At 49.2% G+C, this 142,714-nt stretch overlaps 1 protein-coding gene and 7 pseudogenes across 1 annotated transcript; 4 read left to right on the plus strand and 4 right to left on the minus strand.

The window, feature by feature from the left end:
• Nucleotides 1–5,606: 5,606 nt before the first annotated feature.
• Nucleotides 5,607–7,716, minus strand: LOC149990120 (mRNA export factor GLE1 pseudogene; annotated as a pseudogene).
• A 20,106-nt stretch (nucleotides 7,717–27,822) lies between these two features.
• LOC149990121 (cell division cycle 5-like protein pseudogene) lies at nucleotides 27,823–30,225 on the minus strand (annotated as a pseudogene).
• A 12,558-nt stretch (nucleotides 30,226–42,783) lies between these two features.
• Nucleotides 42,784–49,078, minus strand: LOC149990122 (mRNA export factor GLE1-like). The gene is made up of 5 exons (XM_090265663.1): nucleotides 49,001–49,078; nucleotides 48,599–48,883; nucleotides 47,444–47,515; nucleotides 44,695–44,756; nucleotides 42,784–44,506 (listed from the first exon to the last, which is right to left on the minus strand). Exons 1-5 carry the CDS (start codon nucleotides 49,076–49,078, stop codon nucleotides 42,784–42,786), a joined length of 2,220 nt encoding a protein of 739 aa, XP_090121789.1.
• Nucleotides 49,079–49,798: 720 nt separating this feature from the next.
• Nucleotides 49,799–51,400, minus strand: LOC149990123 (crooked neck-like protein 1 pseudogene; annotated as a pseudogene).
• A 1,934-nt stretch (nucleotides 51,401–53,334) lies between these two features.
• Nucleotides 53,335–55,737, plus strand: LOC149990124 (cell division cycle 5-like protein pseudogene; annotated as a pseudogene).
• A 2,184-nt stretch (nucleotides 55,738–57,921) lies between these two features.
• LOC149990125 (cell division cycle 5-like protein pseudogene) lies at nucleotides 57,922–60,324 on the plus strand (annotated as a pseudogene).
• A 13,028-nt stretch (nucleotides 60,325–73,352) lies between these two features.
• LOC149990126 (mRNA export factor GLE1 pseudogene) lies at nucleotides 73,353–75,462 on the plus strand (annotated as a pseudogene).
• Nucleotides 75,463–91,409: 15,947 nt separating this feature from the next.
• On the plus strand, nucleotides 91,410–93,812 carry LOC149990127 (cell division cycle 5-like protein pseudogene; annotated as a pseudogene).
• The last annotated feature ends 48,902 nt before the right edge of the window (nucleotides 93,813–142,714 follow it).

The raw sequence follows: 142,714 nt of genomic DNA on the forward strand, positions 1-142,714 counted from the left end.
TCTGTCTTTGTGTTCTTCCTTCAAAGCACTGTGCAGTTACACAAAAACCCAGTATCAACATTCTATGGCTGCGTAATGGACTTGGCGATTTAAAATACACTGACCCCAGCTGGAGGGTCTAATTATGCCATGATTGGGATTCCTACCATGGAGACTTAAGATAATAAATGTGGGTGTTTTAAGCTAAAAAGGTACATCTACTAGTTCACTCTTCCACAGGCACTCACCAGGCCCATCGTGGCTGGGTCCTCTGGTCTAACCTGAGGCTGAATTAGTGTCAGCTGGACTGTGTCCCCATCTGGAGACTGAGGGAAAAGTGGCTTCCAAGCTTGTTCTTGGTATAACTCAGTTCCTTGCAGGGTAAGACTTGATGTTTCTTCCTCTGATAGCTTTTCAATCAGCTCCTCCAGGTCTCCGGCATCTTTTGCCACGTGGCCCCCTCTAGCTTCAAGCCGGTGTGTTGTGGATCTTCCTTGTCCTCTGCGTTTCTGACTTGGTATGTCTATGATGTCTAGACCCAAATGTCTAAAGGGCTCGTGTGATTAGGTCCAGCCCACCCAGGAGTCTGTCTCCCTTTGCCACAGAAAAATCACAGGAGTTACATCCTACGTGCACGTGTTCACTTACACCCAAGGGCTTGTATGGAGCGTGGACATAGGGCAAGGAAGTTTTGGGGCGGGAGGGGGGCTATAGTGCGATGCTGCCCATTATACCTGTGGCTCATGATCTTTGCTAGATTCACTTGAGGGCAGGGACCGGACCTCCCTAACTGTCCTCAGCACCTGTGACAGAACCAGGACACAGGAGATGTTGGAGCCTCTGGGGCTGAAGCATCTCCTCACTGGGAAGAAAGAATGCTCTACGGGGTTAATCTTGTAGATGCAGCACTCAAAGCCAAGTGGGGGAAGTAACACTACCCAGACAGCCCCAGTCACCAAGGGGGACACCTTCTGAGACATTTTTGTTTATTTTAAAGGCTGCATCCTCCCCTCCAGTTTAATACTGCCCATGACATTGGTGAAAATCCCACTCGCTCAAGCTGGCATTGTTCTTCCTGTCATTACCCACCACTGATACTGTGGGCAGCAGCGGACCCAACCTTTTCTGACATCCACCCACTGGTAGCATCCACACGGCAGATTGTGGCCATGAGAATAATTTCCCCTAAATGCGACTAATAAGGGAACGAGCAAAGGGGATTTTCCCTCTTAAAACGGCTTGAGCACTTTCTCTTATGAATTTCTCTATGTTGGGTGAATGCTGCCCCCTTTGGGTCAGAGCGAGTAGTCCTTGTCAAGGATCAATACAATAGTAAAAAGTCAATAAAAGTTAAAAAAAAAAAAGTGTTGGGGGTGGGGGGGGAGTGTGAAGAAAGCCAAGTGCCAAAACCCCACTTCTTCACCCCTCATCAGGGGAGTCACTGCATGGTGGTTGCCGCCCTTTTTCCCTTGATGTTCCCAGGGGACTGGTTTAAAGACCTGCAGCAGTGTGGGTCAGAGGCAGGGAAATCCACACTCACTTCAATCTCGAGCCCCGCTTTCCCCACGTGTAAAACAAACTGAAAAACTGCAGTCCTATGCACACCGCAACCTGCTGCTCTTCCTTCTGGGGCCATGGCTGATCCATCACAGACAGCACTTGTCTCCGGTGAGCGCATGCACAAGAGGCCTTCTCAATGCTGTGGTCCAGACAGCTATAGGCAGAAATGCGGGAATATTGCAACTGCCAGCAGAGTGGCTCTGCTGAAGTAGCCTGGGGACCTAATGGTTGGTCTCCCTTGGAAAACTTCCAGTGGGGTGAAAGGAAGCCAGGCTGTGCCACTTCTGTCCTTACGAGTTCCCCACGGATAAGAGGCTGGGGAGCAGAAAGCCGAGGATAAAGGCAAGGGAGTCTCGGGTTCACAGGTCAAAGTTTAAGCTTGTGCATCTTCCAACACGAGGTCAAGTTCTTCCTGGTCCTTCAGAGTACTTGTGCTTTTGGGGAGGAGACCTGGCTTGATCCCTAGGAGCTCTAGTCTGAGCTTTGTTATCAACAGCTGCACCTTAACCTGAGGCATTTAACCTCTTGGAACTTGCTTTCTAAGAAAAGGAATGACTATCCGTGTTCAGGTCTTTGGAGATTTTGCATCGTGGGTGGCAAAGGTTAACTGCCAGGTAGACCAAGCCTTCTGAGTCAGGCAGATCTAACTTCTGCCCTTAAGGCTGAGTAGCCATCATTTCTTTCATGGGGCCTCAACCTTCTTCCTTGGCATGCCTGAACACGTGGGGCATCCTTCAGCCCTTGGATGACACTGCTCTCTGACACTGAAAGCCACCACAATCCATTGGGAGGTGGTGACTTTGGTGGGTGAGGTGAGAGCATCAGGGCACATTCCAGGCTCTTCTCAGGCCTCCAGCAACCAGAATCATGGAAGCTGTCACCATGAGCAGTAACTCAGCCTGGTCCTTTGGGCCCTGTCCTCCCCAGACATCATCCCAAGGACCTCCTCAGACCTTTCCTTCCAAAAGACTTGTTTAAGAGGCTATGAAAACCACTCTTTAGATCTAAGTTTGCAACTCAATCTGTGATTACGAAGTCTCGGAGGTGGAAAATTACCAAACACTCAGGGTTGGCATCCCACCCTCACAAACTTACTGAAGCCTGCCTTTTCTCTCTGTACGCCTTTGAGATGGAAAATGCTATTTTTAATGAAACAGCATTGCATTAGAGCAGAATACAAAAGCGTGGTTCCAAATATCCTGGAGTTGAAGCCTGGACATATTGTCATGGAGTAATTAACCCAACAAATAACTAATGCCCGACATACTCCAGACATGATCGGAAGTGCAGAAGAGACAGATTTGGGGACCAACATCCCATTGGCCCCAGCAATGCTTGTTGCGTTGACGTTTGACTGAGCTCCTGACAGCACTTGGAAGGGAGTCCCTGCCTGCGTGAAGGGTTCTAGATGTCATGCAGAATAAATCATAGATACAGCCTCTGCAGGAAAAAAGGGGAAAGGATAAGAACATAGAGGAACCCTGTGCTTGGTGCCTGACCTGGGTCTGAAGCTGCCCTGGTTGTGGGTCGGTTACTTAAACCCTTCTTATCCTCTGCTTCCTGATCTGCAAAGCCATGGTCAATTCCACCTTTTTCAGAGGAGGACATCAGCGCTGGGATGGAGCCACTCTGCAGCATGAGAAAACGTTTCAGACACCAATGAGTCTGCGGGAATGCTGTATGTCACCTTCTTCTCTTGAAGGTTCATGGTAGCATGTTAACATCTAATTAGCATGTCAGCATCTGATAAGTCCTGCAAAGGAATGTGTTAAGGCCATGGAAACCCGTGTCTCAGTGGCCACTAACTACTTCTGGGTTAACAGAACCAGGGTCCTGTGGACTAACTTATAAGATGAGAAAAAGTGAAGCCTCTGGGATGTGGTAGGAATACAAGACTTAACTCATGTTCCATTTGGGTACTTGGTTGAGAACAGCCTTCCCCAATGAAATTGTCGTGCCTGACTGCAGACCATGTTTTATGATAAAGAAGAGCCACCTGTGTTCAGGTGACTTTTTATCCCAGTGGATTCCTTAACTGTCACTTTAAGATGTTCACTTCAGAAAAAGAAAGCTCTTCCCCTTTGCTAAAAAAAAAACTCAAAATGGGAAAACTATGTAGATTATACTGCGTGGAAGAATCGTGGCATCTGAAAGGCCAACTTGATGGAAACAGTTCAAGTTCATGCTTTTCTTGAGCTTGAGCTAAAAACTTGCCCTCAGGTTCTGGGCAAAAGGTATTTTCACACCCAGAGAGGCTTTTTAGAAACTATCATTGAAAATGGGGAAATAATCAATAGGGTGAAATAATCAATAGGTGATGAATAATTGGACGTAGGGAAAGTGGAGTCTTTTGGTTGCCGGCGTCCCCTGCTTTGGGGGTCTGCCAATGAGTGACTGAAGAAAATGTGGGACTTGATATTTTGGAGGGTTTAAAAAAGGAATACCCCATTTTATAATGGGCACGTTCACAGTCTGCACCCAGAGCCCTGCAGACTTTCTGTTCATTGAACAGAAAGGCAGTGCTGAGGTTTCCCCAGAGGTGGACAGCTCATGACAACCCAGGAGTCAGATCCTGTTCACTGAATGGGTCTTGCAAGACTTCCTTCACTTTCTTCTCCTGCAGCTCCCTGGGAGTCAGTGATTCTTCCTTATCGTTTTCATAGTTTATCTGGGCTGAAGTTGTGAGCAAGGCTTTCGGTCAACCTGGGTCCCTCAGCCAGATGCTCTCGAAAGCACTGCCCCTGGTGGTCGTTGTCAAGGTCCCTGTGGGTTAGGAGGTCGTTGGGGTGCCTCTCAAGTAGGAGAGACATAGCTCTCCCTTCCTGTAACTTCTGGCATTACTGAGTTGGCTCTCATGCTTGGACCTGAATTAGAAGATCAGGTTTCCTGTCCTGTATTCACCCCTGATCATTCATTGTGGACAGTGGGGTTTTTGTTTGTTTGTTTTTTCTTCATCACCTTCATGATTTTGTTTTGGGGGTGTGTGGTTTTTTTTTTAGCTTTGGGTCGAAGGAGGCAAGCCCCTTAGGCTCGTAGTCTTTTTTTTTTTTTTTTTTTAATGCAAGCTTTATTACTTATTTTTGGCACCACAGTAAATAATCCATAAAACGGGTCACTTCAACAGTCCCCGGGAATCCCCGCTCTCCCTCAAAACACCCGCCTCCCCGCACACAACATTTCAGAGGAAGAGACTCATGGCGGCTGCTTCTGCCTGCTGCGCAAAAGACAGTGAGTCTCTCCATGAACAAATCTCAACTCTTATCTGAAAAGCCAAGCTTTGGATTTTTCCAGTGGGCCTAGTGAGGCAAATGTGTCATTCACTAGTCAGTAAAATATATGCGTATGAAACAGTTCTCAATTCCTTCCTGACATTTTTACTTAACCGCTAACTCATTGCTTACGGATGCTCAGCTCACGTGTATCGTGGCCAGTCCAATCTCGGCCCATCGTAATTCAAACTGAAAAACAAAAAAGAGGCACCTGCCCTGGTTCACGCATCCCTAGCCACCCAGGCACTGAATTCCAATGAAGAGGGCAAACAATGCTTCTTGGCTCAGTGCAACATGGACTAAGTCCTAATCCCGGACACCGAGCTATCCCTGGTGCCATTTAGGATCAAGTCCATGTCTACATCAGGCATCTCCTCTGAATTTGTGATTACCTCACAAGCCGAGAAAGGCGAAGCATACATAGCCCAGACGTGCATGTAAGGATTCAGACAACCGCTAAGTGACACTTTAATGGTGGGGGCTCACTTCAGCTCACAGTGAAATACTTAAGGGGCTACCTTATTTCTGAAAGGAAATAAAAAATGGGGTCAAGTGCTCAACACCTCTTCTCATAATTTTTGCAAAAGTGAGACAGGCCAAATCCATTTATTCGGTCACGCGGGTCCCTTTAGGAGCAATGAGACCTTGATTTTGTGACCCGTGAAATCTCCTTTCCCAGTCATGAGGTATAAATATATAAAAATACGTGTTAGTAGATTTGTAAATATGACACGACTCTCCAAAATATAGCTATGTTTAGCTGTCTTATTCTTGCCCCTCTGCAACAAAATGGTGGCAGGGTGATGGAGTGACATTAGGAATGCCAGAAGGAGGAAGTCAGAAAGCCCTTGGGGACAGGAATCTCCTTGCGCTGCAAACATTTCTCTAAGAACTGCTTGAGGCGTATGAAGGAACCCATCTGTCCTGAGCTTGTGATGGCTTCAATCCTGGGGAAGTAGTCCTCTTTGATGAGAAGCATCACCTTCCAGAACTGGGCCTGGTACTGCTTCATGACGGCGTTCCCACACACCTCCAAGAAGTCAAAGAGGAGGGTGGCTGTCACATCTGACAGGGGCTCCATGTTTAATACCTGTGCCAACCAGCGCCAGCCATGGTTTAAGCCATGAGGGTGAACCTCTTGTCGGGTCCCATATGGCCACTGGAGCTGGATGATGGCAGCATAGAGACGGATCATCCCAGACATGCGCTTCAGGAAGTGGTCTTGCCGCTCCACTTTGGAATCCTTCACTTGGTAGCCGAGCATCCTCTGATAGTCCTCCAGAGCCATTCCCTCCTTGAAAGCGGGGTAGAAAGGAACGGAGTACGGACAGTTCTTGTGCAGGTGAGCGAGAATGAGGTCCCCCACTCTCGGGTGGAGCTCCCAGATCCCGGACGCCACCACCGCGATGGGGAACGCTGCTTCATGATGAGAGGCCACTTCCTCCTCCCCTTGTTTCACAAATTTCTCTGCCAGTTTGTACTGGACAAAGTCCAGGCCCTGAGGGTTCAGTGTGACGGACACAGAGCGCCCCCCAGACTGGACGGGTTTTCCAGAGAGGAGGCTGTGGATCTTGTCAAAGATCTCCTTCAGCTTTGAGCCTGCGATTGTGGAGATCTGGCTCACGGGGATGGTGGCGGCCTTCTGCAGGTCCATCTTTATCTTTTTGACCTGACTGTCTCTGCTGCCAGCCAGACCCTCAAAGGCCAACGCGCACTGACAGGAGGCCGCCTGCAGCTGCTGGTACCACTGCATTGTACTGTCTTGTACCTTCACCTGGAGGTCTTCATTCTGTTTAGCTCCGGGGCCCTGGCTGGGAGCGGGGGACTCCTTGAAGACATCTGGTCCCTGCTGCACTTGTGACTCTCGCTGCTTCCCCTGGACCTCCTTTTCATCCTGCCTTCTCTTGTCTTCACAGGCCCTGGCATTCGCACAGAGATCCCGCATCTCCTCCAGCGCTCTCTCGGCCACAGCTTGGCCCTCCGCCGTGGGAAAGCCATCCTCTGAAGTGGCCCGAATGAAGTCAGAGACGAGGCTGCACAGCTGGTTGCCCCTGGTCCGGAAGGCCGACAGGTCCACCCACAGCGGGCCTCCGCGCTGGTCCTCGGAGTCCAGCTGCTGGCTGAGGTGAAGCAGCTCCTCCTGCAGGGCGTACAGGCTCCACAGGCGGCCCTGGCCTTCCTCCCTGAGGAGCCGCTCCTGCTCCGCCTGCTTCAGGCGCTGCTGCTCTGCCTCTTGCAGCATCAGGTTGAGAATCTTGGCTCTGTGACGATGCTCAGCTTTTAGCTTCTCTTGCTGCCCCAGGGCTTCTCTGGAGCTCTTCTCCATCATTTCCCACAAGTCCTGGAATTCTTTATGGCGCTTCCGCGCCTTCCGTTCGTCAAACCGCTTCAGTTGTTCAGATGCCATCTGAGAGAGGGCGCGTACCTTCCTCTCCTGCTCGTCCTGCCACTGCCTCAGGCCCTCCATTCCTTTGATTCTGTGTACCAGCTCGTACATTCGGATGCAGCCTTCCACCCTGACGCCCCTGGACGACTGCAGTACCATGTTTTCTTCTGGAAGCTGGGACTCATGCTCGCCCTTGGTTCCATTTGGTGTTGCTGGTGTTCCTGAGGAGGCTTGTGAGAGGTCAAGGCTTCCAATGGAAGATCTGGGAGCAAAGGACGCTTGGCCTAGGCCTGAAGTAGATGTGGGGGATGTTGACGTCTCAGAGGGAGATAGGTTCTCTGGTGTATGAGGTAGGACATGATCTACCACCCATCCAGCATAAGAAGACAGCTTGGGAATAGACATACATTCTTCTACAACATCCTCGCCCCACCATAGCCAGTCGCGATGGTAGCTGCGGCGACCTTTGTCGGAACTGCGCAGCGCCTTCAAGGTCTCCCAGCAGCGACCCTCGGACTGCATGATCCACGCTGCCGCAACCCTGCAAAGATGCGACTTATGAAAACACAAGTCCTCGAATCAACCGCGCACATACGAGCGCTCATTTCCGCTTCCGGTGCACAATGCAACACCGCCCTCTGACGGCTCACATGCCCCACTTCCGGTGTGAAGAAGGGAGCAGGTATGCAGTCTTGAAATAGGCATGGTTGTCTTTGGGTTTCTAGGCACAGGTTCGCAGATTTGGGGACAGAGATTCCGTATGGCACCAGCAACGCTTGTTGGGGTAAAGTTTGATTTAGTTCCTGACGCCACTTGGTGTTTGGGGGGAACAACTTTTTGCTCCGTCTGCTTACTTTTGTAAACAAACGGAAAGAAGTCTTCCCGTGGAGGTATTTCCCCAGGAAGTTCGGGCAGGAGGAGACGATGGGTGGGCCGGTCCCTTCTCTCGGAAAATCCATAGAACCTTTCCGAGCTCAAACTCGGGCCTTGACAGAAACTGGAAGGGTCGAGCGGGGGGGCCGTTTAGCTCCGGCCCTCCCAGCAAGGGGCACCTCAGCATTGCTCGGCAGCCCGCCAGCGACCGTCCTCCCGGGGTCCAAGTCTCCCCTCCCGCGCCCATCTCCCACTGCCCCGGCCCTCTCCTGGGCCAGAAAAGGATGCGGGAGGGCGGGCATAAAGGTCCCAGAGCCTGTCCCCTCTCATCCACAAACGTCTCGCCACCTCGGCTGCTCTGCCCACGAGGACAAGTCGACCTCGCTTGACCCCCCTGTTCGACTTTCATGCAGACCAGAGCCCTGGCGGGGTGGTGTGTGGGGGCAGGGTCGGCGCCGGGAGGGAAGGTCAGGGCGATTCATTCCAAGAGACCTCACTCCAAGGCCTTCAATGGCATTCATTCAAATGCAAAAAGCTCTGGGTGGAACTCTAAGCCTCTGACCTCGGTGCCGCCTCCGCCTCGGGCTCCTTTTACTTCCCCCAGGCTTAGGCCCGCAGCTTCCAAACTGCCATGGAGGGAGGGGGGGAGGGGTGATGTTTGAGAAACCGGCTGGGCAGGTTCCGAGCTAAAGGTGTCAGCCTCCATTTCCCAGTCTAAGAAGCAGCCCTCCGTCATTTGAGAATCCTGGGTGACGGTGGGGGCGGGGCGCGACGCGACGGAATCGAGGGCCCATGCGGTCAAGGGTCCAAGGGGACGGACCCCGGGTCACGGGACGCGCAAGCACACTCCCGCAGCAACACCGGGTTCCAGGCGCTGGTGTTTCTGCTTCCTGTTTTAACTTCCCAGGCAGATGGGTGGACGGGTGGATGCGTGGATGGATGGCTGGATGGATGGATCCGTCCTCCCTCCACCCACCGGCTCTCCACGGGAAATCCTCCATCCCTCCCCACACACTCGCTGGTGATGTCACTCGCCTCCTCCTCGCCGTTAAAAAGAGGAAGGGCGATGAAGAGACGGGAACCAACCCCACAGACCGGCAACTCTTAACGAAGGGGGGGGAAGGGGGTGTGGGTAGAAGAGACGTCCTCTCGTGCAGGGCGATGGGAGGGACCGTGACTCTGAAGTCGTTAAGCGCCCCCTCTTAAAAGAAAACAAAGAAATCCCTTTATCCAGCCCTCCCCTCTCGATACACATCAGGTGCACGTACAAAAAAAGGCAAGAGAAAAATGTGAGTGAATTTAAGTAAAGCGAAACCGGAAAAACCGGTGTCCGTGCCGCTTGTCATCTACCAGACCCAATCATGAGCAGATACAGGGATTGAATCTTTCATGGGCGCTTTATTTAGATGGTCAGAGATCTGAGAAGACGGAGGGTTAGAATCCTAACGGACTGTCCTTTTTTTTTTTCCTTGATATTTTATTGTTTTTCCACTACATTTGACTATCACACTCCTCCGCCCCCGTTGATTCCCCCCACCTCTTCTCCCACAAGTCAACCCCCACCACATCATCCATGTTCTTGGGTCATTGGTACTAGGTCCTTCACTAGACCCTTCCCCTTCTTACCCCCTTTCTCCCCCTTTCCCCTCGTCACTGTCAGTCTGCTCCTTGTTTGCACACCTCTGGTTCAGTTCTGCTCGTTTGTGTGTGTTGTTCATTAGTTTGCTGTACCAGGTGATATCATACGGCATCTGTCTTTCATTGCCCGGCTTATTTCGCTAAGCATAACTCTCCCTAATTCCACACGTGTTGTTGATGGCAGGAGTTCCTGTTACAGAACCCCTGGGCTGCTCCAGTTGAAAACAAACCCACGGGCTCTTTAGTTAGGGGCCCGATTGCCCGCCGCCAAAATTATAACTCTCAATACCAGAGTTTGGTGAAAAGAAAAAGAATTGTTTATTTAACAGTTATATAGATTTAGTTATTTGCAGATTTCTGTTGTTAAGTCTTATGCTCTTTAAAATACCCACAAACACATATCCTTGCCTCCCCCACTTCCGAACCAGGCTAGTTTTAGGGAAGTCAGAGAAACTGTTTCCCTACTTTCCCAACACAGTTCAGCTTTACCAGCAGCTGCCAATCATTCAATCTGATTGGGGAGGTCCTTTCTGTGCTGTGGTGCCCTCCAGCTCTCAATGCAGGACCACCTGGATTCTCAGCCTCCTTGCAAACTGTCTTCTTCCTGCAAACCGTGTGGATCTTCTCTCCTTCTCAAAACTGCATGGCAAGAGCCTCTTAAAGAAGCCTGGAGACCCCTTCTCCAAGCCACATGGAGAAGGCCCCTTCACCAAGCCACATGGAGGGAGCAAACGAGAGAGCGAGAGCGAGAGAGCCCGAGAGCTAGAGTGAGAGCCCGAGTCAGAGAGCGAGAGTGTCTCAGAGAGAGAGCACGAGCAAGAGCCAGAGAGCCAGAGCGAGAGCCAGAGCGCCAGTTGAGAGCCAGAGCCCGAACGAGAGCTTGAGAGAGTCTGAGAGAGTCTCAGAGGGAGCATCTGAGAGAGTTCGAGTCAGAGCGCCAGAGCGAGAGCGCGAGCCAGAGAGCGAGAGTCCCAGAGTGAGAGCACGAGCCAGAGCCAGAGAGAGTCCGAGCGCCAGAGAGAGTCTGAGAGAGTCTCTGAGTGAGAGCCCGAGCCTGCCAGAGAGAGTCTGAGCGCCAGAGCGTGAAAGAGGGAGCTAAAATGTCCACAGCTGCTTATATATCCCTGACTGCGTCATCTGACGCAGTGGGCGTTGCAAACAGTTCTGACCATTCACAGAACCTTACGTAGGCTCTGTGTGCTTTTCATACCGTCCCCTGGTTCAAGACTCCTCCCATCTGCCTGAGGCTTTGGATGCATTAAAGCCATTTTGCATAAAAAAAAGACAGTAGCCACCAGCCTCAGGCATGTGGAAGCATTTGAAAAGCTGCTTACTTCTCCCCATCCCCCAGCAGCAAACTCTGGGGATTTTTGGACTCCCCTGTTTCTGTAACAGTTTCCCCCCTTTCAGACTAAGACCCTTTATAATCTTATAAAGGACAATGGGCGAAGGTCTCATGCTCCTCTAACTGCTTCCTGCTGAACGTGGTCGTCGTCCTACCTACCCTTGGGTCTAGAAATCCCTAATAAGAGTGGGGATGTAGGGGAGGGTGCTCTTCCCACATGGGGAAGAATCTTGCAGAGTCCAGGTCAGTTGGCTATTCCTGGGTAGCAGCATGCTTGGTTTCCAAGGGCTGGTACTGCTGGACAAGCTGGCATTCTTGTCATATTCTGAGGGCAACAGACTTGGCAACAAGGTTAAAAAAACACAATTCAACCTATAACCTCTATATACAAAAGGCAGGGATTAATTTTTCAATGTCCCACGTTAGGAAAAAAAATGGCTTCTTTGGAGGAAGGTGTGCAGGGCATGTCACACCTGTCGAAAGCCCTTTTGCCCACCATACTTAGTTTGGGCTGAGGGGTATAAATTTTGGATTTCCCCCCCTCTCAGACCTCTGGGCCCTTTCTGTCCAAGCCATTAGGACAGAAAAGAAACCGGTTTTAAAGTGAAGCCTGCAGACCACCCCATACTTCACCAACTCAGCCACTTAGTTCAGCCAAACCGTTGAGTCTCAGGAGGTGGCAATGCAGATGGGCTTCTTAAGTGAGGCCTATATGTACAGATAATTACTCAGGTAGAGATCATAGGCTTATGCCCTATGAAAACAGAAAGAACATGCATGTTAATTTACACAACACAGTTCACAAACCAGTCTCTTAATCTGAGAGACTGTCTTATTGGGAAGACCTCCAGTTGCAAGGCATTTGACATTCTTCTTGCCTGTAAATAAAGCATCCTTTATAATGTCACAGACTTGGTTTAACTTTCAAATGGAAAACAAACTTTATAGACAGTTAGCTGCACTGAGCATTGTGATTTTCCTTGAGTCATGATTTTTCTCCTTAAGATTACCCTCCTTGCCAGTAAAGGGACTGCATTAAGTCCAGTTTTAATTTACCCTGTTCATTTGCATAAACACAACAAGAGCAGTGATTGATCACATATGATCTTTAAGTCTACTATGCTGGAACTTACACAAGGAACCTTCATGTTGACTTTAGTCTGCCCATCAGGGCAACAGAAGCTGAGCCACACACCTGCCATTCAGCCTTGCCTGCAAACACCTGCTTTCCCAAGTCCTTTGGGTTTTCCATTGTGCCTTAAGGTTCTTTCTATCCATCCTTCAGGAAAGCAACCTTCGCTCCTTCCCTGGAAAGACTGCCATGAACTGCACAACCAACCAAGGTGTCAGGCCTTTTTCCTTCTGGGCTTTCCTTAGCTTCAAAAGTCAAGTCCAGTTCCTCAGGGCTTTCTGGTAACAACCAGAGCCTAAGCATGCCTCCTTCAGGCATGTCATTCCAGTCAAAGTCTTGGTTAACAATACCTTTATTAACAACTGGTCTTTTTAGTTTTATGCAAAGAAACCTAATGTAATTACTTACTCCTTTAAATTGCCAAATTCTGGAGGGATCAGGTAAGGAGAAAAATATACAGTGTGAAGGAAAATCCTTGTCCTTCTAATATTCCCAAGATTGCATTTCCATGCCTTATACTTTCTTTTGTTCACTTTCCTACATGTGAAGTTTTCTTAACTTTCTCTGGGAAACCTCAATTTTCCTTTCAGATTATATGGCCAGTACCAATACAGAGAATTCCAGACCCTTCCTAGGCCTCAGAGAATTCTAGACCTTACATAGGTCTCCAATGGCTAATGCCAAACCAATACAGGGAATTCCAAATGACCTTTCATAGGTCCCCAATGGCTAAATGCCAACACAGGGAATTCCAAACGACCTTTCATAGGTCCCCAATGGCTAAATGCCAACACAGGGAATTCCAAACGACCTTTCATAGGTCCCAAGGCTAAATGCCAACACAGGGAATTCCAAATGACCTTTCATAGGTCCCAAGGCTAAATGCCAACACAGGGAATTCCAAATGACCTTTCATAGGTCCCAAGGCTGAATGCCAACACAGAGAATTCCAAATGACCTTTCATAGGTCCCCAATGGCTAAATGCCAATACAGAGGTACAGTAACCATACAATTAGACCACAAGTAGTTGAGGTTTCCCTTTTCCCAGGTTTAAAAACTTTCACAACCTTTCTATATGTTTACCCATTCAGATTTAACCATAGCCCATTTCCAATTCTTTTCCACACTGTAAAGGACTCTACCCAAACTCAGTATTTGGCAGCTAAAATTCCCTAGATTTGCAAGCACATGCCTAAAGCAAAAGAAACACTTTTAATCTGTGTTTCAGTTACTGTCCTTTTTTTCGAAAGAGTAATTTCAAATCTTCTTCTGGAGTGCAGGTCCAACTTTCCCTTTCGGTGTCAGTCACAGCAGCAGGGTCTGTGTCCTCCTCAGGCGGTGCTCGTTTTACCCGTGTGTGGTGTATCCAGGGCTTGATTCCTACCAGCTTCAGCGAAGAATGTGTTGTTAGCAAAACATCATAGGGACCAGTCCATTGTTCAGCCAGCTGCTGTTCAGGACCTTGCGTCTTCCAGGTCTTCAGTAAGACTCTGTCCCCAGGTCCGAATGGGTGCAAGGGTTCTCATTTCTACTTCCCTTCTTACGATCTGGACACTCATTCTTCCAATGGCCTTTCTTTCTGCAATAGGCACACTGGTCCTTGCCCAATGGCTCTTTCCTCCTCTCTTTAGGGTCCTGTTTCTTCCTTTGGCCTCTCCAGCCTGTTTTAAAGAACATCAAATCCTGTCTTCTCTTTTCTACTCCCCTTGCATGGTAAACTTTAAATGCGATGTCCACTAACTGAGAGGGGCTTATTCCTAATACCCCATCTATACACTGGAGTTTCCGTCTAATATCTGGGGCACTCTGCCCAATAAATGTCATGTTCACCATTCGTAAGTTCTCTTGTGCCTGTGGATCAACATCAGTGTACTTTCTATAGGCTTGATAGATCCTCTCTAAGAACTCAGAAGGATCCTCATCTGGTTTTTGCTGAATAGTCTGTACCATATTCAGGCTTTTTGGCTTGGGTACCCCTTTTCTAAGTCCTTCCAATATACACTTCCTGTAGTGTTTCAAAGGAACTAGGCCTCCACCATTTGGGTCCCAGTTAGGCTCTGTCCAAGGAATTGCCACAGTTGGGTCGGGGGTCCCATGGGGATCCTCTCCATGGAGACGCTGAGCCTCTTCATTAGCCTTACTTGTAACCAGTCGCTTCTCATCCCCAGTTAGCAGAATATTTAGGAGAGCCTGTACATCTGCCCAGTTCGGGTTATGAGTGGCAAAAATGGAGGCAACAAGCTCTGCCATTTTCTGAGGATCTTCCCTATATGAGGGGTTAGAATTCTTCCAATTTAGCAAATCTGAAGTGGAAAACGGAGTATGGGCCCAATAGTAGCCAGAGGGCTGGCCTTGCTGATTTATTCCACCTATTGGGTACTGCCGTAGAGGGAATTGGCTTGCTCCGAATTGGGAGGTCCCCTGACTATACTGAGTTCCTTGGCGGGTTCTGGCGGGGGAGACCCTCTGCTCCTCCTGTAAGGGTGGAGTCATTGACTTTGCAGTCACTTCAGAGGCTGGCTCCAAAAAGGGTGGTGCAAGAGAAGTCCCTTGAGTTTGCAAAAGGGCGGGCACCACGGAAGCCACTTCCATCTCTGGAGGTGGTATGGTGGAAGCAGCCTCCACCTGCAGAGGGTGCTGTGCCATTGCCACTGGCATTGCAGGAGCTGCGGGCGCCTGCAGAGGGCGCTGCGCCACAGGAACCGCCGCCCCGGAAGCCTGGGCCACCTGCAGAGGAGGTGGAGCCACTGCTGCGGAAGCTATGGCCTCCTGAACCGCCCCCACCTGTGCCTGGCTTGGTACCAAATTAGGGCCTTTGTCTCCCGGATTTAGAGAATTAAAGAGGGCTACTTCCTCATTCTCCCTTTCTTCCGGCGTTTGACTCTCAGGAAAAGGCTTTGAGACCTCTTTTTTCCTCTGCACCATTATTTGGGCCTCCATTTCTGCTAAGGTCTTATTATGCAACTCTACAAATGCATTTAGATAATAAACATCTTCCCAATTTCCTGATTGCAGGCAGTACCTTTTCAATTGCTTAATGACATGATAATTCAGGGTACCATTCACAGGCCACCTTTTCTTACCACCCAGAACATACTCAGGCCAAACGGTGTTACAATAATAAATTAATATTTTTCTAGTCATAGGATAACGACAGTATATATCCCAATTTTCCAAAATTCTCTCCAGTGGGCTGCCATCAGGGACTTGCCCAGAACTGCTCTTATTAACCCAGACATACATGCTAATGGCTATAACCAAAACAATCCCAAGGACTAGAAAACATATATACCACTCCGGCATCCATAATTCTTTTACGTCCAGGAATTCTCCTAATCGGACAAACAAATCTAGTATCCACGATGCCATTATTTTAGAAATACTTCAGAAATACGTTTTAGCAAACAATCTTACTTCTCTAATCCCTTCTCAGTTCTATTTTCTTTTCACCACACTGGCGTGCTTAGGCGGTCGGCGCCCTCAGAAGGTGTCTCTCAAGGGGGTCGACCTGCCACGGGCAATTATTAATGTCCCATCTGGGTCGCCAAATTGTTACAGAACCCCTGGGCTGCTCCAGTTGAAAACAAACCCACGGGCTCTTTAGTTAGGGGCCCGATTGCCCGCCGCCAAAATTATAACTCTCAATACCAGAGTTTGGTGAAAAGAAAAAGAATTGTTTATTTAACAGTTATATAGATTTAGTTATTTGCAGATTTCTGTTGTTAAGTCTTATGCTCTTTAAAATACCCACAAACACATATCCTTGCCTCCCCCACTTCCGAACCAGGCTAGTTTTAGGGAAGTCAGAGAAACTGTTTCCCTACTTTCCCAACACAGTTCAGCTTTACCAGCAGCTGCCAATCATTCAATCTGATTGGGGAGGTCCTTTCTGTGCTGTGGTGCCCTCCAGCTCTCAATGCAGGACCACCTGGATTCTCAGCCTCCTTGCAAACTGTCTTCTTCCTGCAAACCGTGTGGATCTTCTCTCCTTCTCAAAACTGCATGGCAAGAGCCTCTTAAAGAAGCCTGGAGACCCCTTCTCCAAGCCACATGGAGAAGGCCCCTTCACCAAGCCACATGGAGGGAGCAAACGAGAGAGCGAGAGCGAGAGAGCCCGAGAGCTAGAGTGAGAGCCCGAGTCAGAGAGCGAGAGTGTCTCAGAGAGAGAGCACGAGCAAGAGCCAGAGAGCCAGAGCGAGAGCCAGAGCGCCAGTTGAGAGCCAGAGCCCGAACGAGAGCTTGAGAGAGTCTGAGAGAGTCTCAGAGGGAGCATCTGAGAGAGTTCGAGTCAGAGCGCCAGAGCGAGAGCGCGAGCCAGAGAGCGAGAGTCCCAGAGTGAGAGCACGAGCCAGAGCCAGAGAGAGTCCGAGCGCCAGAGAGAGTCTGAGAGAGTCTCTGAGTGAGAGCCCGAGCCTGCCAGAGAGAGTCTGAGCGCCAGAGCGTGAAAGAGGGAGCTAAAATGTCCACAGCTGCTTATATATCCCTGACTGCGTCATCTGACGCAGTGGGCGTTGCAAACAGTTCTGACCATTCACAGAACCTTACGTAGGCTCTGTGTGCTTTTCATACCGTCCCCTGGTTCAAGACTCCTCCCATCTGCCTGAGGCTTTGGATGCATTAAAGCCATTTTGCATAAAAAAAAGACAGTAGCCACCAGCCTCAGGCATGTGGAAGCATTTGAAAAGCTGCTTACTTCTCCCCATCCCCCAGCAGCAAACTCTGGGGATTTTTGGACTCCCCTGTTTCTGTAACATTCCTTCTTTCTTTCCGCTGCATAGTGTTCCGTGGTGTAAACGTACCACCGTTTTCTGATCCACTCATCTACAGACGGGCTCTTAGGCTGTTTCCAGCACTTGGCTATTGTAAATAGCGTAGCTAAGAACACAGGGGTGCATAGGTTTTTTTGAATCGGCATTTCAGGAGATGGCATCAGCGGGACTTGAGGACCAAAGAAGGTGCCCGGGGAGCAGGTCGGCCCCAAGCTACACCAGCAGCTCGATCTCTACCAAAACAAACAAAGAAACAAAACAAAAACAAAAGGGGGTTTTAAGATGGCCGCGGAGTAGGAGCAGTGTTCTCAGCTCGCTCCTGTTAAGGAGACAATCCAGGAGGAACAAACTCGGGGAGGAATGACTGAGTGAGTGGGAATATCTGATAACGTGAACGGGGAGGAGATCGTGGGAGCAGCATGGAGGGGGGTGGAGGGGTTTATCACAAACTGCAGGCTGAGTCATTCTGAAACTCCGTGCGTTTGCAGCATCAAGCCGGAGAGCTCACTAGCCGGGAGTGAATTCTTGTAGGGAGTTAGGGAGAGGATTTGGCCGAAAAAGACAGAGGAGGGAGAGAACAGTGAACAACCAGGACTGGGAGAAACTGTGATCTGAGTCTAGAGAGAAACATCCTCAGCTGCAACCTCCGACCGAAAGCTCGGCATCCCGGGCGCGCCCAGCACGCCGACCGAAAGCTCGGCATCCCGGGCGCGCCCAGCACTTGCGCTAGGGCCCTACAGAACAAAGGAGCAGTTTTGGGGCAAAGAGACGGGCCACACTGAAAAGCTGCTGCGGAACTCCGGACCGGGGGAGAACTGTGTTCTTGAAATCAGTGTTTGCTCTTTAGTCGCGCTAGAATCCCACAGAACAAAAGGCCGGTCTGGGGCTAGGAGGGAAATAGGACGTGCAGGGTGTGTAAGTAGGGAAGAGAGCGGAGGCGGAGGTTCTGGAGGGGAGACGGTTTTAGGGCAAGGAGAAGGGCCCGCAGGGAAGGGCTGCTGCGGAGCTCCAGACCGGCAGAGAGCTCCGGGGAAGGAGAGTGCTGCGCTGACCGACCACACTAGAGTCCCACAGAACAAAGGGACGGTGCTGTGGCGGGAAGAAAGATAGAGCGCGCAGGCCGATAGACAGGGAAGCCAGCGGAAGCGGTAGCTCGGAATAGAGAAAGTTTTGGGGCAAGGAGAAGAGCACAGGCAGGAAAGCCACTGCAAAGCTCCAGACTAGGGGAGAGGCCCTGGGCAGGAAAGGGCCACTGGGCCCGGCACTTTGACCGACTGTGCCAGAGTCCTGCAGAACAAAAGGACGATCTTGAGACAGGGAGAGAGGTAGGGTGCGCAGGCATATAGACAGGGAAGAGAGCAGAAGCTGTAGCCTGGGAATAGAGACAGGACTGGAGGCAGGGCGGGGATTGCTGGCGGGCACAGGCTGGACCAACAGAGGGAAGGAGTAGCTGGACAAGCCTGAGGAGGGCTGAGGGTGCCTCAGAAGGGGACAACTAAAGGCAGCTCACAGCAGAGCGGTGGTAGGCCCACAAATAAAAGACTAGCAACCCCAGAATCAGGCAGAACCCTCCCACAGCCAGCCAACCAACCAGAAAAGATTTGAAACTCATAGAATTTTGAATAGGAGCAGACTCAGGAAGGAAGCAAGGAAAAACCAAAAAACAAACAAACCAAAAATACCCAGAGACTGTGCATAAAAGTTGAATTGAGTTAAAATCCTCATTCTTTTATCTCTCACTCTCTCTCTAACTACCCCTACCGTCAGTCCCTTCTTATTCTCGCTCCTTTTCTCCCCTCCCCTTCCCTCCCTTCTCTCCCCTTAGCATTCTCCCCTGCATCCTATTCTCAGTTAATTTTATAATTTTAAGTTCTCTCCCTTTCTCACCCTCTCCTTTCTCTGCGCTATGCACCTTCAACTTTATTAAATTTCTTTCTTTATTTTGTCCCCCTTCAGTCTACATTCATTTTTCTTTCATCTCTTGTCCTTATTTTCCTTCTCTCCCTATACATAATCTCTCTCTCTCCCTATTACACTTTATATTCTAATCTCTTAATATTCAAATTATAATTCTAATCTATCCCCCTCTCCCTTTACTCTCCCATTCTTAGCCCTTCAGAATGGCTTGCCAGGGCTTGGGCTGATAGAGAAGGCCGCCTCCCACACCAGGGCTGCAGGCGGCCGGGGTATGCCGTGCCCGGTGGCAATGGGGCACGGGCCCCTCTGCAGGTTCCCTCATACTCTGCCTCCTCAAAAGGAAGGAGGTCTCAGCCCTGGCTGCTGTGGCTCAGTGGATTGAGCATCAGCCTGCGAACCAAGTGTCGCTGGTTTGATTCCCAGGCAGGGTACATGACTAGGTTGCACGTCAGTTCCCCAGCTGTGGGGGGCTCGTGAGAGGCAACCACACAGTGATGTTTCTTTCCCTCTATTTCTCCTTTCCCCTCTCTAAAAAGAAATAAATTAAATAAATAGATCAATAAACTGTTTTTAAAAATTCAGAGCCAAGACTCAAATTTAAAAGCAGAAGAAGAAGAAGCAGCTCTTTAAGGAGTTCCAGTCCTTCTTTTACAAAAGAGGAAGCCGAGGCCAAGATGGTGGCTACTGTCTGGAGAAACTTGGTCATTCCTTTAATTAAAATAAGCTAAGAAGAAGCTGAGTTAGGTGACCTAAAGAGATGGCTTTCATCAGAGCTCCGTGGTGATTAGAGGAACGTTGACTCCTTTGGGCTGATTTGAGTCTTGTCTAAGGGCCCCCTAGAGCTCTCTGATGCAGCAGGGATGTGACTATTGTAACTGTAGATCTCTGGCAACCCAGTTCCAATGCCCTGGGGGCTCAATACATTCATCTCCTCACTGTGGGAGAATGCAGCCCACTGACCTTGAATGTGTTTTGCTCACAAGAGAGTTCCTTCCTTACTCCTCGTCTGTGTGTACAGGTAGGCCATCTGTAACATCCCAAGCTATGACAAGTGTTCCTACAATGCGAAGTTATATACATCACATGCCTTTGACCCTGGGGCTCGTGAGATTCACCTTTGTACTGTGGGCATCCCATTGAGCCATGCTGTAATTCGGGCTCTCGGGAAGAAGTCTGAGATGAGGTCTCAGGGCAGGCAGGTAGTGTGTCAGGGAGGTCATCCTGGGAGGCAGCGGGTAGCAGAAGGAAGGAAATAGAAACAAGGACATATCGAGGCGGCTTCTGTGAGACACTGGGACCACCTGTGAGAGGTGTACGCATGCTTTGTAGAACTGGCCACCCAAGGGGTGGGGACCAGTGGGAAGCCTCTTTAGGCACCAGTTTTGTTTTTTGGTTTTCGTTTTTCTTTTCATTTGTTCGTTGGTTCTCCATTAAGTGAGGCTCGAATCCGGGCTTGAAGTCAGCTACACTTGGGAGCGGCACCTATGCATCCGTGGTGAAAGCTAAATCTCTGGGCAGAAAGCAAAGCTGTACTGAAGCCCGCAGAGGTTGCGGTCAGAGGTACAGCGTCGGTATTATGTACCCGAGAGGGACTTCATTGCTAGTATGTGCTGAGATGCAAAAAACAAGACAAAACCCTGCACATTTGCATTTATTATACTTATATAACAATATACACGATTTTCTTATTTTCAGTTACAATCTAGAAATTAAATATGAAAACAAAGAATGGTTTTCTTTTTTTTCAAACAACACACATGAATATTTCTTTCAAAAGCAAAACGCAAAATGTCTTTAACGTTAGTTAGAACCTCCAACAGCTGGCTTTGCAAAACATCTTAGCAGTCATAGCAAACAATCTTGCAGCGCTGAAGGCATAAACACTTCACGACGCTTGCAAAAAATGTTTTGATAAGCGACTTGTTTTGGATGCACAACACCTCACATCTTTTTTTCTCGTCAAGGGAGCCGTATCTATATCGTCATTAGCATTTCCTCCAGTTTTTGTTTGAAGTTGAAGTTTCGGGTGTAAAGGCTTATGCACACCCGTAGAGATGCCAACACCTTTTTATTTGTTCTGACACTGACTGCATTGATATTTCTAAGAAACCTTCTGCTACTTGTTTTCGCATTGCCATTTAGCAGGTGAATAGCCTGAGCACCTTTCGTGCAGTATTCAGAAGTGTGTAGAATATAACTGTCGGCCATCTCCTGGTGTTCCTGGCCACGTTATATGTACCTATCATTCGACCAACCGTGTCAGCTCCTGACTTTGGTCGTGATGTTCTATGGTGTCAGGATTCTGCGAATCTGAATGTTTGGCGTGACTGAAATACATACTGACCTCGCTTCCTCTTCATTTTATTTAGTTATTTATTTATTCGTGTTTTTGTTTGTTTGTTTGTTTGTTTGTTTTTGCTTTTATTTTATTTCTTTTTACAATATCACTCTTTTATCTGAAAAAGTCGGGGTCAGTGGGGACTGGGGCGGGGGGTTCTGGGGTTAAGTATGCAAAGCACCTCAGTCCTTCGGGTAGTTTCGTGTCAGTTCTACAAAGTCACCTCTGGCTTCCCGGCGCCAGTGAGCCAGCAACCCTCCTTCCTGGGTCTCAGTCACAGGGTGGCCTCGGGCAGGGCAGAGAGAGGAGACGACAACCTCGACAAGGCGACATCAGTATCCAAGGACTACTTGCAGGGGGGCTTTTTCCGGGACTAGGGATCACTTCATGAACGCCACCTCTGGAATTTCACCCTTGGCCTTGAGATGAGTAAAGGCCTGCGCGGATCTGGTGTAGTCCCAGTTGTTGTCCTGAAGGCACTTGTGGGACCATTCGAGGTTCATGCCGGACTGTGTGGAGAAGACCTGCAGCACTTCCTGCTGCTGCGGGGAGAGGGCGGGCGCTGGGCTGGAGGAGGGCGCGGGCGCAGGCATGGCGAAAGCTCTCGGGATCTCATCGGAGCTGGCGTTCCGCACAAACAGCTCGTCGTTTACAATGCACAGCCCTGAATTGCTGGCTGGAACAGCGACGAACGTCCGCGTGAAGGCTCGCAAAGAGTCCCGAGACTTTCCATCCACTTCCTTGAAGACCCCGTTGACAGAAAAACACAGCAATGTGTGGGTTTGGGCGCTTATGTCTACCACAAAGGAACTGACGTCGTGCTGAGTTCTGGGCAACTCGTTGAGGAAGGCAACGACGCTGAGCCGTGTGTGCTTCAGCAGGCGAAACCGCAGGGCCGGGTCTTTCAGTTTCTTCACGTTCCTGCTATCCTTGAAGTACTCGGCCAGGCTGCTTCGGGAAGGGTTCCGGGGGGTGAAAGGGATGCTCAGGGAGCAGCAGGCTCCATCGTGGTAGGCGTCCAGGAGCCGCTGCCGGTTTCCAGAGTCATAAACGGCATAGTACTGCTGCAAGAAGTGCAGGACCAGATTCTTCAGCGTCTCTGTTCCAAGATAGCTTCCCTTGCAGGGCGGTAACGCCGTGGGGGCTTCAAGGTCAAAGGCGATTGGTGGGGGAACCTCATGGCCATCCAGGCGTAATACTTTGGGAAAGCGTTCACGAATGGCGCTGACGTAGGCGGACTGATCGCGGAAGGCGTCGCTCAGGGGGTTTCCTACGAGCCACACTTCCTCTAGCTTCAGCCCTTTTACCTTGTCCAGTTCCCGCTCAGATCTCAACTCATTTCCGGAGAGGCTTAGGACCTTCAGGTTGGGTGCTTTCTGCACAATGCTGGACATGTCATCCAGCCTATAGAGCTTGTTATTACTCAAGTTCAAGGACAAGAGCTCAGGGAGGTTTTCCCCAATGATTTGCAGGGTGGCTGCCATCCAGCTTCTACGACTGAGGACAACATCGATGTTCTGGGCCACCAGGTCTGGGTCTGAACGGAGGCCCTGGAGGTCAAGCGCTTTTTGGGAGCCATCGTACCGTTTGCTCATGATCAGCTTCAGCTGCTCCACCTGCTCTGGCTTCAGTTCATTGTGTACAGGAAGTGGCGGAGGAGAGGAGTTGACGATGATAGAGAGCCTTCGGTTCTCCTGATCCAAAATCTTAGCGTTGACAGCCTCCAATGCAGAGGCGGTAGTGGCATCCTCAACAAAGAACTGGGCCCGTGTGTTTTCGTAGCGAAAGTCAATGGGGGTGAAAGGGACACTGCACTTGCTCCGAATCCTACTCAGGAGCCATGACTTGTCATATTTCCTGCCGTAAGGAATCGTAATCTTAAACCAGCTCTTCGAGGTCCCGTCCTGGCCGGTGCCGGCCCCTGCTCTCTGTGGAGGAACTCTGTGTCTCCGCACAGTAACGTGAATGCGGTCTCGATCATGCCAGCTATCGCCCCGGCGGTCGGGTCGCACCACATAGGGATCGTATCGTACGCGAGGAACATCCTGGGCGTCACTCATTGCCACATCTCTGTCGTCGTCCTCAAGGCGGGAAGGCCGAAGGCCAGCACCTCCTCTTCCAGGCCTACGGTTCCCCTCGCCACACTTCCACCGGGAAGGACCCTGGCCTTTCTTTCTTCTTCGAGGGAAACTGACGCGATCATCGTGCTCGCTGTAGGACTTGCCCCCGTCCGCCATGGCACAGAGAGAAGCGGGTCGGGCTCAGGCGCAGGCCGAAACGCCACCAGACGTCCGAACGCCCAGGTACCCCAGGTCGAGTTGTTACAGAAACAGGGGAGTCCAAAACTGCCCGGAGTTTGCGGCTGGGTGATGGGGAGAAATAAGCGGCTTTCAGAATGCCTCCACACGCCTGAGGCCGGTGGCTGGTATCTTTGCTTATGCAAACTTGCTTGGATGCTTCCAAGGCCTCAGGTGGATGGGAGGGGTCTTGAACCAGGGCACGGTATGGAAAGCACACAGAGCCTACGTGGGGTTCTGCCAATGGTCAGAACTATTGGCAACACCCACTGCGTCAGAGGACGCACTCAGGGATATGTAGGCAGCTGCGAACACTGTAGGGCGGGGGGTGGGGATGGGGGCACGCTCTGGGGCTGTCTCCCTCGCTGGTGAGTGTTCGCAGAGGTGCTCTGGAGAAGGAGAGTAGATCCACGCGGCTCACAGAAAGAAGAACGGTTTGCAAGGAGGCTGAGAATCCAGGTGGCCCTACATTGAGAGCTGGAGGGCACCACAGCACAGAAAGGACCTCCCCAATCAGATGGAGTGACTGGCGGCTGCTGGTAAAGATGAACGGTGCCTAAGAAGGAGGGAAACGGTGTTTCCGACCCCTCCCCCCGCAAAACTGGCTAGGTTTGGTAGACGGAAGGCAAGGATACGTGTACCTGTTAAATAAACAATTTTCTTTTCACTCAACTGTAATACTCAGAGTTATAATTTTGGCGGCGGGCAATCGGACCCCTAACTAAAGGGCCCGTGGGTTTGTTTTCAATTGGAGCAGCCCAGGGGCTCTGTAACAGAAGTCTCGCTTCCTCTTGGCCAAATGCAAGAGGCTTTCCTCTTCTTCTCTGGATCATTCTGTTATTTTTTTTTTTTCTTAAGTCTTGACTGGTCATCAAGAATTTGTGTAGAACTATCTTTATTTGAAAAATATATAAACCCAAAGTTTCCAACTTCTTGTACACGTTGAAGGTTTTCAACAAAGATCTCTTGAATACAAAATATGGTCCAAGTGACTCAAAATTAATTCTATGATACAGTATTCTAAAGTTGTATTATTTTGAAAGTCTCGAGATTTTTTTAATGGCAAAAATATACCAACTTGAAATTTTGTATTTTGCTAATGTACAAAGAGAATATAACGGTCCCCTTTGTACGGTTTCTAAACGCCACTGACGATTTCCGTAAGATGTTGTCCTTCACAGACCATCTGAGCTTCTGTAAAAGCCCAACCTGCCTTCCTTTCTATCAACCGAATTCCTCAGTCTCTTCAGAAGTCCTGTCGGATGTTTTCTTTGTTGGCCTCTCCGTGCTGCTGCTTCATTTGAAAGACTTCATTTTCTAACTGCACAACAGTCCTTTCAATCTCATAATTCTTACTGACCAGGGACACCCAATTTGACTCCGTTTCCCTTAACTTAGATCCAGCTGTGAGTTGCATGTTCTTCCGCTGCCAGTTTAAATCTTGAATATGTTTCCTTAACTTCTGGAGCTCTTTCTGTGCCCGTTCAATCATATGAACTCGATTTTCATTGTACGCTTTCCAGGCGTTGCACCCGTGCTGCGACATTAGCTCCAGATTCTTGATTCGAACCGCTTGGTGCTCTAACTGGTCCATAGAATTGTTTACACACTCTTGCCAGGCAGTGATGTCATTTTTCTGACCTGAAGAAGGAGCTGGAGTTCATATCGTTTCATGCTGAGCAATTCAATTGGTTGTCCGGCAGCCAGTCTTTCAAACTCATTTCTCATTATGTCGGTCTCAAAAGCGGAATAATCCGGCGCTGTCAGGGAGCTCAGGTAGTTCTTAGTGGGTCGGTACCTGCGAGTTTCCTCCTCCACCAGCGCCGCAGCCGCTTCTCGCACACCAGGCGCCTCGTAACCTTGGTCAAAATACGGCAGCGCATCCACCACCACCTCTCCAGCCACCAGGCCCGTACCCGCCATGCTCCAGGCCGCCTGCGTCTCGCCCCATTCTGTTTTCTTAACGCTTGGATCCAGCCGCTCACACCATCTGGCTTTGCACTGCTTTGCCGATTTCCTAGGCAGCAATGAAGCAACCCTAGACCACTGATTTTTCCCATATTTCATAACAGCTGCTTTCAGAATTTCATCCTCGGTATTCCTCCACATGCCCCCCTTCATCACAATTCGAGGAATTTTGGCGGCGCGGTGTCTCGGCAAGTGGCCGAGAGGAGCTTCAGAAAAATAGCAACGGCGCTCCGCCTGCAGGACCGAGAGCCACCACTTCCTCCGGGCACGACGTTCTGCTATAGCAGCTTTCTTCTAAGCTCACCTTCTCTCGGTAGCCAAGCCTGGGCACCCGGGAGTGGTGTGTGTCACCTTGTGGCTTCTCGGGTTTGATTGACATCAAGCTTGAGGCTTACCCCGCCCACGCTCACCCCACCCACGCTTTTAAGATCCCAGCTGCTCCCGGGAGAGTCTCATTTGCACTGAAGTGAGATCACAAGTTAAGGAGGCTTCATGACTTCATTACCTTGGAGTCAAGTTCTCTTCATCCTACTCAAGCATCCTTGGGCCCCTCTCAAGTGATTCTTTTCAGTACTCCTCCATCCTCCCCTTCTCTACCCATCTCCTGCCTCCAGGCCCTCGGTGCGTAGGGTGTATGTAGGCGCACAGGTGCGGTATCCTGGCGCAGCCTCCGCTTGTACTCCATCCAGGGCTTCAGCAGGTTGCTGGGTGTTCAGCCAGCTCATTGCTGCTATCTGCTGGGTGTTCCTGGTGAGCACCCGCATCTTCCGTGTCCACCTCCCGGTGATGGGCACCTGACTCTCCTCCAACTGTGCCCCCTAAAAGAGGGCTTACAGCTGCTTATGCTGCCCCTCAGAATGTGAGATGTAAGAAGAGAGGGGGTGGTCGGTGTAGACAAGCCAGCCCTCAGCTCAAACCCTGAAGGACACGTAGGGCCGAGAGGGCCCCAGAACGGCTTGCCAGGGCTTGGGCTGATAGAGAAGGCCGCCTCCCACACCAGGGCTGCAGGCGGCCGGGGTATGCCGTGCCCGGTGGCAATGGGGGCACGGGCCCCTCTGCAGGTTCTCTCATACTCTGCCTCCTCAAAAGGAAGGAGGTCTCAGCCCTGGCTGCTGTGGCTCAGTGGATTGAGCATCAGCCTGCAGACCTAACTGTCGCTGGTTTGATTCCCAGTCCGAGCACGTTACTAGGTTGCACATCAGGTCCCCAGTTGGGGGCGCGTGAGAGGCATCCACACAGTGATGTTTCTCCCCTTTTCTCCTTTCCCCTCTCTCTAAAAATAAATACATACATACATACATACATACATACATACATACATACAATTGTAAAAATAAAACAAAAACATAGTGCTATCTTCAAAAAAAAAGAAAAAAAGAAAAGAGGCAGCAGCTTTTATGGCGGAGGTGCCACACACATCCTAGGCTCAGTTGGAAGTTGCTCTGTCCAGCAGAGGCTTCGTGACCATGGCGGAAGAAACTTTTTACCCAGGACACTTTGTTATGTCTAGGAGAAAGAAGGTGACTGCCTCTCTAGTGCAGACCAGCCCCTAAACCTTCATCCCTTGTGCCTTTTATTGAGGAGGATGCATACAAGAGATACAAGGCTAAAACTCATAAATCGTCAATAGCCATTAGGCATTTGACAGGAACAGATGACGCATACCAGTACAGGGGCCACAGTGACCAGTCTGTGTCAGGGTCCATAAAACATCTTGGCGCCACACTGGAACTAAGCGCAAGGTTTCATACACTCCTTGCTAGATAGAGACTATTTATGTTCCATTAATGATAAAGAAAGCAAAGCAAGTTCTAAAACATGAGTACAATACGCATTCTTTAATCCAATTCCCATGACAACCCTCTGAGTGACTGTCAGTCATGTTCCACACACAGCCTTATGTTGAGACGTAGAGACAAGCACGGCCGGGACGCCGGTGGCTCGTCATGCTCAGACAGCGGCTACAGTTCCTTAAACCACGAGGAGAGATTGCCCACAAGTTTTGTTTGTTTGTTTTTTTTTTCAATTTTATCTTTCGTTTTTATTCAAGAGCATACTCCCAGGCAGCACTTTCAAATTACGCTTTTAAAATAAAGGCCAAAACCAAAAAGAATCTGCAAATATGACAGTGCTTAAAGAATGATTGTCATCATAATTTACACTCTAAAATGTCCTGTGGAGTTAAATACTTTATACATAGATTGTGTAAGAGCGATGTCATTTAAAATAAACAACAAAAGAACCCACAGGTCACGGGTGAATTTGTCATTGAGGATAAACATCAGTTTCAGCCTTCCAGAGTATGAAAACCAGCAGCTAATTCATCCTGTGACAGAATACAAACTGTGCTTCACATTTTGGACTTTAAAGTTTCTTTCTGCAGCAGCAAATCAGCATATCTTTGCTGAAGTCCCTTTTCTCTTTCCTGTTGTCGCTGAACATCTTCTTTAAGACACTCCAGCCTCCTGAGAATAGCAGAATCTTCATGTTTCCTGAGTTCTTCAAACGTGTGTACCTCTAAGTAAGCCTGCTCAATTTGATCCCATAAGTCATTCACCTGTTTCATGAGCCCCATAGTATGGGACTGGTAACCCCCGAGCAAAATTTCTATCTTCTTTTCCATCTTTGCAGCTCTCTTGGCTTCTGTCATCATGTGACCTCTGTTAATCTCGAGCCTCTTTTCCAGTGACTCGATTCTGTCCTTTTTGCTTGCTAGGTTGGCCCGTGTGTAGCGGCTCTGTCCAGGGAGATACAAAACTTGACCATAGCATTCTTCCCACACCTGGTTATAAGCTTCGCTTGAGAGTTCTCCATGACTCATACCTTGTTTTACCACTTCCATCTCCTGTACCAGAACATCCTGGGCCTTTTTCATCTCTTCTTTAGAGAACTTTTCGTAAGGGCTGTGTTCCAGATAGGAAACGTGCTCTGAATTATTGGTAGCAAACCCTACCGTTTTTCCTTTTTTACTTCCAGATGGTTCATAAGGGTGATGTAGAAGGTCATAATGAAGCAATGCGATCGTTTCTTTTTTGATTAGTTCTTCGCTTTTCTGTAAATCTGTTAAAGGCGGTTCTACATTTAAGGCTCTTAGAATAGTTTCGTTTACTTCTGATGGTCTTGGAAGATCTTTCTGGCCAGCTTTGTGCGTTCGTTTCATTTGCTTCACACGCTTTGCGTCTCGCATGGCCTGCTTTCGTGCATCCACATCAGCAGCATCTTCAATGTATGTGCCATCTATTTCACGGTCTTCCAACTCTTTCTCAGCATTTTCTGGTAGAACAATTTCAAAGTCATTCTTGGAGGCAGGAAGGCCCATCAACCCTATACGGAGGTGTTCACGAGACTCTCTTTCCATCTGCTTCACATAAGAGGGATCACGGTAGTCTGCCATTCCATCCTCAGGATCAGTGTTTAACTTGTCTCGAAGAGGAGTTCTGCCTGGGGTGGAGTTAACTGGTTTGGCAGTTGCCCCACTCCAGGGAGTCAGCCCTTCAGATCCATGAGAAGGAGTCCCGACTGGGGTAGAAAGAACTGTGTTTGGAGTCTGTACAGCCTGCCACTGTGGAGTCACACCCGAGAAGTCACTCTCATGCAAGGGTGTGTTAAGTCCACCTTTTAATGGCGTATCCACAGTGGTCAGGTCCATGAGGTTCTGGCCTTCCTGGAGCATTCTGTCCTGGGAAGCTGGTGTTCGTGGTGTTCTCAGAGCGATGCTGTTGTTGGTGACATTGTACTCAGACAGAAGAGTACTGGAAGCAGAATTGGTTATGCCCGACTCCTCAGCAGTCTGACGTGCAATTTCACTCGCTTTGCCTACCTTCACAACTTCCTGCAGTTCTGCATCTGAAATCTGAGGGGCAGGAAGTACTACTTTACTTCTCTTTTTAGTAAATTTAGAAACACCACTAGTTTGAAGAATAGCTGATGGTAAACCTGATCTTTCTTTCCTTTTCAAAGGTTGCTTGTCTTTTCTCCGATCTCGTCCTTCTTTCTCAGATCTTAGCTCGCCATCAAGATCCTGTCGTCTTAACTTCCTGAAATCTGCATCAAGAGCCTGGTAGTTCTCCTCAGACGTATCATAGAAACCAAGAGCAGGCTTTTTTTCAAATGGGATTTCAGCATTATAATCAACCCCTCTCTTCTTTCTTCTTTTCTTCTGGATTTCTATGCCAGCTGCCCAAAGTTCTCTTCTCTTTTGGAGGGCAGCAAGACGCCTTGCCTCCTCCAACTGTTTCTCTCTCGCTGTCCTCTTGGCCTTCTTTCCCTGAGTATTAGCCAGCCGGGCTCTAGCTTCAGAAAGCATCTCAAGTTCATCCTCATCCATATCCATTGGATCAGGACGTGCTGGCTTTGTTTCTGGATTTGAAGCTATTTCTCCAGGTTTAAGTTTCCGTGGATCGTCTGTTTCCTCTTCGTTGTCTCTTTGGGATGCTTTATCCAGAAGAAATTCATAGTGTTCTAAGCACCGGGCAGCTGTTCTTCCAATGATTGGAGCAATGGTCCGCCACTGCGTTGACATTAACTTGGCCAAATGCAAGAGTTTTTCCTCTTCTTCTCTGGACCATTCTATTTTCTTGATGCTTGGATTCAGCCACTCACACCATCTGGCTTTGCACTGCTTTGCCGATTTCCTAGGCAGCAATGAAGCAACCCTAGACCACTGATTTTTCCCATATTTCATAACAGCTGCTTTCAGAATTTCATCCTCGGTATTCCTCCACATGCCCCCCTTAATCACAATTCGAGGCATTTTGGCGGCGCGGTGTCTCAGCCAGTGGCCGAGAGGAGCTTCAGAAAAATAGCAACGGCGCTCCGCCTGCAGGACCGAGAGCCGCCACTTCCTCCGGGCACGACGTTCTGCTATAGCAGCTTTCTTCTAAGCTCACCTTCTCTCGGTAGCTAAGCCTGGGCACCTGGGAGTGGTGAGTGTCACCTTGTGGCTTCTCGGGTTTGATTGACATCAAGCTTGAGGCTTACCCCGCCCACGCTCACCCCACCCACGCTTTTAAGATCCCAGCTGCTCCCGGGAGAGTCTCATTTGCACTGAAGTGAGATCTTCATGACTTCATTACCTTGGAGTCAAGTTCTCTTCATCCTACTCAAGCATCCTTGGGCCCCTCTCAAGTGATTCTTTTCAGTACTCCTCCATCCTCCCCTTCTCTACCCATCTCCTGCCTCCAGGCCCTCGGTGCGTAGGGTGTATGTAGGCGCACAGGTGCGGTATCCTGGCGCAGCCTCCGCTTGTACTCCATCCAGGGCTTCAGCAGGTTGCTGGGTGTTCAGCCAGCTCATTGCTGCTATCTGCTGGGTGTTCCTGGTGAGCACCCGCATCTTCCGTGTCCACCTCCCGGTGATGGGCACCTGACTCTCCTCCAACTGTGCCCCCTAAAAGAGGGCTTACAGCTGCTTATGCTGCCCCTCAGAATGTGAGATGTAAGAAGAGAGGGGGTGGTCGGTGTAGACAAGCCAGCCCTCAGCTCAAACCCTGAAGGACACGTAGGGCCGTGAGGGCCCCAGAATGGCTTGCCAGGGCTTGGGCTGATAGAGAAGGCCGCCTCCCACACCAGGGCTGCAGGCGGCCGGGGTATGCCCTGCCCGGTGGCAATGGGGGCACGGGCCCCTCTGCAGGTTCCCTCATACTCTGCCTCCTCAAAAGGAAGGAGGTCTCAGCCCTGGCTGCTGTGGCTCAGTGGATTGAGCATCAGCCTGCGAACCAAGTGTCGCTGGTTTGATTCCCAGGCAGGGTACATGACTAGGTCGCACGTCAGTTCCCCAGTTGGGGGCGTGGCTCGTGAGAGGCAATCACACAGTGATGTTTCTTTCCCTCTCTTTCTCCTTTCCCCTCTCTAAAAAGAAACAAATTAAATAAATAAATCAATAAACTGTTTTAAAAAAATTCAGAGCCAAGACTCAAATTTAAAAGCAGCAGAAGAAGAAGCAGCTCTTTAAGGAGTTCCAGTCCTTCTTTTACAAAAGAGGAAGCTGAGGCCAAGATGGTGGCTACTGTCTGGAGAAACTTGGTCATTCCTTTAATTAAAATAAGCTAAGAAGAAGCTGAGTTGGGTGACCTAAAGAGATGGCTTTCATCAGAGCTCCGTGGTGATTAGAGGAACGTTGACTCCTTTGGGCTGATTTGAGTCTTGTCTAAGGGCCCCCTAGAGCTCTCTGATGCAGCAGGGATGTGACTATTGTAACTGTAGATCTCTGGCAACCCAGTTCCAATGCCCTAGGGGCTCAATACATTCATCTCCTCACTGTGGGAGAATGCAGCCCACTGACCTTGAATGTGTTTTGCTCACAAGAGAGTTCCTTCCTTACTCCTCGTCTGTGTGTACAGGTAGGCCACCTGTAACCTCCCAAGCTATGACAAGTGTTCCTACAATGCGAAGTTATACATCACATGCCTTTGACCCTGCGGCTCGTGAGATTTACCTTTGTACTGTGGGCATCCCATTGAGCCATGCTGTAATTCGGGCTCCCTGCAAAGTAGTCTGAGATGAGGTTTCAGGACGGGAAGATAGTGTGTCAGGAAGGTCATTCTCGGAGGCAGTGGGTAGCAGAAGGAAGGAAATAGGAACAAGGACATATTGAGTCGGCTTCTGTGAGCCACTGGGACCAGCTATGAGAGTTGTAAGCATGCTTTGTAGAACTGGCCACCCAAGGTATGGGGGGCAGGGGAAGCCTCTTTAGGCACTAGTTTTGTTTTTTGTTTTTCATTTATTCATTGATTCTCCACTGACTGAGGGTTGATTTTGGGCTTGAAGTCAGCTATACTTGTGAGCGGCACCTGTGCATTTGTGGTGTAAGCTAAATCTCTGGGCAGAAAGGAATGCTGTACTGAAGTCTGCACAGCTTGCGGTCAAAATTACAGCATCAGTATTACGTACCGAAGAGATACATTCATTGCTAGTATGTACTGAAATGCAAAAAACAAAACCCTGCAAATTTGCATTTATTATACTTCTATAATAACATACATGACTTTATTTTAGTTACAATCTAGAAAATAAATATGAAAACAAAAAATAATTTTTTTTCAAATAGCACACATGGATATTTCTTTAAAAACAAACACAAAAAAGTCTTTAATGTTAATTGGAATCTCCAACAGTTGGCTTTGCAAAACATCTTAACAGTCATCGCAAAGAATCTTGCTACGCTGAAGGCATAAACACTTCACAACACTTGCAAAAAATGTTTCGATAAGCGACTTGTTTTGGATGCACAACACCTCACATCTTTTTTTCTTGTCAAGGGAGCCATATGTATATTGTCATTAGCATTTCCTTCAGTTTGTGTTTGGAACTGAACTTTCAGGTGTAAAGGCTTATGCACACCTGTAGAGATACCCACAACTTTTTATTTGTTCTGACAGTAACTGCACTGAGATTTCTAAGAAACATTCTGCGCCTTGTTTTCACATTGCCGTTTAGCATGTGAATAGTCTGAGCATTTTTCGTGCGAGATTCAAAAGTGTGTAGAATATAACTGTAGGCCGTCTCCTGGTGTTCCTGGCCACGTTATATGTACCTATCATTTGGTCCACCACATCAGCTCCTGACTTTGGTTGTTGATGTCAGGATTCTGAGAATCTAAATGTTTGGCATGACTGAAATACATACTTACCTCGCTTCCTCTTTAAAGGGACTCTAAGCTGCTGGGCTTGGAATGAGCGCAGCGCAGAGATGGCCTGGGCCACCTTTGCCTACATCCTTCCTGACCGGCGATCCGTGTGGATGTGAACTGGAGGCGCCCAGTTCCTTGGACACCTTTGAGTGCCAGCCCCAATACCTGTGCTCATCAGAGTTACCATTGCAAGGCTTTTCATGGCTCTGGAATAATTTTTTCCTCTACTGACTATATTGCTGATAGCTCCCACGTGATCAGTGTTTAGCAAGGGCTAAGTGGTGCTCTGCCTCTAAATCGGCACTTAAGCATGAAATTGAAGCTTAGACTTGGCTTTGTGTTCCAAGTTCATAACCTGGTATCTTAGACTTCAAAGTTCCTTCGGGACACACAAAATCTAGATCTTGTCCTGTTAGGACTGCTTTCTCAGTGGCCCCTAGGATAACCCAATGAACTTGGTACCATCATCACCCTTGTTGAGTGAGGACGCTTGGAGGGGAAACAACTTGCCATAGGTCCAATGACCTACAACTGGTAAAGTCTAAGCTTAGTTTAGCTCAGCTTGTGGGGAGTCATCAGAACTGTCTCCTTGGCATCCTTTCAAATTCTGCCTGTCCTTTACTCTCGAGACAGACGGTAACTGGCCACCCACCTTTTAATCCTGGCACTCAATCACGCCTTAACCATCTTTTCTACATGGAATAATGGCTTCTCTCGAGAGCTCCTCATGGTGCCTGCCCCTGGATCTGGCTGCCTCTTCTACCCATTCTCACCTCCATTTCCCCTTCTCCCAAGCCCCCATGCCCCACCTTCCCCCAAAGAACCTCTGCTGACTTCAGGGCAACACCTTGTTTCACCCAGCTCCCATGGCTGTGGCCTCTTGGGCCCAACACCTTGTAACTAGTACACATTTCAATGGCTGTGTTCCCAGCAGTTAACAGCTTTGATTACCCTGCATGGAGTTGCATAAACAGAAGCAGGTGGATAGGAGGTAGCCCAGCTTTGTGATTAAGTCCTAAGCCCGAAGGCTTTGGCCCATCACTACTTGGTGTGGCAGCTAGGGGCTCTGAGGAGAAAGTCTCAAGTTATGGATGAGAGAACATCATGGAAAGTTGGAGCACTTATTTAAGGAATAAAAATATTCACTGGCATCACGGTGTGGACATCTGGTAAAGAATGAACACTTTGCATCCCCACTAGAGCCAAGATTGGGCTGGAGGGACAGCGGCCCTGTCCCAGGAGCTGACTTCTAAACCCAATTGTTCTTGCTTTGACTTAGATCTTAAAGTGCTTCACTTCTGAGCACATCCCTCCAAGCCAATTTAAAAACAATTGGCATCTAGTGCTTAAATAGGGGACAGAAAGGTATTCACTCTGAAGTACCTGCTCCGTGCCAGACACCCAACCAAAAGCCAAGAGTAAGGAGTAACCTAGCTTTTCCGTAAAAGAAACTTCTGAGTCTGGACTCAAACTGAGATCTACTCTGACCTCTGCCATTTGACTTATGATGGACCATACCATATGAGGACCAGAACTCATTGGCGATTGGCTCCATTTTGTGTAATTTCAATCTGAGCAAAACTAAACGTCTAAAGAAAATGCTTCCATTAGGAAGTGTCTAAGTGTTCTGAAACATGCTCTCAGCCTAAGTTACGGTTTACTTTGAAAGATTCCCCAAAGGATCCCTACTGCAAGGCTGGTCACATTCCTGAGGCTTTCTAACCCTTCTGAGATAGAGCACTGAAAGCAAACTTGGACAGTTCCCTCCCTCAGTGTAATAGTAACCCAACCATCCAGTATAACTCATGCACCTGTGCCTGAGTCCAGCGTGGGGTGTGGGGTTCATTAGCAACTCTAGACTTGGTAGCCAAGGAAGGCCTCTGAGAGGTAACACCTGAGCAGGGACCTGAATTAATTAATAGAATCTAGGCAAAAGTCTCAAATCCACAATAGCAGGAATAGCTTGTGCAAAGGTCCTGAGGTAGGAATGGGCTTGACACATAGAATGAAAAGAAAATGACTCGAGGTGGTGGTGGCAGCAGTTAACAGATGAGGACACTAATTGACAGCTTAATTCTGTGGGACCTTGGTTCATATAATAAAATGGAATTCAAGCTTTCTCCCAAGGATGACTCAAGGTCATTACTAATCAAATCTTGTGAAGATGGGCTTTGTGTTAACTTCATGCAGCTGTCTGACAAGTCAACTACAGGCACCAAGAAGTAAATATATCAGTTAAGAAGTGATTCCACTTGAATCAAAATGGTGACAATGAGAATGACAAGATGAAAGTTGAGTTCTGAGAAGTGGTAACTTAATAGACTTGATAAAGGGGACTGGATGTTCGGTATGAAGGAGGAGGCGAGGAATCAAGCCTATATAGCTCCCAGCTGTGAGCTCAGTATTTAATGGTAGCAGAATTAACAGATGGGGAAGTCCAGGGTAGGAGAACATGTCTACAGTATTAAGAGCAAGCTTTGTGACGTTTAAGATGCTACCAGGGCTGAGCCCCTGGCTGTATTCATCTAACTAGTTCTCATACAAGTTGGGGACCTCAAGGAGTGACACTTGTTGTCTGCAGGAGGCCAGAGGAACTGGGCACGAGACGTCAGTGGCGTGGTGGTCCATGGGAATGAACAAGGGTGTCACCAGGGTAGACTTGGAAAAAGAGCAATGCCAGCAACCCAAACCTCACCCTCTGTGTACTCGGGAGTTTTATGAACAAAGATGTGTCATGGCAAAACTAAAAGGCCAAATGCCTGTTCAGCATATGGTCAAAACTCTAGTGCAACTTAGAGAAGCAAATTCTATACTCGGATACCAAACCAATCAAGCCTTCAGCAGAGAGAAGGTTAAAATAACTTGAGCCTTTAATGATAACGTTTCTAGTACTTTTCACTTTCTAAACCATCTCTTAAGAGCGTGGGTTACTTTTTATATCATAAAAATGAGATCAATCCTGAACCCTAGGCAGAAACGTTGGAAGAGCCATGTTGATCATGGAAAGCATGATCCCGGCTCGGTTGCCTCTGGGTATGTGAGTCATCGTTTATGTTATAAAAATAATGGCTTTTCCAAAACTCGACTTCAGAAGGCGCCTGAGCTCGTTAAACTAGCTAGTTGCAACTGCTTTGGCCACTTCTAGCTGTTCTTGGGAACGGTCCCTGGAAACTTCCTCTTCAAGTCTCATTTTAATAGTTACAAATATGAGAGCTGGAAGGGTCCTTGGATCAGTGTAGACTGATGACCCCTTTGTACCTTCGGGGGCAACCAGGGATCTCTGGGGAAATAGAGAAGTCCCCTCATCCACAGTTCCTCTCTGTGGTTTGCTATGGTGGTCCAATAGGGCCTGAAACTATTAAATGGAAAATTCCAGAAATAACTCGTACCTTCTAAACTGCGCGCACCTGTTTGGAGTACTGTGACGTGACTCCTCCCTTCCTCCAGCGTCTACACCCTGTGGATGCTCCCACCCACTTGTCAATCAATAGCCAGCTGGTTATCAGACCCACTGTTTAGGTCTCGCAGTGCTTGGGGTCAAGTCACCCTGATTCTACTTAACAATGGCCCAAAGCACAAGATTAGTGATGCCGGCAATTCGGTTGTGCCAAAGAAAAGCCACAAAGTGCTTTCTTTAAAGGGCCAAGGTAGAAGTTCTCCACTTGAAGGGGAAAAAATTGTATGCCGAGAAAAAAAATGGCATGCTGAAGTTGCGAAGATTAAGGTATAAACGAATCTTCTACCCACAAAATTGTGAAGAAGGAAAAGTTTGTGCCAGCTCTGCTGTGGCGCCTCATGCTGTAAAAGTTCCCTCCTCAGTGCATAGGTGCTTAGTTAAGATGTAAGAGGGATTAAATTTGTGAGTGAATGATGTGAATAGAAAAATGTTTCATCTGTCAAAATGCGGCAGACAACTATAGAAATCCCGGTGGTGCAGCTCACCAGGCAACAGATGAAGAAACTGACAGATGAACAAATAAGAAACCTGTCAGAGGCTCAGTTCAGGGCCATTGTTATCAGGTGGCTTACAGAATTAACAAAAGATCTGGAAAAAGATGAGAAAGAATCGAAAAACACTCATACTGAAAGGAACAAAACCACATACGAGACAGATCAGATGGTGAGGAAATAAAATCCAGAGTTCAAATCAACAAACCAGAACACAAAGAAGGAACAAACAGTCAACCAGTACAGAGAGAAAAAACGGGAAGCAAGGAAAATGATGAGAGGATCAGAAACCTCTGGGACAGCTATAAAAGGGCCAACATAAGAATCATTGGTTTGCCAGAGGGCGAAGAAGATGAACTAGAAATTGAAAAAATTAAGTGAAAATATAATAAAGCAGAACTACAGGTCCAGGAAGCACAGAGAGTTCCAAAACAACTGGACCCAGGGAGAACCACTCCAAGACACATTATAATCAAAATGTCAAAAGTTAAAGATAAAGAGAGAACCTTAAAAGCAGCAAGAGAGAAGAAAAGAATCATGTACAAAGGGGTCCCAATTAGACTATCAGCCGACTTCTCAAGGGAGACCCTGCAGGCAAGAAGGGACCGGCAAGAAATATTCAAAGTAGTGAAAATCCAAAACCTACAACCACGAATACTCTATCCAGCGAAATTGTCACTCAGAATAGAAGAGCAGAGAAAGTGTTTCCAGGACAAAATAAAACTGAAAGAGTTCATTAGATCCAAGCCACTGTTATATGAGATGTTAAAGGGACTGGTTTAGAAAAAGGAGGATCAAAACTATGAAATCTAAAATGAAAACTGCATCACAAGAAACAACAACAGAAGCTAGGGAATGGAAACGAAGGCAAACTAAACAGGCAACGAGAGTGGAAAAAGAACTATAGGCATGGGGAGCATATTGGGGGGAGGTCAGCAGGGAGGGGGAAGGGGGAGAGGGAGGGAGATGATATAGGAATTAAGGAGCATGGTAGGAGGGAACGGAATAGACAGAGAGAGGTTGAGAAGAACTATATGCACAACTAATGGACATGGTCTAAAAGGGGGGGACAACTGTAGGGAGGGGGGCCACCGGGTGGAGGGGAGAAGAGGGAAGGGAAATTGGGACAAATGTAACATTATAATCAATAAAACACATTAAAAAAAAGAAGAAGAAAAATGTTTCAATTGATGGCAACAAGCTGAGCCAGAAAGCATTGAGCCTATAGGAAGAACTCAGCAAAGGATCCCCCAAAGCATGAGTGACCACATTCACATAAGTCATGACATAGTTATAACTGTATTTTATTTTACTATTAACTAATGTGTACAGTAAGATTAAACTGTCGTAGGTCTTGTATGTATGAATGGGGAAGAAAAACAAGTGTACCTATAGAATTCAGTAGCATCCATGATTCCCAGCATCCTCTGTGAATATGGAGGGGTACTTAGCTCAGAACATCAAGTCTAGCCCAAGACTGCAGCCCAGATCCTGACTTGGGCCCGCCCTGGGTGCCCCGAATCTTCAGTCCTCTCTCTATCCCTTTGTTTAATCTGCTCTCCACCTATGGCCTGAGGGCACTGTTGATACGTCTGCATTTGTTGATTTGTTGATGCCTTGAGTAACTGGACTCCCACTAGAGATTACTAGTGCATGCCCTGCGCTGGGCTCTGGCATGGCATTGATTGAGAACCAGGGGGCGGATGGGGCAGCTGTCAGTACGATGTGCAGTGTGGTCTCAGAATTGAAATGATTCTTCAGGAGACAAGACAAAAGCCTGTGCACGTGGGTTTCAGCAAAGGCAACCTGCAGGACCGTCCAGTCCAGTTCAGTCCAGTCCAAACCTTCTTTGAACCTCAACCTCTGGCCCTTCATCTGAGTCTTGCTCTAGCATCTATCTCACCTCTATAAAGAAGAACCTGCTTTCACCAGCGAGCCAAGTGTCACTGGTTTGATTCCCAGGCAGGGCACATGACTAGGTTGTACGTCATGTCCCCAGTTGGAGGCGCGTGAGAGGCAACCACACAGTGATGTTTCTGTTTCTCTCCCTCTTTCTCCTTTCCCCTCTCTCTAAAAATAAATAAATAAATAAATAAATAAATAGTTTTTTTTAATTAAAAAAAAAAGAAGAGCCTGCTTTCAATATCCTTCTAGAACTTGAGCACCTGCCATTTGCCAACTGCTGGAAAAGAGCTATTGGGGTAGGGTGTGGTTAGGGGGACAAACACCTTTTATGCAATGACAGATCTCTTCTGGGAGACCTTCCTCAGTAACTGGTCTACTATGGGCTTTCTCACACCAAGTTCCAGAAATTTCAGTGAGTTTGGTAGCCTTCTAAACAGAGAGGGGTGTCTTTGCACAGACCTAGGGGCCTACCGGAGCAGAGCCTGATGCAAGTACAAGTGGACTGAGCACTTAAGGGGGGCTGTTTTGGTTTGTCTTCCTAGCAGTTAGCACCAAGGAGGAACACATGGATGGAAGCAATGAGATCAAGCATAGGAAGCAATGAGATCAAGCATAAGATCCCAGGGTGTTCCTAGGACAGAAGGGAGAATCTCAAAGGTAGCTGAGCCTCCAGGCAAGGCAAGAACATCCCGGGTTCTCTGTAGAACAGAAGGAATGTTGTTGCCATTTCTTTGAGGCCACAGGATCTGCAGCATTTGTGTTGGAGTCCAGCTTTTGAATCGGATAAAAATCTAGTTGTTAGCAGGAGCTGTCGTAGAGTTTAGACTCAAAATAGCCCTAAAATGTTACAAAACCAGGAGGCCTTGGCTTGCTGAATACATGCTCCAGGCACAATGGTGTTGGTTGGTCTTTCTCAAAGCTCCTTTCTGCCTCAGGGCTAAGCTTGTGAGGTTTACTTGCCTTGCTCTGTCCTCATAAGGGGCCTTCCTTCCACGTCCAGGTAAGGGACACTGAGCATGAGGTGTGAGGGGGCGTTTGGCATACCACATGTCTTCCTCCCTCTGGATCTTCCCCATTCTCAGAAAGGACGCCCTTTTTCAAGAGCAAACTAGCTTCCAGTTCCTGGCCTATTGTGGGCACTTGGAATGTAGATTCTCCAATATTAGGTCTCCCCCCGCCCCTTTATCAGGGGACCAGTTTTAAAGATGGAGAGGCTTGGATTTGTGTTTAATGGGAGGAATTGGCATTGGTGGGGTGAGTTTGGCTCAGGCTGGGGAGGTGGTGACTGTGTCTTTCCCAAAAACCCCTCTACACAGCCCAAGTCTGACTTAGGATTCCATTAACAGATGGATAACAGGAGAGCAGAAATGAGTCTTCTGGCTAGAGGTGGTGAACAGAAGCCCTCTAAATGTTGTGCTCTGGACATTTCCAACATTAGCTGGATGAATTGAACCAACTCATCCCAAGCCTGCGTGTCTCCTTAAGCATTATTTTAAGCCTCTGGTGGGGGCTTTGACGGTAACTGTATGGCAGAAACTGAACACCATGTAGCATCCCAAAGGTGTCACTTGAAAGAAGATGCTCCAAATCCTCACAGCCAACTTTTGGTTCCCTTGCAATGCTCTGTCTTTGTGTTCTTCCTTCAAAGCACTTTGCAGTTCCACAAAAACCCAGTATCAACATTCTATGGCTGCGTAATGGACTTGGCGATTTAAAATACACTGACCCCAGCTGGAGGGTCTAATTATGCCATGATTGGGATTCCTACCATGGAGACTTAAGATAATAAATGTGGGTGTTTTAAGCTAAAGAGGTACATCTACTAGTTCACTCTTCCACAGGCACTCACCAGGCCCATCGTGGCTGGGTCCTCTGGTCTAACCTGAGGCTGAATTAGTGTCAGCTGGACTGTGTCCCCGTCGGGAGACTGAGGGAAAAGTGGCTTCCAAGCTTGTTCTTGGTATAACTCAGTTCCTTGCAGAGTAAGACTTGATGTTTCTTCCTCTGGTAGCTTTTCAATCAGCTCCTCCGGGTCTCTTGCATCTTTTGCCACGTGGCCCCCTCTAGCTTCAAGCTGGTGTGTTGTGGATCTTCCTTGTCCTCTGCGATTCTGACTTGGTATGTCTATGATGTCTAGACCCAAATGTCTAAAGGGCTCGTGTGATTAGGTCCAGCCCACCCAGGACAGTCTGTCTCCCTTTGCCACAGAAAAATCACAGGAGTTACATCCTACGTGCACGTGTTCACTTACACCCAAGGGCTTGTATGGAGCGTGGACATAGGGCAAGGAAGTTTTGGGGCGGGAGGGGGGCTATAGTGCGATGCTGCCCATTATACCTGTGGCTCATGATCTTTGATAGATTCACTTGAGGGCAGGGACCGGACCTCCCTAACTGTCCTCAGCACCTGTGACAGAACCAGAACACAGGAGACGTTGGAGCCTCTGGGGCTGAAGCGTCTCCTCACTGGGAAGAAAGAATGCTCTACGGGGTTAATCTTGTAGATGCAGCACTCAAAGCCAAGTGGGGGAAGTAACACTACCCAGACAGCCCCAGTCACCAAGGGGGACACCTTCTGAAACATTTTTGTTTATTTTAAAGGCTGCATCCTCCCCTCCAGTTTAATACTGCCCATGACATTGGTGAAAATCCCACTCGCTCAAGCTGGCATTGTTCTTCCTGTCATTACCCACCACTGATACTGTGGGCAGCAGCGGACCCAACCTTTTCTGACATCCACCCACTGGTAGCATCCACACGGCAGATTGTGGCCATGAGAATAATTTCCCCTAAATGCGACTAATAAGGGAACGAGCAAAGGGGATTTTCCCTCTTAAAACGGCTTGAGCACTTTCTCTTATGAATTTCTCTATGTTGGGTGAATGCGCTCCCTCAAAACACCCGCCTCCCCGCACACAACATTTCAGAGGAAGAGACTCATGGCGGCTGCTTCTGCCTGCTGCGCAAAAGACAGTGAGTCTCTCCATGAACAAATCTCAACTCTTATCTGAAAAGCCAAGCTTTGGATTTTTCCAGTGGGCCTAGTGAGGCAAATGTGTCATTCACTAGTCAGTAAAATATATGCGTATGAAACAGTTCTCAATTCCTTCCTGACATTTTTACTTAACCGCTAACTCATTGCTTACGGATGCTCAGCTCACGTGTATCGTGGCCAGTCCAATCTCAGCCCATCGTAATTCAAACTGAAAAACAAAAAAGAGGCACCTGCCCTGGTTCACGCATCCCTAGCCACCCAGGCACTGAATTCCAATGAAGAGGGCAAACAATGCTTCTTGGCTCAGTGCAACATGGACTAAGTCCTAATCCCGGACACCGAGCTATCCCTGGTGCCATTTAGGATCAAGTCCATGTCTACATCAGGCATCTCCTCTGAATTTGTGATTACCTCACAAGCCGAGAAAGGCGAAGCATACATAGCCCAGACGTGCGTGTAAGGATTCAGACAACCGCTAAGTGACACTTTAATGGTGGGGGCTCACTTCAGCTCACAGTGAAATACTTAAGGGGGTACCTTATTTCTGAAAGGAAATAAAAAAAATGGGGTCAAGTGCTCAACAACTCTTCTCATAATTTTTGCAAAAGTGAGACAGGCCAAATCCATTTATTCGGTCACGCGGGTCCCTTTAGGAGCAATGAGACCTTGGTTTTGTGACCTGTGAAATCTCCTTTCCCAGTCATGAGGTATAAATATATAAAAATACGTGTTAGTAGATTTGTAAATATGACAAGACTCTCCAAAATATAGCTATGTTTAGCTGTCTTATTCTTGCCCCTCTGCAACAAAATGGTGGCAGGGTGATGGAGTGACATTAGGAATGCCAGAAAGAGGAAGTCAGAAAGCCCTTGGGGACAGGAATCTCCTTGCGCTGCAAACATTTCTCTAAGAACTGCTTGAGGCGTATGAAGGAACCCATCTGTCCTGAGCTTGTGACGGCTTCAATCCTGGGGAAGTAGTCCTCTTTGATGAGAAGCATCACCTTCCAGAACTGGGCCTGGTACTGCTTCATGAGGGCGTTCCCACACACCTCCAAGAAGTCAAAGAGGAGGGTGGCTGTCACATCTGACAGGGGCTCCATGTTTAATACCTGTGCCAACCAGCGCCAGCCATGGTTTAAGCCATGAGGGTGAACCTCTTGTCGGGTCCCATATGGCCACTGGAGCTGGATGATGGCAGCATAGAGACGGATCATCCCAGACATGCGCTTCAGGAAGTGGTCCTGCCGCTCCACTTTGGAATCCTTCACTTCGTAGCCGAGCATCCTCTGATAGTCCTCCAGAGCCACTCCCTCCTTGAAAGCGGGGTAGAAAGGAACGGAGTACGGACAGTTCTTGTGCAGGTGAGCGAGAATGAGGTCCCCCACTCTCGGGTGGAGCTCCCAGATCCCGGACGCCACCACCGCGATGGGGAACGCTGCTTCATGATGAGAGGCCACTTCCTCCTCCCCTTGTTTCACAAATTTCTCTGCCAGTTTGTACTGGACAAAGTCCAGGCCCTGAGGGTTCAGTGTGACGGACACAGAGCGCCCCCCAGACTGGACAGGTTTTCCAGAGAGGAGGCTGTGGATTTTGTCAAAGATCTCCTTCAGCTTTGAGCCTGCGATTGTGGAGATCTGGCTCATGGGGATGGTGGCGGCCTTCTGCAGGTCCATCTTTATCCTTTTGACCTGACTGTCTCTGCTGCCAGCCAGACCCTCAAAGGCCAACGCGCACTGACAGGAGGCCGCCTGCAGCTGCTGGTACCACTGCATTGTACTGTCTTGTACCTTCACCTGGAGGTCTTCATTCTGTTTAGCTCCGGGGCCCTGGCTGGGAGCGGGGGACTCCTTGAAGACATCTGGTCCCTGCTGCACTTGTGACTCTCGCTGCTTCCCCTGGGCCTCCTTTTCATCCTGCCTTCTCTTGTCTTCACAGGCCCTGGCATTCGCACAGAGATCCCACATCTCCTCCAGCCCTCTCTCGGCCACAGCTTGGCCCTCCGCCGTGGGAAAGCCATCCTCTGAAGTGGCCCGAATGAAGTCAGAGACGAGGCTGCACAGCTGGTTGCCCCTGGTCCGGAAGGCCGACAGGTCCACCCGCAGCGGGGCCCCGCGCTGGTCCTCGGAGTCCAGCTGCTGGCTGAGGTGAATCAGCTCCTCCTGCAGGGCGTACAGGCTCCGCAGGCGGCCCTGGCCTTCCTCCCTGCAGAGCCGCTCCTGCTCTGCCTGCTTCAGGCGCTGCTGCTCTGCCTCTTGCAGCATCAGGTTGAGAATCTTGGCTCTGTGACGATGCTCAGCTTTTAGCTTCTCTTGCTGCCCCAGGGCTTCTCTGGAGCTCTTCTCCATCATTTCCCACAAGTCCTGGAATTCTTTATGGCGCTTCCGCGCCTTCCGTTCGTCAAACCGCTTCAGTTGTTCAGATGCCATCTGAGAGAGGGCGCGTACCTTCCTCTCCTGCTCATCCTGCCACTGCCTCAGGCCCTCCATTCCTTTGATTCCATTCGTCTCACCCCAGGGTACATCAGCTCGGGTACCGTTTCGATCGCTTGCGGTCCTCCTGAGGCGCGCAGGCGGAACTGCTTACGGTTTCCCGGAGTCAAGGTGGGCCATACCTCCAGTTCCCGTTCTTTTCGCACACGTCGATGACTAAGTTCATCAGCTGTTACCCGAAGCTAAAATTCTCCAACGTCTGAGGTCACACACACACCCCCCCATCGAAAGCACGTCGGCAAAACGGGCTCTTACATCTCCTCGACCGGCTCGATGAGGCGGGTGGTCCCTGACGCCCTCGGCTCGGTGGAAACTCGCTGTCCGGCAGCGGACTCGGGATCGTGGATGAGAGGCGATAAGTAACCCAAACACTGTGTTTTGTCTGCTAGGAGGAAAGGTGGCTGATCTCTCTAGGGGAGGAAAGCCCCGATCAAGCCTTCCTTCCAAGCTCCTTTGATGGAGAAGGGTATCCAGGGGATACAGAGTCAGGATACACAAACCGTCCATCCATTTCGAACGCCTGAATTACCGTTCACAATCACCGGTTACCAATAACAACGTAAGGAGCACAGTGAGCGTTCTGGGTCACTGTCCGCTAGGCATCCCGGCACTATATGAACACCAAGCGAATACGCCTTCCGGGTACTCGATGTTACACAGGGTCTGTAGCTAACTTCAAGAGATGAGAAAAACAGAGCCAGCTTTAAAGCAGAATATTCATTCTTTAAATCCAGGTCCCACGGGGACCCCCTGAACGGGCTTTCAGGTCATGTCCGTCTCCAGCCTTCCCGGTCTCCCGGTGTGTGTGTGTGTGTGTGTGTGTGTGGCGGGGCGGGGGCGGGCCCTAGCTCGCAGCCGGGCTACGATTCCCGAAACCACGTTGGGCGGTCCCCTACATCTCCCCCTTTTTTGTTATTTAGATAGCTAATGATAGAGAGTGCTACAAAGCTTGCTGCTTGTTTCTCACACATAGGATTCTGAGAGAACAATTTTTAAAGACAGCGAAGGACACAGATTACGATTATAATCAATAAACATCCAGCGACTCCTATCATCCCAATGCGTGAATTTAATCCGTGAAACCAAGTGTTTAGAATCGAGCCACTGGAGATGATTGCTAAGGGTTTAGAACACCTTTCTTTCCACGAGCCGCCTAATGTCTATAAGTTGTTGATGAAGCTCCAACTGTAGCCGATCAGTTTAACCTCTTAAATTCGGGGAGAAGGCGCCTTGCAAATAATGTCGTACCTCGGTTCAGGAGTGTTGAGTAGAGTTCCGTGTTATTTTATTTTATTTATTTATGTACTTACTTATTTATTTATTATTTTATTTGATTTGCTGTCTGTCTGTCTGTCTCTCTCTCTGTCTCTGTCTCTCCTTTTTTTTTTTTTTTGCGGGGCGGGTGGTGGTGGTGGTGTTTGTTTTTTTATTTTATCTCTTCTTTTCTTTTCTTTTCTTTTCGAGAGAGGGAGCGAAACATCCATGTGTGGTTGCCTCACGCTCGTCCCCAACTGGGGACCCGGCCCGCAGCCCAGGCATGTGTCTTCACTGGGAATCAAACCAGCGGCACTTTGGTTCACAGGCTGGCACTGGCTCCACTGAGCCACACCATCCAGGGCGGATGTTGGCGCCTTTAAAGTTGTCCCAGAGGTTCCTAAGCCTCTCCTCATATCTTTCGGTACTGGTTGACTGGTTTTTGTGGGGTTTTTTTTTTTTTGGTTTGTTTGTTTGTTTGTTTCTGTTCGTCCGTCCGTCCGTCCGTCCGTTCGTTCTTTCCCTCCCTCCCTCCCTCCCTCCTTATGTTCCAAAATCGTTGACTTGAACCCTGTCTTCGTTCCCTTCATCATTGCCTTTGTGGCATTCTGCAGCTCAGATCAGAGGTTTCTGAGGACAAAGGATATCTGAGATCGAAGGGATGGGGGTGGGGTGGGGTGGGGGTGGGGGGATAGTGATCCCCAAACTCTGGGAAATGGGAAGATGTAGCTAGACAACCCAGAAAACAAGATAGAGAAATTTCAAAGAAGAGCTGGGGACAGACCTATAGCCAGATCACCCTGAGTTAATTCTCACCCTCAGCTAACTTAGTGAATGGTGTTAGACTGTAACTCTGGAGTATCCAGCATGGAAAAACGGAGAAGGAGAAGGAGGGGGAGAGGGGAAAGGGAAAAGGGGAAAGGGTTGGGGGCGGCGGGCGCTTTGCTCGCGTTAGGATAAAAACAGCCAGCTCCATCTTTTCGGCGCGCACCTCGATTTGGCTTTTAGGCTGCGTCCAGAGCTGCAGATCTGTGCATAAACAACCGCCTCAGTTACCGCTCAAGTCCCGCCTCCCGGCGTTCTGTTCCGAGCATTTCTCACACCAGGAATCCCTTTTGACAGCCTTTCTATGACAGACACAATCCCTCGTGGTGTTCTTCTGTGCATCGAGGTGACAAGGAAGCCTTGCTCTGAGAAATCACCTGGAAACCACTGTGGGATTAGGCAGTGGGTTTATTGAGGGGGGGGAAGAGGGGAAGTGGGGAGGGGAGAGGCAGCTCCCGGACCAACACAAGGGCCCGTAGGAGCAAGGGAAATGGGGACTCCCGGTCCTCCCCGTGGGCCCACAGGAGTCCCACCTGCACTTTCCGCAGGCACCTGTTTTATACTTGTCAATCACAAGTATAAAGTGAGGGCGAGTTTGCTTATCAACCTATTCAGCAGATCATTTACATCTGATCGCTCACCGCTGGACCCCACACACACACGCTCACGCACACATACACACACACACCCCTCACCCCCAAGTTAGTTAACATATTGGGCTAGGTCCATTACCATTTCCCCAGGGAATGGTTTCAGTCCATCAGCATATCTTTGGGAACGGCTAAGTCCAGGGCCAGGTTGATGAGCATATATATACCAAAAGTCCAGGTGTGCATTCTAGCCGCCTCCACGTTCTGACACGAGGGAGGGGGCGAGGTCTCCCTTTTCCGTCCGTCCCCTCGTTCCCAGTTCACGTGGGCACAACCGGATCAGGCCCGATCTGCAGCTGTGAGCGCAAGGCCCGGGTCGGGCAGGCGAGGAATAGCGTCACCTCCCGCTAGGGGATCAGACGGCCGCTCTGTCGGGCCCGGAACTCTGTAAAGCAGATAGAAACGGGGGTCGCAGATCCGCCAACAGAGCGGTCAGAGAAAAGGGAAGAGGACCGCTCCGGCAAGGAGTGAGCGTTCAGATGCAGATCGAGTTGCTAAAGTCTCAGGGTGGGGTGGGGCAGTATTTGAAACAGAGGGAGGAGAAAGACAATGGCCACGTGAGCTCTGAGGAGAAGGAAGGAGTATCCGGGCTTTAAGATGAGCTAGAATATTTATTTCATCCAAGTACCGGCGTTATAGGACTAGAAACGAGCGGGCTGTCGTCAGGGTAGGGTAGGGTAGGCCGTTCAGGGCGTTCGGCGTGCCTCTGGGCTGCCGGCCAAACGCATTCCATCTCCTCAGCAGACAGGCGGGCGGGGAGAGTGTGATTCCATTCTTAGAAAATAGCTGGGAACGGTCCAATCCTAGAGGGAGACGGCAAGAAGATAGAGGAGGGTGGTGGTGGAAGAGAGAACACCGAAGGAGCTAGTTAAATGACACCGGGCACAGGTATTATCGCGAGTCTCTGTTTTGTTGGTTCGTCTTCTCCGCTACTCTTAACACCAAATGGATGGACGGATGGACGGGTGGGTGGATGAACGAATGGGTGAACGGATGGATGGACGGGTGGGTGGATGGATGAATGAACGAATGGGTGAACGAACGAACTGACGAACGAACGAACGAACGGACGGACGAACGAACAGGGAAGCGACGCGTGTGAAGAAAAAGGAAGCATCTGGCGGAGACTGACTGAAATGCTAGGCGCGCAGGGGCGGGGCGCTATCAGCGGGAAGCAATCTTGAAATCGTGAATTGACATCGCTACAGGACACACACAGGCATCCGCGTTCTCCGAGTCACGCGACCACCGCCCCAGCCCGCCTTTTTTCACACGCAGCCGAAGGTCATGGTAGACGTCCTTTCTGAACGGTGTGTGTGGAGCCACTCCCTTCTGGACCGGCCCCTCCCCCTCCGCCGCGGGCGCTGGCGGTGCGCGCATGCGCATCAGCGCGCGCGGGCTTCCGCCGCCATCATTCATTCCCTACTCACCACCCACACCCCGCCTCCAACTCTCTGAGCCTTTCGATCCCGCCCACTCGGTCTGGCCTTCTGGTCGACCGCTTTTCTCATGGCGAGGCTAGCACAGCGGCCGCCATAGCGAGCGAGCCGGCCGCCCGCCCGGCCGGCTCGGGTCGGATCTCGAACGGCGGGCGGGCGCTCGGCCCGGTCTCGAATCACGGCAGCGGAAGTGGGGGTTTCTTTGGAAACCCGATCCTCTGTCTCCTCTCTTCCAGCTCTTCCGTCCGACCGCCGCCGCCGCCGACACGGGGACCTCTGCCGCGGCAAGAACGGATGGACCGCCGGACAGACGGACGGACGGACGGACGGACCGACCGACCGGACGGACCGACCGACCGACCGACCGACTCACTCACTCACTCACTCACTCACCCCTCCCGTGGCGACCGAGGGCCATCCAGCAGACTCGGAAACAGCGCACGGGGGCCGGCTCCCACCCGGCCAGGACATTTCCGCGAAGCAGAGCGGCCTCTGCGCTCAGGCGGAGAAATCGGACCCGGGTCGCTCTGTTCCGTACGATAATCACCACAATGACGCCGCTCTACATGATTGCGTGTTTTCCGATTGGATTCTTAGGAGGGGGCCAAAAATAGATAGATAAATAAATAAAATAAGGAGGGGGCGAGGGAGAGAGAGAGAGAGGGAGGGAGGGAGGGGGAGAGAGAGAGAGAGAGAGAGAGAGAGGGAGAGGGAGAGAGAGAAAAGAAAGGGGGGGGGACGACGACGACACCTGTTTACGTCCCGCTTCCTACCCACCTCCCCGTCTTCTCCTCTCCCCCCACCCCCGAACATCCGGATCATCCCAATAAATGATGTCAAAATTGCAAGACCAACTGGCCAACTGGTCTACCCGGGGACAGCAGGCCAACTGGTCGACCTCCGCGGGGCACGACGGCCCGGAGGCCAAGTACAGCCGGGGGAGCTGGTTGACCGCGCTCTCGTCGCGAGACCCCGGGCAGCTCCGCGAGCGCGGGCGGGGTGAGGGTGAGGGTGAGGGTGAGGGAGAGGGAGAGGGAGAGGGAGAGGGAGAGCTGGTCGACCTGAACCCGGGAAGGGGAGGGGGAAGCGGGGAGAAGAAGGAAACACGCGTGACTGGAGACGTGGTGGCCCCGCTCTCTCGGCCCCGGGCGGCCGGCTTTTCTTTCTTTCTTTCTTTATTTTTTTGAGTTCCAAACTATTAATTTATAAAAATAATAAAACCATCAATATGAATAAGATCAGGATTCACTCTCATCTACATCTTTATCTGGGTCTTGCTCGGCAGCCTCCATTTCCTGTTGCTGTTTCTTCCAAAGTTTGGCCATGGCCAGGAGCTTAAGGTTTGGTTGGTCGGCAGCATCTTCTGGAAAGATGTAATCATAGTATTCTTCCCAGCCTGCATCAGACCCATCATCGGCCTGGACCTTTCTTCTCTTCTTGACTTTCTCTGGCATGAGTTTGTCTACTCTCTCCTTATCTGAGGCAGTTCCAAATTCATCTTCAAAACTTCGCCAAGATTCCAGCAGCGTAAGTCTCTCTTCTTTTTCTTCACAGTTTCGCATGGTTTTGTTAGCCTCTTCATAAATTTGTCTGCATTTAGCCAGACTTCCTTCTTTTCCCGAAGACAACTCAAACTGAGCAAAACTGATCCATACCTTGACATGTTGTGTCCGTTGAAGCAATCGTCGGTAAAGATTGCGTGTTCTTTCAGTTTCTTCCTGCTCAATTTCAAAATCAATATATGATTTCCAGAGCACCTCTGGCATGTCTAAGCGTGGCTGGCTGATGGCTAACTCGTAGATTGCACGGGCTCTCTCAGTATCACCAAGGATTGTCTCTAATTCTGCAAATTTAATCCAAGAGGTACAATTTTCAGGTCCAAATTCCAGGAACTTTTCATAAAGCTTCCGGCATCTGTCAAATTCTCGAAGCTGTAGCTCCAGTTCTATGTAACCTTTGAATAACTTGCTCTTTGGACATTTATCTATGGAAGTTCCCAAAGCTCTTCTGGCAAATGGTAAATTTTTCTGTCTTATTTCAAATTGTGCATATAGGAGCCACATTTTGGCAAATGTGAACTTTTTATGAGGAATTAGTTCCAAAGAGGCTTGATACACCTGTCTTGTTCTTTCAGGATCCTTTGCTTCCAGTTCTTCATAGAGTGCATAGTTAATCCAAAGATAGATGTAGCGCTTCCAATGTCTCTTCTCCTGAATGGGTGGGACATTGGCAATAGTTCTTTCATAGACTTCTCGTACAGTGTCTGCTTCTGCATCACTTTCCACCAAGCGCAAGTAATCAAACCATGCATCATAATTGTGTGGATTAGCCTTCACTTCTTCTTCATACTGGAATCTCCGTTTGCTCACAATGATGTCTTCAATACCCCGCCTATCACCAAACTTCTTCTCAAAGACAGTATAATTTTTAAAGAGTTCTTGGGCTTCTTGCTTTGAAATTCTATCCAGGGCATACTTGTAGATCACTCGTACCCTTTCAAATTCTTTCTGATTTTCTTCAAATTTGGCAAAGGCAACATAAAGGTGTTCATCCGTATGTTCATCTCCAAAGAATTCTATCTTCAAAAGTCTTCCTTTTCCTTAGTTTGTAATCATTTAACTCCTCTTCATCTGTGATCTTCTGTTGAGGTGGAGGTGGAAGAAGCTCAAGTTCTCTCTCTTTAGCTTCTCTTAAAAGTTGTTCAGCAGTTATCTGTACTTCAGCTGGCGCTTTGTTTTTTACCTTGGCCACTTTGGGAATTCTCTGCTTCCCGGCCGCGGTGGAGGCCGCCATGGCTGCGGCAGAAGACTTCCAGCGAACCTCGAAACCCCAAAACCGGCCACTGAGCTCACTCACAACTCTCTTACTTTCTGGCAACAAGCGGAAACCCGGAACCGGAAGCGCCGGCTCCCCCCCCCCCAACCGCAGACGCTACGCCGCGATGAGTAGGAGGGCCGCTGCGGTGAGCCTTGAAGCCTAGGGCGCGGGCCCGGGTGGAGCCGCCGCAGGTGCAGATCTTGGTGGTAGTAGCAAATATTCAAACGAGAACTTTGAAGGCCAAAGTGGAGAAGGGTTCCATGTGAACAGCATTTGAACATTGTGGGGAACTAGAAAGTTCCTCGGCTAAAGTCTTGCTGAGCGGCATCCTAAAGTTCTGCTTCGCATGGCCTCATTATCCCATAATAGTTGTCTGCTCCTAATTAAGGGCAACTTCCCTCTTTCTCTTCCTGGGAGTTGCTGTCCTTCATTTTAACTCTTATCTGTTAGATAACGCCCCAGCTGCGGCTGCGCTCCTCCCTAATGAAAACTTCCTCTTCTCCTGAGCTACAAAAATGCTGCTTTGACTAAGAATAAACGAGACTTGATCAGAGCACTGTCTTGTCTCCATTCTTTGTGCCTCTTGCCCCTTTCTCATCCTCACTCCCCCTCTAGGGTCCTCGTTGCTCGACCTGCGGGACGGGTCAGAACATGGGTCAGTCGGTCCTGAGAGATGGGCGAGCGCCGTTCCGAAGGGACGGGCGATGGCCTCCATCGCCCTCGGCCGATCGAAAGGGAGTCGGGTTCAGATCCCCGAATCCGGAGTGGCAGAGACGGGCGCCCCGAGGCGTCCAGTGCGGTAACGCGACCGATCCCGGAGAAGCCGGCGGGAGCCCCGGGGAGAGTTCTCTTTTCTTCGTGAAGGGCAGGGCGCCCTGGAATGGGTTCGCCCCGAGAGAGGGGCCCGTGCCTTGGAAAGCGTCGCGGTTCCGGCGGCGTCCGGTGACCTCTCGCCGGCCCTTGAAAATCCGGGGGAGAGGGTGTAAATCTCGCGCCGGGCCGTACCCATATCCGCAGCAGGTCTCCAAGGTGAACAGCCTCTGGCATGTTGGAACAATGTAGGTAAGGGAAGTCGGCAAGCCGGATTCGTAACTTCGGGATAAGGATTGGCTCTAAGGGCAAGCCGTTCTGGGGCCCTCTCGGCCCTACGTGTCCTTCAGGGTTTGAGCTGAGGGCTGGCTTGTCTACACCGACCACCCCCTCTCTTCTTACATCTCACATTCTCAGGGGCAGCATAAGCAGCTGTAAGCCCTCTTTTAGGGGGCACAGTTGGAGGAGAGTCAGGTGCCCATCACCGGGAGGTGGACACGGAAGATGCGGGTGCTCACCAGGAACACCCAGCAGATAGCAGCAATGAGCTGGCTGAACACCCAGCAACCTGCTGAAGCCCTGGATGGAGTACAAGCGGAGGCTGCGCCAGGATACCGCACCTGTGCGCCTACATACACCCTACGCACCGAGGGCCTGGAGGCAGGAGATGGGTAGAGAAGGGGAGGATGGAGGAGTACTGAAAAGAATCACTTGAGAGGGGCCCAAGGATGCTTGAGTAGGATGAAGAGAACTTGACTCCAAGGTAATGAAGTCATGAAGCCTCCTTAACTTGTGATCTCACTTCAGTGCAAATGAGACTCTTCCGGGAGCAGCTGGGATCTTAAAAGCGTGGGTGGGGTGAGCGTGGGCGGGGTAAGCCTCAAGCTTGATGTCAATCAAACCCGAGAAGCCACAAGGTGACACACACCACTCCCAGGTGCGCAGGCTTAGCTACCGAGAGAAGGTGAGCTTAAAACAAAGCTGCTATAGCAGAACGTCGTGCCCGCAGGAAGTGGCGGCTCTCGGTCCTGCAGGCGGAGCGCCGTTGCTATTTTTCTGAAGCTCCTCTCGGCCACTTGCCGAGACACCGCGCCGCCAAAATGCCTCGAATTGTGATTAAGGGGGGCGTGTGGAGGAATACCGAGGATGAAATTCTGAAAGCGGCGGTTATGAAATATGGGAAAAATCAGTGGTCTAGGGTTGCTTCATTGCTGCCTAGGAAATCGGCAAAGCAGTGCAAAGCCAGATGGTGGGAGTGGCTGGATCCAAGCATCAAGAAAACAGAATGGTCCAGAGAAGAAGAGGAAAAACTCTTGCATTTGGCCAAGTTAATGTCAACGCAGTGGCGGACCATTGCTCCAATCATTGGAAGAACAGCTGCCCAGTGCTTAGAACGCTATGAATTTCTTCTGGATAAAGCATCCCAAAGAGACAACGAAGAGGAAACAGACGATCCACGGAAACTTAAACCTGGAGAAATAGCTTCAAATCCAGAAACAAAGCCAGCACGTCCTGATCCAATGGATATGGATGAGGATGAACTTGAGATGCTTTCTGAAGCTAGAGCCCGGCTGGCTAATACTCAGGGAAAGAAGGCCAAGAGGACAGCGAGAGAGAAACAGTTGGAGGAGGCAAGGCGTCTTGCTGCCCTCCAAAAGAGAAGAGAACTTTGGGCAGCTGGCATAGAAATCCAGAAGAAAAGAAGAAAGAAGAGAGGGGTTGATTATAATGCCGAAATCCCATTTGAAAAAATGCCTGCTCTTGGTTTCTGTGATACGTCTGAGGAGAACTACCAGGCTCTTGATGCAGATTTCAGGAAGTTAAGACGACAGGATCTTGATGGCGAGCTAAGATCTGAGAAAGAAGGACGAGATCGGAGAAAAGACAAGCAGCGTTTGAAAAGGAAAGAAAGATCGGGTTTACCATCAGCTATTCTTCAAACTAGTGGTGTTTCTAAATTTACTAAAAAGAGAAGTAAACTAGTACTTCCTGCCCCTCAGATTTCAGATGCAGAACTGCAGGAAGTTGTGAAGGTAGGCAAAGTGAGTGAAATTGCACATCAGACTGCTGAGGAGTCGGGCATAACCAATTCTGCTTCCAGTACTCTTCTGTCTGAGTACAATGTCACCAACAACAGCATCGCTCTTAGAACACCACGAACACCAGCTTCCCAGGACAGAATGCTCCAGGAAGGCCAGAACCTCGTGGCCCTGACCACTGTGGATACGCCATTAAAAGGTGGACTTAACACACCCTTGCGTGAGAGTGACTTCTCGGGTGTGACTCCACAGTGGCAGGCTGTACAGACTCCAAACACAGTTCTTTCTACCCCATTCGGGACTCCTTCTCATGGATCTGAAGGGCTGACTCCCTGGAGTGGGGCAACTGCCAAACCAGTTAACTCCACCCCAGGCAGAACTCCTCTTCGAGACAAGTTAAACACTGATCCTGAGGATGGAATGGCAGACTACCGTGATCCCTCTTATGTGAAGCAGATGGAAAGAGAGTCTCGTGAACACCTCCGTATAGGGTTGATGGGCCTTCCTGCCTCCAAGAATGACTTTGAAATTGTTCTACCAGAAAATGCTGAGAAAGAGTTGGAAGACCGTGAAATAGATGGCACATACATTGAAGATGCTGCTGATGTGGATGCACGAAAGCAGGCCATGCGAGACGCAAAGCGTGTGAAGCAAATGAAACGAATGCACAAAGCTGGCCAGAAAGATCTTCCAAGACCATCAGAAGTAAACGAAACTATTCTAAGAGCCTTAAATGTAGAACCGCCTTTAACAGATTTACAGAAAAGCGAAGAACTAATCAAAAAAGAAACGATCGCATTGCTTCATTATGACCTTCTACATCACCCTTATGAACCATCTGGAAGTAAAAAAGGAAAAACGGTAGGGTTTGCTACCAATAATTCAGAGCACGTTTCCTATCTGGAACACAGCCCTTACGAAAAGTTCTCTAAAGAAGAGATGAAAAAGGCCCAGGATGTTCTGGTACAGGAGATGGAAGTGGTAAAACAAGGTATGAGTCATGGAGAACTCTCAAGCGAAGCTTATAACCAGGTGTGGGAAGAATGCTATGGTCAAGTTTTGTATCTCCCTGGACAGAGCCGCTACACACGGGCCAACCTAGCAAGCAAAAAGGACAGAATCGAGTCACTGGAAAAGAGGCTCGAGATTAACAGAGGTCACATGATGACAGAAGCCAAGAGAGCTGCAAAGATGGAAAAGAAGATAGAAATTTTGCTCGGGGGTTACCAGTCCCATACTATGGGGCTCATGAAACAGGTGAATGACTTATGGGATCAAATTGAGCAGGCTTACTTAGAGGTACACACGTTTGAAGAACTCAGGAAACATGAAGATTCTGCTATTCTCTGGAGGCTGGAGTGTCTTAAAGAAGATGTTCAGCGACAACAGGAAAGAGAAAAGGGACTTCAGCAAAGATATGCTGATTTGCTGCTGCAGAAAGAAACTTTAAAGTCCAAAATGTGAAGCACAGTTTGTATTCTGTCACAGGATGAATTAGCTGCTGGTTTTCATACTCTGGAAGGCTGAAACTGATGTTTATCCTCAACGACAAATTCACCCGTGACCTGTGGGTTCTTTTGTTGTTTATTTTAAATGACATCGCTCTTACACAATCTATGTATAAAGTATTTAACTCCACAGGACATTTTAGAGTGTAAATTATGATGACAATCATTCTTTAAGCACTGTCATATTTGCAGATTCTTTTTGGTTTTGGCCTTTATTTTAAAAGCGTAATTTGAAAGTGCTGCCTGGGAGTATGCTCTTGAATAAAAACGAAAGATAAAATTGAAAAAAACAAAAAAACAAACAAAGCTTGTGGGCAACCTCTCCTCGTGGTTTAAGGAACTGTAGCCGCTGTCTGAGCATGACGAGCCACCGGCGTCCCGGCCGTGCTTGTCTCTACGTCTCAACATAAGGCTGTGTGTGGAACATGACTGACAGTCACTCAGAGGGTTGTCATGGGAATTGGATTAAAGAATGCGTATTGTACTCGTGTTTTAGAACTTGCTTTGCTTTCTTTATCATTAATGGAACATAAATAGTCTCTATCTAGCAAGGAGTGTATGAAACCTTGCCCTTAGTTCCAGTGTGGCGCCAAGATGTTTTATGGACCCTGACACAGACTGGTCACTGTGGCCCCTGTACTGGTATGCGTAATCTGTTCCTGTCAAATGCCTAATGGCTATTGACGATTTATGAGCTTTAGCCTTGTATCTCTTGTATGCATCCTCCTCAATAAAAGGCACAAGGGATGAAGGTTTAGGGGCTGGTCTGCACTAGAGAGGCAGTCACCTTCTTTCTCCTAGACATAACAAAGTGTCCTGGGTAAAAAGTCTCTTCCGCCATGGTCACGAAGCCTCTGCTGGACAGAGCAACTTCCAACTGAGCCTAGGATGTGTGTGGCACCTCCGCCATAAAAGCTGCTGCCTCTTTTCTTTTTTTCTTTTTTTTGAAGATAGCACTATGTTTTTTTTTTTTTTACAATTGTATGTATGTATGTATGTATGTATGTATGTATGTATGTATGTATTTATTTTTAGAGAGAGGGGAAAGGAGAAAGGGGGAGAAACATCACTGTGTGGTTGCCTCTCACGCGCCCCCAACCGGGGACCTGATGTGCAACCTAGTAACGTGCTCGGACTGGGAATCAAACCAGCGACAGTTAGGTCTGCAGGCTGATGCTCAATCCACTGAGCCACAGCAGCCAGGGCTGAGACCTCCTTCCTTTTGAGGAGGCAGAGTATGAGAGAACCTGCAGAGGGGCCCGTGCCCCCATTGCCACCGGGCACGGCATACCCCGGCCGCCTGCAGCCCTGGTGTGGGAGGCGGCCTTCTCTATCAGCCCAAGCCCTGGCAAGCCGTTCTGGGGCCCTCTCGGCCCTACGTGTCCTTCAGGGTTTGAGCTGAGGGCTGGCTTGTCTACACCGACCACCCCCTCTCTTCTTACATCTCACATTCTCAGGGGCAGCATAAGCAGCTGTAAGCCCTCTTTTAGGGGGCACAGTTGGAGGAGAGTCAGGTGCCCATCACCGGGAGGTGGACACGGAAGATGCGGGTGCTCACCAGGAACACCCAGCAGATAGCAGCAATGAGCTGGCTGAACACCCAGCAACCTGCTGAAGCCCTGGATGGAGTACAAGCGGAGGCTGCGCCAGGATACCGCACCTGTGCGCCTACATACACCCTACGCACCGAGGGCCTGGAGGCAGGAGATGGGTAGAGAAGGGGAGGATGGAGGAGTACTGAAAAGAATCACTTGAGAGGGGCCCAAGGATGCTTGAGTAGGATGAAGAGAACTTGACTCCAAGGTAATGAAGTCATGAAGCCTCCTTAACTTGTGATCTCACTTCAGTGCAAATGAGACTCTTCCGGGAGCAGCTGGGATCTTAAAAGCGTGGGTGGGGTGAGCGTGGGCGGGGTAAGCCTCAAGCTTGATGTCAATCAAACCCGAGAAGCCACAAGGTGACACACACCACTCCCAGGTGCCCAGGCTTAGCTACCGAGAGAAGGTGAGCTTAGAAGAAAGCTGCTATAGCAGAACGTCGTGCCCGGAGGAAGTGGCGGCTCTCGGTCCTGCAGGCGAAGCGCCGTTGCTATTTTTCTGAAGCTCCTCTCGGCCACTTGCCGAGACACCGCGCCGCCAAAATGCCTCGAATTGTGATTAAGGGGGGCGTGTGGAGGAATACCGAGGATGAAATTCTGAAAGCGGCGGTTATGAAATATGGGAAAAATCAGTGGTCTAGGGTTGCTTCATTGCTGCCTAGGAAATCGGCAAAGCAGTGCAAAGCCAGATGGTGGGAGTGGCTGGATCCAAGCATCAAGAAAACAGAATGGTCCAGAGAAGAAGAGGAAAAACTCTTGCATTTGGCCAAGTTAATGTCAACGCAGTGGCGGACCATTGCTCCAATCATTGGAAGAACAGCTGCCCAGTGCTTAGAACGCTATGAATTTCTTCTGGATAAAGCATCCCAAAGAGACAACGAAGAGGAAACAGACGATCCACGGAAACTTAAACCTGGAGAAATAGCTTCAAATCCAGAAACAAAGCCAGCACGTCCTGATCCAATGGATATGGATGAGGATGAACTTGAGATGCTTTCTGAAGCTAGAGCCCGGCTGGCTAATACTCAGGGAAAGAAGGCCAAGAGGACAGCGAGAGAGAAACAGTTGGAGGAGGCAAGGCGTCTTGCTGCCCTCCAAAAGAGAAGAGAACTTTGGGCAGCTGGCATAGAAATCCAGAAGAAAAGAAGAAAGAAGAGAGGGGTTGATTATAATGCCGAAATCCCATTTGAAAAAATGCCTGCTCTTGGTTTCTGTGATACGTCTGAGGAGAACTACCAGGCTCTTGATGCAGATTTCAGGAAGTTAAGACGACAGGATCTTGATGGCGAGCTAAGATCTGAGAAAGAAGGACGAGATCGGAGAAAAGACAAGCAGCGTTTGAAAAGGAAAGAAAGATCGGGTTTACCATCAGCTATTCTTCAAACTAGTGGTGTTTCTAAATTTACTAAAAAGAGAAGTAAACTAGTACTTCCTGCCCCTCAGATTTCAGATGCAGAACTGCAGGAAGTTGTGAAGGTAGGCAAAGTGAGTGAAATTGCACATCAGACTGCTGAGGAGTCGGGCATAACCAATTCTGCTTCCAGTACTCTTCTGTCTGAGTACAATGTCACCAACAACAGCATCGCTCTTAGAACACCACGAACACCAGCTTCCCAGGACAGAATGCTCCAGGAAGGCCAGAACCTCGTGGCCCTGACCACTGTGGATACGCCATTAAAAGGTGGACTTAACACACCCTTGCGTGAGAGTGACTTCTCGGGTGTGACTCCACAGTGGCAGGCTGTACAGACTCCAAACACAGTTCTTTCTACCCCATTCGGGACTCCTTCTCATGGATCTGAAGGGCTGACTCCCTGGAGTGGGGCAACTGCCAAACCAGTTAACTCCACCCCAGGCAGAACTCCTCTTCGAGACAAGTTAAACACTGATCCTGAGGATGGAATGGCAGACTACCGTGATCCCTCTTATGTGAAGCAGATGGAAAGAGAGTCTCGTGAACACCTCCGTATAGGGTTGATGGGCCTTCCTGCCTCCAAGAATGACTTTGAAATTGTTCTACCAGAAAATGCTGAGAAAGAGTTGGAAGACCGTGAAATAGATGGCACATACATTGAAGATGCTGCTGATGTGGATGCACGAAAGCAGGCCATGCGAGACGCAAAGCGTGTGAAGCAAATGAAACGAATGCACAAAGCTGGCCAGAAAGATCTTCCAAGACCATCAGAAGTAAACGAAACTATTCTAAGAGCCTTAAATGTAGAACCGCCTTTAACAGATTTACAGAAAAGCGAAGAACTAATCAAAAAAGAAACGATCGCATTGCTTCATTATGACCTTCTACATCACCCTTATGAACCATCTGGAAGTAAAAAAGGAAAAACGGTAGGGTTTGCTACCAATAATTCAGAGCACGTTTCCTATCTGGAACACAGCCCTTACGAAAAGTTCTCTAAAGAAGAGATGAAAAAGGCCCAGGATGTTCTGGTACAGGAGATGGAAGTGGTAAAACAAGGTATGAGTCATGGAGAACTCTCAAGCGAAGCTTATAACCAGGTGTGGGAAGAATGCTATGGTCAAGTTTTGTATCTCCCTGGACAGAGCCGCTACACACGGGCCAACCTAGCAAGCAAAAAGGACAGAATCGAGTCACTGGAAAAGAGGCTCGAGATTAACAGAGGTCACATGATGACAGAAGCCAAGAGAGCTGCAAAGATGGAAAAGAAGATAGAAATTTTGCTCGGGGGTTACCAGTCCCATACTATGGGGCTCATGAAACAGGTGAATGACTTATGGGATCAAATTGAGCAGGCTTACTTAGAGGTACACACGTTTGAAGAACTCAGGAAACATGAAGATTCTGCTATTCTCTGGAGGCTGGAGTGTCTTAAAGAAGATGTTCAGCGACAACAGGAAAGAGAAAAGGGACTTCAGCAAAGATATGCTGATTTGCTGCTGCAGAAAGAAACTTTAAAGTCCAAAATGTGAAGCACAGTTTGTATTCTGTCACAGGATGAATTAGCTGCTGGTTTTCATACTCTGGAAGGCTGAAACTGATGTTTATCCTCAACGACAAATTCACCCGTGACCTGTGGGTTCTTTTGTTGTTTATTTTAAATGACATCGCTCTTACACAATCTATGTATAAAGTATTTAACTCCACAGGACATTTTAGAGTGTAAATTATGATGACAATCATTCTTTAAGCACTGTCATATTTGCAGATTCTTTTTGGTTTTGGCCTTTATTTTAAAAGCGTAATTTGAAAGTGCTGCCTGGGAGTATGCTCTTGAATAAAAACGAAAGATAAAATTGAAAAAAACAAAAAAACAAACAAAGCTTGTGGGCAACCTCTCCTCGTGGTTTAAGGAACTGTAGCCGCTGTCTGAGCATGACGAGCCACCGGCGTCCCGGCCGTGCTTGTCTCTACGTCTCAACATAAGGCTGTGTGTGGAACATGACTGACAGTCACTCAGAGGGTTGTCATGGGAATTGGATTAAAGAATGCGTATTGTACTCGTGTTTTAGAACTTGCTTTGCTTTCTTTATCATTAATGGAACATAAATAGTCTCTATCTAGCAAGGAGTGTATGAAACCTTGCCCTTAGTTCCAGTGTGGCGCCAAGATGTTTTATGGACCCTGACACAGACTGGTCACTGTGGCCCCTGTACTGGTATGCGTAATCTGTTCCTGTCAAATGCCTAATGGCTATTGACGATTTATGAGCTTTAGCCTTGTATCTCTTGTATGCATCCTCCTCAATAAAAGGCACAAGGGATGAAGGTTTAGGGGCTGGTCTGCACTAGAGAGGCAGTCACCTTCTTTCTCCTAGACATAACAAAGTGTCCTGGGTAAAAAGTCTCTTCCGCCATGGTCACGAAGCCTCTGCTGGACAGAGCAACTTCCAACTGAGCCTAGGATGTGTGTGGCACCTCCGCCATAAAAGCTGCTGCCTCTTTTCTTTTTTTCTTTTTTTTGAAGATAGCACTATGTTTTTTTTTTTTTACAATTGTATGTATGTATGTATGTATGTATGTATGTATGTATGTATTTATTTTTAGAGAGAGGGGAAAGGAGAAAGGGGGAGAAACATCACTGTGTGGTTGCCTCTCACGCGCCCCCAACCGGGGACCTGATGTGCAACCTAGTAACGTGCTCGGACTGGGAATCAAACCAGCGACAGTTAGGTCTGCAGGCTGATGCTCAATCCACTGAGCCACAGCAGCCAGGGCTGAGACCTCCTTCCTTTTGAGGAGGCAGAGTATGAGAGAACCTGCAGAGGGGCCCGTGCCCCCATTGCCACCGGGCACGGCATACCCCGGCCGCCTGCAGCCCTGGTGTGGGAGGCGGCCTTCTCTATCAGCCCAAGCCCTGGCAAGCCGTTCTGGGGCCCTCTCGGCCCTACGTGTCCTTCAGGGTTTGAGCTGAGGGCTGGCTTGTCTACACCGACCACCCCCTCTCTTCTTACATCTCACATTCTCAGGGGCAGCATAAGCAGCTGTAAGCCCTCTTTTAGGGGGCACAGTTGGAGGAGAGTCAGGTGCCCATCACCGGGAGGTGGACACGGAAGATGCGGGTGCTCACCAGGAACACCCAGCAGATAGCAGCAATGAGCTGGCTGAACACCCAGCAACCTGCTGAAGCCCTAGATGGAGTACAAGCGGAGGCTGCGCCAGGATACCGCACCTGTGCGCCTACATACACCCTACGCACCGAGGGCCTGGAGGCAGGAGATGGGTAGAGAAGGGGAGGATGGAGGAGTACTGAAAAGAATCACTTGAGAGGGGCCCAAGGATGCTTGAGTAGGATGAAGAGAACTTGACTCCAAGGTAATGAAGTCATGAAGCCTCCTTAACTTGTGATCTCACTTCAGTGCAAATGAGACTCTTCCGGGAGCAGCTGGGATCTTAAAAGCGTGGGTGGGGTGAGCGTGGGCGGGGTAAGCCTCAAGCTTGATGTCAATCAAACCCGAGAAGCCACAAGGTGACACACACCACTCCCAGGTGCCCAGGCTTAGCTACCGAGAGAAGGTGAGCTTAGAAGAAAGCTGCTATAGCAGAACGTCGTGCCCGGAGGAAGTGGCGGCTCTCGGTCCTGCAGGCGGAGCGCCGTTGCTATTTTTCTGAAGCTCCTCTCGGCCACTTGCCGAGACACCGCGCCGCCAAAATGCCTCGAATTGTGATTAAGGGGGGCGTGTGGAGGAATACCGAGGATGAAATTCTGAAAGCAGCTGTTATGAAATATGGGAAAAATCAGTGGTCTAGGGTTGCTTCATTGCTGCCTAGGAAATCGGCAAAGCAGTGCAAAGCCAGATGGTGTGAGCGGCTGGATCCAAGCGTTAAGAAAACAGAATGGGGCGAGACGCAGGTGGCCTGGAGCATGGCGGGTACGGGCCTGGTGGCTGGAGAGGTGGTGGTGGATGCGCTGCCGTATTTTGACCAAGGTTACGAGGCGCCTGGTGTGCGAGAAGCGGCTGTGGCGCTGGTGGAGGAGGAAACTCGCAGGTACCGACCCACTAAGAACTACCTGAGCTCCCTGACAGCGCCGGATTATTCCGCTTTTGAGACCGACATAATGAGAAATGAGTTTGAAAGACTGGCTGCCGGACAACCAATTGAATTGCTCAGCATGAAACGATATGAACTCCAGCTCCTTCTTCAGGTCAGAAAAATGACATCACTGCCTGGCAAGAGTGTGTAAACAATTCTATGGACCAGTTAGAGCACCAAGCGGTTCGAATCGAGAATCTGGAGCTAATGTCGCAGCACGGGTGCAACGCCTGGAAAGCGTACAATGAAAATCTAGTTCATATGATTGAACGGGCACAGAAAGAGCTCCAGAAGTTAAGGAAACATATTCAAGATTTAAACTGGCAGCGGAAGAACATGCAACTCACAGCTGGATCTAAGTTAAGGGAAACGGAGTCAAATTGGGTGTCCCTGGTCAGTAAGAATTATGAGATTGAAAGGACTATTGTGCAGTTAGAAAATGAAGTCTTTCAAATGAAGCAGCAGCACGGAGAGGCCAACAAAGAAAAGATCCGACAGGACTTCTGAAGAGACTGAGGAATTCGGTTGATAGAAAGGAAGGCAGGTTGGGCTTTTACAGAAGCTCAGACTGGTCTGTGAAGGACAACATCTTACGGAAATCGTCAGTGGCGTTTAGAAACCGTACAAAGGGGAACGTTATATTCTCTTTGTACATTAGCAAAATACAAAATTTCAAGTTGGTATATTTTTGCCATTAAAAAAATCTCGAGACTTTCAAAATAATACAACTTTAGAATACTGTATCATAGAATTAATTTTGAGTCACTTGGACCATATTTTGTATTCAAGAGATCTTTGTTGAAAATCTTCAACATGTACAAGAAGTTGGAAACTTTGGGTTTATATATTTTTCAAATAAAGATAGTTCTACACAAATTCTTGATGACCAGTCAAAACTTAAGGAAAAAAATAAAATAACAGAATGGTCCAGAGAAGAAGAGGAAAGCCTCTTGCATTTGGCCAAGAGGAAGCGAGACTTCTGTTACAGAGCCCCTGGGCTGCTCCAATTGAAAACAAACCCACGGGCCCTTTAGTTAGGGGTCCGATTGCCCGCCGCCAAAATTATAACTCTGAGTATTACAGTTGAGTGAAAAGAAAATTGTTTATTTAACAGGTACACATATCCTTGCCTTCCGTCTACCAAACCTAGCCAGTTTTGCGGGGGGAGGGGTCGGAAACACCGTTTCCCTCCTTCTTAGGCACCGTTCATCTTTACCAGCAGCCGCCAGTCACTCCATCTGATTGGGGAGGTCCTCTCTGTGCTGTGGTGCCCTCCAGCTCTCAATGTAGGGCCACCTGGATTCTCAGCCTCCTTGCAAACCGTTCTTCTTTCTGTGAGCCGCGTGGATCTCCTCTCCTTCTCCAGAGCACCTCTGCGAACACTCACCAGCGAGGGAGACAGCCCCAGAGCGTGCCCCCATCCCCACCCCCCGCCCTACAGTGTTCGCAGCTGCCTACATATCCCTGAGTGCGTCCTCTGACGCAGTGGGTGTTGCCAATAGTTCTGACCATTGGCAGAACCCCACGTAGGCTCTGTGTGCTTTCCATACCGTGCCCTGGTTCAAGACCCCTCCCATCCACCTGAGGCCTTGGAAGCATCCAAGCAAGTTTGCATAAGCAAAGACACCAGCCACCGGCCTCAGGCGTGTGGAGGCATTCTGAAAGCCGCTTATTTCTCCCCATCACCCAGCCGCAAACTCCGGGCAGCTTTGGACTCCCCTGTTTCTGTAACAACTCGACCTGGGGTACCTGGGCGTTCGGACGTCTGGTGGCGTTTCGGCCTGCGCCTGAGCCCGACCCGCTTCTCTCTGTGCCATGGCGGACGGGGGCAAGTCCTACAGCGAGCACGATGATCGCGTCAGTTTCCCTCGAAGAAGAAAGAAAGGCCAGGGTCCTTCACGGTGGAAGTGTGGCGAGGGGAACCGTAGGCCTGGAAGAGGAGGTGCTGGCCTTCGGCCTTCCCGCCTTGAGGACGACGACAGAGATGTGGCAATGAGTGACGCCCAGGATGTTCCTCGCGTACGATACGACCCCTATGTGGTGCGACCCGACCGCCGGGGCGATAGCTGGCATGATCGAGACCGCATTCACGTTACTGTGCGGAGACACGGAGTTCCTCCACAGAGAGCAGGGGCCGGCACCGGCCAGGACGGGACCTCGAAGAGCTGGTTTAAGATTACGATTCCTTACGGCAGGAAATATGACAAGTCATGGCTCCTGAGTAGGATTCGGAGCAAGTGCAGTGTCCCTTTCACCCCCATTGACTTTCGCTACGAAAACACACGGGCCCAGTTCTTTGTTGAGGATGCCACTACCGCCTCTGCATTGGAGGCTGTCAACGCTAAGATTTTGGATCAGGAGAACCGAAGGCTCTCTATCATCGTCAACTCCTCTCCTCCGCCACTTCCTGTACAGAATGAACTGAAGCCAGAGCAGGTGGAGCAGCTGAAGCTGATCATGAGCAAACGGTACGATGGCTCCCAAAAAGCGCTTGACCTCCAGGGCCTCCGTTCAGACCCAGACCTGGTGGCCCAGAACATCGATGTTGTCCTCAGTCGTAGAAGCTGGATGGCAGCCACCCTGCAAATCATTGGGGAAAACCTCCCTGAGCTCTTGTCCTTGAACTTGAGTAATAACAAGCTCTATAGGCTGGATGACATGTCCAGCATTGTGCAGAAAGCACCCAACCTGAAGGTCCTAAGCCTCTCCGGAAACGAGTTGAGATCTGAGCGGGAACTGGACAAGGTAAAAGGGCTGAAGCTAGAGGAAGTGTGGCTCGTAGGAAACCCCCTGAGCGACGCCTTCCGCGATCAGTCCGCCTACGTCAGCGCCATTCGTGAACGCTTTCCCAAAGTATTATGCCTGGATGGCCATGAGTTGCCCCCACCAATTGCCTTTGACCTTGAAGCCCCCACGGCGTTACCGCCCTGCAAGGGAAGCTGCTATCTTGGAACAGAGACGCTGAAGAATCTGGTCGTGCACTTCTTGCAGCAGTACTATGCCATTTATGACTCTGGAAACCGGCAGCGGCTCCTGGACGCCTACCACGATGGAGCCTGCTGCTCCCTGAACATCCCTTTCACCCCCCAGAACCCTTCCCAAAGCAGCCTGGCCGAGTACTTCAAGGATAGCAGGAACGTGAAGAAACTGAAAGACCCGGCCCTGCGGTTTCGCCTGCTGAAGCACACACGGCTCAGCGTCGTTGCCTTCCTCAACGAGTTGCCCAGAACTCAGCACGACGTCAGTTCCTTTGTGGTAGACATAAGCGCCCAAACCCACACATTGCTGTGTTTTTCTGTCAACGGGGTCTTCAAGGAAGTGGATGGAAAGCCTCTGGACTCTTTGCGAGCCTTCACGCGTACGTTCGTCGCTGTTCCAGCCAGCAATTCAGGGCTGTGCATTGTAAACGACGAGCTGTTTGTGCGGAACGCCAGCTCCGATGAGATCCCGAGAGCTTTCACCATGCCTGCGCCCGCGCCCTCCTCCAGCCCAGCGCCCGCCCTCTCCCCGCAGCAGCAGGAAGTGCTGCAGGTCTTCTCCACACAGTCCGGCATGAACCTCGAATGGTCCCACAAGTGCCTTCAGGACAACAACTGGGACTACACCAGATCCGCGCAGGCCTTTACTCATCTCAAGGCCAAGGGTGAAATTCCAGAGGTGGCGTTCATGAAGTGATCCCTAGTCCCGGAAAAAGCCCCCCCTGCAAGTAGTCCTTGGATACTGATGTCGCCTTGTCGAGGTTGTCGTCTCCTCTCTCTGCCCTGCCCGAGGCCACCCTGTGACTGAGACCCAGGAAGGAGGGTTGCTGGCTCACTGGCGCCGGGAAGCCAGAGGTGACTTTGTAGAACTGACACGAAACTACCCGAAGGACTGAGGTGCTTTGCATACTTAACCCCAGAACCCCCCGCCCCAGTCCCCACTGACCCCGACTTTTTAAGATAAAAGAGTGATATTGTAAAAAGAAATAAAATAAAAGCAAAAACAAACAAACAAAAAAACAAACAAAAAAACGAATAAATAAATAACTAAATAAAATAAAGAGGAAGCGAGGTCAGTATGTATTTCAGTCACGCCAAACATTCAGATTCGCAGAATCCTGACACCATAGAACATCACGACCAAAGTCAGGAGCTGACACGGTTGGTCGAATGATAGGTACATATAACGTGGCCAGGAACACCAGGAGATGGCCGACAGTTATATTCTACACACTTCTGAATACTGCACGAAAGGTGCTCAGGCTATTCACCTGCTAAATGGCAATGCGAAAACAAGGCGCAGAAGGTTTCTTAGAAATATCAATGCAGTCAGTGTCAGAACAAATAAAAAGGTGTTGGCATCTCTACGGGTGTGCATAAGCCTTTACACCCGAAACTTCAATTTCAAACAAAAACTGGAGGAAATGCTAATGACGATATAGATACGGCTCCCTTGACGAGAAAAAAAGATGTGAGGTGTTGTGCATCCAAAACAAGTCGCTTATCAAAACATTTTTTGCAAGCGTCGTGAAGTGCTTATGCCTTCAGCGCTGCAAGATTGTTTGCTATGACTGCTAAGATGTTTTGCAAAGCCAGCTGTTGGAGGTTCTAACTAACGTTAAAGACATTTTGTGTTTTGCTTTTGAAAGAAATATTCATGTGTGTTGTTTGAAAAGAAGAAAACCATTCTTTGTTTTCATATTTAATTTCTAGATTGTAACTGAAAATAAGAAAATCATGTATATTGTTATATAAGTATAATAAATGCAAATGTGCAGGGTTTTGTCTTGTTTTTTGCATCTCAGCACATACTAGCAATGAAGTCCCTCTCGGGTACATAATACCGACGCTGTACCTCTGACCGCAACCTCTGCGGGCTTCAGTACAGCTTTGCTTTCTGCCCAGAGATTTAGCTTTCACCACAGATGCACAGGTGCCGCTCACAAGTGTAGCTGACTTCAAGCCCAGATTCGAGCCTCACTTAATGGAGAACCAACGAACAAATGAAAAGAAAAACGAAAACCAAAAAACAAAACTAGTGCCTAAAGAAGCTTCCCACTGGTCCCCACCCCTTGGGTGGCCAGTTCTACAAAGCATGCGTACACCTCTCACAGGTGGTCCCAGTGTCTCACAGAAGCCGCCTCGATATGTCCTTGTTTCTATTTCCTTCCTTCTGCTACCCGCTGCCTCCCAGGATGACCTCCCTGACACACTACCTGCCTGCCCTGAGACCTCATCTCAGACTTCTTCCCAGGGAGCCCGAATTACAGCATGGCTCAATGGGATGCCCACAGTACAAAGGTGAATCTCACGAACCACAGGGTCAAAGGCATGTGATGTATATAACTTCGCATTGTAGGAACACTTGTCATAGCTTGGGAGGTTACAGGTGGCCTACCTGTACACACAGACGAAGAGTAAGGAAGGAACTCTCTTGTGAGCAAAACACATTCAAGGTCAGTGGGCTGCATTCTCCCACAGTGAGGAGATGAATGTATTGAGCCCCTAGGGCATTGGAACTGGGTTGCCAGAGATCTACAGTTACAATAGTCACATCCCTGCTGCATCAGAGAGCTCTAGGGGGCCCTTAGACAAGACGCAACTCAGCCCAAATGAGTCAACGTTCCTCTAATCACCACGGAGCTCTGATGAAAGCCATCTCTTTAGGTCACCCAACTCAGCTTCTTCTTAGCTTATTTTCATTAAAGGAATGACCAAGTTTCTCCAGACTGTAGCCACCATCTTGGCCTCGGCTTCCTCTTTTGTAAAAGAAGGACTGGAACTCCTTAAAGAGCTGCTTCTTCTTCTGCTGCTTTTAAATTTGAGTCTTGGCTCTGAATTTTTTAAAAACAGTTTATTGATTTATTTATTTAATTTATTTCTTTTTAGAGAGGGGAAAGGAGAAAGAGAGGGAAAGAAACATCACTGTGTGGTTGCCTCTCACGAGCCCCCCACAGCTGGGGAACTGACGTGCAACCTAGTCATGTACCCTGCCTGGGAATCAAACCAGCGACACTTGGTTCGCAGGCTGATGCTCAATCCACTGAGCCACAGCAGCCAGGGCTGAGACCTCCTTCCTTTTGAGGAGGCAGAGTATGAGGGAACCTGCAGAGGGGCCCGTGCCCCATTGCCACCGGGCACGGCATACCCCGGCCGCCTGCAGCCCTGGTGTGGGAGGCGGCCTTCTCTATCAGCCCAAGCCCTGGCAAGCCATTCTGAAGGGCTAAGAATGGGAGAGTAAAGGGAGAGGGGGATAGATTAGAATTATAATTTGAATATTAAGAGATTAGAATATAAAGTGTAATAGGGAGAGAGAGAGATTATGTATAGGGAGAGAAGGAAAATAAGGACAAGAGATGAAAGAAAAATGAATGTAGACTGAAGAGGGACAAAATAAAGAAAGAAATTTAATAAAGTTGAAGGTGCATAGCTCAGAGAAAGGAGAGGGTGAGAAAGGGAGAGAACTTAAAATTATAAAATTAACTGAGAATAGGATGCAGGGGAGAATGCTAAAGGGAGAGAAGGGAGGGAAGGGGAGGGGAGAAAAGGAGCGAGAATAAGAAGGGACTGACGGTAGGGGTAGTTAGAGAGAGAGTGAGAGATAAAAGAATGAGGATTTTAACTCAATTCAACTTTTATGCACAGTCTCTGGGTATTTTTGGTTTGTTTGTTTTTTGGTTTTTCCTTGCTTCCTTCCTGAGTCTGCTCCTATTCAAAATTCTATGAGTTTCAAATCTTTTCTGGTTGGTTGGCTGGCTGTGGGAGGGTTCTGCCTGATTCTGGGGTTGCTAGTCTTTTATTTGTGGGCCTACCACCGCTCTGCTGTGAGCTGCCTTTAGCTGTCCCCTTCTGAGGCACCCTCAGCCCTCCTCAGGCTTGTCCAGCTACTCCTTCCCTCTGTTGGTCCAGCCTGTGCCCGCCAGCAATCCCCGCCCTGCCTCCAGTCCTGTCTCTATTCCCAGGCTACAGCTTCTGCTCTCTTCCCTGTCTATATGCCTGCGCACCCTACCTCTCTCCCTGTCTCAAGATCGTCCTTTTGTTCTGCAGGACTCTGGCACAGTCGGTCAAAGTGCCGGGCCCAGTGGCCCTTTCCTGCCCAGGGCCTCTCCCCTAGTCTGGAGCTTTGCAGTGGCTTTCCTGCCTGTGCTCTTCTCCTTGCCCCAAAACTTTCTCTATTCCGAGCTACCGCTTCCGCTGGCTTCCCTGTCTATCGGCCTGCGCGCTCTATCTTTCTTCCCGCCACAGCACCGTCCCTTTGTTCTGTGGGACTCTAGTGTGGTCGGTCAGCGCAGCACTCTCCTTCCCCGGAGCTCTCTGCCGGTCTGGAGCTCCGCAGCAGCCCTTCCCTGCGGGCCCTTCTCCTTGCCCTAAAACCGTCTCCCCTCCAGAACTTCCGCCTCTGCTCTCTTCCCTACTTACACACCCTGCACGTCCTATTTCCCTCCTAGCCCCAGACCGGCCTTTTGTTCTGTGGGATTCTAGCGCGACTAAAGAGCAAACACTGATTTCAAGAACACAGTTCTCCCCCGGTCCGGAGTTCCGCAGCAGCTTTTCAGTGTGGCCCGTCTCTTTGCCCCAAAACTGCTCCTTTGTTCTGTAGGGCCCTAGCGCAAGTGCTGGGCGCGCCCGGGATGCCGAGCTTTGGGTCGGAGGTTGCAGCTGAGGATGTTTCTCTCTAGACTCAGATCACAGTTTCTCCCAGTCCTGGTTGTTCACTGTTCTCTCCCTCCTCTGTCTTTTTCGGCCAAATCCTCTCCCTAACTCCCTACAAGAATTCACTCCCGGCTAGTGAGCTCTCCGGCTTGATACTGCAAACGCACGGAGTTTCAGAATGACTCAGCCTGCAGTTTGTGATAAACCTCTCCACCCCCCTCCATGCTGCTCCCACGATCTCCTCCCCGTTCACGTTATCAGATATTCCCACTCACTCAGTCATTCCTCCCCGAGTTTGTTCCTCCTGGATTGTCTCCTTAACAGGAGCGAGCTGAGAACACTGCTCCTACTCCGCGGCCATCTTAAAACCCCCTTTTGTTTTTGTTTTGTTTCTTTGTTTGTTTTGGTAGAGATCGAGCTGCTGGTGTAGCTTGGGGCCGACCTGCTCCCCGGGCACCTTCTTTGGTCCTCAAGTCCCGCTGATGCCATCTCCTGAAATGCCGATTCAAAAAAACCTATGCACCCCTGTGTTCTTAGCTACGCTATTTACAATAGCCAAGTGCTGGAAACAGCCTAAGAGCCCGTCTGTAGATGAGTGGATCAGAAAACGGTGGTACGTTTACACCACGGAACACTATGCAGCGGAAAGAAAGAAGGAACTCCTGCCATCAACAACACGTGTGGAATTAGGGAGAGTTATGCTTAGCGAAATAAGCCGGGCAATGAAAGACAGATGCCGTATGATATCACCTGGTACAGCAAACTAATGAACAACACACACAAACGAGCAGAACTGAACCAGAGGTGTGCAAACAAGGAGCAGACTGACAGTGACGAGGGGAAAGGGGGAGAAAGGGGGTAAGAAGGGGAAGGGTCTAGTGAAGGACCTAGTACCAATGACCCAAGAACATGGATGATGTGGTGGGGGTTGACTTGTGGGAGAAGAGGTGGGGGGAATCAACGGGGGCGGAGGAGTGTGATAGTCAAATGTAGTGGAAAAACAATAAAATATCAAGGAAAAAAAAAAAGGACAGTCCGTTAGGATTCTAACCCTCCGTCTTCTCAGATCTCTGACCATCTAAATAAAGCGCCCATGAAAGATTCAATCCCTGTATCTGCTCATGATTGGGTCTGGTAGATGACAAGCGGCACGGACACCGGTTTTTCCGGTTTCGCTTTACTTAAATTCACTCACATTTTTCTCTTGCCTTTTTTTGTACGTGCACCTGATGTGTATCGAGAGGGGAGGGCTGGATAAAGGGATTTCTTTGTTTTCTTTTAAGAGGGGGCGCTTAACGACTTCAGAGTCACGGTCCCTCCCATCGCCCTGCACGAGAGGACGTCTCTTCTACCCACACCCCCTTCCCCCCCCTTCGTTAAGAGTTGCCGGTCTGTGGGGTTGGTTCCCGTCTCTTCATCGCCCTTCCTCTTTTTAACGGCGAGGAGGAGGCGAGTGACATCACCAGCGAGTGTGTGGGGAGGGATGGAGGATTTCCCGTGGAGAGCCGGTGGGTGGAGGGAGGACGGATCCATCCATCCAGCCATCCATCCACGCATCCACCCGTCCACCCATCTGCCTGGGAAGTTAAAACAGGAAGCAGAAACACCAGCGCCTGGAACCCGGTGTTGCTGCGGGAGTGTGCTTGCGCGTCCCGTGACCCGGGGTCCGTCCCCTTGGACCCTTGACCGCATGGGCCCTCGATTCCGTCGCGTCGCGCCCCGCCCCCACCGTCACCCAGGATTCTCAAATGACGGAGGGCTGCTTCTTAGACTGGGAAATGGAGGCTGACACCTTTAGCTCGGAACCTGCCCAGCCGGTTTCTCAAACATCACCCCTCCCCCCCTCCCTCCATGGCAGTTTGGAAGCTGCGGGCCTAAGCCTGGGGGAAGTAAAAGGAGCCCGAGGCGGAGGCGGCACCGAGGTCAGAGGCTTAGAGTTCCACCCAGAGCTTTTTGCATTTGAATGAATGCCATTGAAGGCCTTGGAGTGAGGTCTCTTGGAATGAATCGCCCTGACCTTCCCTCCCGGCGCCGACCCTGCCCCCACACACCACCCCGCCAGGGCTCTGGTCTGCATGAAAGTCGAACAGGGGGGTCAAGCGAGGTCGACTTGTCCTCGTGGGCAGAGCAGCCGAGGTGGCGAGACGTTTGTGGATGAGAGGGGACAGGCTCTGGGACCTTTATGCCCGCCCTCCCGCATCCTTTTCTGGCCCAGGAGAGGGCCGGGGCAGTGGGAGATGGGCGCGGGAGGGGAGACTTGGACCCCGGGAGGACGGTCGCTGGCGGGCTGCCGAGCAATGCTGAGGTGCCCCTTGCTGGGAGGGCCGGAGCTAAACGGCCCCCCCGCTCGACCCTTCCAGTTTCTGTCAAGGCCCGAGTTTGAGCTCGGAAAGGTTCTATGGATTTTCCGAGAGAAGGGACCGGCCCACCCATCGTCTCCTCCTGCCCGAACTTCCTGGGGAAATACCTCCACGGGAAGACTTCTTTCCGTTTGTTTACAAAAGTAAGCAGACGGAGCAAAAAGTTGTTCCCCCCAAACACCAAGTGGCGTCAGGAACTAAATCAAACTTTACCCCAACAAGCGTTGCTGGTGCCATACGGAATCTCTGTCCCCAAATCTGCGAACCTGTGCCTAGAAACCCAAAGACAACCATGCCTATTTCAAGACTGCATACCTGCTCCCTTCTTCACACCGGAAGTGGGGCATGTGAGCCGTCAGAGGGCGGTGTTGCATTGTGCACCGGAAGCGGAAATGAGCGCTCGTATGTGCGCGGTTGATTCGAGGACTTGTGTTTTCATAAGTCGCATCTTTGCAGGGTTGCGGCAGCGTGGATCATGCAGTCCGAGGGTCGCTGCTGGGAGACCTTGAAGGCGCTGCGCAGTTCCGACAAAGGTCGCCGCAGCTACCATCGCGACTGGCTATGGTGGGGCGAGGATGTTGTAGAAGAATGTATGTCTATTCCCAAGCTGTCTTCTTATGCTGGATGGGTGGTAGATCATGTCCTACCTCATACACCAGAGAACCTATCTCCCTCTGAGACGTCAACATCCCCCACATCTACTTCAGGCCTAGGCCAAGCGTCCTTTGCTCCCAGATCTTCCATTGGAAGCCTTGACCTCTCACAAGCCTCCTCAGGAACACCAGCAACACCAAATGGAACCAAGGGCGAGCATGAGTCCCAGCTTCCAGAAGAAAACATGGTACTGCAGTCGTCCAGGGGCGTCAGGGTGGAAGGCTGCATCCGAATGTACGAGCTGGTACACAGAATCAAAGGAATGGAGGGCCTGAGGCAGTGGCAGGACGAGCAGGAGAGGAAGGTACGCGCCCTCTCTCAGATGGCATCTGAACAACTGAAGCGGTTTGACGAACGGAAGGCGCGGAAGCGCCATAAAGAATTCCAGGACTTGTGGGAAATGATGGAGAAGAGCTCCAGAGAAGCCCTGGGGCAGCAAGAGAAGCTAAAAGCTGAGCATCGTCACAGAGCCAAGATTCTCAACCTGATGCTGCAAGAGGCAGAGCAGCAGCGCCTGAAGCAGGCAGAGCAGGAGCGGCTCCGCAGGGAGGAAGGCCAGGGCCGCCTGTGGAGCCTGTACGCCCTGCAGGAGGAGCTGCTTCACCTCAGCCAGCAGCTGGACTCCGAGGACCAGCGCGGAGGCCCGCTGTGGGTGGACCTGTCGGCCTTCCGGACCAGGGGCAACCAGCTGTGCAGCCTCGTCTCTGACTTCATTCGGGCCACTTCAGAGGATGGCTTTCCCACGGCGGAGGGCCAAGCTGTGGCCGAGAGAGCGCTGGAGGAGATGCGGGATCTCTGTGCGAATGCCAGGGCCTGTGAAGACAAGAGAAGGCAGGATGAAAAGGAGGTCCAGGGGAAGCAGCGAGAGTCACAAGTGCAGCAGGGACCAGATGTCTTCAAGGAGTCCCCCGCTCCCAGCCAGGGCCCCGGAGCTAAACAGAATGAAGACCTCCAGGTGAAGGTACAAGACAGTACAATGCAGTGGTACCAGCAGCTGCAGGCGGCCTCCTGTCAGTGCGCGTTGGCCTTTGAGGGTCTGGCTGGCAGCAGAGACAGTCAGGTCAAAAAGATAAAGATGGACCTGCAGAAGGCCGCCACCATCCCCGTGAGCCAGATCTCCACAATCGCAGGCTCAAAGCTGAAGGAGATCTTTGACAAGATCCACAGCCTCCTCTCTGGAAAACCCGTCCAGTCTGGGGGGCGCTCTGTGTCCGTCACACTGAACCCTCAGGGCCTGGACTTTGTCCAGTACAAACTGGCAGAGAAATTTGTGAAACAAGGGGAGGAGGAAGTGGCCTCTCATCATGAAGCAGCGTTCCCCATCGCGGTGGTGGCGTCCGGGATCTGGGAGCTCCACCCGAGAGTGGGGGACCTCATTCTCGCTCACCTGCACAAGAACTGTCCGTACTCCGTTCCTTTCTACCCCGCTTTCAAGGAGGGAATGGCTCTGGAGGACTATCAGAGGATGCTCGGCTACCAAGTGAAGGATTCCAAAGTGGAGCGGCAGGACCACTTCCTGAAGCGCATGTCTGGGATGATCCGTCTCTATGCTGCCATCATCCAGCTCCAGTGGCCATATGGGACCCGACAAGAGGTTCACCCTCATGGCTTAAACCATGGCTGGTGCTGGTTGGCACAGGTATTAAACATGGAGCCCCTGTCAGATGTGACAGCCACCCTCCTCTTTGACTTCTTGGAGGTGTGTGGGAACGCCCTCATGAAGCAGTACCAGGCCCAGTTCTGGAAGGTGATGCTTCTCATCAAAGAGGACTACTTCCCCAGGATTGAAGCCATCACAAGCTCAGGACAGATGGGTTCCTTCATACGCCTCAAGCAGTTCTTAGAGAAATGTTTGCAGCGCAAGGAGATTCCTGTCCCCAAGGGCTTTCTGACTTCCTCCTTCTGGCATTCCTAATGTCACTCCATCACCCTGCCACCATTTTGTTGCAGAGGGGCAAGAATAAGACAGCTAAACATAGCTATATTTTGGAGAGTCGTGTCATATTTACAAATCTACTAACACGTATTTTTATATATTTATACCTCATGACTGGGAAAGGAGATTTCACGGGTCACAAAATCAAGGTCTCATTGCTCCTAAAGGGACCCGCGTGACCGAATAAATGGATTTGGCCTGTCTCACTTTTGCAAAAATTATGAGAAGAGTTGTTGAGCACTTGACCCCATTTTTTATTTCCTTTCAGAAATAAGGTAGCCCCTTAAGTATTTCACTGTGAGCTGAAGTGAGCCCCCACCATTAAAGTGTCACTTAGCGGTTGTCTGAATCCTTACATGCACGTCTGGGCTATGTATGCTTCGCCTTTCTCGGCTTGTGAGGTAATCACAAATTCAGAGGAGATGCCTGATGTAGACATGGACTTGATCCTAAATGGCACCAGGGATAGCTCGGTGTCCGGGATTAGGACTTAGTCCATGTTGCACTGAGCCAAGAAGCATTGTTTGCCCTCTTCATTGGAATTCAGTGCCTGGGTGGCTAGGGATGCGTGAACCAGGGCAGGTGCCTCTTTTTTGTTTTTCAGTTTGAATTACGATGGGCCGAGATTGGACTGGCCACGATACACGTGAGCTGAGCATCCGTAAGCAATGAGTTAGCGGTTAAGTAAAAATGTCAGGAAGGAATTGAGAACTGTTTCATACGCATATATTTTACTGACTAGTGAATGACACATTTGCCTCACTAGGCCCACTGGAAAAATCCAAAGCTTGGCTTTTCAGATAAGAGTTGAGATTTGTTCATGGAGAGACTCACTGTCTTTTGCGCAGCAGGCAGAAGCAGCCGCCATGAGTCTCTTCCTCTGAAATGTTGTGTGCGGGGAGGCGGGTGTTTTGAGGGAGAGCGGGGATTCCCGGGGACTGTTGAAGTGACCCGTTTTATGGATTATTTACTGTGGTGCCAAAAATAAGTAATAAAGCTTGCATTAAAAAAAAAAAAAAAAAAAGACTACGAGCCTAAGGGGCTTGCCTCCTTCGACCCAAAGCTAAAAAAAAAACCACACACCCCCAAAACAAAATCATGAAGGTGATGAAGAAAAAACAAACAAACAAAAACCCCACTGTCCACAATGAATGATCAGGGGTGAATACAGGACAGGAAACCTGATCTTCTAATTCAGGTCCAAGCATGAGAGCCAACTCAGTAATGCCAGAAGTTACAGGAAGGGAGAGCTATGTCTCTCCTACTTGAGAGGCACCCCAACGACCTCCTAACCCACAGGGACCTTGACAACGACCACCAGGGGCAGTGCTTTCGAGAGCATCTGGCTGAGGGACCCAGGTTGACCGAAAGCCTTGCTCACAACTTCAGCCCAGATAAACTATGAAAACGATAAGGAAGAATCACTGACTCCCAGGGAGCTGCAGGAGAAGAAAGTGAAGGAAGTCTTGCAAGACCCATTCAGTGAACAGGATCTGACTCCTGGGTTGTCATGAGCTGTCCACCTCTGGGGAAACCTCAGCACTGCCTTTCTGTTCAATGAACAGAAAGTCTGCAGGGCTCTGGGTGCAGACTGTGAACGTGCCCATTATAAAATGGGGTATTCCTTTTTTAAACCCTCCAAAATATCAAGTCCCACATTTTCTTCAGTCACTCATTGGCAGACCCCCAAAGCAGGGGACGCCGGCAACCAAAAGACTCCACTTTCCCTACGTCCAATTATTCATCACCTATTGATTATTTCACCCTATTGATTATTTCCCCATTTTCAATGATAGTTTCTAAAAAGCCTCTCTGGGTGTGAAAATACCTTTTGCCCAGAACCTGAGGGCAAGTTTTTAGCTCAAGCTCAAGAAAAGCATGAACTTGAACTGTTTCCATCAAGTTGGCCTTTCAGATGCCACGATTCTTCCACGCAGTATAATCTACATAGTTTTCCCATTTTGAGTTTTTTTTTTAGCAAAGGGGAAGAGCTTTCTTTTTCTGAAGTGAACATCTTAAAGTGACAGTTAAGGAATCCACTGGGATAAAAAGTCACCTGAACACAGGTGGCTCTTCTTTATCATAAAACATGGTCTGCAGTCAGGCACGACAATTTCATTGGGGAAGGCTGTTCTCAACCAAGTACCCAAATGGAACATGAGTTAAGTCTTGTATTCCTACCACATCCCAGAGGCTTCACTTTTTCTCATCTTATAAGTTAGTCCACAGGACCCTGGTTCTGTTAACCCAGAAGTAGTTAGTGGCCACTGAGACACGGGTTTCCATGGCCTTAACACATTCCTTTGCAGGACTTATCAGATGCTGACATGCTAATTAGATGTTAACATGCTACCATGAACCTTCAAGAGAAGAAGGTGACATACAGCATTCCCGCAGACTCATTGGTGTCTGAAACGTTTTCTCATGCTGCAGAGTGGCTCCATCCCAGCGCTGATGTCCTCCTCTGAAAAAGGTGGAATTGACCATGGCTTTGCAGATCAGGAAGCAGAGGATAAGAAGGGTTTAAGTAACCGACCCACAACCAGGGCAGCTTCAGACCCAGGTCAGGCACCAAGCACAGGGTTCCTCTATGTTCTTATCCTTTCCCCTTTTTTCCTGCAGAGGCTGTATCTATGATTTATTCTGCATGACATCTAGAACCCTTCACGCAGGCAGGGACTCCCTTCCAAGTGCTGTCAGGAGCTCAGTCAAACGTCAACGCAACAAGCATTGCTGGGGCCAATGGGATGTTGGTCCCCAAATCTGTCTCTTCTGCACTTCCGATCATGTCTGGAGTATGTCGGGCATTAGTTATTTGTTGGGTTAATTACTCCATGACAATATGTCCAGGCTTCAACTCCAGGATATTTGGAACCACGCTTTTGTATTCTGCTCTAATGCAATGCTGTTTCATTAAAAATAGCATTTTCCATCTCAAAGGCGTACAGAGAGAAAAGGCAGGCTTCAGTAAGTTTGTGAGAGTGGGATGCCAACCCTGAGTGTTTGGTAATTTTCCACCTCCGAGACTTCGTAATCACAGATTGAGTTGCAAACTTAGATCTAAAGAGTGGTTTTCATAGCCTCTTAAACAAGTCTTTTGGAAGGAAAGGTCTGAGGAGGTCCTTGGGATGATGTCTGGGGAGGACAGGGCCCAAAGGACCAGGCTGAGTTACTGCTCATGGTGACAGCTTCCATGATTCTGGTTGCTGGAGGCCTGAGAAGAGCCTGGAATGTGCCCTGATGCTCTCACCTCACCCACCAAAGTCACCACCTCCCAATGGATTGTGGTGGCTTTCAGTGTCAGAGAGCAGTGTCATCCAAGGGCTGAAGGATGCCCCACGTGTTCAGGCATGCCAAGGAAGAAGGTTGAGGCCCCATGAAAGAAATGATGGCTACTCAGCCTTAAGGGCAGAAGTTAGATCTGCCTGACTCAGAAGGCTGGGTCTACCTGGCAGTTAACCTTTGCCACCCACGATGCAAAATCTCCAAAGACCTGAACACGGATAGTCATTCCTTTTCTTAGAAAGCAAGTTCCAAGAGGTTAAATGCCTCAGGTTAAGGTGCAGCTGTTGATAACAAAGCTCAGACTAGAGCTCCTAGGGATCAAGCCAGGTCTCCTCCCCAAAAGCACAAGTACTCTGAAGGACCAGGAAGAACTTGACCTCGTGTTGGAAGATGCACAAGCTTAAACTTTGACCTGTGAACCCGAGACTCCCTTGCCTTTATCCTCGGCTTTCTGCTCCCCAGCCTCTTATCCGTGGGGAACTCGTAAGGACAGAAGTGGCACAGCCTGGCTTCCTTTCACCCCACTGGAAGTTTTCCAAGGGAGACCAACCATTAGGTCCCCAGGCTACTCCAGCAGAGCCACTCTGCTGGCAGTTGCAATATTCCCGCATTTCTGCCTATAGCTGTCTGGACCACAGCATTGAGAAGGCCTCTTGTGCATGCGCTCACCGGAGACAAGTGCTGTCTGTGATGGATCAGCCATGGCCCCAGAAGGAAGAGCAGCAGGTTGCGGTGTGCATAGGACTGCAGTTTTTCAGTTTGTTTTACACGTGGGGAAAGCGGGGCTCGAGATTGAAGTGAGCGTGGATTTCCCTGCCTCTGACCCACACTGCTGCAGGTCTTTAAACCAGTCCCCTGGGAACATCAAGGGAAAAAGGGCGGCAACCACCATGCAGTGACTCCCCTGATGAGGGGTGAAGAAGTGGGGTTTTGGCACTTGGCTTTCTTCACACTCCCCCCCCACCCCCAACACTTTTTTTTTTTTAACTTTTATTGACTTTTTACTATTGTATTGATCCTTGACAAGGACTACTCGCTCTGACCCAAAGGGGGCAGCATTCACCCAACATAGAGAAATTCATAAGAGAAAGTGCTCAAGCCGTTTTAAGAGGGAAAATCCCCTTTGCTCGTTCCCTTATTAGTCGCATTTAGGGGAAATTATTCTCATGGCCACAATCTGCCGTGTGGATGCTACCAGTGGGTGGATGTCAGAAAAGGTTGGGTCCGCTGCTGCCCACAGTATCAGTGGTGGGTAATGACAGGAAGAACAATGCCAGCTTGAGCGAGTGGGATTTTCACCAATGTCATGGGCAGTATTAAACTGGAGGGGAGGATGCAGCCTTTAAAATAAACAAAAATGTCTCAGAAGGTGTCCCCCTTGGTGACTGGGGCTGTCTGGGTAGTGTTACTTCCCCCACTTGGCTTTGAGTGCTGCATCTACAAGATTAACCCCGTAGAGCATTCTTTCTTCCCAGTGAGGAGATGCTTCAGCCCCAGAGGCTCCAACATCTCCTGTGTCCTGGTTCTGTCACAGGTGCTGAGGACAGTTAGGGAGGTCCGGTCCCTGCCCTCAAGTGAATCTAGCAAAGATCATGAGCCACAGGTATAATGGGCAGCATCGCACTATAGCCCCCCTCCCGCCCCAAAACTTCCTTGCCCTATGTCCACGCTCCATACAAGCCCTTGGGTGTAAGTGAACACGTGCACGTAGGATGTAACTCCTGTGATTTTTCTGTGGCAAAGGGAGACAGACTCCTGGGTGGGCTGGACCTAATCACACGAGCCCTTTAGACATTTGGGTCTAGACATCATAGACATACCAAGTCAGAAACGCAGAGGACAAGGAAGATCCACAACACACCGGCTTGAAGCTAGAGGGGGCCACGTGGCAAAAGATGCCGGAGACCTGGAGGAGCTGATTGAAAAGCTATCAGAGGAAGAAACATCAAGTCTTACCCTGCAAGGAACTGAGTTATACCAAGAACAAGCTTGGAAGCCACTTTTCCCTCAGTCTCCAGATGGGGACACAGTCCAGCTGACACTAATTCAGCCTCAGGTTAGACCAGAGGACCCAGCCACGATGGGCCTGGTGAGTGCCTGTGGAAGAGTGAACTAGTAGATGTACCTTTTTAGCTTAAAACACCCACATTTATTATCTTAAGTCTCCATGGTAGGAATCCCAATCGTGGCATAATTAGACCCTCCAGCTGGGGTCAGTGTATTTTAAATCGCCAAGTCCATTACGCAGCCATAGAATGTTGATACTGGGTTTTTGTGTAACTGCACAGTGCTTTGAAGGAAGAACACAAAGACAGAGCATTGCAAGGGAACCAAAAGTCGGCTGGGAGGATTTGGGGCATCTTCTTTCAAGTGACACCTTTGGGATGCTACATGGTGTTCAGTCTCTACCATACAGTTACCGTCAAAGCCCCCACCAGAGGCTTAAAATAATGCTTAACGAGACACGCAGGCTGGGGATGAGTTGGTTCAATTCATCCAGCTAAGGTTGGAAATGGCCAGAGCACAACATTTAGAGGGCTTCAGTTCACCACCTCTAGCCAGAAGACTCATTTCTGCTCTCCTGTTATCCATCTGTTAATGGAATCCTAAGTCAGACTTGGGCTGTGTAGAGGGGTTTTTGGGAAAGACACAGTCACCACCTCCCCAGCCTGAGCCAAACTCACCCCACCAATGCCAATTCCTCCCATTGAACACAAATCCAAGCCTCTCCATCTTTAAAACCTGTCCCCTGATAAAGGGGCGGGGGAGACCTAATATTGGAGAATCTACATTCCAACTGCCCACAATAGGCCAGGAACTGGAAGCTAGTTTGCTCTTGAAAAAGGGCGTCCTTTCTGAGAATGGGGAAGATCCAGAGGGAGGAAGACATGTGGTATGCCAAACGCCCCCTCACACCTCATGCTCAGTGTCCTTTACCTGGACGTGGAAGGAAGGCCCCTTATGAGGACAGAGCAAGGCAAGTAAACCTCACAAGCTTAGCCCTGAGGCAGAAAGGAGCTTTGAGAAAGACCAACCAACACCATTGTGCCTGGAGCATGTATTCAGCAAGCCAAGGCCTCCTGGTTTTGTAACATTTTAGGGCTATTTTGAGTCTAAACTCTACGACAGCTCCTGCTAACAACTAGATTTTTATCCGATTCAAAAGCTGGACTCCAACACAAATGCTGCAGATCCTGTGGCCTCAAAGAAATGGCAACAACATTCCTTCTGTTCTACAGAGAACCCGGGATGTTCTTGCCTTGCCTGGAGGCTCAGCCACCTCTGAGATTCTCCCTTCTGTCCTAGGAACACCCTGGGATCTTATGCTTGATCTCATTGCTTCCTATGCTTGATCTCATTGCTTCCATCCATGTGTTCCTCCTTAGTGCTAACTGCTAGCAAGACAAACCAAAACAGCCCCCCTTCAGTGCTCAGTCCACTTGTACTTGCATCAGGCTCTGCTCCGGTAGGCCCCTAGGTCTGTGCAAAGACACCCCTCTCTGTTTAGAAGGCTTCCAAATTCACTGAAATTTCTGGAACTTGGTGTGAGAAAGCCCATAGTAGACCAGTTACTGAGGAACGTCTCCCAGAAGAGATCTGTCATTGCATAAAAGGTGTTTGTCCCCCTAACCACACCCTACCCCAATAGCTCTTTCCCAGCAGTTGGCAAATGGCAGGTGCTCAAGTTCTAGAAGGATATTGAAAGCAGGTCCTTCTTTCTTTTTAAATTAAAAAAAACTATTTATTTATTTATTTATTTATTTTTAGAGAGAGGGGAAAGGAGAAAGAGGGAGAGAAACAGAAACATCACTGTGTGGTTGCCTCTCACGCGCCTCCAACTGGGGACCTGACGTACAACCTAGTCATGTGCCCTGCCTGGGAATCAAACCAGTGACACTTGGCTCGCTGGTGAAAGCAGGTTCTTCTTTATAGAGGTGAGATAGACGCTAGAGCAAGACTCAGATGAAGGGCCAGAGGTTGAGGTTCAAAGAAGGTTTGGACTGGACTGAACTGGACTGGACGGTCCTGCAGGTTGCCTTTGCTGAAACCCACGTGCACAGGCTTTTGTCTTGTCTCCTGAAGAATCATTTCAATTCTGAGACCACACTGCACATCGAACTGACAGCTGCCCCATCCGCCCCCTGGTTCTCAATCAATGCCATGCCAGAGCCCAGCGCAGGGCATGCATTAGTAATCTCTAGTGGGAGTCCAGTTACTCAAGGCATCAACAAATCAACAAATGCAGATGTATCAACAGTGCCCTCAGTCCATAGGTGGAGAGCAGATTAAACAAAGGGATAGAGAGAGGACTGAAGATTCGGGGCACCCAGGGCGGGCCCAAGTCAGGATCTGGGCTGCAGTCTTGGGCTAGACTTGATGTTCTGAGCTAAGTACCCCTCCATATTCACAGAGGATGCTGGGAATCATGGATGCTACTGAATTCTATAGGTACACTTGTTTTTCTTCCCCATTCATACATACAAGACCTACGACAGTTTAATCTTACTGTACACATTAGTTAATAGTAAAATAAAATACAGTTATAACTATGTCATGACTTATGTGAATGTGGTCACTCATGCTTTGGGGGATCCTTTGCTGAGTTCTTCCTATAGGCTCAATGCTTTCTGGCTCAGCTTGTTGCCATCAATTGAAACATTTTTCTTCTTCTTTTTTTTAATGTGTTTTATTGATTATAATGTTACATTTGTCCCAATTTCCCTTCCCTCTTCTCCCCTCCACCCGGTGGCCCCCCTCCCTACAGTTGTCCCCCCCTTTTAGACCATGTCCATTAGTTGTGCATATAGTTCTTCTCAACCTCTCTCTGTCTATTCCATTCCCTCCTACCATGCTCCTTAATTCCTATATCATCTCCCTCCCTCTCCCCCTTCCCCCTCCCTGCTGACCTCCCCCCAATATGCTCCCCATACCTATAGTTCTTTTTCCACTCTCGTTGCCTGTTTAGTTTGCCTTTGTTTCCATTCCCTAGCTTCTGTTGTTGTTTCTTGTGATGCATTTTCATTTTAGATTTCATAGTTTTGATCCTCCTTTTTCTAAACCAGTCCCTTTAACATCTCATATAACAGTGGCTTGGATCTAATGAACTCTTTCAGTTTTATTTTGTCCTGGAAACACTTTCTCTGCCCTTCTATTCTGAGTGACAATTTCGCTGGATAGAGTATTCGTGGTTGTAGGTTTTGGATTTTCACTACTTTGAATATTTCTTGCCGGTCCCTTCTTGCCTGCAGGGTCTCCCTTGAGAAGTCGGCTGATAGTCTAATTGGGACCCCTTTGTACATGATTCTTTTCTTCTCTCTTGCTGCTTTTAAGGTTCTCTCTTTATCTTTAACTTTTGACATTTTGATTATAATGTGTCTTGGAGTGGTTCTCCCTGGGTCCAGTTGTTTTGGAACTCTCTGTGCTTCCTGGACCTGTAGTTCTGCTTTATTATATTTTCACTTAATTTTTTCAATTTCTAGTTCATCTTCTTCGCCCTCTGGCAAACCAATGATTCTTATGTTGGCCCTTTTATAGCTGTCCCAGAGGTTTCTGATCCTCTCATCATTTTCCTTGCTTCCCGTTTTTTCTCTCTGTACTGGTTGACTGTTTGTTCCTTCTTTGTGTTCTGGTTTGTTGATTTGAACTCTGGATTTTATTTCCTCACCATCTGTCTCGTATGTGGTTTTGTTCCTTTCAGTATGAGTGTTTTTCGATTCTTTCTCATCTTTTTCCAGATCTTTTGTTAATTCTGTAAGCCACCTGATAACAATGGCCCTGAACTGAGCCTCTGACAGGTTTCTTATTTGTTCATCTGTCAGTTTCTTCATCTGTTGCCTGGTGAGCTGCACCACCGGGATTTCTATAGTTGTCTGCCGCATTTTGACAGATGAAACATTTTTCTATTCACATCATTCACTCACAAATTTAATCCCTCTTACATCTTAACTAAGCACCTATGCACTGAGGAGGGAACTTTTACAGCATGAGGCGCCACAGCAGAGCTGGCACAAACTTTTCCTTCTTCACAATTTTGTGGGTAGAAGATTCGTTTATACCTTAATCTTCGCAACTTCAGCATGCCATTGTTTTTCTCGGCATACAATTTTTTCCCCTTCAAGTGGAGAACTTCTACCTTGGCCCTTTAAAGAAAGCACTTTGTGGCTTTTCTTTGGCACAACCGAATTGCCGGCATCACTAATCTTGTGCTTTGGGCCATTGTTAAGTAGAATCAGGGTGACTTGACCCCAAGCACTGCGAGACCTAAACAGTGGGTCTGATAACCAGCTGGCTATTGATTGACAAGTGGGTGGGAGCATCCACAGGGTGTAGACGCTGGAGGAAGGGAGGAGTCACGTCACAGTACTCCAAACAGGTGCGCGCAGTTTAGAAGGTACGAGTTATTTCTGGAATTTTCCATTTAATAGTTTCAGGCCCTATTGGACCACCATAGCAAACCACAGAGAGGAACTGTGGATGAGGGGACTTCTCTATTTCCCCAGAGATCCCTGGTTGCCCCCGAAGGTACAAAGGGGTCATCAGTCTACGCTGATCCAAGGACCCTTCCAGCTCTCATATTTGTAACTATTAAAATGAGACTTGAAGAGGAAGTTTCCAGGGACCGTTCCCAAGAACAGCTAGAAGTGGCCAAAGCAGTTGCAACTAGCTAGTTTAACGAGCTCAGGCGCCTTCTGAAGTCGAGTTTTGGAAAAGCCATTATTTTTATAACATAAACGATGACTCACATACCCAGAGGCAACCGAGCCGGGATCATGCTTTCCATGATCAACATGGCTCTTCCAACGTTTCTGCCTAGGGTTCAGGATTGATCTCATTTTCATGATATAAAAAGTAACCCACGCTCTTAAGAGATGGTTTAGAAAGTGAAAAGTACTAGAAACGTTATCATTAAAGGCTCAAGTTATTTTAACCTTCTCTCTACTGAAGGCTTGATTGGTTTGGTATCCGAGTATAGAATTTGCTTCTCTAAGTTGCACTAGAGTTTTGACCATATGCTGAACAGGCATTTGGCCTTTTAGTTTTGCCATGACACATCTTTGTTCATAAAACTCCCGAGTACACAGAGGGTGAGGTTTGGGTTGCTGGCATTGCTCTTTTTCCAAGTCTACCCTGGTGACACCCTTGTTCATTCCCATGGACCACCACGCCACTGACGTCTCGTGCCCAGTTCCTCTGGCCTCCTGCAGACAACAAGTGTCACTCCTTGAGGTCCCCAACTTGTATGAGAACTAGTTAGATGAATACAGCCAGGGGCTCAGCCCTGGTAGCATCTTAAACGTCACAAAGCTTGCTCTTAATACTGTAGACATGTTCTCCTACCCTGGACTTCCCCATCTGTTAATTCTGCTACCATTAAATACTGAGCTCACAGCTGGGAGCTATATAGGCTTGATTCCTCGCCTCCTCCTTCATACCGAACATCCAGTCCCCTTTATCAAGTCTATTAAGTTACCACTTCTCAGAACTCAACTTTCATCTTGTCATTCTCATTGTCACCATTTTGATTCAAGTGGAATCACTTCTTAACTGATATATTTACTTCTTGGTGCCTGTAGTTGACTTGTCAGACAGCTGCATGAAGTTAACACAAAGCCCATCTTCACAAGATTTGATTAGTAATGACCTTGAGTCATCCTTGGGAGAAAGCTTGAATTCCATTTTATTATATGAACCAAGGTCCCACAGAATTAAGCTGTCAATTAGTGTCCTCATCTGTTAACTGCTGCCACCACCACCTCGAGTCATTTTCTTTTCATTCTATGTGTCAAGCCCATTCCTACCTCAGGACCTTTGCACAAGCTATTCCTGCTATTGTGGATTTGAGACTTTTGCCTAGATTCTATTAATTAATTCAGGTCCCTGCTCAGGTGTTACCTCTCAGAGGCCTTCCTTGGCTACCAAGTCTAGAGTTGCTAATGAACCCCACACCCCACGCTGGACTCAGGCACAGGTGCATGAGTTATACTGGATGGTTGGGTTACTATTACACTGAGGGAGGGAACTGTCCAAGTTTGCTTTCAGTGCTCTATCTCAGAAGGGTTAGAAAGCCTCAGGAATGTGACCAGCCTTGCAGTAGGGATCCTTTGGGGAATCTTTCAAAGTAAACCGTAACTTAGGCTGAGAGCATGTTTCAGAACACTTAGACACTTCCTAATGGAAGCATTTTCTTTAGACGTTTAGTTTTGCTCAGATTGAAATTACACAAAATGGAGCCAATCGCCAATGAGTTCTGGTCCTCATATGGTATGGTCCATCATAAGTCAAATGGCAGAGGTCAGCGTAGATCTCAGTTTGAGTCCAGACTCAGAAGTTTCTTTTACGGAAAAGCTAGGTTACTCCTTACTCTTGGCTTTTGGTTGGGTGTCTGGCACGGAGCAGGTACTTCAGAGTGAATACCTTTCTGTCCCCTATTTAAGCACTAGATGCCAATTGTTTTTAAATTGGCTTGGAGGGATGTGCTCAGAAGTGAAGCACTTTAAGATCTAAGTCAAAGCAAGAACAATTGGGTTTAGAAGTCAGCTCCTGGGACAGGGCCGCTGTCCCTCCAGCCCAATCTTGGCTCTAGTGGGGATGCAAAGTGTTCATTCTTTACCAGATGTCCACACCGTGATGCCAGTGAATATTTTTATTCCTTAAATAAGTGCTCCAACTTTCCATGATGTTCTCTCATCCATAACTTGAGACTTTCTCCTCAGAGCCCCTAGCTGCCACACCAAGTAGTGATGGGCCAAAGCCTTCGGGCTTAGGACTTAATCACAAAGCTGGGCTACCTCCTATCCACCTGCTTCTGTTTATGCAACTCCATGCAGGGTAATCAAAGCTGTTAACTGCTGGGAACACAGCCATTGAAATGTGTACTAGTTACAAGGTGTTGGGCCCAAGAGGCCACAGCCATGGGAGCTGGGTGAAACAAGGTGTTGCCCTGAAGTCAGCAGAGGTTCTTTGGGGGAAGGTGGGGCATGGGGGCTTGGGAGAAGGGGAAATGGAGGTGAGAATGGGTAGAAGAGGCAGCCAGATCCAGGGGCAGGCACCATGAGGAGCTCTCGAGAGAAGCCATTATTCCATGTAGAAAAGATGGTTAAGGCGTGATTGAGTGCCAGGATTAAAAGGTGGGTGGCCAGTTACCGTCTGTCTCGAGAGTAAAGGACAGGCAGAATTTGAAAGGATGCCAAGGAGACAGTTCTGATGACTCCCCACAAGCTGAGCTAAACTAAGCTTAGACTTTACCAGTTGTAGGTCATTGGACCTATGGCAAGTTGTTTCCCCTCCAAGCGTCCTCACTCAACAAGGGTGATGATGGTACCAAGTTCATTGGGTTATCCTAGGGGCCACTGAGAAAGCAGTCCTAACAGGACAAGATCTAGATTTTGTGTGTCCCGAAGGAACTTTGAAGTCTAAGATACCAGGTTATGAACTTGGAACACAAAGCCAAGTCTAAGCTTCAATTTCATGCTTAAGTGCCGATTTAGAGGCAGAGCACCACTTAGCCCTTGCTAAACACTGATCACGTGGGAGCTATCAGCAATATAGTCAGTAGAGGAAAAAATTATTCCAGAGCCATGAAAAGCCTTGCAATGGTAACTCTGATGAGCACAGGTATTGGGGCTGGCACTCAAAGGTGTCCAAGGAACTGGGCGCCTCCAGTTCACATCCACACGGATCGCCGGTCAGGAAGGATGTAGGCAAAGGTGGCCCAGGCCATCTCTGCGCTGCGCTCATTCCAAGCCCAGCAGCTTAGAGTCCCTTTAAAGAGGAAGCGAGGTAAGTATGTATTTCAGTCATGCCAAACATTTAGATTCTCAGAATCCTGACATCAACAACCAAAGTCAGGAGCTGATGTGGTGGACCAAATGATAGGTACATATAACGTGGCCAGGAACACCAGGAGACGGCCTACAGTTATATTCTACACACTTTTGAATCTCGCACGAAAAATGCTCAGACTATTCACATGCTAAACGGCAATGTGAAAACAAGGCGCAGAATGTTTCTTAGAAATCTCAGTGCAGTTACTGTCAGAACAAATAAAAAGTTGTGGGTATCTCTACAGGTGTGCATAAGCCTTTACACCTGAAAGTTCAGTTCCAAACACAAACTGAAGGAAATGCTAATGACAATATACATATGGCTCCCTTGACAAGAAAAAAAGATGTGAGGTGTTGTGCATCCAAAACAAGTCGCTTATCGAAACATTTTTTGCAAGTGTTGTGAAGTGTTTATGCCTTCAGCGTAGCAAGATTCTTTGCGATGACTGTTAAGATGTTTTGCAAAGCCAACTGTTGGAGATTCCAATTAACATTAAAGACTTTTTTGTGTTTGTTTTTAAAGAAATATCCATGTGTGCTATTTGAAAAAAAATTATTTTTTGTTTTCATATTTATTTTCTAGATTGTAACTGAAAATAAAGTCATGTATGTTATTATAGAAGTATAATAAATGCAAATTTGCAGGGTTTTGTTTTTTGCATTTCAGTACATACTAGCAATGAATGTATCTCTTCGGTACGTAATACTGATGCTGTAATTTTGACCGCAAGCTGTGCAGACTTCAGTACAGCATTCCTTTCTGCCCAGAGATTTAGCTTACACCACAAATGCACAGGTGCCGCTCACAAGTATAGCTGACTTCAAGCCCAAAATCAACCCTCAGTCAGTGGAGAATCAATGAATAAATGAAAAACAAAAAACAAAACTAGTGCCTAAAGAGGCTTCCCCTGCCCCCCATACCTTGGGTGGCCAGTTCTACAAAGCATGCTTACAACTCTCATAGCTGGTCCCAGTGGCTCACAGAAGCCGACTCAATATGTCCTTGTTCCTATTTCCTTCCTTCTGCTACCCACTGCCTCCGAGAATGACCTTCCTGACACACTATCTGCCCGTCCTGAAACCTCATCTCAGACTACTTTGCAGGGAGCCCGAATTACAGCATGGCTCAATGGGATGCCCACAGTACAAAGGTAAATCTCACGAGCCGCAGGGTCAAAGGCATGTGATGTATAACTTCGCATTGTAGGAACACTTGTCATAGCTTGGGAGGTTACAGGTGGCCTACCTGTACACACAGACGAGGAGTAAGGAAGGAACTCTCTTGTGAGCAAAACACATTCAAGGTCAGTGGGCTGCATTCTCCCACAGTGAGGAGATGAATGTATTGAGCCCCTAGGGCATTGGAACTGGGTTGCCAGAGATCTACAGTTACAATAGTCACATCCCTGCTGCATCAGAGAGCTCTAGGGGGCCCTTAGACAAGACTCAAATCAGCCCAAAGGAGTCAACGTTCCTCTAATCACCACGGAGCTCTGATGAAAGCCATCTCTTTAGGTCACCCAACTCAGCTTCTTCTTAGCTTATTTTAATTAAAGGAATGACCAAGTTTCTCCAGACAGTAGCCACCATCTTGGCCTCAGCTTCCTCTTTTGTAAAAGAAGGACTGGAACTCCTTAAAGAGCTGCTTCTTCTTCTGCTGCTTTTAAATTTGAGTCTTGGCTCTGAATTTTTTTAAAACAGTTTATTGATTTATTTATTTAATTTGTTTCTTTTTAGAGAGGGGAAAGGAGAAAGAGAGGGAAAGAAACATCACTGTGTGATTGCCTCTCACGAGCCACGCCCCCAACTGGGGAACTGACGTGCGACCTAGTCATGTACCCTGCCTGGGAATCAAACCAGCGACACTTGGTTCGCAGGCTGATGCTCAATCCACTGAGCCACAGCAGCCAGGGCTGAGACCTCCTTCCTTTTGAGGAGGCAGAGTATGAGGGAACCTGCAGAGGGGCCCGTGCCCCCATTGCCACCGGGCAGGGCATACCCCGGCCGCCTGCAGCCCTGGTGTGGGAGGCGGCCTTCTCTATCAGCCCAAGCCCTGGCAAGCCGTTCTGGGGCCCTCACGGCCCTACGTGTCCTTCAGGGTTTGAGCTGAGGGCTGGCTTGTCTACACCGACCACCCCCTCTCTTCTTACATCTCACATTCTGAGGGGCAGCATAAGCAGCTGTAAGCCCTCTTTTAGGGGGCACAGTTGGAGGAGAGTCAGGTGCCCATCACCGGGAGGTGGACACGGAAGATGCGGGTGCTCACCAGGAACACCCAGCAGATAGCAGCAATGAGCTGGCTGAACACCCAGCAACCTGCTGAAGCCCTGGATGGAGTACAAGCGGAGGCTGCGCCAGGATACCGCACCTGTGCGCCTACATACACCCTACGCACCGAGGGCCTGGAGGCAGGAGATGGGTAGAGAAGGGGAGGATGGAGGAGTACTGAAAAGAATCACTTGAGAGGGGCCCAAGGATGCTTGAGTAGGATGAAGAGAACTTGACTCCAAGGTAATGAAGTCATGAAGATCTCACTTCAGTGCAAATGAGACTCTCCCGGGAGCAGCTGGGATCTTAAAAGCGTGGGTGGGGTGAGCGTGGGCGGGGTAAGCCTCAAGCTTGATGTCAATCAAACCCGAGAAGCCACAAGGTGACACTCACCACTCCCAGGTGCCCAGGCTTAGCTACCGAGAGAAGGTGAGCTTAGAAGAAAGCTGCTATAGCAGAACGTCGTGCCCGGAGGAAGTGGCGGCTCTCGGTCCTGCAGGCGGAGCGCCGTTGCTATTTTTCTGAAGCTCCTCTCGGCCACTGGCTGAGACACCGCGCCGCCAAAATGCCTCGAATTGTGATTAAGGGGGGCATGTGGAGGAATACCGAGGATGAAATTCTGAAAGCAGCTGTTATGAAATATGGGAAAAATCAGTGGTCTAGGGTTGCTTCATTACTGCCTAGGAAATCGGCAAAGCAGTGCAAAGCCAGATGGTGTGAGTGGCTGGATCCAAGCATCAAGAAAATAGAATGGTCCAGAGAAGAAGAGGAAAAACTCTTGCATTTGGCCAAGTTAATGTCAACGCAGTGGCGGACCATTGCTCCAATCATTGGAAGAACAGCTGCCCGGTGCTTAGAACACTATGAATTTCTTCTGGATAAAGCATCCCAAAGAGACAACGAAGAGGAAACAGACGATCCACGGAAACTTAAACCTGGAGAAATAGCTTCAAATCCAGAAACAAAGCCAGCACGTCCTGATCCAATGGATATGGATGAGGATGAACTTGAGATGCTTTCTGAAGCTAGAGCCCGGCTGGCTAATACTCAGGGAAAGAAGGCCAAGAGGACAGCGAGAGAGAAACAGTTGGAGGAGGCAAGGCGTCTTGCTGCCCTCCAAAAGAGAAGAGAACTTTGGGCAGCTGGCATAGAAATCCAGAAGAAAAGAAGAAAGAAGAGAGGGGTTGATTATAATGCTGAAATCCCATTTGAAAAAAAGCCTGCTCTTGGTTTCTATGATACGTCTGAGGAGAACTACCAGGCTCTTGATGCAGATTTCAGGAAGTTAAGACGACAGGATCTTGATGGCGAGCTAAGATCTGAGAAAGAAGGACGAGATCGGAGAAAAGACAAGCAACCTTTGAAAAGGAAAGAAAGATCGGGTTTACCATCAGCTATTCTTCAAACTAGTGGTGTTTCTAAATTTACTAAAAAGAGAAGTAAAGTAGTACTTCCTGCCCCTCAGATTTCAGATGCAGAACTGCAGGAAGTTGTGAAGGTAGGCAAAGCGAGTGAAATTGCACGTCAGACTGCTGAGGAGTCGGGCATAACCAATTCTGCTTCCAGTACTCTTCTGTCTGAGTACAATGTCACCAACAACAGCATCGCTCTGAGAACACCACGAACACCAGCTTCCCAGGACAGAATGCTCCAGGAAGGCCAGAACCTCATGGACCTGACCACTGTGGATACGCCATTAAAAGGTGGACTTAACACACCCTTGCATGAGAGTGACTTCTCGGGTGTGACTCCACAGTGGCAGGCTGTACAGACTCCAAACACAGTTCTTTCTACCCCAGTCGGGACTCCTTCTCATGGATCTGAAGGGCTGACTCCCTGGAGTGGGGCAACTGCCAAACCAGTTAACTCCACCCCAGGCAGAACTCCTCTTCGAGACAAGTTAAACACTGATCCTGAGGATGGAATGGCAGACTACCGTGATCCCTCTTATGTGAAGCAGATGGAAAGAGAGTCTCGTGAACACCTCCGTATAGGGTTGATGGGCCTTCCTGCCTCCAAGAATGACTTTGAAATTGTTCTACCAGAAAATGCTGAGAAAGAGTTGGAAGACCGTGAAATAGATGACACATACATTGAAGATGCTGCTGATGTGGATGCACGAAAGCAGGCCATGCGAGACGCAAAGCGTGTGAAGCAAATGAAACGAACGCACAAAGCTGGCCAGAAAGATCTTCCAAGACCATCAGAAGTAAACGAAACTATTCTAAGAGCCTTAAATGTAGAACCGCCTTTAACAGATTTACAGAAAAGCGAAGAACTAATCAAAAAAGAAACGATCGCATTGCTTCATTATGACCTTCTACATCACCCTTATGAACCATCTGGAAGTAAAAAAGGAAAAACGGTAGGGTTTGCTACCAATAATTCAGAGCACGTTTCCTATCTGGAACACAGCCCTTACGAAAAGTTCTCTAAAGAAGAGATGAAAAAGGCCCAGGATGTTCTGGTACAGGAGATGGAAGTGGTAAAACAAGGTATGAGTCATGGAGAACTCTCAAGCGAAGCTTATAACCAGGTGTGGGAAGAATGCTATGGTCAAGTTTTGTATCTCCCTGGACAGAGCCGCTACACACGGGCCAACCTAGCAAGCAAAAAGGACAGAATCGAGTCACTGGAAAAGAGGCTCGAGATTAACAGAGGTCACATGATGACAGAAGCCAAGAGAGCTGCAAAGATGGAAAAGAAGATAGAAATTTTGCTCGGGGGTTACCAGTCCCATACTATGGGGCTCATGAAACAGGTGAATGACTTATGGGATCAAATTGAGCAGGCTTACTTAGAGGTACACACGTTTGAAGAACTCAGGAAACATGAAGATTCTGCTATTCTCAGGAGGCTGGAGTGTCTTAAAGAAGATGTTCAGCGACAACAGGAAAGAGAAAAGGGACTTCAGCAAAGATATGCTGATTTGCTGCTGCAGAAAGAAACTTTAAAGTCCAAAATGTGAAGCACAGTTTGTATTCTGTCACAGGATGAATTAGCTGCTGGTTTTCATACTCTGGAAGGCTGAAACTGATGTTTATCCTCAACGACAAATTCACCCGTGACCTGTGGGTTCTTTTGTTGTTTATTTTAAATGACATCGCTCTTACACAATCTATGTATAAAGTATTTAACTCCACAGGACATTTTAGAGTGTAAATTATGATGACAATCATTCTTTAAGCACTGTCATATTTGCAGATTCTTTTTGGTTTTGGCCTTTATTTTAAAAGCGTAATTTGAAAGTGCTGCCTGGGAGTATGCTCTTGAATAAAAACGAAAGATAAAATTGAAAAAAAAAACAAACAAACAAAACTTGTGGGCAATCTCTCCTCGTGGTTTAAGGAACTGTAGCCGCTGTCTGAGCATGACGAGCCACCGGCGTCCCGGCCGTGCTTGTCTCTACGTCTCAACATAAGGCTGTGTGTGGAACATGACTGACAGTCACTCAGAGGGTTGTCATGGGAATTGGATTAAAGAATGCGTATTGTACTCATGTTTTAGAACTTGCTTTGCTTTCTTTATCATTAATGGAACATAAATAGTCTCTATCTAGCAAGGAGTGTATGAAACCTTGCGCTTAGTTCCAGTGTGGCGCCAAGATGTTTTATGGACCCTGACACAGACTGGTCACTGTGGCCCCTGTACTGGTATGCGTCATCTGTTCCTGTCAAATGCCTAATGGCTATTGACGATTTATGAGTTTTAGCCTTGTATCTCTTGTATGCATCCTCCTCAATAAAAGGCACAAGGGATGAAGGTTTAGGGGCTGGTCTGCACTAGAGAGGCAGTCACCTTCTTTCTCCTAGACATAACAAAGTGTCCTGGGTAAAAAGTTTCTTCCGCCATGGTCACGAAGCCTCTGCTGGACAGAGCAACTTCCAACTGAGCCTAGGATGTGTGTGGCACCTCCGCCATAAAAGCTGCTGCCTCTTTTCTTTTTTTCTTTTTTTTTGAAGATAGCACTATGTTTTTGTTTTATTTTTACAATTGTATGTATGTATGTATGTATGTATGTATGTATGTATTTATTTTTAGAGAGAGGGGAAAGGAGAAAAGGGGAGAAACATCACTGTGTGGATGCCTCTCACGCGCCCCCAACTGGGGACCTGATGTGCAACCTAGTAACGTGCTCGGACTGGGAATCAAACCAGCGACAGTTAGGTCTGCAGGCTGATGCTCAATCCACTGAGCCACAGCAGCCAGGGCTGAGACCTCCTTCCTTTTGAGGAGGCAGAGTATGAGAGAACCTGCAGAGGGGCCCGTGCCCCCATTGCCACCGGGCACGGCATACCCCGGCCGCCTGCAGCCCTGGTGTGGGAGGCGGCCTTCTCTATCAGCCCAAGCCCTGGCAAGCCGTTCTGGGGCCCTCTCGGCCCTACGTGTCCTTCAGGGTTTGAGCTGAGGGCTGGCTTGTCTACACCGACCACCCCCTCTCTTCTTACATCTCACATTCTGAGGGGCAGCATAAGCAGCTGTAAGCCCTCTTTTAGGGGGCACAGTTGGAGGAGAGTCAGGTGCCCATCACCGGGAGGTGGACACGGAAGATGCGGGTGCTCACCAGGAACACCCAGCAGATAGCAGCAATGAGCTGGCTGAACACCCAGCAACCTGCTGAAGCCCTGGATGGAGTACAAGCGGAGGCTGCGCCAAGATACCGCACCTGTGCGCCTACATACACCCTACGCACCGAGGGCCTGGAGGCAGGAGATGGGTAGAGAAGGGGAGGATGGAGGAGTACTGAAAAGAATCACTTGAGAGGGGCCCAAGGATGCTTGAGTAGGATGAAGAGAACTTGACTCCAAGGTAATGAAGTCATGAAGCCTCCTTAACTTGTGATCTCACTTCAGTGCAAATGAGACTCTCCCGGGAGCAGCTGGGATCTTAAAAGCGTGGGTGGGGTGAGCGTGGGCGGGGTAAGCCTCAAGCTTGATGTCAATCAAACCCGAGAAGCCACAAGGTGACACACACCACTCCCGGGTGCCCAGGCTTGGCTACCGAGAGAAGGTGAGCTTAGAAGAAAGCTGCTATAGCAGAACGTCGTGCCCGGAGGAAGTGGTGGCTCTCGGTCCTGCAGGCGGAGCGCCGTTGCTATTTTTCTGAAGCTCCTCTCGGCCACTTGCCGAGACACCGCGCCGCCAAAATTCCTCGAATTGTGATGAAGGGGGGCATGTGGAGGAATACCGAGGATGAAATTCTGAAAGCAGCTGTTATGAAATATGGGAAAAATCAGTGGTCTAGGGTTGCTTCATTGCTGCCTAGGAAATCGGCAAAGCAGTGCAAAGCCAGATGGTGTGAGCGGCTGGATCCAAGCGTTAAGAAAACAGAATGGGGCGAGACGCAGGCGGCCTGGAGCATGGCGGGTACGGGCCTGGTGGCTGGAGAGGTGGTGGTGGATGCGCTGCCGTATTTTGACCAAGGTTACGAGGCGCCTGGTGTGCGAGAAGCGGCTGCGGCGCTGGTGGAGGAGGAAACTCGCAGGTACCGACCCACTAAGAACTACCTGAGCTCCCTGACAGCGCCGGATTATTCCGCTTTTGAGACCGACATAATGAGAAATGAGTTTGAAAGACTGGCTGCCGGACAACCAATTGAATTGCTCAGCATGAAACGATATGAACTCCAGCTCCTTCTTCAGGTCAGAAAAATGACATCACTGCCTGGCAAGAGTGTGTAAACAATTCTATGGACCAGTTAGAGCACCAAGCGGTTCGAATCAAGAATCTGGAGCTAATGTCGCAGCACGGGTGCAACGCCTGGAAAGCGTACAATGAAAATCGAGTTCATATGATTGAACGGGCACAGAAAGAGCTCCAGAAGTTAAGGAAACATATTCAAGATTTAAACTGGCAGCGGAAGAACATGCAACTCACAGCTGGATCTAAGTTAAGGGAAACGGAGTCAAATTGGGTGTCCCTGGTCAGTAAGAATTATGAGATTGAAAGGACTGTTGTGCAGTTAGAAAATGAAGTCTTTCAAATGAAGCAGCAGCACGGAGAGGCCAACAAAGAAAACATCCGACAGGACTTCTGAAGAGACTGAGGAATTCGGTTGATAGAAAGGAAGGCAGGTTGGGCTTTTACAGAAGCTCAGACTGGTCTGTGAAGGACAACATCTTACGGAAATCGTCAGTGGCGTTTAGAAACCGTACAAAGGGGACCGTTATATTCTCTTTGTACATTAGCAAAATACAAAATTTCAAGTTGGTATATTTTTGCCATTAAAAAAATCTCGAGACTTTCAAAATAATACAACTTTAGAATACTGTATCATAGAATTAATTTTGAGTCACTTGGACCATATTTTGTATTCAAGAGATCTTTGTTGAAAATCTTCAACATGTACAAGAAGTTGGAAACTTTGGGTTTATATATTTTTCAAATAAAGATAGTTCTACACAAATTCTTGATGACCAGTCAAGTCTTAAGAAAAAAAAAAAAATAACAGAATGGTCCAGAGAAGAAGAGGAAAGACTCTTGCATTTGGCCAAGAGGAAGCGAGACTTCTGTTACAGAGCCCCTGGGCTGCTCCAATTGAAAACAAACCCACGGGCCCTTTAGTTAGGGGTCCGATTGCCCGCCGCCAAAATTATAACTCTGAGTATTACAGTTGAGTGAAAAGAAAATTGTTTATTTAACAGGTACACATATCCTTGCCTTCCGTCTACCAAACCTAGCCAGTTTTGCGGGGGGAGGGGTCGGAAACACCGTTTCCCTCCCTCTTAGGCACCGTTCATCTTTACCAGCAGCCGCCAGTCACTCCAGCTGATTGGGGAGGTCCTTTCTGTGCTGTGGTGCCCTCCAGCTCTCAATGTAGGGCCACCTGGATTCTCAGCCTCCTTGCAAACCGTTCTTCTTTCTGTGAGCCGCGTGGATCTCCTCTCCTTCTCCAGAGCACCTCTGCGAACACTCACCAGCGAGGGAGACAGCCCCAGAGCGTGCCCCCACCCCCACCCCCCGCCCTACAGTGTTCGCAGCTGCCTACATATCCCTGAGTGCGTCCTCTGACGCAGTGGGTGTTGCCAATAGTTCTGACCATTGGCAGAACCCCACGTAGGCTCTGTGTGCTTTCCATACCGTGCCCTGGTTCAAGACCCCTGCCATCCACCTGAGGCCTTGGAAGCATCCAAGCAAGTTTGCATAAGCAAAGACACCAGCCACCGGCCTCAGGCGTGTGGAGGCATTCTGAAAGCCGCTTATTTCTCCCCATCACCCAGCCGCAAACTCCGGGCAGCTTTGGACTCCCCTGTTTCTGTAACAACTCGACCTGGGGTACCTGGGCGTTCGGACGTCTGGTGGCATTTCGGCCTGCGCCTGAGCCCGACCCGCTTCTCTCTGTGCCATGGCGGACGGGGGCAAGTCCTACAGCGAGCACGATGATCGCGTCAGTTTCCCTCGAAGAAGAAAGAAAGGCCAGGGTCCTTCCCGGTGGAAGTGTGGCGAGGGGAACCGTAGGCCTGGAAGAGGAGGTGCTGGCCTTCGGCCTTCCCGCCTTGAGGACGACGACAGAGATGTGGCAATGAGTGATGCCCAGGATGTTCCTCGCGTATGATACGATCCCGATGTGGTGCGACCCGACCGCCGGGGCGATAGCTGGCATGATCGAGACCGCATTCACGTTACTGTGCGGAGACACAGAGTTCCTCCACAGAGAGCAGGGGCCGGCACCGGCCAGGACGGGACCTCGAAGAGCTGGTTTAAGATTACGATTCCTTACGGCAGGAAATATGACAAGTCATGGCTCCTGAGTAGGATTCGGAGCAAGTGCAGTGTCCCTTTCACCCCCATTGACTTTCGCTACGAAAACACACGGGCCCAGTTCTTTGTTGAGGATGCCGCTACCGCCTCTGCATTGGAGGCTGTCAACGCTAAGATTTTGGATCAGGAGAACCGAAGGCTCTCTATCATCGTCAACTCCTCTCCTCCGCCACTTCCTGTACACAATGAACTGAAGCCAGAGCAGGTGGAGCAGCTGAAGCTGATCATGAGCAAACGGTACGATGGCTCCCAAAAAGCGCTTGACCTCCAGGGCCTCCGTTCAGACCCAGACCTGGTGGCCCAGAACATCGATGTTGTCCTCAGTCGTAGAAGCTGGATGGCAGCCACCCTGCAAATCATTGGGGAAAACCTCCCTGAGCTCTTGTCCTTGAACTTGAGTAATAACAAGCTCTATAGGCTGGATGACATGTCCAGCATTGTGCAGAAAGCACCCAACCTGAAGGTCCTAAGCCTCTCCTGAAATGAGTTGAGATCTGAGCGGGAACTGGACAAGGTAAAAGGGCTGAAGCTAGAGGAAGTGTGGCTCGTAGGAAACCCCCTGAGCGACGCCTTCCGCGATCAGTCCGCCTACGTCAGCGCCATTCGTGAACGCTTTCCCAAAGTATTATGCCTGGATGGCCATGAGTTGCCCCCACCAATTGCCTTTGACCTTGAAGCCCCCACGGCGTTACCGCCCTGCAAGGGAAGCTGCTATCTTGGAACAGAGACGCTGAAGAATCTGGTCGTGCACTTCTTGCAGCAGTACTATGCCATTTATGACTCTGGAAACCGGCAGCGGCTCCTGGACGCCTACCACGATGGAGCCTGCTGCTCCCTGAGCATCCCTTTCACCCCCCGGAACCCTTCCCGAAGCAGCCTGGCCGGGTACTTCAAGGATAGCAGGAACGTGAAGAAACTGAAAGACCCGGCCCTGCGGTTTCGCCTGCTGAAGCACACACGGCTCAGCGTCGTTGCCTTCCTCAACGAGTTGCCCAGAACTCAGCACGACGTCAGTTCCTTTGTGGTGGACATAAGCGCCCAAACCCACACATTGCTGTGTTTTTCTGTCAACGGGGTCTTCAAGGAAGTGGATGGAAAGCCTCGGGACTCTTTGCGAGCCTTCACGCGGACGTTCGTCGCTGTTCCAGCCAGCAATTCAGGGCTGTGCATTGTAAACGACGAGCTGTTTGTGCGGAACGCCAGCTCCGATGAGATCCCGAGAGCTTTCGCCATGCCTGCGCCCGCGCCCTCCTCCAGCCCAGCGCCCGCCCTCTCCCCGCAGCAGCAGGAAGTGCTGCAGGTCTTCTCCACACAGTCCGGCATGAACCTCGAATGGTCCCACAAGTGCCTTCAGGACAACAACTGGGACTACACCAGATCCGCGCAGGCCTTTACTCATCTCAAGGCCAAGGGTGAAATTCCAGAGGTGGCGTTCATGAAGTGATCCCTAGTCCCGGAAAAAACCCCCCTTCAAGTAGTCCTTGGATACTGATGTCGCCTTGTCGAGGTTGTCGTCTCCTCTCTCTGCCCTGCCCGAGGCCACCCTGTGACTGAGACCCAGGAAGGAGGGTTGCTGGCTCACTGGCGCCGGGAAGCCAGAGGTGACTTTGTAGAACTGACACGAAACTACCCGAAGGACTGAGGTGCTTTGCATACTTAACCCCAGAACCCCCCGCCCCAGTCCCCACTGACCCCGACTTTTTCAGATAAAAGAGTGATATTGTAAAAAGAAATAAAATAAAATAAAAGCAAAAACAGACGAATAAATAAATAACTAAATAAAATAAAGAGGAAGTGAGGTCAGTATGTAATTCAGTCACGCCAAACATTCAGATTCGCAGAATCCTGACACCATAGAACATCACGACCAAAGTCAGGAGCTGACACGGTTGGTCGAATGATAGGTACATATAACGTGGCCAGGAACACCAGGAGATGGCCGACAGTTATATTCTACACACTTCTGAATACTGCACGAAAGGTGCTCAGGCTATTCACCTGCTAAATGGCAATGCGAAAACAAGGCGCAGAAGGTTTCTTAGAAATATCAATGCAGTCAGTGTCAGAACAAATAAAAAGGTGTTGGCATCTCTACGGGTGTGCATAAGCCTTTACACCCGAAACTTCAATTTCAAACAAAAACTGGAGGAAATGCTAATGACGATATAGATACGGCTCCCTTGACGAGAAAAAAAGATGTGAGGTGTTGTGCATCCAAAACAAGTCGCTTATCAAAACATTTTTTGCAAGCGTCCTGAAGTGTTTATGCCTTCAGCGCTGCAAGATTGTTTGCTATGACTGCTAAGATGTTTTGCAAAGCCAGCTGTTGGAGGTTCTAACTAACGCTAAAGACATTTTGTGTTTTGCTTTTGAAAGAAATATTCATGTGTGTTGTTTGAAAAAAAGAAAACCATTCTTTGTTTTCATATTTAATTTCTAGATTGTAACTGAAAATAAGAAAATCATGTATATTGTTATATAAGTATAATAAATGCAAATGTGCAGGGTTTTGTCTTGTTTTTTGCATCTCAGCACATACTAGCAATGAAGTCCCTCTCGGGTACATAATACCGACGCTGTACCTCTGACCGCAACCTCTGCGGGCTTCAGTACAGCTTTGCTTTCTGCCCAGAGATTTAGCTTTCACCACAGATGCACAGGTGCCGCTCCCAAGTGTAGCTGACTTCAAGCCCAGATTCGAGCCTCACTTAATGGAGAACCAACGAACAAATGAAAAGAAAAACGAAAACCAAAAAACAAAACTAGTGCCTAAAGAGGCTTCCCACTGGTCCCCACCCCTTGGGTGGCCAGTTCTACAAAGCATGCGTACACCTCTCACAGGTGGTCCCAGTGTCTCACAGAAGCCGCCTCGATATGTCCTTGTTTCTATTTCCTTCCTTCTGCTACCCGCTGCCTCCCAGGATGACCTCCCTGACACACTACCTGCCTGCCCTGAGACCTCATCTCAGACTTCTTCCCAGGGAGCCCGAATTACAGCATGGCTCAATGGGATGCCCACAGTACAAAGGTGAATCTCACGAGCCACAGGGTCAAAGGCATGTGATGTATAACTTCGCATTGTAGGAACACTTGTCATAGCTTGGGAGGTTACAGGTGGCCTACCTGTACACACAGACGAGGAGTAAGGAAGGAACTCTCTTGTGAGCAAAACACATTCAAGGTCAGTGGGCTGCATTCTCCCACAGTGAGGAGATGGATGTATTGAGCCCCTAGGGCATTGGAACTGGGTTGCCAGAGATCTACAGTTACAATAGTCACATCCCTGCTGCATCAGAGAGCTCTAGGGGGCCCTTAGACAAGACGCAACTCAGCCCAAAGGAGTCAACGTTCCTCTAATCCCCACGGAGCTCTGATGAAAGCCATCTCTTTAGGTCACCCAACTCAGCTTCTTCTTAGCTTATTTTCATTAAAGAAATGACCAGGTTTCTCCAGACAGTAGCCACCATCTTGGCCTCGGCTTCCTCTTTTGTAAAAGAAGGACTGGAACTCCTTAAAGAGCTGCTTCTTCTTCTTCTGCTTTTAAATTTGAGTCTTGGCTCTGAATTTTTTTAAAAGAGTTTATTGATTTATTTATTTAATTTATTTCTTTTTAGAGAGGGGAAAGGAGAAAGAGAGGGAAAGAAACATCACTGTGTGGTTGCCTATCACGAGCCCACCACAACTGGGGAACTGACGTGCAACCTAGTCATGTACCCTGCCTGGGAATCAAACCAGCGACACTTGGTTCGCAGGCTGATGCTCAATCCACTGAGCCACAGCAGCCAGGGCTGAGACCTCCTTCCTTTTGAGGAGGCAGAGTATGAGAGAACCTGCAGAGGGGCCCGTGCCCCCATTGCCACCGGGCACGGCATACCCCGGCCGCCTGCAGCCCTGGTGTGGGAGGCGGCCTTCTCTATCAGCCCAAGCCCTGGCAAGCCATTCTGGGGCCCTCTCGGCCCTACGTGTCCTTCAGGGTTTGAGCTGAGGGCTGGCTTGTCTACACCCACCACCCCCTCTCTTCTTACATCTCACATTCTGAGGGGCAGCATAAGCAGCTGTAAGCCCTCTTTTAGGGGGCACAGTTGGAGGAGAGTCAGGTGCCCATCACCGGGAGGTGGACACGGAAGATGCGGGTGCTCACCAGGAACACCCAGCAGATAGCAGCAATGAGCTGGCTGAACACCCAGCAACCTGCTGAAGCCCTGGATGGAGTACAAGCGGAGGCTGCGCCAAGATACCGCACCTGTGCGCCTACATACACCCTACGCACCGAGGGCCTGGAGGCAGGAGATGGGTAGAGAAGGGGAGGATGGAGGAGTACTGAAAAGAATCACTTGAGAGGGGCCCAAGGATGCTTGAGTAGGATGAAGAGAACTTGACTCCAAGGTAATGAAGTCATGAAGCCTCCTTAACTTGTGATCTCACTTCAGTGCAAATGAGACTCTCCCGGGAGCAGCTGGGATCTTAAAAGCGTGGGTGGGGTGAGCGTGGGCGGGGTAAGCCTCAAGCTCGATGTCAATCAAACCCGAGAAGCCACAAGGTGACACACACCACTCCCAGGTGCCCAGGCTTAGCTACCGAGAGAAGGTGAGCTTAGAAGAAAGCTGCTATAGCAGAACGTCGTGCCCGGAGGAAGTGGCGGCTCTCGGTCCTGCAGGCGGAGCGCCGTTGCTATTTTTCTGAAGCTCCTCTCGGCCACTTGCCGAGACACCCCGCCGCCAAAATTCCTCGAATTGTGATGAAGGGGGGCATGTGGAGGAATACCGAGGATGAAATTCTGAAAGCAGCTGTTATGAAATATGGGAAAAATCAGTGGTCTAGGGTTGCTTCATTGCTGCCTAGGAAATCGGCAAAGCAGTGCAAAGCCAGATGGTGTGAGCGGCTGGATCCAAGCGTTAAGAAAACAGAATGGGGCGAGACGCAGGCGGCCTGGAGCATGGCGGGTACGGGCCTGGTGGCTGGAGAGGTGGTGGTGGATGCGCTGCCGTATTTTGACCAAGGTTACGAGGCGCCTGGTGTGCGAGAAGCGGCTGCGGCGCTGGTGGAGGAGGAAACTCGCAGGTACCGACCCACTAAGAACTACCTGAGCTCCCTGACAGCGCCGGATTATTCCGCTTTTGAGACCGACATAATGAGAAATGAGTTTGAAAGACTGGCTGCCGGACAACCAATTGAATTGCTCAGCATGAAACGATATGAACTCCAGCTCCTTCTTCAGGTCAGAAAAATGACATCACTGCCTGGCAAGAGTGTGTAAACAATTCTATGGACCAGTTAGAGCACCAAGCGGTTCGAATCGAGAATCTGGAGCTAATGTCGCAGCACGGGTGCAACGCCTGGAAAGCGTACAATGAAAATCGAGTTCATATGATTGAACGGGCACAGAAAGAGCTCCAGAAGTTAAGGAAACATATTCAAGATTTAAACTGGCAGCGGAAGAACATGCAACTCACAGCTGGATCTAAGTTAAGGGAAACGGAGTCAAATTGGGTGTCCCTGGTCAGTAAGAATTATGAGATTGAAAGGACTGTTGTGCAGTTAGAAAATGAAGTCTTTCAAATGAAGCAGCAGCACGGAGAGGCCAACAAAGAAAACATCCGACAGGACTTCTGAAGAGACTGAGGAATTCGGTTGATAGAAAGGAAGGCAGGTTGGGCTTTTACAGAAGCTCAGACTGGTCTGTGAAGGACAACATCTTACGGAAATCGTCAGTGGCGTTTAGAAACCGTACAAAGGGGACCGTTATATTCTCTTTGTACATTAGCAAAATACAAAATTTCAAGTTGGTATATTTTTGCCATTAAAAAAATCTCGAGACTTTCAAAATAATACAACTTTAGAATACTGTATCATAGAATTAATTTTGAGTCACTTGGACCATATTTTGTATTCAAGAGATCTTTGTTGAAAATCTTCAACATGTACAAGAAGTTGGAAACTTTGGGTTTATATATTTTTCAAATAAAGATAGTTCTACACAAATTCTTGATGACCAGTCAAAACCTAAGAAAAAAAAAAAATAACAGAATGGTCCAGAGAAGAAGAGGAAAGACTCTTGCATTTGGCCAAGAGGAAGCGAGACTTCTGTTACAGAGCCCCTGGGCTGCTCCAATTGAAAACAAACCCACGGGCCCTTTAGTTAGGGGTCCGATTGCCCGCCGCCAAAATTATAACTCTGAGTATTACAGTTGAGTGAAAAGAAAATTGTTTATTTAACAGGTACACATATCCTTGCCTTCCGTCTACCAAACCTAGCCAGTTTTGCGGGGGGAGGGGTCGGAAACACCGTTTCCCTCCTTCTTGGGCACCGTTCATCTTTACCAGCAGCCGCCAGTCACTCCATCTGATTGGGGAGGTCCTTTCTGTGCTGTGGTGCCCTCCAGCTCTCAATGTAGGGCCACCTGGATTCTCAGCCTCCTTGCAAACCGTTCTTCTTTCTGTGAGCCGCGTGGATCTCCTCTCCTTCTCCAGAGCACCTCTGCGAACACTCACCAGGAGGGAGACAGCCCCAGAGCGTGCCCCCATCCCCACCCCCCGCCCTACAGTGTTCGCAGCTGCCTACATATCCCTGAGTGCGTCCTCTGACGCAGTGGGTGTTGCCAATAGTTCTGACCATTGGCAGAACCCCACGTAGGCTCTGTGTGCTTTCCATACCGTGCCCTGGTTCAAGACCCCTCCCATCCACCTGAGGCCTTGGAAGCATCCAAGCAAGTTTGCATAAGCAAAGACACCAGCCACCGGCCTCAGGCGTGTGGAGGCATTCTGAAAGCCGCTTATTTCTCCCCATCACCCAGCCGCAAACTCCGGGCAGCTTTGGACTCCCCTGTTTCTGTAACAACTCGACCTGGGGTACCTGGGCGTTCGGACGTCTGGTGGCGTTTCGGCCTGCGCCTGAGCCCGACCCGCTTCTCTCTGTGCCATGGCGGACGGGGGCAAGTCCTACAGCGAGCACGATGATCGCGTCAGTTTCCCTCGAAGAAGAAAGAAAGGCCAGGGTCCTTCCCGGTGGAAGTGTGGCGAGGGGAACCGTAGGCCTGGAAGAGGAGGTGCTGGCCTTCGGCCTTCCCGCCTTGAGGACGACGACAGAGATGTGGCAATGAGTGATGCCCAGGATGTTCCTCGCGTACGATACGATCCCTATGTGGTGCGACCCGACCGCCGGGGCGATAGCTGGCATGATCGAGACCGCATTCACGTTACTGTGCGGAGACACAGAGTTCCTCCACAGAGAGCAGGGGCCGGCACCGGCCAGGACGGGACCTCGAAGAGCTGGTTTAAGATTACGATTCCTTACGGCAGGAAATATGACAAGTCATGGCTCCTGAGTAGGATTCGGAGCAAGTGCAGTGTCCCTTTCACCCCCATTGACTTTCGCTACGAAAACACACGGGCCCAGTTCTTTGTTGAGGATGCCGCTACCGCCTCTGCATTGGAGGCTGTCAACGCTAAGATTTTGGATCAGGAGAACCGAAGGCTCTCTATCATCGTCAACTCCTCTCCTCCGCCACTTCCTGTACAGAATGAACTGAAGCCAGAGCAGGTGGAGCAGCTGAAGCTGATCATGAGCAAACGGTACGATGGCTCCCAAAAAGCGCTTGACCTCCAGGGCCTCCGTTCAGACCCAGACCTGGTGGCCCAGAACATCGATGTTGTCCTCAGTCGTAGAAGCTGGATGGCAGCCACCCTGCAAATCATTGGGGAAAACCTCCCTGAGCTCTTGTCCTTGAACTTGAGTAATAACAAGCTCTATAGGCTGGATGACATGTCCAGCATTGTGCAGAAAGCACCCAACCTGAAGGTCCTAAGCCTCTCCGGAAATGAGTTGAGATCTGAGCGGGAACTGGACAAGGTAAAAGGGCTGAAGCTAGAGGAAGTGTGGCTCGTAGGAAACCCCCTGAGCGACGCCTTCCGCGATCAGTCCGCCTACGTCAGCGCCATTCGTGAACGCTTTCCCAAAGTATTACGCCTGGATGGCCATGAGTTGCCCCCACCAATTGCCTTTGACCTTGAAGCCCCCACAGCGTTACCGCCCTGCAAGGGAAGCTGCTATCTTGGAACAGAGACGCTGAAGAATCTGGTCGTGCACTTCTTGCAGCAGTACTATGCCATTTATGACTCTGGAAACCGGCAGCGGCTCCTGGACGCCTACCACGATGGAGCCTGCTGCTCCCTGAGCATCCCTTTCACCCCCCGGAACCCTTCCCGAAGCAGCCTGGCCGGGTACTTCAAGGATAGCAGGAACGTGAAGAAACTGAAAGACCCGGCCCTGCGGTTTCGCCTGCTGAAGCACACACGGCTCAGCGTCGTTGCCTTCCTCAACGAGTTGCCCAGAACTCAGCACGACGTCAGTTCCTTTGTGGTAGACATAAGCGCCCAAACCCACACATTGCTGTGTTTTTCTGTCAACGGGGTCTTCAAGGAAGTGGATGGAAAGCCTCGGGACTCTTTGCGAGCCTTCACGCGGACGTTCGTCGCTGTTCCAGCCAGCAATTCAGGGCTGTGCATTGTAAACGACGAGCTGTTTGTGCGGAACGCCAGCTCCGATGAGATCCCGAGAGCTTTCGCCATGCCTGCGCCCGCGCCCTCCTCCAGCCCAGCGCCCGCCCTCTCCCCGCAGCAGCAAGAAGTGCTGCAGGTCTTCTCCACACAGTCCGGCATGAACCTCGAATGGTCCCACAAGTGCCTTCAGGACAACAACTGGGACTACACCAGATCCGCGCAGGCCTTTACTCATCTCAAGGCCAAGGGTGAAATTCCAGAGGTGGCGTTCATGAAGTGATCCCTAGTCCCGGAAAAAGCCCCCCTGCAAGTAGTCCTTGGATACTGATGTCGCCTTGTCGAGGTTGTCGTCTCCTCTCTCTGCCCTGCCCGAGGCCACCCTGTGACTGAGACCCAGGAAGGAGGGTTGCTGGCTCACTGGCGCCGGGAAGCCAGAGGTGACTTTGTAGAACTGACACGAAACTACCCGAAGGACTGAGGTGCTTTGCATACTTAACCCCAGAACCCCCCGCCCCAGTCCCCACTGACCCCGACTTTTTCAGATAAAAGAGTGATATTGTAAAAAGAAATAAAATAAAATAAAAGCAAAAACAAACAAACAAACAAACAAACAGACGAATAAATAAATAACTAAATAAAATAAAGAGGAAGTGAGGTCAGTATGTAATTCAGTCACGCCAAACATTCAGATTCGCAGAATCCTGACACCATAGAACATCACGACCAAAGTCAGGAGCTGACACGGTTGGTCGAATGATAGGTACATATAACGTGGCCAGGAACACCAGGAGATGGCCGACAGTTATATTCTACACACTTCTGAATACTGCACGAAAGGTGCTCAGGCTATTCACCTGCTAAATGGCAATGCGAAAACAAGGCGCAGAAGGTTTCTTAGAAATATCAATGCAGTCAGTGTCAGAACAAATAAAAAGGTGTTGGCATCTCTACGGGTGTGCATAAGCCTTTACACCCGAAACTTCAATTTCAAACAAAACCTGGAGGAAATGCTAATGACGATATAGATACGGCTCCCTTGACGAGAAAAAAAGATGTGAGGTGTTGTGCATCCAAAACAAGTCGCTTATCAAAACATTTTTTGCAAGCGTCCTGAAGTGTTTATGCCTTCAGCGCTGCAAGATTGTTTGCTATGACTGCTAAGATGTTTTGCAAAGCCAGCTGTTGGAGGTTCTAACTAACGCTAAAGACATTTTGTGTTTTGCTTTTGAAAGAAATATTCATGTGTGTTGTTTGAAAAAAAGAAAACCATTCTTTGTTTTCATATTTAATTTCTAGATTGTAACTGAAAATAAGAAAATCATGTATATTGTTATATAAGTATAATAAATGCAAATGTGCCGGGTTTTGTCTTGCTTTTTGCATCTCAGCACATACTAGCAATGAAGTCCCTCTCGGGTACATAATACCGACGCTGTACCTCTGACCGCAACCTCTGCGGGCTTCAGTACAGCTTTGCTTTCTGCCCAGAGATTTAGCTTTCACCACAGATGCACAGGTGCCGCTCCCAAGTGTAGCTGACTTCAAGCCCAGATTCGAGCCTCACTTAATGGAGAACCAACGAACAAATGAAAAGAAAAACGAAAACCAAAAAACAAAACTAGTGCCTAAAGAGGCTTCCCACTGGTCCCCACCCCTTGGGTGGCCAGTTCTACAAAGCATGCGTACACCTCTCACAGGTGGTCCCAGTGTCTCACAGAAGCCGCCTCGATATGTCCTTGTTTCTATTTCCTTCCTTCTGCTACCCGCTGCCTCCCAGGATGACCTCCCTGACACACTACCTGCCTGCCCTGAGACCTCATCTCAGACTTCTTCCCAGGGAGCCCGAATTACAGCATGGCTCAATGGGATGCCCACAGTACAAAGGTGAATCTCACGAGCCACAGGGTCAAAGGCATGTGATGTATAACTTCGCATTGTAGGAACACTTGTCATAGCTTGGGAGGTTACAGGTGGCCTACCTGTACACACAGACGAGGAGTAAGGAAGGAACTCTCTTGTGAGCAAAACACATTCAAGGTCAGTGGGCTGCATTCTCCCACAGTGAGGAGATGGATGTATTGAGCCCCTAGGGCATTGGAACTGGGTTGCCAGAGATCTACAGTTACAATAGTCACATCCCTGCTGCATCAGAGAGCTCTAGGGGGCCCTTAGACAAGACGCAACTCAGCCCAAAGGAGTCAACGTTCCTCTAATCCCCACGGAGCTCTGATGAAAGCCATCTCTTTAGGTCACCCAACTCAGCTTCTTCTTAGCTTATTTTCATTAAAGAAATGACCAGGTTTCTCCAGACAGTAGCCACCATCTTGGCCTCGGCTTCCTCTTTTGTAAAAGAAGGACTGGAACTCCTTAAAGAGCTGCTTCTTCTTCTTCTGCTTTTAAATTTGAGTCTTGGCTCTGAATTTTTTTAAAAGAGTTTATTGATTTATTTATTTAAGTTATTTCTATTTAGAGAGGGGAAAGGAGAAAGAGAGGGAAAGAAACATCACTGTGTGGTTGCCTATCACGAGCCCACCACAACTGGGGAACTGACGTGCAACCTAGTCATGTACCCTGCCTGGGAATCAAACCAGCGACACTTGGTTCGCAGGCTGATGCTCAATCCACTGAGCCACAGCAGCCAGGGCTGAGACCTCCTTCCTTTTGAGGAGGCAGAGTATGAGAGAACCTGCAGAGGGGCCCGTGCCCCCATTGCCACCGGGCACGGCATACCCCGGCCGCCTGCAGCCCTGGTGTGGGAGGCGGCCTTCTCTATCAGCCCAAGCCCTGGCAAGCCATTCTGGGGCCCTCTCGGCCCTACGTGTCCTTCAGGGTTTGAGCTGAGGGCTGGCTTGTCTACACCCACCACCCCCTCTCTTCTTACATCTCACATTCTGAGGGGCAGCATAAGCAGCTGTAAGCCCTCTTTTAGGGGGCACAGTTGGAGGAGAGTCAGGTGCCCATCACCGGGAGGTGGACACGGAAGATGCGGGTGCTCACCAGGAACACCCAGCAGAGAGCAGCAATGAGCTGGCTGAACACCCAGCAACCTGCTGAAGCCCTGGATGGAGTACAAGCGGAGGCTGCGCCAAGATACCGCACCTGTGCGCCTACATACACCCTACGCACCGAGGGCCTGGAGGCAGGAGATGGGTAGAGAAGGGGAGGATGGAGGAGTACTGAAAAGAATCACTTGAGAGGGGCCCAAGGATGCTTGAGTAGGATGAAGAGAACTTGACTCCAAGGTAATGAAGTCATGAAGCCTCCTTAACTTGTGATCTCACTTCAGTGCAAATGAGACTCTCCCGGGAGCAGCTGGGATCTTAAAAGCGTGGGTGGGGTGAGCGTGGGCGGGGTAAGCCTCAAGCTCGATGTCAATCAAACCGGAGAAGCCACAAGGTGACACACACCACTCCCAGGTGCCCAGGCTTAGCTACCGAGAGAAGGTGAGCTTAGAAGAAAGCTGCTATAGCAGAACGTCGTGCCCGGAGGAAGTGGCGGCTCTCGGTCCTGCAGGCGGAGCGCCGTTGCTATTTTTCTGAAGCTCCTCTCGGCCACTTGCCGAGACACCCCGCCGCCAAAATTCCTCGAATTGTGATGAAGGGGGGCATGTGGAGGAATACCGAGGATGAAATTCTGAAAGCAGCTGTTATGAAATATGGGAAAAATCAGTGGTCTAGGGTTGCTTCATTGCTGCCTAGGAAATCGGCAAAGCAGTGCAAAGCCAGATGGTGTGAGCGGCTGGATCCAAGCGTTAAGAAAACAGAATGGGGCGAGACGCAGGCGGCCTGGAGCATGGCGGGTACGGGCCTGGTGGCTGGAGAGGTGGTGGTGGATGCGCTGCCGTATTTTGACCAAGGTTACGAGGCGCCTGGTGTGCGAGAAGCGGCTGCGGCGCTGGTGGAGGAGGAAACTCGCAGGTACCGACCCACTAAGAACTACCTGAGCTCCCTGACAGCGCCGGATTATTCCGCTTTTGAGACCGACATAATGAGAAATGAGTTTGAAAGACTGGCTGCCGGACAACCAATTGAATTGCTCAGCATGAAACGATATGAACTCCAGCTCCTTCTTCAGGTCAGAAAAATGACATCACTGCCTGGCAAGAGTGTGTAAACAATTCTATGGACCAGTTAGAGCACCAAGCGGTTCGAATCGAGAATCTGGAGCTAATGTCGCAGCACGGGTGCAACGCCTGGAAAGCGTACAATGAAAATCGAGTTCATATGATTGAACGGGCACAGAAAGAGCTCCAGAAGTTAAGGAAACATATTCAAGATTTAAACTGGCAGCGGAAGAACATGCAACTCACAGCTGGATCTAAGTTAAGGGAAACGGAGTCAAATTGGGTGTCCCTGGTCAGTAAGAATTATGAGATTGAAAGGACTGTTGTGCAGTTAGAAAATGAAGTCTTTCAAATGAAGCAGCAGCATGGAGAGGCCAACAAAGAAAATATCCGACAGGACTTCTGAAGAGACTGAGGAATTCGGTTGATAGAAAGGAAGGCAGGTTGGGCTTTTACAGAAGCTCAGACTGGTCTGTGAAGGACAACATCTTACGGAAATCGTCAGTGGCGTTTAGAAACCGTACAAAGGGGACCGTTATATTCTCTTTGTACATTAGCAAAATACAAAATTTCAAGTTGGTATATTTTTGCCATTAAAAAAATCTCGAGACTTTCAAAATAATACAACTTTAGAATACTGTATCATAGAATTAATTTTGAGTCACTTGGACCATATTTTGTATTCAAGAGATCTTTGTTGAAAATCTTCAACATGTACAAGAAGTTGGAAACTTTGGGTTTATATATTTTTCAAATAGAGATAGTTCTACACAAATTCTTGATGACCAGTCAAGACTTAAGAAAAAAAAAAAAAATAACAGAATGGTCCAGAGAAGAAGAGGAAAGACTCTTGCATTTGGCCAAGAGGAAGCGAGACTTCTGTTACAGAGCCCCTGGGCTGCTCCAATTGAAAACAAACCCACGGGCCCTTTAGTTAGGGGTCCGATTGCCCGCCGCCAAAATTATAACTCTGAGTATTACAGTTGAGTGAAAAGAAAATTGTTTATTTAACAGGTACACATATCCTTGCCTTCCGTCTACCAAACCTAGCCAGTTTTGCGGGGGGAGGGGTCGGAAACACCGTTTCCCTCCTTCTTAGGCACCGTTCATCTTTACCAGCAGCCGCCAGTCACTCCATCTGATTGGGGAGGTCCTTTCTGTGCTGTGGTGCCCTCCAGCTCTCAATGTAGGGCCACCTGGATTCTCAGCCTCCTTGCAAACCGTTCTTCTTTCTGTGAGCCGCGTGGATCTCCTCTCCTTCTCCAGAGCACCTCTGCGAACACTCACCAGCGAGGGAGACAGCCCCAGAGCGTGCCCCCATCCCCACCCCCCGCCCTACAGTGTTCGCAGCTGCCTACATATCCCTGAGTGCGTCCTCTGACGCAGTGGGTGTTGCCAATAGTTCTGACCATTGGCAGAACCCCACGTAGGCTCTGTGTGCTTTCCATACCGTGCCCTGGTTCAAGACCCCTCCCATCCACCTGAGGCCTTGGAAGCATCCAAGCAAGTTTGCATAAGCAAAGACACCAGCCACCGGCCTCAGGCGTGTGGAGGCATTCTGAAAGCCGCTTATTTCTCCCCATCACCCAGCCGCAAACTCCGGGCAGCTTTGGACTCCCCTGTTTCTGTAACAACTCGACCTGGGGTACCTGGGCGTTCGGACGTCTGGTGGCGTTTCGGCCTGCGCCTGAGCCCGACCCGCTTCTCTCTGTGCCATGGCGGACGGGGGCAAGTCCTACAGCGAGCACGATGATCGCGTCAGTTTCCCTCGAAGAAGAAAGAAAGGCCAGGGTCCTTCCCGGTGGAAGTGTGGCGAGGGGAACCGTAGGCCTGGAAGAGGAGGTGCTGGCCTTCGGCCTTCCCGCCTTGAGGACGACGACAGAGATGTGGCAATGAGTGATGCCCAGGATGTTCCTCGCGTACGATACGATCCCTATGTGGTGCGACCCGACCGCCGGGGCGATAGCTGGCATGATCGAGACCGCATTCACGTTACTGTGCGGAGACACAGAGTTCCTCCACAGAGAGCAGGGGCCGGCACCGGCCAGGACGGGACCTCGAAGAGCTGGTTTAAGATTACGATTCCTTACGGCAGGAAATATGACAAGTCATGGCTCCTGAGTAGGATTCGGAGCAAGTGCAGTGTCCCTTTCACCCCCATTGACTTTCGCTACGAAAACACACGGGCCCAGTTCTTTGTTGAGGATGCCGCTACCGCCTCTGCATTGGAGGCTGTCAACGCTAAGATTTTGGATCAAGAGAACCGAAGGCTCTCTATCATCGTCAACTCCTCTCCTCCGCCACTTCCTGTACAGAATGAACTGAAGCCAGAGCAGGTGGAGCAGCTGAAGCTGATCATGAGCAAACGGTACGATGGCTCCCAAAAAGCGCTTGACCTCCAGGGCCTCCGTTCAGACCCAGACCTGGTGGCCCAGAACATCGATGTTGTCCTCAGTCGTAGAAGCTGGATGGCAGCCACCCTGCAAATCATTGGGGAAAACCTCCCTGAGCTCTTGTCCTTGAACTTGAGTAATAACAAGCTCTATAGGCTGGATGACATGTCCAGCATTGTGCAGAAAGCACCCAACCTGAAGGTCCTAAGCCTCTCCGGAAATGAGTTGAGATCTGAGCGGGAACTGGACAAGGTAAAAGGGCTGAAGCTAGAGGAAGTGTGGCTCGTAGGAAACCCCCTGAGCGACGCCTTCCGCGATCAGCCCGCCTACGTCAGCGCCATTCGTGAACGCTTTCCCAAAGTATTGCGCCTGGATGGCCATGAGTTGCCCCCACCAATCGCCTTTGACCTTGAAGCCCCCACGGCGTTACCGCCCTGCAAGGGAAGCTATCTTGGAACAGAGACGCTGAAGAATCTGGTCGTGCACTTCTTGCAGCAGTACTATGCCATTTATGACTCTGGAAACCGGCAGCGGCTCCTGGACGCCTACCACAATGGAGCCTGCTGCTCCCTGAGCATCCCTTTCACCCCCCGGAACCCTTCCCGAAGCAGCCTGGCCGAGTACTTCAAGGATAGCAGGAACGTGAAGAAACTGAAAGACCCGGCCCTGCGGTTTCGCCTGCTGAAGCACACACGGCTCAGCGTCGTTGCCTTCCTCAACGAGTTGCCCAGAACTCAGCACGACGTCAGTTCCTTTGTGGTAGACATAAGCGCCCAAAACCACACATTGCTGTGTTTTTCTGTCAACGGGGTCTTCAAGGAAGTGGATGGAAAGCCTCGGGACTCTTTGCGAGCCTTCACGCGGACGTTCGTCGCTGTTCCAGCCAGCAATTCAGGGCTGTGCATTGTAAACGACGAGCTGTTTGTGCGGAACGCCAGCTCCGATGAGATCCCGAGAGCTTTCGCCATGCCTGCGCCCGCGCCCTCCTCCAGCCCAGCGCCCGCCCTCTCCCCGCAGCAGCAGGAAGTGCTGCAGGTCTTCTCCACACAGTCCGGCATGAACCTCGAATGGTCCCACAAGTGCCTTCAGGACAACAACTGGGACTACACCAGATCCGCGCAGGCCTTTACTCATCTCAAGGCCAAGGGTGAAATTCCAGAGGTGGCGTTCATGAAGTGATCCCTAGTCCCGGAAAAAGCCCCCCTGCAAGTAGTCCTTGGATACTGATGTCGCCTTGTCGACGTTGTCGTCTCCTCTCTCTGCCCTGCCCGAGGCCACCCTGTGACTGAGACCCAGGAAGGAGGGTTGCTGGCTCACTGGCGCCGGGAAGCCAGAGGTGACTTTGTAGAACTGACACGAAACTACCCGAAGGACTGAGGTGCTTTGCATACTTAACCCCAGAACCCCCCGCCCCAGTCCCCACTGACCCCGACTTTTTCAGATAAAAGAGTGATATTGTAAAAAGAAATAAAATAAAATAAAAGCAAAAACAAACAAACAAACAAACAAACAGACGAATAAATAAATAACTAAATAAAATAAAGAGGAAGTGAGGTCAGTATGTAATTCAGTCACGCCAAACATTCAGATTCGCAGAATCCTGACACCATAGAACATCACGACCAAAGTCAGGAGCTGACACGGTTGGTCGAATGATAGGTACATATAACGTGGCCAGGAACACCAGGAGATGGCCGACAGTTATATTCTACACACTTCTGAATACTGCACGAAAGGTGCTCAGGCTATTCACCTGCTAAATGGCAATGCGAAAACAAGGCGCAGAAGGTTTCTTAGAAATATCAATGCAGTCAGTGTCAGAACAAATAAAAAGGTGTTGGCATCTCTACGGGTGTGCATAAGCCTTTACACCCGAAACTTCAATTTCAAACAAAACCTGGAGGAAATGCTAATGACGATATAGATACGGCTCCCTTGACGAGAAAAAAAGATGTGAGGTGTTGTGCATCCAAAACAAGTCGCTTATCAAAACATTTTTTGCAAGCGTCCTGAAGTGTTTATGCCTTCAGCGCTGCAAGATTGTTTGCTATGACTGCTAAGATGTTTTGCAAAGCCAGCTGTTGGAGGTTCTAACTAACGCTAAAGACATTTTGTGTTTTGCTTTTGAAAGAAATATTCATGTGTGTTGTTTGAAAAAAAGAAAACCATTCTTTGTTTTCATATTTAATTTCTAGATTGTAACTGAAAATAAGAAAATCATGTATATTGTTATATAAGTATAATAAATGCAAATGTGCCGGGTTTTGTCTTGCTTTTTGCATCTCAGCACATACTAGCAATGAAGTCCCTCTCGGGTACATAATACCGACGCTGTACCTCTGACCGCAACCTCTGCGGGCTTCAGTACAGCTTTGCTTTCTGCCCAGAGATTTAGCTTTCACCACAGATGCACAGGTGCCGCTCCCAAGTGTAGCTGACTTCAAGCCCAGATTCGAGCCTCACTTAATGGAGAACCAACGAACAAATGAAAAGAAAAACGAAAACCAAAAAACAAAACTGGTGCCTAAAGAGGCTTCCCACTGGTCCCCACCCCTTGGGTGGCCAGTTCTACAAAGCATGCGTACACCTCTCACAGGTGGTCCCAGTGTCTCACAGAAGCCGCCTCGATATGTCCTTGTTTCTATTTCCTTCCTTCTGCTACCCGCTGCCTCCCAGGATGACCTCCCTGACACACTACCTGCCTGCCCTGAGACCTCATCTCAGACTTCTTCCCAGGGAGCCCGAATTACAGCATGGCTCAATGGGATGCCCACAGTACAAAGGTGAGTCTCACGAGCCACAGGGTCAAAGGCATGTGATGTATAACTTCGCATTGTAGGAACACTTGTCATAGCTTGGGAGGTTACAGGTGGCCTACCTGTACACACAGACGAGGAGTAAGGAAGGAACTCTCTTGTGAGCAAAACACATTCAAGGTCAGTGGGCTGCATTCTCCCACAGTGAGGAGATGGATGTATTGAGCCCCTAGGGCATTGGAACTGGGTTGCCAGAGATCTACAGTTACAATAGTCACATCCCTGCTGCATCAGAGAGCTCTAGGGGGCCCTTAGACAAGACGCAACTCAGCCCAAAGGAGTCAACGTTCCTCTAATCCCCACGGAGCTCTGATGAAAGCCATCTCTTTAGGTCACCCAACTCAGCTTCTTCTTAGCTTATTTTCATTAAAGAAATGACCAGGTTTCTCCAGACAGTAGCCACCATCTTGGCCTCGGCTTCCTCTTTTGTAAAAGAAGGACTGGAACTCCTTAAAGAGCTGCTTCTTCTTCTTCTGCTTTTAAATTTGAGTCTTGGCTCTGAATTTTTTTAAAAGAGTTTATTGATTTATTTATTTAATTTATTTCTTTTTAGAGAGGGGAAAGGAGAAAGAGAGGGAAAGAAACATCACTGTGTGGTTGCCTATCACGAGCCCACCACAACTGGGGAACTGACGTGCAACCTAGTCATGTACCCTGCCTGGGAATCAAACCAGCGACACTTGGTTCGCAGGCTGATGCTCAATCCACTGAGCCACAGCAGCCAGGGCTGAGACCTCCTTCCTTTTGAGGAGGCAGAGTATGAGAGAACCTGCAGAGGGGCCCGTGCCCCCATTGCCACCGGGCACGGCATACCCCGGCCGCCTGCAGCCCTGGTGTGGGAGGCGGCCTTCTCTATCAGCCCAAGCCCTGGCAAGCCATTCTGGGGCCCTCTCGGCCCTACGTGTCCTTCAGGGTTTGAGCTGAGGGCTGGCTTGTCTACACCCACCACCCCCTCTCTTCTTACATCTCACATTCTGAGGGGCAGCATAAGCAGCTGTAAGCCCTCTTTTAGGGGGCACAGTTGGAGGAGAGTCAGGTGCCCATCACCGGGAGGTGGACACGGAAGATGCGGGTGCTCACCAGGAACACCCAGCAGATAGCAGCAATGAGCTGGCTGAACACCCAGCAACCTGCTGAAGCCCTGGATGGAGTACAAGCGGAGGCTGCGCCAAGATACCGCACCTGTGCGCCTACATACACCCTACGCACCGAGGGCCTGGAGGCAGGAGATGGGTAGAGAAGGGGAGGATGGAGGAGTACTGAAAAGAATCACTTGAGAGGGGCCCAAGGATGCTTGAGTAGGATGAAGAGAACTTGACTCCAAGGTAATGAAGTCATGAAGCCTCCTTAACTTGTGATCTCACTTCAGTGCAAATGAGACTCTCCCGGGAGCAGCTGGGATCTTAAAAGCGTGGGTGGGGTGAGCGTGGGCGGGGTAAGCCTCAAGCTCGATGTCAATCAAACCGGAGAAGCCACAAGGTGACACACACCACTCCCAGGTGCCCAGGCTTAGCTACCGAGAGAAGGTGAGCTTAGAAGAAAGCTGCTATAGCAGAACGTCGTGCCCGGAGGAAGTGGCGGCTCTCGGTCCTGCAGGCGGAGCGCCGTTGCTATTTTTCTGAAGCTCCTCTCGGCCACTTGCCGAGACACCCCGCCGCCAAAATTCCTCGAATTGTGATGAAGGGGGGCATGTGGAGGAATACCGAGGATGAAATTCTGAAAGCAGCTGTTATGAAATATGGGAAAAATCAGTGGTCTAGGGTTGCTTCATTGCTGCCTAGGAAATCGGCAAAGCAGTGCAAAGCCAGATGGTGTGAGCGGCTGGATCCAAGCGTTAAGAAAACAGAATGGGGCGAGACGCAGGCGGCCTGGAGCATGGCGGGTACGGGCCTGGTGGCTGGAGAGGTGGTGGTGGATGCGCTGCCGTATTTTGACCAAGGTTACGAGGCGCCTGGTGTGCGAGAAGCGGCTGCGGCGCTGGTGGAGGAGGAAACTCGCAGGTACCGACCCACTAAGAACTACCTGAGCTCCCTGACAGCGCCGGATTATTCCGCTTTTGAGACCGACATAATGAGAAATGAGTTTGAAAGACTGGCTGCCGGACAACCAATTGAATTGCTCAGCATGAAACGATATGAACTCCAGCTCCTTCTTCAGGTCAGAAAAATGACATCACTGCCTGGCAAGAGTGTGTAAACAATTCTATGGACCAGTTAGAGCACCAAGCGGTTCGAATCGAGAATCTGGAGCTAATGTCGCAGCACGGGTGCAACGCCTGGAAAGCGTACAATGAAAATCGAGTTCATATGATTGAACGGGCACAGAAAGAGCTCCAGAAGTTAAGGAAACATATTCAAGATTTAAACTGGCAGCGGAAGAACATGCAACTCACAGCTGGATCTAAGTTAAGGGAAACGGAGTCAAATTGGGTGTCCCTGGTCAGTAAGAATTATGAGATTGAAAGGACTGTTGTGCAGTTAGAAAATGAAGTCTTTCAAATGAAGCAGCAGCACGGAGAGGCCAACAAAGAAAACATCCGACAGGACTTCTGAAGAGACTGAGGAATTCGGTTGATAGAAAGGAAGGCAGGTTGGGCTTTTACAGAAGCTCAGACTGGTCTGTGAAGGACAACATCTTACGGAAATCGTCAGTGGCGTTTAGAAACCGTACAAAGGGGACCGTTATATTCTCTTTGTACATTAGCAAAATACAAAATTTCAAGTTGGTATATTTTTGCCATTAAAAAAATCTCGAGACTTTCAAAATAATACAACTTTAGAATACTGTATCATAGAATTAATTTTGAGTCACTTGGACCATATTTTGTATTCAAGAGATCTTTGTTGAAAATCTTCAACATGTACAAGAAGTTGGAAACTTTGGGTTTATATATTTTTCAAATAAAGATAGTTCTACACAAATTCTTGATGACCAGTCAAAACCTAAGAAAAAAAAAAAAATAACAGAATGGTCCAGAGAAGAAGAGGAAAGACTCTTGCATTTGGCCAAGAGGAAGCGAGACTTCTGTTACAGAGCCCCTGGGCTGCTCCAATTGAAAACAAACCCACGGGCCCTTTAGTTAGGGGTCCGATTGCCCGCCGCCAAAATTATAACTCTGAGTATTACAGTTGAGTGAAAAGAAAATTGTTTATTTAACAGGTACACATATCCTTGCCTTCCGTCTACCAAACCTAGCCAGTTTTGCGGGGGGAGGGGTCGGAAACACCGTTTCCCTCCTTCTTAGGCACCGTTCATCTTTACCAGCAGCCGCCAGTCACTCCATCTGATTGGGGAGGTCCTTTCTGTGCTGTGGTGCCCTCCAGCTCTCAATGTAGGGCCACCTGGATTCTCAGCCTCCTTGCAAACCGTTCTTCTTTCTGTGAGCCGCGTGGATCTCCTCTCCTTCTCCAGAGCACCTCTGCGAACACTCACCAGCGAGGGAGACAGCCCCAGAGCGTGCCCCCACCCCCACCCCCCGCCCTACAGTGTTCGCAGCTGCCTACATATCCCTGAGTGCGTCCTCTGACGCAGTGGGTGTTGCCAATAGTTCTGACCATTGGCAGAACCCCACGTAGGCTCTGTGTGCTTTCCATACCGTGCCCTGGTTCAAGACCCCTCCCATCCACCTGAGGCCTTGGAAGCATCCAAGCAAGTTTGCATAAGCAAAGACACCAGCCACCGGCCTCAGGCGTGTGGAGGCATTCTGAAAGCCGCTTATTTCTCCCCATCACCCAGCCGCAAACTCCGGGCAGCTTTGGACTCCCCTGTTTCTGTAACAACTCGACCTGGGGTACCTGGGCGTTCGGACGTCTGGTGGCGTTTCGGCCTGCGCCTGAGCCCGACCCGCTTCTCTCTGTGCCATGGCGGACGGGGGCAAGTCCTACAGCGAGCACGATGATCGCGTCAGTTTCCCTCGAAGAAGAAAGAAAGGCCAGGGTCCTTCCCGGTGGAAGTGTGGCGAGGGGAACCGTAGGCCTGGAAGAGGAGGTGCTGGCCTTCGGCCTTCCCGCCTTGAGGACGACGACAGAGATGTGGCAATGAGTGACGCCCAGGATGTTCCTCGCGTACGATACGATCCCTATGTGGTGCGACCCGACCGCCGGGGCGATAGCTGGCATGATCGAGACCGCATTCACGTTACTGTGCGGAGACACAGAGTTCCTCCACAGAGAGCAGGGGCCGGCACCGGCCAGGACGGGACCTCGAAGAGCTGGTTTAAGATTACGATTCCTTACGGCAGGAAATATGACAAGTCATGGCTCCTGAGTAGGATTTGGAGCAAGTGCAGTGTCCCTTTCACCCCCATTGACTTTCGCTACGAAAACACACGGGCCCAGTTCTTTGTTGAGGATGCCGCTACCGCCTCTGCATTGGAGGCTGTCAACGCTAAGATTTTGGATCAGGAGAACCGAAGGCTCTCTATCATCGTCAACTCCTCTCCTCCGCCACTTCCTGTACACAATGAACTGAAGCCAGAGCAGGTGGAGCAGCTGAAGCTGATCATGAGCAAACGGTACGATGGCTCCCAAAAAGCGCTTGACCTCCAGGGCCTCCGTTCAGACCCAGACCTGGTGGCCCAGAACATCGATGTTGTCCTCAGTCGTAGAAGCTGGATGGCAGCCACCCTGCAAATCATTGGGGAAAACCTCCCTGAGCTCTTGTCCTTGAACTTGAGTAATAACAAGCTCTATAGGCTGGATGACATGTCCAGCATTGTGCAGAAAGCACCCAACCTGAAGGTCCTAAGCCTCTCCGGAAATGAGTTGAGATCTGAGCGGGAACTGGACAAGGTAAAAGGGCTGAAGCTAGAGGAAGTGTGGCTCGTAGGAAACCCCCTGAGCGACGCCTTCCGCGATCAGCCCGCCTACGTCAGCGCCATTCGTGAACGCTTTCCCAAAGTATTGCGCCTGGATGGCCATGAGTTGCCCCCACCAATCGCCTTTGACCTTGAAGCCCCCACGGCGTTACCGCCCTGCAAGGGAAGCTATCTTGGAACAGAGACGCTGAAGAATCTGGTCCTGCACTTCTTGCAGCAGTACTATGCCATTTATGACTCTGGAAACCGGCAGCGGCTCCTGGACGCCTACCACGATGGAGCCTGCTGCTCCCTGAGCATCCCTTTCACCCCCCGGAACCCTTCCCGAAGCAGCCTGGCCGAGTACTTCAAGGATAGCAGGAACGTGAAGAAACTGAAAGACCCGGCCCTGCGGTTTCGCCTGCTGAAGCACACACGGCTCAGCGTCGTTGCCTTCCTCAACGAGTTGCCCAGAACTCAGCACGACGTCAGTTCCTTTGTGGTAGACATAAGCGCCCAAACCCACACATTGCTGTGTTTTTCTGTCAACGGGGTCTTCAAGGAAGTGGATGGAAAGCCTCGGGACTCTTTGCGAGCCTTCACGCGGACGTTCGTCGCTGTTCCAGCCAGCAATTCAGGGCTGTGCATTGTAAACGACGAGCTGTTTGTGCGGAACGCCAGCTCCGATGAGATCCCGAGAGCTTTCGCCATGCCTGCGCCCGCGCCCTCCTCCAGCCCAGCGCCCGCCCTCTCCCCGCAGCAGCAGGAAGTGCTGCAGGTCTTCTCCACACAGTCCGGCATGAACCTCGAATGGTCCCACAAGTGCCTTCAGGACAACAACTGGGACTACACCAGATCCGCGCAGGCCTTTACTCATCTCAAGGCCAAGGGTGAAATTCCAGAGGTGGCGTTCATGAAGTGATCCCTAGTCCCGGAAAAAGCCCCCCTGCAAGTAGTCCTTGGATACTGATGTCGCCTTGTCGAGGTTGTCGTCTCCTCTCTCTGCCCTGCCCGAGGCCACCCTGTGACTGAGACCCAGGAAGGAGGGTTGCTGGCTCACTGGCGCCGGGAAGCCAGAGGTGACTTTGTAGAACTGACACGAAACTACCCGAAGGACTGAGGTGCTTTGCATACTTAACCCCAGAACCCCCCGCCCCAGTCCCCACTGACCCCGACTTTTTCAGATAAAAGAGTGATATTGTAAAAAGAAATAAAATAAAATAAAAGCAAAAACAAACAAACAAACAAACAAACAGACGAATAAATAAATAACTAAATAAAATAAAGAGGAAGTGAGGTCAGTATGTAATTCAGTCACGCCAAACATTCAGATTCGCAGAATCCTGACACCATAGAACATCACGACCAAAGTCAGGAGCTGACACGGTTGGTCGAATGATAGGTACATATAACGTGGCCAGGAACACCAGGAGATGGCCGACAGTTATATTCTACACACTTCTGAATACTGCACGAAAGGTGCTCAGGCTATTCACCTGCTAAATGGCAATGCGAAAACAAGGCGCAGAAGGTTTCTTAGAAATATCAATGCAGTCAGTGTCAGAACAAATAAAAAGGTGTTGGCATCTCTACGGGTGTGCATAAGCCTTTACACCCGAAACTTCAATTTCAAACAAAAACTGGAGGAAATGCTAATGACGATATAGATACGGCTCCCTTGACGAGAAAAAAAGATGTGAGGTGTTGTGCATCCAAAACAAGTCGCTTATCAAAACATTTTTTGCAAGCGTCCTGAAGTGTTTATGCCTTCAGCGCTGCAAGATTGTTTGCTATGACTGCTAAGATGTTTTGCAAAGCCAGCTGTTGGAGGTTCTAACTAACGCTAAAGACATTTTGTGTTTTGCTTTTGAAAGAAATATTCATGTGTGTTGTTTGAAAAAAAGAAAACCATTCTTTGTTTTCATATTTAATTTCTAGATTGTAACTGAAAATAAGAAAATCATGTATATTGTTATATAAGTATAATAAATGCAAATGTGCAGGGTTTTGTCTTGTTTTTTGCATCTCAGCACATACTAGCAATGAAGTCCCTCTCGGGTACATAATACCGACGCTGTACCTCTGACCGCAACCTCTGCGGGCTTCAGTACAGCTTTGCTTTCTGCCCAGAGATTTAGCTTTCACCACAGATGCACAGGTGCCGCTCACAAGTGTAGCTGACTTCAAGCCCAGATTCGAGCCTCACTTAATGGAGAACCAACGAACAAATGAAAAGAAAAACGAAAACCAAAAAACAAAACTGGTGCCTAAAGAGGCTTCCCACTGGTCCCCACCCCTTGGGTGGCCAGTTCTACAAAGCATGCGTACACCTCTCACAGGTGGTCCCAGTGTCTCACAGAAGCCGCCTCGATATGTCCTTGTTTCTATTTCCTTCCTTCTGCTACCCGCTGCCTCCCAGGATGACCTCCCTGACACACTACCTGCCTGCCCTGAGACCTCATCTCAGACTTCTTCCCAGGGAGCCCGAATTACAGCATGGCTCAATGGGATGCCCACAGTACAAAGGTGAATCTCACGAGCCACAGGGTCAAAGGCATGTGATGTATAACTTCGCATTGTAGGAACACTTGTCATAGCTTGGGAGGTTACAGGTGGCCTACCTGTACACACAGACGAGGAGTAAGGAAGGAACTCTCTTGTGAGCAAAACACATTCAAGGTCAGTGGGCTGCATTCTCCCACAGTGAGGAGATGGATGTATTGAGCCCCTAGGGCATTGGAACTGGGTTGCCAGAGATCTACAGTTACAATAGTCACATCCCTGCTGCATCAGAGAGCTCTAGGGGGCCCTTAGACAAGACGCAACTCAGCCCAAAGGAGTCAACGTTCCTCTAATCCCCACGGAGCTCTGATGAAAGCCATCTCTTTAGGTCACCCAACTCAGCTTCTTCTTAGCTTATTTTCATTAAAGAAATGACCAGGTTTCTCCAGACAGTAGCCACCATCTTGGCCTCGGCTTCCTCTTTTGTAAAAGAAGGACTGGAACTCCTTAAAGAGCTGCTTCTTCTTCTTCTGCTTTTAAATTTGAGTCTTGGCTCTGAATTTTTTTAAAACAGTTTATTGATTTATTTATTTAATTTATTTCTTTTTAGAGAGGGGAAAGGAGAAAGAGAGGGAAAGAAACATCACTGTGTGGTTGCCTATCACGAGCCCACCACAACTGGGGAACTGACGTGCAACCTAGTCATGTACCCTGCCTGGGAATCAAACCAGCGACACTTGGTTTGCAGGCTGATGCTCAATCCACTGAGCCACAGCAGCCAGGGCTGAGACCTCCTTCCTTTTGAGGAGGCAGAGTATGAGGGAACCTGCAGAGGGGCCCGTGCCCCCATTGCCACCGGGCACGGCATACCCCGGCCGCCTGCAGCCCTGGTGTGGGAGGCGGCCTTCTCTATCAGCCCAAGCCCTGGCAAGCCATTCTGGGGCCCTCTCGGCCCTACGTGTCCTTCAGGGTTTGAGCTGAGGGCTGGCTTGTCTACACCCACCACCCCCTCTCTTCTTACATCTCACATTCTGAGGGGCAGCATAAGCAGCTGTAAGCCCTCTTTTAGGGGGCACAGTTGGAGGAGAGTCAGGTGCCCATCACCGGGAGGTGGACACGGAAGATGCGGGTGCTCACCAGGAACACCCAGCAGAGAGCAGCAATGAGCTGGCTGAACACCCAGCAACCTGCTGAAGCCCTGGATGGAGTACAAGCGGAGGCTGCGCCAGGATACCGCACCTGTGCGCCTACATACACCCTACGCACCGAGGGCCTGGAGGCAGGAGATGGGTAGAGAAGGGGAGGATGGAGGAGTACTGAAAAGAATCACTTGAGAGGGGCCCAAGGATGCTTGAGTAGGATGAAGAGAACTTGACTCCAAGGTAATGAAGTCATGAAGCCTCCTTAACTTGTGATCTCACTTCAGTGCAAATGAGACTCTCCCGGGAGCAGCTGGGATCTTAAAAGCGTGGGTGGGGTGAGCGTGGGCGGGGTAAGCCTCAAGCTTGATGTCAATCAAACCCGAGAAGCCACAAGGTGACACACACCACTCCCAGGTGCCCAGGCTTAGCTACCGAGAGAAGGTGAGCTTAGAAGAAAGCTGCTATAGCAGAACGTCGTGCCCGGAGGAAGTGGCGGCTCTCGGTCCTGCAGGCGGAGCGCCGTTGCTATTTTTCTGAAGCTCCTCTCGGCCACTTGCCGAGACACCGCGCCGCCAAAATGCCTCGAATTGTGACTAAGGGGGTCATGTGGAGGAATACCGAGGATGAAATTCTGAAAGCAGCTGTTATGAAATATGGGAAAAATCAGTGGTCTAGGGTTGCTTCATTGCTGCCTAGGAAATCGGCAAAGCAGTGCAAAGCCAGATGGTGTGAGCGGCTGGATCCAAGCGTTAAGAAAACAGAATGGGGCGAGACGCAGGCGGCCTGGAGCATGGCGGGTACGGGCCTGGTGGCTGGAGAGGTGGTGGTGGATGCGCTGCCGTATTTTGACCAAGGTTACGAGGCGCCTGGTGTGCGAGAAGCGGCTGCGGCGCTGGTGGAGGAGGAAACTCGCAGGTACCGACCCACTAAGAACTACCTGAGCTCCCTGACAGCGCCGGATTATTCCGCTTTTGAGACCGACATAATGAGAAATGAGTTTGAAAGACTGGCTGCCGGACAACCAATTGAATTGCTCAGCATGAAACGATATGAACTCCAGCTCCTTCTTCAGGTCAGAAAAATGACATCACTGCCTGGCAAGAGTGTGTAAACAATTCTATGGACCAGTTAGAGCACCAAGCGGTTCGAATCGAGAATCTGGAGCTAATGTCGCAGCACGGGTGCAACGCCTGGAAAGCGTACAATGAAAATCGAGTTCATATGATTGAACGGGCACAGAAAGAGCTCCAGAAGTTAAGGAAACATATTCAAGATTTAAACTGGCAGCGGAAGAACATGCAACTCACAGCTGGATCTAAGTTAAGGGAAACGGAGTCAAATTGGGTGTCCCTGGTCAGTAAGAATTATGAGATTGAAAGGACTGTTGTGCAGTTAGAAAATGAAGTCTTTCAAATGAAGCAGCAGCACGGAGAGGCCAACAAAGAAAACATCCGACAGGACTTCTGAAGAGACTGAGGAATTCGGTTGATAGAAAGGAAGGCAGGTTGGGCTTTTACAGAAGCTCAGACTGGTCTGTGAAGGACAACATCTTACGGAAATCGTCAGTGGCGTTTAGAAACCGTACAAAGGGGACCGTTATATTCTCTTTGTACATTAGCAAAATACAAAATTTCAAGTTGGTATATTTTTGCCATTAAAAAAATCTCGAGACTTTCAAAATAATACAACTTTAGAATACTGTATCATAGAATTAATTTTGAGTCACTTGGACCATATTTTGTATTCAAGAGATCTTTGTTGAAAATCTTCAACATGTACAAGAAGTTGGAAACTTTGGGTTTATATATTTTTCAAATAAAGATAGTTCTACACAAATTCTTGATGACCAGTCAAGTCTTAAGAAAAAAAAAAAAATAACAGAATGGTCCAGAGAAGAAGAGGAAAGACTCTTGCATTTGGCCAAGAGGAAGCGAGACTTCTGTTACAGAGCCCCTGGGCTGCTCCAATTGAAAACAAACCCACGGGCCCTTTAGTTAGGGGTCCGATTGCCCGCCGCCAAAATTATAACTCTGAGTATTACAGTTGAGTGAAAAGAAAATTGTTTATTTAACAGGTACACATATCCTTGCCTTCCGTCTACCAAACCTAGCCAGTTTTGCGGGGGGAGGGGTCGGAAACACCGTTTCCCTCCTTCTTAGGCACCGTTCATCTTTACCAGCAGCCGCCAGTCACTCCATCTGATTGGGGAGGTCCTTTCTGTGCTGTGGTGCCCTCCAGCTCTCAATGTAGGGCCACCTGGATTCTCAGCCTCCTTGCAAACCGTTCTTCTTTCTGTGAGCCGCGTGGATCTCCTCTCCTTCTCCAGAGCACCTCTGCGAACACTCACCAGCGAGGGAGACAGCCCCAGAGCGTGCCCCCACCCCCACCCCCCGCCCTACAGTGTTCGCAGCTGCCTACATATCCCTGAGTGCGTCCTCTGACGCAGTGGGTGTTGCCAATAGTTCTGACCATTGGCAGAACCCCACGTAGGCTCTGTGTGCTTTCCATACCGTGCCCTGGTTCAAGACCCCTCCCATCCACCTGAGGCCTTGGAAGCATCCAAGCAAGTTTGCATAAGCAAAGACACCAGCCACCGGCCTCAGGCGTGTGGAGGCATTCTGAAAGCCGCTTATTTCTCCCCATCACCCAGCCGCAAACTCCGGGCAGCTTTGGACTCCCCTGTTTCTGTAACAACTCGACCTGGGGTACCTGGGCGTTCGGACGTCTGGTGGCGTTTCGGCCTGCGCCTGAGCCCGACCCGCTTCTCTCTGTGCCATGGCGGACGGGGGCAAGTCCTACAGCGAGCACGATGATCGCGTCAGTTTCCCTCGAAGAAGAAAGAAAGGCCAGGGTCCTTCCCGGTGGAAGTGTGGCGAGGGGAACCGTAGGCCTGGAAGAGGAGGTGCTGGCCTTCGGCCTTCCCGCCTTGAGGACGACGACAGAGATGTGGCAATGAGTGACGCCCAGGATGTTCCTCGCGTACGATACGATCCCTATGTGGTGCGACCCGACCGCCGGGGCGATAGCTGGCATGATCGAGACCGCATTCACGTTACTGTGCGGAGACACAGAGTTCCTCCACAGAGAGCAGGGGCCAGCACCGGCCAGGACGGGACCTCGAAGAGCTGGTTTAAGATTACGATTCCTTACGGCAGGAAATATGACAAGTCATGGCTCCTGAGTAGGATTCGGAGCAAGTGCAGTGTCCCTTTCACCCCCATTGACTTTCGCTACGAAAACACACGGGCCCAGTTCTTTGTTGAGGATGCCGCTACCGCCTCTGCATTGGAGGCTGTCAACGCTAAGATTTTGGATCAGGAGAACCGAAGGCTCTCTATCATCGTCAACTCCTCTCCTCCGCCACTTCCTGTACACAATGAACTGAAGCCAGAGCAGGTGGAGCAGCTGAAGCTGATCATGAGCAAACGGTACGATGGCTCCCAAAAAGCGCTTGACCTCCAGGGCCTCCGTTCAGACCCAGATCTGGTGGCCCAGAACATCGATGTTGTCCTCAGTCGTAGAAGCTGGATGGCAGCCACCCTGCAAATCATTGGGGAAAACCTCCCTGAGCTCTTGTCCTTGAACTTGAGTAATAACAAGCTCTATAGGCTGGATGACATGTCCAGCATTGTGCAGAAAGCACCCAACCTGAAGGTCCTAAGCCTCTCCGGAAATGAGTTGAGATCTGAGCGGGAACTGGACAAGGTAAAAGGGCTGAAGCTAGAGGAAGTGTGGCTCGTAGGAAACCCCCTGAGCGACGCCTTCCGCGATCAGTCCGCCTACGTCAGCGCCATTCGTGAACGCTTTCCCAAAGTATTGCGCCTGGATGGCCATGAGTTGCCCCCACCAATCGCCTTTGACCTTGAAGCCCCCACGGCGTTACCGCCCTGCAAGGGAAGCTATCTTGGAACAGAGACGCTGAAGAATCTGGTCGTGCACTTCTTGCAGCAGTACTATGCCATTTATGACTCTGGAAACCGGCAGCGGCTCCTGGACGCCTACCACGATGGAGCCTGCTGCTCCCTGAGCATCCCTTTCACCCCCCGGAACCCTTCCCGAAGCAGCCTGGCCGAGTACTTCAAGGATAGCAGGAACGTGAAGAAACTGAAAGACCCGGCCCTGCGGTTCCGCCTGCTGAAGCACACACGGCTCAGCGTCGTTGCCTTCCTCAACGAGTTGCCCAGAACTCAGCACGACGTCAGTTCCTTTGTGGTAGACATAAGCGCCCAAACCCACACATTGCTGTGTTTTTCTGTCAACGGGGTCTTCAAGGAAGTGGATGGAAAGCCTCGGGACTCTTTGCGAGCCTTCACGCGGACGTTCGTCGCTGTTCCAGCCAGCAATTCAGGGCTGTGCATTGTAAACGACGAGCTGTTTGTGCGGAACGCCAGCTCCGATGAGATCCCGAGAGCTTTCGCCATGCCTGCGCCCGCGCCCTCCTCCAGCCCAGCGCCCGCCCTCTCCCCGCAGCAGCAGGAAGTGCTGCAGGTCTTCTCCACACAGTCCGGCATGAACCTCGAATGGTCCCACAAGTGCCTTCAGGACAACAACTGGGACTACACCAGATCCGCGCAGGCCTTTACTCATCTCAAGGCCAAGGGTGAAATTCCAGAGGTGGCGTTCATGAAGTGATCCCTAGTCCCGGAAAAAGCCCCCCTGCAAGTAGTCCTTGGATACTGATGTCGCCTTGTCGAGGTTGTCGTCTCCTCTCTCTGCCCTGCCCGAGGCCACCCTGTGACTGAGACCCAGGAAGGAGGGTTGCTGGCTCACTGGCGCCGGGAAGCCAGAGGTGACTTTGTAGAACTGACACGAAACTACCCGAAGGACTGAGGTGCTTTGCATACTTAACCCCAGAACCCCCCGCCCCAGTCCCCACTGACCCCGACTTTTTCAGATAAAAGAGTGATATTGTAAAAAGAAATAAAATAAAATAAAAGCAAAAACAAACAAACAAACAAACAGACGAATAAATAAATAACTAAATAAAATAAAGAGGAAGTGAGGTCAGTATGTAATTCAGTCACGCCAAACATTCAGATTCGCAGAATCCTGACACCATAGAACATCACGACCAAAGTCAGGAGCTGACACGGTTGGTCGAATGATAGGTACATATAACGTGGCCAGGAACACCAGGAGATGGCCGACAGTTATATTCTACACACTTCTGAATACTGCACGAAAGGTGCTCAGGCTATTCACCTGCTAAATGGCAATGCGAAAACAAGGCGCAGAAGGTTTCTTAGAAATATCAATGCAGTCAGTGTCAGAACAAATAAAAAGGTGTTGGCATCTCTACGGGTGTGCATAAGCCTTTACACCCGAAACTTCAATTTCAAACAAAAACTGGAGGAAATGCTAATGACGATATAGATACGGCTCCCTTGATGAGAAAAAAAGATGTGAGGTGTTGTGCATCCAAAACAAGTCGCTTATCAAAACATTTTTTGCAAGCGTCCTGAAGTGTTTATGCCTTCAGCGCTGCAAGATTGTTTGCTATGACTGCTAAGATGTTTTGCAAAGCCAGCTGTTGGAGGTTCTAACTAACGCTAAAGACATTTTGTGTTTTGCTTTTGAAAGAAATATTCATGTGTGTTGTTTGAAAAAAAGAAAACCATTCTTTGTTTTCATATTTAATTTCTAGATTGTAACTGAAAATAAGAAAATCATGTATATTGTTATATAAGTATAATAAATGCAAATGTGCAGGGTTTTGTCTTGTTTTTTGCATCTCAGCACATACTAGCAATGAAGTCCCTCTCGGGTACATAATACCGACGCTGTACCTCTGACCGCAACCTCTGCGGGCTTCAGTACAGCTTTGCTTTCTGCCCAGAGATTTAGCTTTCACCACAGATGCACAGGTGCCGCTCACAAGTGTAGCTGACTTCAAGCCCAGATTCGAGCCTCACTTAATGGAGAACCAACGAACAAATGAAAAGAAAAACGAAAACCAAAAAACAAAACTGGTGCCTAAAGAGGCTTCCCACTGGTCCCCACCCCTTGGGTGGCCAGTTCTACAAAGCATGCGTACACCTCTCACAGGTGGTCCCAGTGTCTCACAGAAGCCGCCTCGATATGTCCTTGTTTCTATTTCCTTCCTTCTGCTACCCGCTGCCTCCCAGGATGACCTCCCTGACACACTACCTGCCTGCCCTGAGACCTCATCTCAGACTTCTTCCCAGGGAGCCCGAATTACAGCATGGCTCAATGGGATGCCCACAGTACAAAGGTGAATCTCACGAGCCACAGGGTCAAAGGCATGTGATGTATAACTTCGCATTGTAGGAACACTTGTCATAGCTTGGGAGGTTACAGGTGGCCTACCTGTACACACAGACGAGGAGTAAGGAAGGAACTCTCTTGTGAGCAAAACACATTCAAGGTCAGTGGGCTGCATTCTCCCACAGTGAGGAGATGGATGTATTGAGCCCCTAGGGCATTGGAACTGGGTTGCCAGAGATCTACAGTTACAATAGTCACATCCCTGCTGCATCAGAGAGCTCTAGGGGGCCCTTAGACAAGACGCAACTCAGCCCAAAGGAGTCAACGTTCCTCTAATCCCCACGGAGCTCTGATGAAAGCCATCTCTTTAGGTCACCCAACTCAGCTTCTTCTTAGCTTATTTTCATTAAAGAAATGACCAGGTTTCTCCAGACAGTAGCCACCATCTTGGCCTCGGCTTCCTCTTTTGTAAAAGAAGGACTGGAACTCCTTAAAGAGCTGCTTCTTCTTCTTCTGCTTTTAAATTTGAGTCTTGGCTCTGAATTTTTTTAAAACAGTTTATTGATTTATTTATTTAATTTATTTCTTTTTAGAGAGGGGAAAGGAGAAAGAGAGGGAAAGAAACATCACTGTGTGGTTGCCTCTCACGAGCCCCTCACAGCTGGGGAACTGACGTGCAAACTAGTCATGTACCCTGCCTGGGAATCAAACCAGCGACACTTGGTTCGCAGGCTGATGCTCAATCCACTGAGCCACAGCAGCCAGGGCTGAGACCTCCTTCCTTTTGAGGAGGCAGAGTATGAGAGAACCTGCAGAGGGGCCCGTGCCCCCATTGCCACCGGGCACGGCATACCCCGGCCGCCTGCAGCCCTGGTGTGGGAGGCGGCCTTCTCTATCATCCCAAGCCCTGGCAAGCCGTTCTGGGGCCCTCTCGGCCCTACGTGTCCTTCAGGGTTTGAGCTGAGGGCTGGCTTGTCTACACCCACCACCCCCTCTCTTCTTACATCTCACATTCTGAGGGGCAGCATAAGCAGCTGTAAGCCCTCTTTTAGGGGGCACAGTTGGAGGAGAGTCAGGTGCCCATCACCGGGAGGTGGACACGGAAGATGCGGGTGCTCACCAGGAACACCCAGCAGATAGCAGCAATGAGCTGGCTGAACACCCAGCAACCTGCTGAAGCCCTGGATGGAGTACAAGCGGAGGCTGCGCCAGGATACCGCACCTGTGCGCCTACATACACCCTACGCACCGAGGGCCTGGAGGCAGGAGATGGGTAGAGAAGGGGAGGATGGAGGAGTACTGAAAAGAATCACTTGAGAGGGGCCCAAGGATGCTTGAGTAGGATGAAGAGAACTTGTCTCCAAGGTAATGAAGTCATGAAGCCTCCTTAACTTGTGATCTCACTTCAGTGCAAATGAGACTCTCCCGGGAGCAGCTGGGACCTTAAAAGCGTGGGTGGGGTGAGCGTGGGCGGGGTAAGCCTCAAGCTTGATGTCAATCAAACCCGAGAAGCCACAAGGTGACACACACCACTCCCAGGTGCGCAGGCTTAGCTACCGAGAGAAGGTGAGCTTAAAACAAAGCTGCTATAGCAGAACTTCGTGCCCGGAGGAAGTGGCGGCTCTCGGTCCTGCAGGCGGAGCGCCGTTGCTATTTTTCTGAAGCTCCTCTCGGCCACTTGCCGAGACACCGCGCCGCCAAAATGCCTCGAATTGTGATTAAGGGGGGCGTGTGGAGGAATACCGAGGATGAAATTCTGAAAGCGGCGGTTATGAAATATGGGAAAAATCAGTGGTCTAGGGTTGCTTCATTGCTGCCTAGGAAATCGGCAAAGCAGTGCAAAGCCAGATGGTGGGAGTGGCTGGATCCAAGCATCAAGAAAACAGAATGGTCCATAGAAGAAGAGGAAAAACTCTTGCATTTGGCCAAGTTAATGTCAACGCAGTGGCGGACCATTGCTCCAATCATTGGAAGAACAGCTGCCCAGTGCTTAGAACGCTACGAATTTCTTCTGGATAAAGCATCCCAAAGAGACAACGAAGAGGAAACAGACGATCCACGGAAACTTAAACCTGGAGAAATAGCTTCAAATCCAGAAACAAAGCCAGCACGTCCTGATCCAATGGATATGGATGAGGATGAACTTGAGATGCTTTCTGAAGCTAGAGCCCGGCTGGCTAATACTCAGGGAAAGAAGGCCAAGAGGACAGTGAGAGAGAAACAGTTGGAGGAGGCAAGGCATCTTGCTGCCCTCCAAAAGAGAAGAGAACTTTGGGCAGCTGGCATAGAAATCCAGAAGAAAAGAAGAAAGAAGAGAGGGGCTGATTATAATGCTGAAATCCCATTTGAAAAAAAGCCTGCTCTTGGTTTCTATGATACGTCTGAGGAGAACTACCAGGCTCTTGATGCAGATTTCAGGAAGTTAAGACGACAGGATCTTGATGGCGAGCTAAGATCTGAGAAAGAAGGACGAGATCGGAGAAAAGACAAGCAGCGTTTGAAAAGGAAAGAAAGATCGGGTTTACCATCAGCTATTCTTCAAACTAGTGGTGTTTCTAAATTTACTAAAAAGAGAAGTAAAGTAGTACTTCCTGCCCCTCAGATTTCAGATGCAGAACTGCAGGAAGTTGTGAAGGTAGGCAAAGCGAGTGAAATTGCACGTCAGACTGCTGAGGAGTCGGGCATAACCAATTCTGCTTCCAGTACTCTTCTGTCTGAGTACAATGTCACCAACAGCAGCATCGCTCTGAGAACACGACGAACACCAGCTTCCCAGGACAGAATGCTCCAGGAAGGCCAGAACCTCGTGGCCCTGACCACTGTGGATACGCCATTAAAAGGTGGACTTAACACACCCTTGCGTGAGAGTGACTTCTCGGGTGTGACTCCAGAGTGGCAGGCTGTACAGACTCCAAACACAGTTCTTTCTACCCCATTCGGGACTCCTTCTCATGGATCTGAAGGGCTGACTCCCTGGAGTGGGGCAACTGCCAAACCAGTTAACTCCACCCCAGGCAGAACTCCTCTTCGAGACAAGTTAAACACTGATCCTGAGGATGGAATGGCAGACTACCGTGATCCCTCTTATGTGAAGCAGATGGAAAGAGAGTCTCGTGAACACCTCCGTATAGGGTTGATGGGCCTTCCTGCCTCCAAGAATGACTTTGAAATTGTTCTACCAGAAAATGCTGAGAAAGAGTTGGAAGACCGTGAAATAGATGGCACATACATTGAAGATGCTGCTGATGTGGATGCACGAAAGCAGGCCATGCGAGACGCAAAGCGTGTGAAGCAAATGAAACGAACGCACAAAGCTGGCCGGAAAGATCTTCCAAGACCATCAGAAGTAAACGAAACTATTCTAAGAGCCTTAAATGTAGAACCGCCTTTAACAGATTTACAGAAAAGCGAAGAACTAATCAAAAAAGAAACGATCGCATTGCTTCATTATGACCTTCTACATCACCCTTATGAACCATCTGGAAGTAAAAAAGGAAAAACGGTAGGGTTTGCTACCAATAATTCAGAGCACGTTTCCTATCTGGAACACAGCCCTTACGAAAAGTTCTCTAAAGAAGAGATGAAAAAGGCCCAGGATGTTCTGGTACAGGAGATGGAAGTGGTAAAACAAGGTATGAGTCATGGAGAACTCTCAAGCGAAGCTTATAACCAGGTGTGGGAAGAATGCTATGGTCAAGTTTTGTATCTCCCTGGACAGAGCCGCTACACACGGGCCAACCTAGCAAGCAAAAAGGACAGAATCGAGTCACTGGAAAAGAGGCTCGAGATTAACAGAGGTCACATGATGACAGAAGCCAAGAGAGCTGCAAAGATGGAAAAGAAGATAGAAATTTTGCTCGGGGGTTACCAGTCCCATACTATGGGGCTCATGAAACAGGTGAATGACTTATGGGATCAAATTGAGCAGGCTTACTTAGAGGTACACACGTTTGAAGAACTCAGGAAACATGAAGATTCTGCTATTCTCAGGAGGCTGGAGTGTCTTAAAGAAGATGTTCAGCGACAACAGGAAAGAGAAAAGGGACTTCAGCAAAGATATGCTGATTTGCTGCTGCAGAAAGAAACTTTAAAGTCCAAAATGTGAAGCACAGTTTGTATTCTGTCACAGGATGAATTAGCTGCTGGTTTTCATACTCTGGAAGGCTGAAACTGATGTTTATCCTCAACGACAAATTCACCCGTGACCTGTGGGTTCTTTTGTTGTTTATTTTAAATGACATCGCTCTTACACAATCTATGTATAAAGTATTTAACTCCACAGGACATTTTAGAGTGTAAATTATGATGACAATCATTCTTTAAGCACTGTCATATTTGCAGATTCTTTTTGGTTTTGGCCTTTATTTTAAAAGCGTAATTTGAAAGTGCTGCCTGGGAGTATGCTCTTGAATAAAAACAAAAGATAAAATTGAAAAAACAAACAAACAAACAAAACTTGTGGGCAACCTCTCCTCGTGGTTTAAGGAACTGTAGCCGCTGTCTGAGCATGACGAGCCATCGGCGTCCCGGCCGTGCTTGTCTCTACGTCTCAACATAAGGCTGTGTGTGGAACATGACTGACAGTCACTCAGAGGGTTGTCATGGGAATTGGATTAAAGAATGCGTATTGTACTCATGTTTTAGAACTTGCTTTGCTTTCTTTATCATTAATGGAACATAAATAGTCTCTATCTAGCAAGGAGTGTATGAAACCTTGCCCTTAGTTCCAGTGTGGCGCCAAGATGTTTTATGGACCCTGACACAGACTGGTCACTGTGGCCCCTGTACTGGTATGCGTCATCTGTTCCTGTCAAATGCCTAATGGCTATTGACGATTTATGAGTTTTAGCCTTGTATCTCTTGTATGCATCCTCCTCAATAAAAGGCACAAGGGATGAAGGTTTAGGGGCTGGTCTGCACTAGAGAGGCAGTCACCTTCTTTCTCCTAGACATAACAAAGTGTCCTGGGTAAAAAGTTTCTTCCGCCATGGTCACGAAGCCTCTGCTGGACAGAGCAACTTCCAACTGAGCCTAGGATGTGTGTGGACAGCCAACTGACCTGGAGTCTGCACGATCCTTCCCCATGAGGGAAGGCCACTCTCCAATCCACACCCCCACTCTTATTAGGGTTTTCTAGACCCAAGGGTAGGTAGGACGACGACCATGTCCAGCTTGAAGCAGCTAGAGGAGCTTGAGACCTTCGCCCATTGTCCTTTACAAGATTACAAAGGGTCCTAATATTTTAAGGGGGGGGATAGTTAATTTTTACGAACCAGGGGTATGGACTTCGGGGGGATTGCTGGGGGAGGGGGGTGCTCGGTGGAGGGGAACAAGGGGGAGAATATTGGAACTGTTGTAACAATATAATCAATAAAAAACATTAAAAAAAATAAAAAAAATAAAAATCAATTAATCAATCAAAAAAATAAAAAATAAAAAAAATAAAGAATACCCACTCAGCCTGTGTTTTAACATAATATGGACTCAGTTTATGTTTAAATAATACCCACTCAGCCTGTGTTCTAACAGAATATGGACTCAGTCTACGTTTAAAGTGTACCCACTCAGTCAGTGTACTAAGAGAATATGGATTCAAATTATTTTCCAAGGATACACACTCAGCCTGTGTTCTAACAGAAAACTCAATCAGCCTGTGTTCTAACAGAATATGGACTAATCCTATGTTTAAAAAATAATCACTCAGCCGGTGTTCTAACACAATACCCACTCAGCCTGTGGTCTATCAGAATACACACTCAGCCTGTGTTCTAAGAGTATATTCACTCACCACTGTTCCAACAGAATACTGACTCTGTCTATCTTTCATAAAATACCCACTCAGCGTGTGTTCCAACACAATATGGAAACAGTCTCTGTTTAAAGAATTCTGACCTACTCTGTGTTCTAACAGAATATGGACTCAGTCTATGTTTAAAGAATACTCACTCAGCCTGAGTTCTAACAGAATACTCAGTCAGTCCATGTTCTAACAGAATATTCTTTGTTAATTGTCTTTTACCTTCAATCCAGCGGCCCGTCTGCCAGGCCGAGCAAGCTGCTCAGCTGTTCTCTCTTACCTGTCTTCTGCCTTCACCCCGGGGGGCGTGTCTACCAGGCCGAGCAACCTGCTCACCTGTTCTTTATTACCTGTCCTCTCTCTTCAACCCATCGGCCTGTCTGCCAGGCCCAGCAAGTGGCTCTCCTGTTCTTGGTTCCCTGTTTCTGTCTACACCCCGAGGGGCGCGTTCACCTCACCAAGCAAACTGCTCTCCTGTTCTTTGTTACCTGTCTTCTGCCTTCACCGAGGATGGCTTGTCTATGAGGCCGCGCAAGCTGCTCACCTGTTCTCTGTTACCTGTGTTCTAACAAAATATGGACACAGTCTATGTTTAAAGAACACTCACTCAGCCTCTGTTCTAAGGGAATAATCAACCAGCCTGAATTTCAATAGAATATGGACTCAGTCTTTGTTTAAAAAGTACCCACTCAGCTATTGTTCTAACAGAATATGGACTCATTCTACGTTTAAAGAATACCTACTCAGTCTATGTTCTTACAGAATATGGATTCAGATTATTTTCAAAGAATATTCACTCAGTTTGTGTTCTTACAGAATATGGACTCAGTCCATGATTAAAAAATACTCACTCTGACTGTGTTCCAACAGAATATGGACTTAGTCTGACTTCAAAGTATACTCACTCAGCCTGTGTTCTAACAGAATACACACTCAGCCGGTGTTCTAACAGAATACACACTCAGCCTGTGTTTCAACACCATATGGACTCAGTCTCTGTTTAAAGAATACTCACCTTGCCAATGTTCTAAGAGAATAGTAATTTAACCTGATTTCCAACAGAATATGGACTCAGTCTATTTTTAAAGAAGTTTGGCATTCTAAACAAGTAAGTAATGACATAAGTTCCTTTGCATAGAACTAATAAGACCAGTTGTCAACAGAGGTTCTCTTTTTTTTTTTTGACCAAGTCTTTGACTGGAATGTCAAGCCTAAAGGAAACATACTTGGGCTCAGATTGTTACCAGAAAGCCCTGAGGAACTGGGAATGACTTTCAAAGGTAATAAAAGCCTGTGAGATAAAAGGCCTGGTACCATGGTTGGTTGTGCGGTCCACAGCAATCTTTCCAGGGAAGGAACGAAGGTTGTTTTCCTGAAAGATGGCTAGAAGGGACCTTAAGGCACAAGGAAAGACCAGAAAGACTTTGAAAAAACAGGTTTGTACAGGCAAGGATGAATGCCAGATATGTGGCACAGCTTCTGTGCCCTGAAGAACAGACTGAAGGTCACCCCAAATATTCCTTGGGTAAGTTCCAGCAAAGCAGAACTAAAGATCATAAGTGATCATTTGCTGCTCTTGTTATGTTTATGCAAATGAACAGGATAAATTAAAAATGGACTTAATGTAGTCCCTTTAAAGACAAGGAGGGTAACCTTAGGGAGAAAAATTATTATTCAAGGAAAATCACAATGATCAGTAGTAGAGTATAAAACAGAGCAACTAACCGTCTTAAAAGTTTCTTCTACAGATTTAGAGACTTGTTTGCGGGTTATGTTACATAAATTAACACGCGTTTTTTGTTTTCAAAGGACATAAGCCTATGATCGCATTACCTGAGTGATTATCTATACCCATAAGCCTCACTTAATCCTCCCTGCAGCGCTGCCTCCTGAGACTCAACGGTTTGGCTGAACTAAATGGCTGGGTTGGGGAAGAATGGGGTGGTCTGTGGGCTTCACTTTAAAACGGGTTTCTCTTTTCTATCCTAATGGCTTGGAGAGAAAAGGCCCAGAGGTCTGAGAGGGGGAAAAACCTAAACTATTTACGTCAGCCCAAACTAAGTATAATGGGCAAAAGGGTTTTGGACAGGCGAGATGTGCCTAGCACACCTTCTTACAAAGAAGCCTTTTTTTTTTTTCTCCCCTAATATGGAACATTGAAAACTTAATCCCTGCCTTTTGTCATGTAGTAGTAATGGATTGAATGATGTCTTTTAACCCTTTTCGCCAAATCTGTTGCCCCCAGAACACAACAAGGACACCAGCCTGTTAAACCAAGCACGCCGTTGACCGGAGACAGCCAACTGACCTGGAGTCTGCACGATCCTTCCCCATGAGGGAAGGCCACCCTCCACTCCACACCCCCACTCTTATTAGGGTTTTCTGGACCCAAAGGTAGGTAGGACGACGACCATGTCCAGCTTGAAGCAGCTAGAGGAGCTTGAGACCTTCGCCCATTGTCATTTACGAGATTACAAAGGGTCCTAATATTTTAAGGGGGGGGATAGTTAATTTTTACGAACCAGGGGTATGGACTTGGGGGGGATTGCTGGGGGAGGGGGGTGCTGGGTGGAGGGGAACAAGGGGGAGAAAATTGGAACTGTTGTAACAATATACTCAATAAAAAACATTAAAAAATAAAAAAAATAAAAATCAATTAATCAATCAAAAAAATAAAAAATAAAAAAAATAAAGAATACCCACTCAGCCTGTGTTTTAACATAATATGGACTCAGCTTATGTTTAAATAATACCCACTCAGCCTGTGTTCTAACAGAATATGGACTCAGTCTACGTTTAAAGTGTACCCACTCAGTCAGTGTACTAAGAGAATATGGATTCAAATTATTTTCCAAGGATACACACTCAGCCTGTGTTCTAACAGAAAACTCAATCAGCCTGTGTTCTAACAGAATATGGACTAATCCTATGTTTAAAAAATAATCACTCAGCCGGTGTTCTAACACAATACCCACTCAGCCTGTGGTCTATCAGAATACACACTCAGCCTGTGTTCTAAGAGAATATTCACTCACCACTGTTCCAACAGAATACTGACTCTGTCTATCTTTCATAAAATACCCACTCAGCGTGTGTTCTAACCGAATATTCACTCAGCCTGTGTTCCAACAGAATATGGAATCAGTCTCTGTTTAAAGAATTCTGACCTAGTCTGTGTTCTAACAGAATATGGACTCAGTCTATGTTTAAAGAATACTCACTCAGCCTGAGTTCTAACAGAATACTCAGTCAGTCCATGTTCTAACAGAATATTCTTTGTTAATTGTCTTTTCCCTTCAATCCAGCGGCCCGTCTGCCAGGCCGAGCAACCTGCTCACCTGTTCTTTATTACCTGTCCTCTCTCTTCAACCCAGCGGCCTGTCTGCCAGGCCCAGCAAGTGGCTCTCCTGTTCTTGGTTCCCTGTTTCTGTCTACACCCCGAGGGGCGCGTTCACCTCACCAAGCAAACTGCTCTCCTGTTCTTTGTTACCTGTCTTCTGCCTTCACCGAGGGTGGCTTGTCTATGAGGCCGCGCAAGCTGCTCACTTGTTCTCTGTTACCTGTGTTCTAACAAAATATGGACACAGTCTATGTTTAAAGAACACTCACTCAGCCTCTGTTCTAAGGGAATAATCAACCAGCCTGAATTTCAATAGAATATGGACTCAGTCTTTGTTTAGAAAGTACCCACTCAGCTATTGTTCTAACAGAATATGGACTCATTCTACGTTTAAAGAATACCTACTCAGTCTATGTTCTTACAGAATATGGACTCAGTCCATGATTAAAAAATACTCACTCTGACTGTGTTCCAACAGAATATGGACTCAGTCTGAGTTCAAAGAATACTCACTCAGCCTCTGTTCTAACAGAATACACACTCAGCCAGTGTTCTAACAGAATACACACTCAGCCTGTGTTTCAACACCATATGGACTCAGTCTCTGTTTAAAGAATACTCACCTAGCCAATGTTCTAAGAGAATAGTCATTCAACCTGTGTTCCAACAGAATATGGACTCAGTCTATGTTTAAAGAATACCCACTCAGCCTGTGTTTTAACAGAATATGGACGCAGTTTATGTTTAAATAATACCCACTCAGCCTGTGTTCTAACAGAGCACTCAGTCAGCCTGTGTTATAACAGAATATAAACTCAAGTCTATCCTTAAAAAATATTCACTCAGCTTGTATTCTAAGAAAATACTCAATCAACATTATTTCTATTAGAATATGGACTCAGAGTTTGTTTAAAAAGTACCCACTCAGCTTTTGTTCTAACAGAATATGGACTCAGTCTACGTTTAAAGAATACCGACTCAGTCTGTGTTCTTAGAGAGTATGGACTCAGTCCATGTTTAAAGAATACTAACTCAGCCTGTTTTCTCACAGAATATGGACTCAGTCTAGGTTTAAAGGGTACCCACTCAGTCATTATACTAAGAGAATATGGATTCAGATTATTTTCCAAGGATACTCACTCAGCCTGTGTTCTAACAGAATACCCACTCAGCCTTTGTTCTAAACAGAATACACATTCAGCCTGTTTTCCAACAGAATATGGACTCATTCTCTGTTTAAAGAAAACTCATTCAGCCTGTGTTCTAACAGAATACCCACTCAGCCTGTGTTCTAACAGAATACAAACACAGCCTGAGTTCTAACAAAATGCTCACTCAGCATGTGTTCTAACAGAATACTCACTCAGCCTGTGTTCCACATAATATGGACTCAGTTTATGTTTAAAAAATACTAAATCCGCCAGTTTTATTACAGAATACCCACTAAGCCTGTGTTCCAACACAATATGGACTCATTCTCTGTTTTAAGAATACTCAGCTAGTCAATGTTCTAACAGAATAGTCATTCAACCTGTGTTCCAACAGAATATGGTCTCAGTCTATGTTTAAAGAATACCCACTCAGCCTGTGTTCTAACAGAATATGGACTCACAGAGGGGAAGATGGCAGAGGAGTGAGGAGACGCTGCGGTTTCAGGCTCCCGAGACTTTTCTGCCGTTTTGGCTAACTGCAGACAGAACATCTCAGTGAGCATCTGGGTACTGGCAGGAGTCGAGCCAAGACACTGCTGAATTAGAGAAAATCCATCTGGGAACAACCTGTTTAGTGAGGATAGCGGAGAAAAAGTGGATGAAACGGGATTCCTGACTGGGGCGGCTGCAGGAGCTGTGGCTGGAAGGACAGAAAGGATTTTTGGGGACCACAGGCTGCCCCGGGAGAGGAGTTGGGAGGAGAGCGGATCTCTGCCCGCTGGCAGAGACTGGACTTGACCAAGTGGCATTGGTGCTGAAGGAGAGGAGACAGCGTGCTGCCGGGCAAGTGAGAACATAATTCTCCTTTGTATTTTTCTCTAGTGGACGGTGGAGAGGGGAGGAAAGTTTGGGAGTGGTAAGCCATTCTTGAGGAGCGCAGGCGCAGTGGTGTGTTCATCCACACCCCAACACTCCCTTTGGGTCACGGGGGCGCGCACAGGGAAGTGCCCTCATTCACTGGGCCTGGTGCACCGGGCTGCGCGTCCAGGTGCCCCTGGGACACACACCAACAGACATAAAATCAGTGACCCAACGGGCGCAGGGAGGGCCCACTGGACACGCAGAAGACTGTGCGCAGTCGCCCCTGGCCAGCCCAGTGGGCGCCAGGCCAGAGTACCAGGCCGGAATCCGGAGCGCAGATCACTTGCCCAGGCTCTGCGCGTGCCCGCTCAGGAGGTGCGGGAACGGTGGGCAGCGGGACTCACAGACACTCCCTTCCACTGAGCACAAGTGTCTGCAGCCCTGCCCTAAAAGGCGAAAGACCGAAGCCCAGAACACGGCGCTGCAGGCCTGAGGCTAGCTCCCCAGCCGCTTGGGTGCACACCAG

Source organism: Furipterus horrens, unplaced genomic scaffold, assembly GCF_987537825.1.
Source record: "Furipterus horrens unplaced genomic scaffold, mFurHor1.1.pri manual_scaffold_24, whole genome shotgun sequence".
Classification (NCBI taxonomy): Eukaryota; Metazoa; Chordata; class Mammalia; order Chiroptera; family Furipteridae; genus Furipterus; species Furipterus horrens.

Coding starts and splice junctions, on each gene's coding strand:
- LOC149990122 (XM_090265663.1), bottom strand. CDS start 49,078: ATGTCCTGGCCGGGTGGGAGCCGGCCCCCGTGCGCTGTTTCCGAGTCT. Junction 48,884..49,000: donor CCTCGGTCGCCACGGGAGGG/GTGAGTGAGTGA, acceptor TTGCCGCGGCAG/AGGTCCCCGTGTCGGCGGCG. Junction 44,507..44,694: donor ATCGAGCCGGTCGAGGAGAT/GTAAGAGCCCGT, acceptor TGCGCGCCTCAG/GAGGACCGCAAGCGATCGAA.